We start from the raw sequence: 144,179 nt of genomic DNA, 5'->3' as shown, positions 1-144,179 counted from the left end.
TTCCTTCCTCCCTCCCTCTCTGCTTTCCTCTCTCTCTCTCTCTTTCAATGATTTCCAGGATTCCTAGCTCTGGGGATAAGGGGGCTCAGCCTGTAGCCATAGATAATCTGTGAGGTAGCAGAAACACTGTGTCAGTCCTAACAGCTCAGGTGGGAAATATTGACAATGCTTTATCCCCAGAGTTATAGAAACTGCTCTGCTCTAGACCTGAAAAGTCATACATTCATGCCCCTGGGGAACCAAAGGGGCCTTCCGGGCCTTAGTTCCCATGTCAAGTACCTGCAGCTACGAGAGTCTGGAAGGATGAGGATGGGCAAATTGGCTTCCATCAGCCTCCCTCATGCTGTGTTGCCTCTGCTCCTCCAGGGTTGTTCAGTCCCTGGGGACATCAGCTGAGGGCAGGAGACCCAAGGCTGGGCTGGCCATGCAGTTACAGCTATGGTATTTTGGTTCATCACATCGCTTCTCTGGGCATAGAGTAGTAGATCTCAAAATGTTCCTTTTAAATGTTTTTAACAGCGGAATCCTTTTCTCAAAATCCCACACAGAACCTCCTAACAGGAAACATACAAAGGTGGGTGGGAGGGCTTGCCGGCTGGCTCTAGGGCCCAGACTGGGAGAGTGGAGGAGACACCTGTTCTGGTCCCTTCCAGCTCCCACAGTCTGTGATTCAGGGCCCCTGTTGCCCCGAACTCCAACTGAGGATCTAGGAAAGGACTAAGGAACCAGAGCCCCATCTTGTTGTTCTACTGTCCTGGCATCCCTGCCTGCCTTCTCTACTCCCAGGTAACTGCTGAAAAGTAGAACCGTCCGGTTCTGACACGGCGTTACACAAGCGGGGCCTGCCCGCCCCCCACTACAGCCTGCTGCCGCTGTCTTCCTCAGCCTCCCAGTTTCCGAGGCCCTGCAGATGTGAAGGCTGACCTGGGACCTGGGAGAAGGCCTGGGGAGGGGGAGCTGGTGACCTCACAGGGGAGGAGATCAAAGGAGGCTGAGCTCATCTGACCCAGGCCACAGAGTCAGGGCCAGGGACAAGCTGCAAGAACAGAGGGAGGGCACCCAGCACTCCAGGCAGGAGGAGAAGGCTCTGGCTCCTTCTCCAGCTTCCAGGTGGTACCTGCTTTCCCGCACAGGCATTTCTGTGTGGACAGTTGTTGGGGGGGGGGGCAGGTGGGGAACTGGTAAAATTCCTGGTCGTTTTGTTTCTTTCCACTAATTCCTCATCCTGTACTCCTCTCCCACCTTCTCAGTCTTTATAGGAATTTTTGGTTATTCAACACACCCTCTTTCCTGTCAGACCATATTTCATTTCTCACATTCCACCCCGGGGCCTAGGTTAGCAGAGCCCAGCTGCCCCGGTTAACCTAGGTGAGATATTAAACTCCACCCGCCCCAGGAGGCTCCCATCATCGTCCCCGAGCCGCGGGTTCTCTCCCTGGTGAAACGGAGGTGATAACAGTTCTCATGGTATTTTCAATTAAAAATTCCTGAAATGTTTCCAACATCAGCCAGCCAGAAAGGAGGGTGATAGAGAACAAATGGTGACAAGGAGAGAAAGAAAGAGAGAGAAGGGGGTGGGGTAGGGGAGGGGGGACAACCCTGTGAGGAGCCAGAAGTCAGCAAGGGAGCCAGGGAGACCAGAAGCCAGAAAACTGAGGGCACGAAAGAGAAGCTGCCAGAAGAAAGATGAAGAAAATGGGGGCAGATTAGGCTGCTAAAGTAGAATGGGAGGCTGGAGAGAAAGCAGGACCCGCATGTGGAAAAACTGAAACAGCCAAGAGATAAAGCACTTTGGCTCTATGTCCAAAAAGGGCAACGAAGTGAGCTGGCACGCACTTGGCATTCATTAGCCGGCTTTCCCGTAGCGTCCTTAATTATCCTTCCTTTATGATCCTTTATCATCGTCTCTTATGCTGACCAGAGGGCCCATCCCCAAAATGTACCTGAGGCCACAGGGAAGGGGGGGTACCGAGGTCTAAACCTTTTAGCAAAGGAGCACATTTTTATCCCAAAGGCTTTTTTGGCTTTCCAGCCGTTAGAGAGAACCGAGCCGAGCTCTGGCCTCCTAGGCAGGTACTTGACAAATTCATTCTGTTGAAACCGATGTGGTCACCCATCCTGTCAGGGAGGGAGGTCCACAGGCAAAGATAAACAGGAGAGAGATGGGGAAGGGCCGTTATGTAACATTCCCAAACACACCACTTCAGAGAGCATGTGGAGGAGGAAATGAGAACCAGTCATTTCAAAGGCGAAAAAGCAAACTAAAACCCCCACAGGCACCCACTTCCACACAGAGCTGAACAGAGGAGGGAAGTCACGGCATCCACAGGATCCGCTGCCCCCAGGAAGCTCGTTGTGATATTCTCTGGAGCTACAGGGAATGGTTTCCTCCAAAGAGTGTGGGATCTCCCTCCGGGGTCCCCCAGCCCAAGCAACCATACCACCCACCACCCAGAAACCCCAGCACAGTCTCCCTGGCCACCTCCTCCTCCTCCTGCTTCCATTGCTGTCTATCACCATGTGCTGGGAGCACTCCCTCCTTCCTCTGTAACCTCTGTTACCTCCTCTGTAACCGCCTGGCCCAGGCCACCACGCAATGTCTCTCCCGGGCTACATTCTGGTATTAGCCTCCCACTGCCCTCTCTGCAGTCACTCCGGCTCCCCTGAATCCATTGCCCACCATTGAGAGCCTGCCCATGGCTTCCGGCTATCCTTGAATCAGGTCCAACAGAGCGAGCACCTTTGTACCTACTTTCTGTCCCCTTGAACGTCCCACATCCAAAGCTATTATAGACTGAATATTGGTGTCCCTTCAAATTCCTATGCTGAAGCCCTAGCCTCTAATGTGATATCAATGGGAGGTGGGGCTCTCGGGAGTGATTAGATCAAGACACGGTCGTGAGGGTGGGGGTCCCCATAATGAGAATAGTGCCCTTATAAGACGAGGAAGAGATACCAGAGCTCCCTCTCTGTGTTCACACACTGAGGGCAAGACACGTGAGGGCACAGTGAGAGGGCGGCCATCTGTAACCCAGGAAGAGGGCCCTCACCAGATGCTGACAGTACTTGACTCGGGACTTCTACCCTCCAGAACTGTGAGAAATAAACGCATGCCACAGACAACACCCAGTCCATGGCATTTGATCGCGGCAGCCCAAGCTAACTAAGACAGGCCCAGCTGGCGTTCCTCAGGGTTCTCCCACTCTCCACAGGACACCAAGGCCCTCTCCTGTCCACCATGGCCCTGACTTGGCCCTGGCAGAGGCTAATAGGCGTGTCGTCTTCCAAGGCTTCTCCCCGCTCAGCGGAACAGAGTGCTAAGTGACCACTTGATTTGCAGCTTGGTCTTTACCCCTGGGGGATGCTCAGCCCTGCTTTCCCTCTGTCACCTATGAGCATGCGCCACTGTGCAAAGTACATTTTCTTTTTCCCCGAGGATGCCATAGTGCGGTCTATGACGAAAACCTATTTTTTTTCTATTTACATGACTTAGATTTTGTGAAATAGTGCTCGTCTTTTTATGCTGTATGCATATTTGCTTCCTTCCTGAACTGTATTCATTACAAAGAGTTCCTTGCCTCGGCTCCCACCCCCGCATTAGCTAAGGCTGCACTTCTCGGCCCTTATTCAGGAAGGAGGACACTATCTTCATATCAGTTTTCTGGAATGCCCCCACTTTCTCTCTGAGAAGTAAGGGAGGGTCTATTTCAGTTCTTCACCACGGGCATGCTTTTCCTTCAGACTGGAACCTTCCTGCTTCCCCATTTCCTTTAATCCAACTAATTTCTGTTTGTCTTCTACTTCTCAGCCCAAAGTTCCCCAGGGAGTTCATTCATTCATTCATTCATTCATTCTTCATTCATTCCTTCAACCATTCATTCCTTACTCTATACCAGGCCCTGGGTCAGATATCGGAAATACAATGAGCCAAGACAAGCACGTCCCTTGTGGAGCTCACTGTCTTGTGGGAGCGGCCAGTCTAGTTGGTGGACATGGGAGTGCCACTGTGATGAGCTCCAGGAATGTATTACTTGGTAACTGGACCTAGTTAGGGAGGTCAGAGAAGTTGTAGTAGACAACAGGAGAGAGATGAGCCTTCCAGGTAGAGGAGAAACCCGTGCAAAGTCGTTTGTCAGGAGTCAAAGGCCGTATCAGAGCCTGAAAGAGGGCTGGGGTGACTGGGGCAGAGAGGGCAGCTGTGTCCAGTATGAGTCTGAGGGAAGGGCAAAAAACCAGGACAGTATGGAAGATACTCTGGAGCTTATTTGGATTCTCAGAGCGAAGAGCCATTGAGGTTGTACATGTGGGTTGTGGGGTGGGAGTAGAAGGGTAGAGGAGTAGAGGTGAAGGGTAGAGGGTTGCATAGTCAGGTTTTCCTTTGAGGCTGGCACTGTGGCTGCTTGTAGAATGGATTGCAGGGGCCCTGTGGTGGGGAGGTGGAGCTGGAGGGGGGCTAGAGTGGTGCTGGCAGAAGATGATGATTCTGCTAGAGACAAGGACCATGGGGGCACAGATAATTAGGGAACAAAATCAAGGGGCTCTGGTAGCAGATTGGTAATGGGGAGTTTGGGTATGAGGCTGACTCCTGGGTTCTTGGCTTCCACACTGTAGGGAGTAGGGGTGGTGGGCTGAGATGGGTAGGACCATGAAAGGACCTGGTGTGGGAGGGCAGATCGTTTAAGTTCTTTGGGTACAAACCTACCTGGCACTTATTACTGTTGTAATTAATCATCTGGATAGCTCTGTGTTTATTGCAATGAATTTTCTGGAAATTATTATCTCCGTGAGGGCGGGACTTGAATTGGTCTTATTCACTAGGAAATCCGCAAGGCCTGACTTGTGGGCATTCAACAAATGTTTGCTGAGTGAATGAGTGACCATCTGCCTCATTCTATCTGCCCATGGGAAATCACCATTTGAAGCAGTCACTATTTCTGTAGCCTCCATGCATCTCAAACAGAATTTGTTACTAACCTCAACTGGAGTTGAAAAGCACTGGGCTGGGAGTCAAAGATCTGGGTTGGAGTCCCACTAGTTACATGCTGTGCTAGCAAAAGGTCCAGGGACAAATCTGAAATATTCAGAAACATGGTCCCTGTGGGGTAGAACAGCCTGGAAGCCAGGCCAGTCTGAATATAAACACAGGGAATCAAAAAGCCTTGGTTCTTGTTCTGAAGGTGTTAGCTCTAACGTGCCCTGCAATGGCTCATTGGATTTCCTTCTATTTCATTTGATTCCAATTCATCTTTGGTTATTCTTTAATGGTGGGGTCCCAGAAGAAACTGAGAATAGATGAGGGATCTCCAAGAAGGGACTAAGTTTTCCCCCAACAGTAGGACTGCCCCAAAAGGCCTTTCTCTAGGAGACATTTCTTCAAGAGACATGTGCGTCTCATCATTCTTTCCTGGGGAAGAAGTGAGTTGTCAGAGGGGTCAGAGTGTGTGCACTAAGTCACACGGGGAGGAGAGGAGCTCTGACCAAGCCTCCTGCATGACTGTGGACAAGCACCCCTGGCCCCAGGTGGGCTGGAGTTCTGCACAGAGAGAATGAAGGCCTTGCACTAATTTAATGTTTATTCCCACGGTGGAACTATGTATCTGAAGGTGTTGCATAACCAGAAGAGGTAGCCCTTTGCAAGACCAAAGTCAAGGAGGGCCAAAGCTGGTGGGATGAGGCTGTTGTCCCAAGACATGAGGAGGCAGGAGTTCAGATCTCCAGCTGCCTGGGGTCATTTCTGTCAGCTCATCAATAGGGTAGCCCCTGAACCCCACTGTAAAGTTGGGGCCCCCCATTGTTTCCTATCATAGCTGGCCTACTTTAGGTATAAACCACAAAAATGACACAATTTTAAATTAAATATTGTCTGATTCTGTTTTAAACATGGTTCTGCCATTAGGCTATAAGTTTTATTAAATGTCTGTGCTGTGTGAACAGAATTTAGAGCAGGGCCTACCAGGCATAGATTAAGTGGAGGTTTGGATGGATGGATGGATAGATGGATAGATGTGTGAGCCAGTAAGCATGGAAACAGGTCCCAAATATCAGCATGTCCTATTGTGCTGGGACAGCCGTCTTCTATTTTTTTGGTACGTTCACTCCCACTTCCCTCTAATTGCTCCCCCACCCTACACCAGCAGAGACTGTCCCTGGACGAAAGACTCAGAGCTCCTCAGCTTGCTTGCCAGACTTTGCAGTGGGACTCTTCACTGATTATGTGGCTGCTGTCCTGACCGCCTCTGCCTTTATGATTAGAGGATTAGAAATTAGGCCAATCCTGAAGATCATTTCGGTGGGACCAGCTGCCACAATTTCTTGTGTGCCAGGAGTCTGCCAAGACCTCCAAGACTGTGGTTCTGCCCATGACAGCGGTTCCATTATTTTATCCTCAGTTGTCAGGGCTGTGCTGAGCACTTTGCAAACACTGTCATCCATTCTCCCAAGCCCCTGGGATGTAGATGTCATTCTTACCTTCATTGCCCAAAGGTGGGCACTGAGGCAAGAGGGGACGCTGCTCAAGGTCATGCAAACAGCAATGGGCTGAGCCACATTGGGATCCAGGCAGTCTCCATATAGACCATGCCCTTACTCATGAAAATCGATTTCTACTTGTCCTACTAGTGTGTTCCTTTCAGTTGAGTTCAGTTCCAGCTGTGAGATTTCTATCCTAGGGTTCATATTGGGTCTCTAAGTAATGCCCAACTGCAAAGTGAGCGGGTGTGGGGAGGGCAGCTGTGTCCTGGGGAGAGGAAATATTTTGATTTTTGAGTGTCAATGGTGCATACAAGTTCTGCAGATTGTCCTCCAGGGGCTGCAGGCTGTACTTTCAGGAAATGTTCAAGTGTCTATTGGGATGCAATCATCCCAGGGAAGAGGGCCAGGTGCCCAGCCTCCGAATGCCAGCCTTGGGCCCAGGGCAGCAGTGCCTCCCACCCCATGGCCATCCAGGGCCAGATGTGGAAGCTCTGCTTTAGTCGAGCTTGCCTCTTAGGGCATTTATTTCCACTTTAAACAATAAGGATTAAAAAAAAAAAGGATCAAATTTAGGAATTAAACCCCAAAGTGTGCCAAACGGCAGACTAACACACCTAGGATTGATGAGAATTTCATAAAGAACCTTCTTCAAGCAACAGAAATGCTCCCAAATTAGTGCTTTTAACCCCTTTGTTTTTAATTGCTTGGATTAAGATCAACTCTGAACCAAGCCTGGAACCAATATGCTGTTGTTTCTTCTGTTTGTTTCAGTCTTACAGCTGTTGCTTTGCTAGGATTAATTTGTCTCTGAGGGGTTTCAACACTATCCTCCCTGGTGGACTTGCAGAGCCCATAATGTCATGTAATCGGGACCATGTTATTTTTGTCTGAATCTCTAGGAGTGATGTAAGAGGAAAAGGAAACTAGCTAACTCCCAACCATTTGACTGACCAAAGGTTAAATTAGTCTTGGCCTTTCCCCAGCTGGACAGAATGCTGCTCAGTCAAACTTTTATTCCACCCAGCAGAATGGAAGTCCTCTTCCTTTCTCCCTGAATTGTTTTCCTTAGATAGCCCTCCCCCATCGTGTCCCTAAATACTACACCAATGTTCTCGCTCTCACCGTCTTCATTTTGTTCATTATGGATCGTTAGCACTGGGGGGGACCTGGGTAGAAAAGTCAGCTAAGGTGGAAATAGATCCTGACATTGGAACTGGAAAAAGTTTTTCTAAGAAGGATTGCAGGCCATTAAGTGGCCGTAAGGAGGACACACAGCTTGCGCCTGGCCCTCAGCCCCAGTGCAGACACCCAGCTTGGCGGAGATCTCAGGAACACCCTGATGACTCTGATAGGAGCTTCTTCTGAAGCTGCCTCGCAGGGCAAGCCAAAAACCCCACCCAAGCCTAGTAGTTGGTCCTCTTGTAGGACATGTTGACTTTGACTCTATCAAACTTACTCTTCCTGCAAGTATAGGAATCTCTCTTGAGGCCTGAAGATGGGTGTTGAAAAATTAACATCTCTCCATCCATGCTGTCTGTTTTGTACTTGAAGACACTTCCGGGCAAGAGTTGGGGCAAGAGTGACATGCCAGATCCGGGGAAATAGTCCCGTGTCTTTCTGACATGTTTCTTTAGTTGGCAAAAAGAAGTTCATTCAGTGGCCAACTACAGCTATCTGAAAGAGTGTCTCCTCTTCCAGGAGTGGGGGACACCATGGTACAGGGACTCTGGAGCTAGAAGATCTGTCAAAGCCACAGCTAGCATGTATTAAGACTTCAGCAGGGGTGGCCAAGCGCTTTCTGTGCCTCACTTCCTTTAGCCTGGGCAGCAATCCCAGGGAGCAGGTCCTTTTGTGGTCCCATTTTCAGAGAAGGAAATTGAGACGTTGAGAGTTTGTTTCCCAGGCCTAACATCACAGGGGCAGTGGGACACCAGTCTGGAATTGTTGGTACCAGCTTCCCAGGCAGCTTCATACTTCTTCCCCAAGAGTGAGCTATGACTTAGCCTCAGTTTCTTTTTCCCTTAAATGGAAACAGTAAAATTTGTCTTTCCTACAAGGGTGACTATAAGACTGGACTGAGGCACAGTTGTGAAAAGAACAGGGCTGAGAGGCAGCGTGCAAATGTTTTGGCTTTTATTTTTATGGCTGAGAAAGGATGAGTCTTAGGGACCCACCGCCCCACAAGCTTTTCTGTCTGTGGTCTGAGCTCTTATAATGTATGAGATAGTTTTGATGATGGTGGCCCATGTGATGGTGGTAGTGATATTTCATTCTTAATGGATGAGTATTTAAAAAGGTAGGGACAAGAAAACAGGAAAGGGATCTAAGAAAACAAGGGCCACATTGTGGCCAGGAGGGAGAAAACAAGATGTTGAAGAACCAACCCTTGCTCAGTTATATTCCCTCTTACCTCCTAGCCCAAAGTCCATTTGGTCCTCCTCATCCAGTCAAATTCTATCAATTGCATTCCCCAAAGAGCTCTCACATCTGACTTTTCTCCATCCTCTCTGTTACTACAGATTTGGTGATATGGCCCATCACCACTCACCTTGACTTTGTCATGGCTTTCGACCTACTCTCCATGCCTCAAGTCTTATCTTTTTCCTTCATCCTGCCCTCAGAAATCTTATTCTTCAAAGGCTACACCATCCCCTGAAAAATAAAATCTAAATTCTGAGCATGAGTCACTACCCTCAATGACCCAGACTCTGCTAAGACCTAAAGACTCAAGCAAATGACATCTCTCAGTCCTGTTCTAGCCACATTGAACCATGGGCCACTGCCTATGCATGTCATTTCCTCTGTGCTTTTAAGATTTGGGAGGTGGGAAAGATGTCCTTCCATTCCTTATCCAGCAAATTCCTATGCATCCTGCAAGGTCCAACTCATGAATTTTCCTTCTGTGTATTTTGGTAGCACTGTATTAAAATTACCCAATAGTATTACAATTATTTGACATCTGTCATTCCTCCTCAGGGTTTCCTACCTGTGAGAACTATTTATTGATCTCTATAAATCCCCTGTCTTGGTGTCTGGCACATAGAAGACACTTGGGAGAAGTTGTCTAAAAAGATGAATGAACCACTAAGTTGGGGTTGAGTCTGTGCAAGATGGTTGGTTCTCCTCCTCTCTTCACGCAGTTCACTGGCTGTGTTCTACAAATTTTCATGAGTTTTCCAACAACTACAGAGATTGTATTCATGCCTCATTATGTGCTATGGCTATTTCTGATTCTTCCTGAGTCAGGGAAGTGGGTGGTATGTAAAATATCTTAAAGCAAGCAAGCAAAAAATGCTTTTTTTGAATTTGAAGTCTATATCCAAACAAACACTCTTATTGACCTCTGAAGAGTCTTGGGAAAGAGTTGGGTTCAGCACAACATTTGAACAAAATCTCTGCCAGCAAATTATTCAGGGAAAATGAGCCCCCACACCTCCCTTATTCTGTTCTTCTTGGTTTAACAAAAAGGACTGGGATGCCGTTGACAACACCGTGTTATCCAATGGAGCAAGATGCAGAACTATTCTTTCTATCAAAAAGAAACAACATAAACTCTGTGAGCAGACACATATTTCTGCTGTTTTTTCATGAAAACCTATTTCAGTTCAGTGGGTTAACCATAGCTATCTTGGAGATATACCCTATTAAGTGGACAGCCCCAAGCCAAAATGTCATAGACATTTTAATTGTTCTCGTTGCTATTCATTGAAATATATATAGGTTTTATATATATGAACTTTGATATGAATTTTCCCCACCAACCAGCATACATAATAATCTAAAAATAGAAATAGGTTTAACTTTTAATTTTTACTAGTCTGATTACAAATGGGAATTAAATCATGTGTAGTTAAAAGCAACAGCAACAACTTCAGCCAAGTTAAAATGAATAACTTCCACAGAAAGCGTCTCCTTAGAAATATTTCTTGGGCTTAGCCAGAGTTCTAGATCGATCCAACTTATTTCCTGGGAAGTTACTATGCTAGCAACAGTTATCTGGTTCAGTGATTCCCCAACACGAAACCCAAAATTAGTGGCAGGCAGGTGGCAGAGGATCTCGAAAGGAGATTTTTCAAAAGTGCTGTTCCCAGAGCCCACCCAGATCCATCTGGATTTGAGGTGTCTCAGGGGACCCTGAAGACCTATACTTTTGCAAAGCCGCAGCTGATTTTGATGCAAAGTTGGGTCTGGGATCCACTCCTGCCCCATCCCTTACCTTGCACAGGTGTAACTTAAGGTCACACCTTTGTCATTCCCTAACTGGCCACTCTGTCCAGGGACCCGGGAGGTGCGTGGCAATGGCCTACACACTGGTGTTCCAAGGCAAGAACCACAGGCTAAATGGAAATGTGTTTGCCACTCAGAGAGCTGGGCTTTGGTGTCCATGGTTCAGCCAACAGCCTGTTCATGTGCAAGTGATTTGTCACAGATTACGCTGGAGTTACTCTATTGTGCAAGAGAACCGGGGTGGTGTAAGTGAAAGCACGCCTCAGCCGCCTCTGCTCTCACGAATCCTGAAGTTTTTCTCAGACCAGGGTGGGAGGGATCGAGTCTCTCAAGCTAGACTCTTCTCTCTTCAACCGGTACAGATATGGCTCCTGTGTCTAAACGCAAGGGCCTGCTCTACCAGGTCAGCAGAGACCAGAGACCTCCGCCTCTGGGGTGAGCTGCAGGTCCGAGCCTGACTGATGGAGAAGCTCACAGGGGAACCTCCTCAAGTGTGAGTGGGGTGCAGTCACCTTAGAAGTAAGGGCTGGACCCTTGTATTTTGCAAGCTGGATCAAGCAGAAACCTAGCAGGTCATCAGGGCATGGCTGTGTTCAACACAGCAGGTGTGACCATGGATAGCAAATCATTTCCTTCGATTTGAATCATTAAGCATCTTAGAAGGCCTTCTTTGTCATCAGATACGTATAACAGATTTTAAAGAACATTTTAAACATTTAAATTCTCTCATCAACAAAAATGGGGATTTTTAAAAAAATCATTCCGGGGCACCTTGGTGGCTCAGTGGGTTAAGCCTCTGCCTTTGTCTCAGGTCATGATCCCAGGGTCCTGGGATCAAGCCCCGCATCAGGTTCTCTGCTTAGCAGGGAGCCTGCTTCCTCCTCTCTCTCTGCCTGCCTCCCTGCCTACTTGTGATCTCTGTCTGTCAAATAAATAAATAAAATCTTAAAAAAAAAATCATTCCAACTGATTGTACTATTCCCATCTAGGCAGACAAAGTAATTTAGTTTCGGAAAAAGATAGCCTAATCTTTATCTTCATTTTTCTTTCAGTTATAAGTTGGAATGGGTAGAGGCACCTGGGTGGCTCAGTCAGTTAAGCATTGTCTTCGGCTCAGATCATGATCCTGGAGTCTCAGGATCAAGTTCCACATCAGGCTCCCTGCTCAGCCGGGAGTCTACTTCTCCCTCTGCCCCTCCCCCCACCTCATTCTCTCTCTCTCTCTCTCTCGCTCTCTCTTTCAAATAAATAAATAAATCTTTAAAGAAATAAGTTGGAATGGGTAGAGATTTATATTTCTGCTTTTTAATAGTTTCTTAATTTCTTATTATTAAACAAATTTCACCAGAGGAAAGATTATTAATTATGGATAGAATGTTAAGTAGCATGAAACCAAGTGTTTAGGATCCTTACTTACTCTAGGAGTAGGGATCATTTCAAAAACCTCAACAAATCTTACAGGTTCACCCTTACCCCAGAAATTATTAGATCTAGAGTTGTATAGAGACAAGTCCAAGAGGCATTATTCTTCAAGGTGACATGAACTTCAGCAAAGTCCTTATCCAGTCCTGTGTTTACAGATGAGACATCGAGGCCGGGAGTGGCTCTGTCCTGTCTCACTCCACAGAGCTGTTAGTGGCTTAGAACACTGGGATCCTGAAAACGCACTCATTGCGTGGTCCTTCCTTCTCAACCTTGAAATCCTAGAATGAGAGATTAAGACCCTTTGACCAAAGGAAACAGGTGTGCTGCTTACAGGTGTTTCCTCGATGCTGACAATGAACTCTGTTACGGCATAGTCCTGTTTTCAGGATCCCCAGTTTCTCCCCAGTCTCAAGAAATCACCCATTTTTAAAAGAAGCACCTTTCCTGTACTGTGTCCCAGGCAAAGGAATTCTCTGAATGGCCAGCACACAGTCCGTCCTTCTCTCTGGTGGATGTCAAGAACAGTGCCCTTGAGGATTCATTCCCTCTATGTGGTCACCACCTTGTTCTCCACTTGTCCCTCAGATCAGAGAACAGCTCCTAGATCTATCTTCCCACTCTGAGGACAACCCAGGGACTCCCACACAGGGCAGCTGCGATGGAACGTAGCCACTCACTGTCTGTCTGGTTTCCCTCTCCCTTCCTACTCCTTCCCTCTTTTTTTCTGGTAATTTGCCCCAGTCCCAGATATCTGAAGCCTGAGGTGTATATGGAATGAGTCCCACACCACATGTTATTATCTGGAGACTTCTCTGCACTTCACCCCCTACTGGGGACAGTCAAAGCCAACCACCAGCAGGAGACCTTGCCATCTGAGTTTCCTGTCGCTCCTAATCTGGTAGGCATTCCACCAATAGTGCATTACCTAATTTTTAAAAAATTTCTCTCAGTGGCTGCATTAGCACAATGTTCCTCAAGGCTGTCGTATGATATTCTTTCCTTTCCCTTCCTAGTGATTTATCTGTGAGGGTTGCTCTGATGGGCAGACATCATCCTGGTATTGGGGTCCAAGCCATGACAGTGATGTGGGGGTTCTCCACGGACCCCCACGAGAATTCACTCCATAAACAAGCTTTCAAAATATTAGCTCTTGTTGGTGGCACTCGCAGGTTAATATTATACACGTATCTGAGGATTAATACAAATGTATTTTTTACAGTGGAGCGTTTAAAAAATCTGTTGGCCTACAAAGAGCCATTGCCCTGACATCCACCAGCCTCGTCAGCAAGCTCTGGGGTTAGGGAGAGCTGTTGGTGTAACTCCTGTGTGCGGGTGTGTGTGCTTGACACGACTAGGGCACATCCTTAACGCTGTCCCAACTGCAGTTAAAAGACGGTAGATGGGTACCGAGTAACAAAAGTGCTCAGATGCTATTATGAGAACGGGGTCGCCCGACGTCCTCCAGGAGGCAGTGGGAGTCTGAGAGGCCAGCAGGCGGGGAGGCCAGGGCTCCATCCATCACCTTCAGAGCAAGCATCCTGGGTGGGAGTGCTTCCCGGGTGGGCTCCACGGGGCAAACAGGCGTGCCATTTGCATCTCTTTGTTGCACTGTTAGCATTTTGCACGTCACCACCTGTCTACTCAAAGGTAGAAGTTCATTAAAATCTCCTCCAGCAGTCCTCCTTCCCGGGAGGTAGGGTTTCCTTTTTCCCAGAGGACTCCCCCACCTCCCCGCCCCCGGGGCTCAGGCCTGACATCAGGGAAGCCCAGGCAGTTCTTTTTCTCCTGAAGACAAAGGAACTTTCCACTCAGAAGCTTCTCCTTTGTTTTCTGAGACCCTTCTTCTCATTTATACCAACAGTTTCCACCTCCTTGGACATGCCTATCCCACTCTGATAAGTCTCTCTCGACTAATGGTGTGGATTAGAGTTAAGCACTCGCCTCTCTTCACAGAAACTTCCGGATGGGCAGTGGGTCTGATCAGATGGACAACCAACACACCTCTGCAGATCCAAGCTCCAAGGTTGAAAGCTGAGCATCTTTGTTCCCAAAGGCTTCTTTCTGGAGGCAATGAGCACTGGCTCCCACAGAGAAGCGTGTTTTTCTTTAATATTTCTATGTCACCTCTGGCTACTTCTGGACCTGTCTACAGATGGCACCCTAGGAAGGGGCGCCCCAGGCATAGTTCATCCGGTGTTTGGATGAGCTTTTGAAACTTTTCCTAAAAGTTTCTTTGGCTCTCTGTATTGTTACATTTATTGCCACCCCGATCTAGTATAAAGGTGTAATCGTTAGAAACTTAATCACTGTTCCATAATGATACTTTTGACCTTTACTCTAGCTCGAGTAACTATTTTCTGAAACAAACATCAGGATGCACACTCTGTCAATAAGTCAAGGTATTTGAAAATGGTTCTGCTACAAAATATCTAAGGTGTATACAGCAACTACAAAAATATATGTTCTCCTAAGCAATGTTTTACCCTGACTCTCCCAACTCCACAAAAACAAAAATAATATTCCAAACATTTTTCATTGTTTTTTTTTTTAAGTTAATTTGAAAGTGGCCATTTAATTTTAGTAGCAAGTTAAGTCCTCTCTAAAACTCCTAGGCATTCTGCTTAAGCTCTGAGTCTCAGCTTCCCCCTCTGTAATTCGGGGTTAATGATGACACCTGCCTCACAGAGTCTTGGGGACTAAACAGGATAATATGTGAAAGTGCTCTGAAATGCAAATGTGAGTTGTGAGTGATTTATTTCCTTGGCGCATCGATTGTGAACACGAAAATCACCATAATCACCATTTGCCTCTGTCTGCAAGCGAAATATTCATGCCCTGAGTCAGGTTCTTACTGGAGCTGTACCTTTCCTAAGGAAGTCTGGTGACACACGTTTAAGGAAGAGACGTTTACATTTTACAGGCACAGAAATGAAGCTGAGTCTGAGTGTTTTCTTGCCTTAGAGAATTTGATTTTGTATTATTAGAGCAGTAAGCCTTAGGAACCAGTGTAAAACTCACTCGCTGTGTTGCTTGGACAAGCCATTGAATTTGTCTGGCCTTCCTTTCCTTAAGTGTCGAATGACTATAGGCTAAACGTAGACCTTCCCAACTCCACTATGGGATGAGGTTAGTGACTTTGTAAATCCACACAGTGAAAGTGGGGGAGCTGAGGTGTGCTCCCAGGCTGTCTGGGTTCATAGCCTGGGATTTCAATCACATTCGATGCTGAGATAAATTAGGTATACCTGAATTGGTACTCATTGAACTTACTCATTTTAACTAATCTATGAATGCATTCTTAAAAGAAATGGAAACTTTCCTGATAAAGCTAAAGTGTCCTGGGACAACCCCATTGCTATGCCAAGCCCTTGACTAGAGGTAACCACTGATAGATATTTGGAGTGAACCTAATGTGCACCGTGGACATACATGGCATGTTTGTGTGTGTGTCTTAATCTATGTGGCATCAGGTTTCATATATTGCTCTTCTACAGTTCTCTTCACTTCACATTATGTTTAGAAACATGTTGTTTTCCCTCTTCCTGGTACATGGAAAGGAGTCAGTATGTGTAGCTTATTCTATGGTAGAACTACACAAACTTATAACTAGTATTGATGGCATCCTGTCATTGTGAGTCTGCACAGTCGTGATTACTAGTGAGAATGAGAATCTTTTCACATATAAGCTGAAATGGCCTCTTACATTTATTCTCCTGTGAATTAATTATCCATATCATTTGTCCAGTTTTCAATTGACTTGTCTTTTTCTTATTGATTTCTAGGAGCTCTTTACATATTCTGGTTATGGATACTTTGTCTGTTACATATATTGCAAATACTTTCTCCTAGTCTGTTGGATGCATTTTTAAAAAATCCTATCTATTGAATGCCATGTCCTATGCTTTGACATGCATTGCCACTAATTCTTGTAATAGTGCAAATAATGTGTTACTCTCTCCCTCAGTAGAACAACATGAGATGGCAAAAGATAAGCATCATGCGGCAAGTCACACATAAATGGCAGCCCCGGGCTTTGAAGCCTGCCTAAGTCCAGACCAGTCTTACTACCATTCTTGACTTTGTCTATTCCAACAGCTCCATGGGGCCAAATGCAAGGATTATTTTTTCAACACTGGGTCATTCTTATACAAAAAATACAAACTTTTGAGTTCAGCTAGTAAGTTCCCCTATTTTCCATTAATGTTACTTGGTGCAACGATTATGCTAACAGGCCCCGGAAGTAGAAATCCAACCACAAAGGCTTTGAAGGTAGGAGCCTGCTGCAGTGCCTGGCTGGTGGGGATGCTCAACCGAGTGAAATGTTCTGACCGTAGCAGGCAGAATCCTACTTGCCTGGTGTTTGCTGCCATGGAAGGACCTGTGGGAACGTATTTCCACTGGTGCATCCGCACTGTGGACCCTGGGCTGAGATCTGTGTGAGAAGATCCCACTTCCTTTAAAGTCTCTGCCTTCGGCTCAGGTCATGATCTCAGGGTCCTGGGATCAAGATCCACACCAGGCTTCCTTCTCAGCGGGGAGTCTGCTTCCTCCTCTCTCTCTACCTGTGATCTCTGTCCGTCAAATAAATAAATAAAATCTTAAAAAAAAAAAAAAAAAGATCCCACTTCTTTCTGCTCACTACTCCTCCTGAATTCCAGCAGAGCAGCTGTCACTCCACTTGCCAGCTTGGCACACTTGGCAAGCCTTCATCAAAATCAGTGTCTTCGGGTCACAGAGCAAAGGGGAAGTAAACTGCGTTTTGAGTTTCTCTTCAAGAGCCCTTCTTCCAGAACATGCCCCCCACCCCACCTCCTTACAAGGCCCGTTCGCATTTCAGAAAGTGGTGCAGCTGTCATTTTTATTGGCTCTTGTGGATTCCTGGTCACGTTCCCCTGCCTCTCCAAAATCAGTCTTGAAGGTCCTGCAGGCACCTTCTGCTTTGCTTATATACACTTAGGATCTGTCCTTGCTTGAAGGACAGATGTGCTTCCCTTGAGGCTGAGTCCGGGCTCTCTGGGTTTTCTCTTCTTGCTGATATCTGCACCTTTTTTCCCCCCTTGAAGCCAACATGCTAGAGAGAGTCTATATGAGGTTAAGGAAGATTCTGGGCTTTGGACACACCTCTGAATCTTCTAGCAGTGTGCCATGTAGCAAAAAATGTCAGATACGTGCTAGGCTACAAGATGAATCATGGTGGTCTCTCTCACCCCTCCCCTGTATTCATCCTTCTAAAATCCTCTTTGGAAGCAGGAAGGTATTAAGAAAATTCAGATGTCAACTTCTCTGCAAAATCTCCCTCCCCAACTCGGTCTAGCCCCTGCTCACCTATCAAAACAGATCACTGCCTTCCTCTGCCTTCGCACTGTGGCTTTCCTCCTTCCCAGTACACACAGCTGTCCTCCTAGGACGTTAGAGGGAGGGATTCGTTTCCGTCTCCCACCTTAGACGGCAAGCTGCGGAGGACCAGCTCCCCTCACTCACTAGGTATTCCCAGCACCTAGCACACTGGCAGGGAGCAGTCATCCTGTTGCAAGAATGAAGGAAGGGCAGAAGGAAAAGGGAATCCGAGGAAATGGGGTTGGGCTCTGGGGAGAAGAAGCAGGGGCCAGCGGAACTGATGGGTTAGTTGGGGTTGCTGGAGGAAGCAGCGGGGGATGGGTGAGGAGCAGCTGGGCCGAGGTTGAGGGGAGTGACAGCCCATCATCCCTACAGATGCTCCGCCCCCAGTGCCTGGTTGAAGACCGGACTCCAAGTTCTGCCACACTTGCGATTCCTTCTCAGATCTCAGTGCCATCAAGGAGATGGCATTGGCCGGGCATCTCACAGCTGGCAGAGCCGCAGTGGGAGGGGAGCTGTGCCGGCCGAGGCAGCGGGCCCAGGGTGAGGAGTCAGCTGCCGGCCCGGAGCAGGGCCCAGGTGCCTGGCCTGCGAGTCAGGGCCCTTGGGCCTCGCGGGGCTGCCCCTCGGGCTCCGACACAGGAACCACGACCCCGGGACTGCAGAAGAATTCTGAAGGCTCACACACAAAGCCCTGCTCACGGCCAGCTCTGGGGCAGGCCAAACTGAACTGGATGCTGAGAAACAGGAAACAACCACGCCATGAAGTAAACTGATCCGAGTGTTGAAAAGATAATTTGTCCAGAAACAGACCCCTGTGAAGCTTCACTGTGTTATTTATTAGTTAAGGGCAGGAGTCTGTGCGAATGACGGTTGCTGGGACCATTCCTGGGAGATCTGGAAGGCCATGACTGACTCAAATGTCAGGAACGAAGGCACTTTTCGTCTCTAGGATTTCCAGCTCCTTTTCTGGGAAGGTTTTTCAGATATGAAATCAGTCCAGTTTGGGAAACCATCCCCATGCTTAAATTTGGGGTGCCACAAAGGAAAGGGAGAGGAGGGAAAGAGGTAGTACCCACAGCGGGGCTTGCATCTTCCTGGGCGCCCAGGAGAAGCGGGTCTTACTGGTCAAGCTTCCCTGTGGGGCAGCGCCGGGGTCCCCACAGTCATTCTGACAGAGCCCCTGAAGCTGCGGCTGGATTTTGGGCCCGAGAGAGGGAGAAGCCCTTCCTGGCCTGATTTCATGGCAGGAGAGAACTCAGCTCTCCCGTCCACAGGAGACGCATCAAGGCCCTCCAGTCCCTGGTGGCAATGACCGCAAAGCAAGACAAGGACATCAGCAGATACGGGCTGGGGCCTTCAGACACGCCAGGCAGTGAACGAACAGCACGGACTCTCCGAAGAGCCACCGTCATTGCCCTATTGCTCCATGAGCAGTGATGTTCTGCCAGCTCTAGGCCTCAGTTCCCCCATCTGCAGGGGTGAGGAGAAGCTCGAGCAGAACCCCCCCCCCCCAACGCCTGTCTTGGGACAGTTGCACCACAAGCACTGGGACTCTGTGTTAACAGGGTTGGTGGCATCTTTGGAGAGATACCAAGAAACTGATCACGGGTCTGCTTTTGGAAAGAGGGCTGGGGACGGGACAAGGCTTTGGAAGGAAATCTTCCAATACATAAATACACTTCTTCTCCTTCTTCTCCTTCTTCTTTTTCAACTTTTGAGTTTTAAACCTAACACATGCAAACAGCTGTTCAGTAATAACTAAATTAATTCACATTTAAAATGAGATGAACCCCACATACAGACTTCCAGGCTGAACCTCAGTCCAACTGCATCAAAATAGCCAGAGAGGAAACTACGGGGCAATGCCTTTAACCAATTCTCTGAAGCGACTCTGATGCCAGGTTCAAGGACACCTGTCTCTGATGATGCCTCTTCTCTCCTCACCCACAGCTGCTATGCTACAGACAAGAAAGCTAAGCTCTGAGAGGGGCAGGGATGGGGCCAAGTGACAACTGCTGTTCAGAGGCAGAACAGCAAGTAAAACCAGGTCTCCAAACCATAACACCCTTACCCTCACTGGGCTGCAGGACCCTGCGTCTTTCCCCCTCATTTCCACTCCACTCCCCAATAAAGAACTTTTTTTTTTTTTTTTTTTTTTTTTTTTTGTCTCAGATCCCTCACCCACCAAACCCTGCTTTCTTTAAGCTCATCTGGTAAACTGAGTGATGATGTGTTTAGTGGGTACTAAATGGGCTAATGCGTTCTATTAAAAGATGCTGCTTGAACCCTTCTGGAAACATTTGCAATTAATGGCCGTGTTTTACTTCTGTAAACTAATATGGGGGGATTCAGTATAACAAGTTTCCAAAAATTCTATCCCAGGTGGCAGAGGAGAAAAAGCATCAGGCTGAAGTCCTGAAATCTGGGTTGTGAGGTTTACTATGTGGAAGTGATTTCTCTTTTTTGGCTCATTTTCTATATCTGTGAAATGAAAATATCAGAGTGAATAATCTCAAAGGTCGCCTTGAACTCTTCAAATCCCATTATATAACCTTGTCTAAATCTTCCTTCTCTGGCAAAATCTGCATTTTCAACAACAGGCACTGGAAGACACCACTGTCCCTTTGGAGAACGGTTCCCAGTGACAAGGAATATTCTGGGGTTCTGAGCACCAGGAGCGTGGTTGTAGCCATTTCAGGAACAGGTGGGGTGGCAAAGAGGACCATTCAGTACAAATTCTGTCTTGGTCATAAGAGAGAAGAAGAGCTCGGGGTTCACGAAAAGGAATGAAAATGAACACAAAGTAAAGACAGAAGACAGTCTGCTTGAGTTGGAGAGGACGCAGCACGGGGAGGTGTTTGTAGACATCAACATGCCTGGTCTCTCTAGTGATTTCTGCTCCTGCCGAGGGAGGAGAGCCAGGTCTGTGTCTGAGACAGGGATGGTGAAGAAGAGATGCTCCATTTTTCATTCCCTCGCAGGTCCCCCTCTAACAGCTGGGATAAGATGCCTTGATCTAAGGCTTCTGCTAAAATGCAAGCGTCCCGAGAGATAATACAGTCTCACCAGCCATCTACCCCTGACAACACATGGATTTGTCAAATCTTTTCATGAGCAGGATTTTTCTTTATTGTGGTAAAGTATGCATGACATACAATGTACTGTGTTAACCATGTCTAAGGGAATTGTCCTGGGGCATTAAGTACATTCCTTATTGTGTTATCGACACCACCATCCATCTTCAGAACATTTCATCCTTTCCAACAGAAACTTTGAACCTGTTAAATAACAATCCACCATTTCCTCCTTCCCCTGCCCCAGCCACCCCCATGCTATGTATCTGACCATTCGAGATGTCTCATAGAAGGGGAACCAAGCGTTATTTGTTTTTTGGGGCTTTGCTTCTGTCACCTAGTATAATGTCCTTCAGTTTTATCCACATTGGAGCATGTGTCAGAATATCTTTCCTTTCTGAGGCTGGATAATGTACTATTGGATGGATATATTACACCTGTGAACACGGGCATACAAATAAGTGTTCAAGTCCCTGCCATGAACAGATCAGTAACTAAGGGTGGGAGGATTGTCTCTGGCAGGTTGAGGTTCTGAGGACCAACTCTGTACTTGAGGGCTTTTCCCAGGCTTTCCATGGAGTGAGTCCTCTGCCCTCATCTCTCCAGATCTGTTCACACCTTGGCATCTACCCCAGCAGTTGGAAGTCTATCCACCAGTAAACACTCCCTAGTGGGTGGCTCTGTTCAACATCCCTGGACTCTCCTTCCTGACCACAGAGAGCCTGGCCCAGCCCAGTTTGGTGGCTGTGGGGACCTTCCTGCCTCCTCAGCTGAGAACATAGACGTCTGACTCAAACTCATGTAGAGCACATCTTCCAAAATCTTAATGACCTTCAAAATAGGAAAGAATTTAATTGGAGGGTATGGGAACTTCTCTCCTAGAGTAGGGCTTTAAAGGTTACCAAAACATTTCTGAACAATGTGTTGAATAGACAAGACTAAAACTGTGGTTTAGTTTCCTGAAAAGAATTCCTGACAAGCTAATTTGTTATGAAGTCGTTGATATCGCTGAGGGTAAGTGGAAAAAAAATAAAGGACAAGTGTTTCCAATATGTATGTGGCTTTGCGCATTAGTTTTATTTGTTATCTTTGAGCGAGAAATGAAAAAAAAAAAAAAAAAAAACCCCAAATCAGAATCCTGGGTCATCATGGCCCTTGGGGTTGAGTGAGTTTCCAGGGTGGTTTTATTTTCCCTAGGTTTTTTAAGGTTATCGATTCTTCTTGTGGGCGAGCCTTATAACTAGTTTGTAAGAATAACAGTTTCTTATGGGAAAAAAACAGAACAAACAGGCAGCCAAAGAAAGTGTTCTGGGAATTTTTCAGTTTTGTTCTCTGCAGTCCTTTAGGCTTAGCTGATTTTACAAAGGCCCTTGCTTGGGGGAGGGGTCTTGTTCTCAACCTCTTGGCCAGAGCCGCCCCCCAGTCGTCCGAAAAGGCCCAGGTGCAGAGTCACACTGCGCAGCTTTTTGGGGGAGAGGTGATGCCTTCCCACAATGTTACCCTTCTAGAGGTGTTACCATCACTTCCTGAGAACCTTGGCTACAGTTTAAACATTCAAACAGACAGGTGATTCCTTCCCCTGCACCTAGGCAACCCCGCCCCCCACAAGTTTCCTTGGGTTCGGTAGCAATGATAACCACAATAATAATATTGTAATAAAAACTTCAACATAACAAACACTTACTCAGCACAAGGTGGCAAAAGCCTCTTCTAAGTTAATGCTTGCCTCCTTCACCAACTTGTCCCAACTTGCTACTTGTTCTTGCTACAAATGGGATCCTCGACAACATCTTCTGTGTTAGAAAATCTGTATATCTCAGTGGTAGGCGGGCAGAGCAGAACTGACTGGACACAGAACCGTGATTTTCAATGATTACATTCTGCCAACCCTCTCAGCATTCCCCAAAGCTCCTGATTCTAATTCCACCACTTAAAGCTACAGTAGTACAGGTGCCCCCCTGCCCAGCTTCTGCAGAGGAACTCAAAACCAAGGACATGCTAGACCAAACCCAAGGGACTGTGAAATTTACCATGTCCACGGGACTATAGCTCTCCTGAATACTGATCTATTGATTCGTTTTTATTAATTGCTACCATTATTAACAACCATTGCTACATTATTAAGCATTTTACACATTTTCCTATTCCACTCTCATGGCAACTGTATGAGGTAGGTAATCTTATTACTCCATTTTCCAGGTGAGGAAACTAAGGTTAATTCATTTTCCAAGGGCACACAGTTAGCGAGCAGCAAAATACTTTAGAATTCTCTTCCTTTGTCCATTGGAGAAGCTCTACATGGTACTAACAGAACTGTTACTAATAGTGACTAACTCCATTCCTAGAATTAGAGTGCGTCAGATCTGAATTTAAGAGTAGACATGTGATGGGTGGACACCTGTATCACATACACAACCATGGTTTCCAGCCTCTGTCTGACAAGCTCCTGTCCTCACCTCCCCTTGGCAGGCCCGGCATGGCATTTCTTTAGCACACACAATTGAGGGCTGGGAGGGGACATGGCTGCAGGCTCTGAGAGTGCCTGCGGGCATTCCACCTCCCTCCGGGCCACTAAGGAGCATGAGCTAATGGTACTAACAAGGGGCATCTGGAATTTGTCCAATTTTACTCGCATCCTGTGTTGTTTGTGAATGAACCTAACTGGGGACTGAGACTGGAATCTCAGCTGTTCAACAAACAGTCCCTTCCCTTGGGTTTGCCAACCCATGGGGTCTTGGTCATTGCTACTTGGCCACCTTCATGGGAATCTTTGACAGTTTCTCACTCTAGGTCACCAGCCAAGAGGAACTGGGAAACGTTCTACATCATCCTTCCGTACATCGGACATATGTGCTTGGAACTGGAAAGAGAGAGGTCTTCCCAGGGTCCTGGAATCACTGCATTTGGCTCCAGATGGGGTAGGGACGGGAGCAGTCTCTATTCTTTGCAGCTCAGGAGTGTTTGGGGTTGGAGAATTTCTTTATGCTGCTCAGCATATAAAATATGAAGCCTACTACATATCTCTGAAAACAGACTGGGGAAAACACACTGGAAAAAAGATGAGGCAACTCACAGCCACTTTGTAAGTAACATCTGCTTCAGGAGAAGCAGAAGGAAGGACAGAGACCGGCTCTTGAGGAACAAACCCAAAAAGCAAGGAGCAACGACCTTGAAACCATTAAGAGGCGCTCCTGCTCCAACGGGAAGGGGACCTAGGCCAGGCTGGTTTCAGGTTCCTCTTTGCTACATAGATAAATGGCCAAAGGAAACATTATCTAAGCAGTTTCACATCAAAGGCTACATGGCAAGCTGGTCTTCCTTTTAATCTGGCCAATAACCAAGTGAGAATGAGACAATGTGCGTGTTTAGGAAGAGGGCTCATGCGGTTCTGGAGCGGACTTTCCCATGCTCTCATTCCCAGCCGTCTCCGCCGAGGAGTGGTTGTTGTGCAAGACACTCGGCGCGGCACCGAGCCCGCGGACCTCATCATCACCCCACGCGCTGTCTGAACAATGTGTTGGATTACACAGCAGCGAAACCCGGGGAACGGTCGGAGTCGCATTCACCCTACCTGATGGCCTCCGAGCCGGGTGAGAGAGGACAGATTCCGGGGTCCTAGTAACTGATCAGCAAAGCAAGAGTCGCTCTATTATGATATTTTGTAGGTCAGAGCTGCGTGTGGGGCATGACGTCTTGGAGCAGCTGAAGAAACAGTCCATGAGGTTTTGATCTGCTCACCGCACTGTGGGGTAGGCGGTGCCGGAATGATCATCTCATGGATCCCACAAGGAAGGGGAGGCCCCCCCAAGGGAAGTGACTTACCCAAAGACACACAGCGCACAAAGGCACTCCAAGTGATTAGTGCTGATCCCTTCTCTGGCCCTTGGAGGCAATGTGCTTTCCACTCTTGCCGCACCCCAAGTCAGCTGGGTCTGTCACTCCAGTTGACCACGGTGAGGACAGGGAAAAGGGCCTCCAGGACCCTTCCACAAGGAGGAGGAGAGAGCCGAGCAGTGGGCCCCCAGGTGGGAGTTACAGCATTGGCCTGTGCCCTGTGCTCCCGTATCCGTGCCAGCGCCTGGCTTGAGAAATGTTCTGGAGGGAGGGGAGAGTAGGGGGTGCACTTCTTAGGTCACTGGTCGGCAGTGCTGGTTCTTCCCTGACAAGCTCATGGCGACCCCTGTGAACAGTGACAGGACTTTGCGGAATGTGTATATTCCAGTGTCATTCTGGCCTCATCTGTTTCCCACTTTTGTTTTCTTCTTTTCTCCTTCCATTTTTAATTCATGCAATGTTGTTGTTTCTATTATTCCTGTTACAGTTTAAGCATTGTGATTAACTTGAAATATTTGGGGGATGTTAGTCAGCAACAATTAAAAAAGCAACCTAGAAAAACTAAGAAGTGACTTATATAAATACATGTAACTGGCAATGAGCATTTCCATTCTGCCCCCACAGAGAATGCAGCCAATAGGGCAATTAAAGGCCCTAAAGATTTCCCCAGCAGTCCTGCCGTCCCTCCTCTCTGCACTTTCCCCAATCCTACCCATGTTTTGATGCTTATTCCAAGGCTAGTTTCCTCCTCCTGACCTCTGCCAGCTAATGAAACTCTAGTTTCTTCTAACTGAAGGTGTTATGTATTGATGGGGAGCTCAAGTCCTCTCTCTTTCCATGGGGTTCTGGAAATTCAAAATCTGCTAATGCAGGGCTCCTCCAACCATCCCCGTCCTCTCAGCCTCTTAGCTGCCTGCCCTTCTTGAGCTCTCTGTCCTGGATTTCTGGGGTATACCTCTGACAGGATTTCCTCCCAGTTCTCTGCCCACCACGTCTATTTTTTTTCACTCAGTTCCTCCTCCTCAGGCCAGTAGGGATTTGCATTATCTGTACGGACAGCCCTTGCTCTTATGGTCATGTCCCTGTCCAGTCACCTAGGCAGGTTCCAATTTCTTATCTCCATCTGCCTGCGGGTCTGTCTGCCTGCGGGTCTGTCCAGATATCCCTCTATCACCCCCAAAATTACATATCTAAAGCCAGAAGTCAAGATCTCTCCCTAGAACTCTGTTCCCTGTGTTCAGCTTCTCGGTTCCACTTCCTTCTCAGCCAGGCTTGAAGATGTACTCATTTACTTTTCATTTTTTCATATTCAGTCATTGGGTTCTGGTGACATCCCCACTGGTTCCCTCCTCTCCAGCCTATGACCATGCAGGATCACACCAAATTCATCCTGTCATCAGTCTGCTTCTCCTGCTGTTAGAGAAGCTGGACTGGGTCCTGAAGGAAGAACCAAGCAGCACTTGCAACCTTTGGAGGATCAGAGGTTTATTTAACACTGGTGGGGTTGGAGAAGAGTGATCTCCAAAGGTCTGATCCCTGAGCACAAGCAGGGAGGGTAATTTACACCCTTCTACTTCTGCATACTTGGTACCTTTGGTGTGTGTGGGAAACAGGTATGGAAAAAGAACCTGTAAGGGCTTTGAGACAGGGACTGGAAATTCCCTTGCTGGTTTGTTCAACTATCTTAGAGCACAGTTTTGTGGGTTTTTTAAAATTAATCATTTTTTTATTTATTTTCAGCATAACAGTATTCATTGTTTTTGCACCACACCCAGTGCTCCATGCAGTCCGTGCCCTAACACCCACCACCTGGTTCCCCCAACCTCCCACCCCCCCACCTCTTCAAACCCTTCAGATTGTCCTTCAGAGTCCATAGTCTCTCATTGTTCACCTCCCCTTCCAATTTCCCACAACTGCCTTCTCGTAACTCCCCATGTCCTCCATGCTATTTGTGGTTGCCAAACTGTGGAAAGAACCAAGATGCCCTTCAACGGATGAATGGATAAGGAAGATGTGGTCCATATACACTATGGAGTATTATGCCTCCATCAGAAAGGATGAATACCCAACTTTTGTAGCAACATGGACGGGACTGGAAGAGATTATGCTGAGTGAAATAAGTCAAGCAGAGAGAGTCAATTATCATATGGTTTCACTTATTTGTGGAGCATAACAAATAGCATAGAGCACAGTTTTTTGCTTATCATTCCCCCTCTTTGATGCCCCTTCAAACACCTAGTTCAAAGGGCATCATTGTCATCTACTATGGGCTGACAGCCCTGTAAGGCTAATATCTGGATGCTGGTGTTTTCTATGAACTTTGCAATCCATCCTAACTTTCCTTCCTAAGGTTGCCCAATAAGCAGTAACAGTAATAAATTTCTGGGAGAAAGCCCAATCAGAAAGGGGAGTAGCATAAAGTCTGACTCATTAGGTGAGGGGTATCTCGCCAATGGTAGCCAGGGACCACGACGAACAGACGTCCATCAGTGGGTGGGGTCTCGCCAGAGGTGGAGCCGAATCGGGTCCGTAGGGTCTGGTTGGGCTTTCCACTGGTGTGATTCGTACTACTGGTGAGCCATCTTTACTCTACAGTGGTGGACCCGTGGGGTCACACCTGAGACCTTGAGGGCAGTAGGGGTAGTTAGAACAACTAACTAACTACTAACTAACTAACTAGCGTGGGGTCCGGTCCACTGTGGTTTGAGGGGGTCCTTTCTAAAGCTTCTTGGAGATGCGCCTTAAGAGTTTTTCCCAGGGATTGGAGGTGTTGGGGACTCTTCTAAGTCTCCAGTCTGTTCGAGGTTTCCTCTAAGCCTGCTTATTATAGGGGTGGCTGACCATAGAGCCTTTGAGGTGAATTGTAGTGAGGTAGGTGTACAGCCATGAGAAGACTAATAATTTCCAAATTGCTCCATGAGCATGCTGGACTAGGGAAGCATATTTAGAGTCGGTATAAATATTAATTCTTAAGACTCTGGCAATTGCCAAGCATGAGTAAACACTATAGCATACCCAGATTTTTATTTCCTTTTTCATAAAACTACTACCATCAGTAAACCAATTGTCATGTGTATTTTTGATAGGGGAATCTTTTAAATCAGTTGACTAGAATAAACAAGATCAATGACCTCCAACAGTTATGCTCTATAGAAGCACAATGTTCAGGTCCAGGCGCACGGGTAGCTGGATTTAAAGTTTGACAGGTTTTGGGTGTTATTTTAAACCTGGTATTTAATAAGTCTGCCTCCCATCATCTATTGGGGCCTTTGATCTCTTGTCTAGCTTAGGTAAACATTATTCAAAGACAATCAGAACTAAATTTAATATCCATAAAGGTGTGTTACTGAAACATATTTTTTTTCTCTGTAATAACCCTAATTTCCAGAGATAGCCAAATAAGATGAATTTGTTTGAAAATTTGTTTGAAAAAATGTTTTGAAATTTTTGTTTGAAAAAATTGTTTGAAAATTGAAAAAAATTGTTTGAAAAACAAGTCCAGTTTTAAAAGACGGCATCATTATTCATATAAGCTCAGCAAGAATGATTGACCATATAGATCTTTTAGAATCTGCTTTGCTGAAACTTCCATAAGGAGTCTCTAGGTCAAACGTTAAGTAGCTTTTCCAGGCCAGAAGCCAAGCCAAGTACTTGCCATCAGACATGCCTGCAATGCCTGTAGTTTTAGGTGGCTTCATCTTCATGATGTCCCCAATATATCTTGAGGTTCCTTCACCTGCCAGGGAGTGACATTCTTTACTCACCTGGTGAGGCTGCTGGGAACTCTGTAAGCAAAGTATCAAGCCAACATTTCCAAGGGACTTTATGGTTCCACATTTCATAAAGTCAATCTTAGTTCATTAAAACTGTTTGGTCGTATCTGAGTCTACACGTTTCTCAAATAAGACATTCCAGTCAAAGCCTTAGTAAAATAACCAATGTTTTCAATGGTGTCCTGTTACAAGGAGAACAAATTCTTTTTTTAGAAAAGATTTTATTTATTTATTTGACAGAGAGAGAGATCACAAGTCGGCAGAGGGGCAGGCAGAGAGAGAGGGGGGCGGGGAAGCAGGCTCCCTGCTGAACAGAGAAACCGATGCTCGATCCCAGGACTCTGAGATCATGACCTGAGCCCAAGACAGAGGCTTAACATACTGAGCCAACCAGACACCCCACAAGGAGAACAGATTCTTATTGAACTTACACAAAAAACTATGATTGCCAGGGAAGAAAGAATACTTATTACTGAGACCTTTTGAATTTTAGAGGGTTCAGGTAGAGAGAAAAGTTAAATACTTCAATTTGTTTACAAATGAATACTTCATCACATTTTTTTAAAGTCACAGATATCTTAAGAGAACTTTTCCTTAATCTGGTAGAGTAAACATTAGAGACCAGCAATGTTTCAAACCAGAGTCACAACACTGTAATCATCCTTCCAGTTCATTAAGATCCATGTTACTAATTCTTTTTGAATGAAACTTTCAGTTAGTTCTGGAAATTTTTACTCGTTTCGGTTTTTATCTTAAAGATCCTGAATACCTGTTTTTGTCCTAAGTCCTGAACTTCCTTGAAGATGAAACTCATTTTGCAAGACAATAAGAACAATTATAAATGACAGAAACTCAGAAATAGACATTGCCAATGATCCAGCATGAGAGTTCACCGTGATACAACTGACAAGGAAGCTTAGTGATTCTGTGACACACAACACTTCAATAGTCGGAACATTGAATGATGCTCTTGTATTAGTACGTTAAACTTTAGGAACTGCACACTACCTCCAGCATAGTTCTAGCACCCACCCAAATATAACCCAAGTCTTGTCATTTGTTTAACAGTACTTCCAAAGTGACTTAGCATACCAAATAAAAGGCCTAATAAGTTAAGAAGACTTCACTTATAATTTACATCTTGGGAAATTTGTTAAAACCTTAGAAAGTTTTAAAGCACATGCCTAAGTAGAATTAGGGATGTTAAAGACCTGATAAAGGCAAAACATAGAAACTGGTTTTTGGGTGCGGCAAAGAGATAACAACTATTTACATTTTCTTATCAAGAGCAGACCAACAACTGGAGAAAACTTTGTCTTTTTGAACAGAGAGAAAGCAAAATGTCAATCTTACAGCAACATACTTTGAAACCCATTCATTTAATTCTTAGTCCGTCCAGACCACATCTGAAATTCTGTTCCAAAGTTTTCCTCCACAAACCTTCTAATCTTTCCTTTGCATGTAGATTTTGTCCCAAGCCATTTCTTTCCAAAGAACCATCTCATTTAGGACAAAATTACCTTCTTTTACCTTCAACAGAAATACGTTTCCATTCCTTATATCTTTTTTATGTATCTCCTACTTTTACGCATACAGAATTGTTTCCCTTATTTCCATCAGTCTCAGTTACAGTTAGCAAAGTTTTGCATTTTTGCACTCTTAGAAACCTTAGTTGCCCGTGAAAACTTAGTAACCACTTGTGAACTGTTACACCAGAATTCTTTAGATGGCAAATTTAGGAATCAGTTAAGCACAAAACATGTTTACCAACAGATTTAAATATCCTTAGTTTCTCTGCAATCAGAAGTCAAAAGCACAAACCCATGTCTAGTTGTCAATGATTTAGCACTTTATCTTATTTGGGAAAGACCAAGATGCCCAACGAATACCATTTACATCCAAGCAAAACTTTAACGTTTCAGGTCATCAGAGACTTTGAATCCTATCTTAATAATTACCCATGAACATTTTGATGAGACAATTAACCACCATTTTTGTCATCTTTTTGCTGACAAATTGCAGCAGAGATAACACGAGGTTATTTTATTAAAAATATTTTTATTTATTCAATTGACAGAGATCATAAGTAGGCAGAGAGGCAGGCAGAGAGAGAGAGGGAGGAGGAAGCAGGCTCCCTGCTGAGCAGAGAGCCCGATGCGGGGCTCGATCCCAGGACCCTGAGATCATGACCTGAGCTGAAGACAGAGGCTTTAACCCACTGAGCCACCCAGGCACCCCTAATACGAGGTTATTTGACCTTCAGTAAACCTTGACAGAATAAAAGTTTCACATTTACTGCTGATAACTTAAAAGACATGTCTGTCTTAATTAAACCCACAAATTTAACTTGGTTTAAATACTGAATTATGTTCCACCTGGATCCTCCCCATGGCCATTTTCACCCGAAACACCTGGGGAAATCTGGAGTGGGCGGTGTTAGGTCCAGGGGCTGCCCTTCCTGCTCCTTGACAGCAAAGGGAGGAGCCACGGTGCCTGAGGCACTGAGGATGGTCTAGAAGCCAGTCATGCAGGCTGTGCCCAAGGAGGTGCAGAAACGGGAGTAGGGGGGAAGGGGGAGGCAGAAGAGGCAAGTGCCGCCAGAGGGCAGAGAAAGGGCTCCCGGTTCAGGAGCTCATCAGCTCCAACAGAGGAGCAGACGCCATGTTTTCCCGCCAACAAGGGGGGATAGGAAGTCCCTGTCGGGCCAGAGAAGACAGGGAATTTCCTGGAAACAGAGGGAGTTTCAGCAGCTGCTTGGGAATATTCCTTAAAGTCCCTGTCTTGAAGGAAGCCTGGGACCATGACCTGAGTGGAAGGCGGATGCTGAACCGACTGAGCCTCCCATAGCCCCCCACCCTGTCTCTTAAACATAAGGATGAGAGCTCCTGTTATTTTACTTTCTGTTTCTGTCTGGATCAGGTTTCCTTGGGCTGTCAGAGCTGCTAAATCAGCAATCTCCCCACAAAGGCCACTTGCTTAGAAGAAGCAGGAGCACTGTTTTCCGGCAGCTCAGCTTTAGGACCCGGGTCCGGAGGACTGCGGTCCCGTGCTTCCTTATGGGCGCATCCTTGTCCAGAGCTCATCCCCGCTGCTGTCCCCGATGCCCCAGGACGGGGCCTCCCTGATAGGCTTTGGTTCCTTACAGCCCTTGGGCTTTTTTACTTGGGTTACAAATATCCTACTTCGGGTCCTTCCCATTAGCACAGAATCGGACCCCTGAGGGCAGAGTTTGGGCTATCTGAAGCCAAGAATCAGTATATGGGAATTGGTCAGAGCGTCTGGGAGTCCCGACCATAATTTTGTAAATGACCTGGACAGTGGGTAGGTCTTAGGGCCCCTCGGAGGGCCAGTTGGCCCATTCCAGTTCACGTAACGTCCCTAATTTTCTAGGAGACGTTTTGATCCCACAGTCTCCTGAGAATCCTTTCTTAAAAATTTTGAGCAAACAGTCTAAGACTCTAGGTTTTCTCTGCCCCAACCCCGTGGTGATATTTCCCATGTGCAGTGGCGCAGAGACAGACAAAGGGTGGGTGCCCCTCCCAAGGAGAGACCAGTCTGATGCGTGCCTGTCCGCCCTCCCGGAGGAGACTTGGGTGCCTCTTAGCCGTAGGGAGTCCGTATAAACCCCAGACTGGCGCCCCGAAGGGGCTTGCCATAGACCCTACGAGGTCACCATGGAAGCAGGTTAGGGCCCACTCGGACTCCGTAGTCTCAAGACCGTGGAGCCACAGAATCAGTCTGCCTGACAAGCCACGCCAAACTGCACACTCAAGCATTCACTCCAGAAGTTATTACAGTTCCTCCCCCCAACTCCCACCCCCGGAGGCCCCACCTGTGAGACCTCTACGAGGTCTCTGGGAGGTGCTAAGTCTTCCCTTCCACTCTGACAGATGCGCCTGACTGGGTCCCAGGGCCCCAGGACTTACCGGGATCCAACCTTGGGACCAGGTCCTCACCTGTCAAGTCTCGTTTGAGTCTGGAAGGACCAGCAGAGCCGGCGGGTCCCAGCCCACCTGGCAGGAGACTGCGGAAGATTGCATAGGGCGCACCTTCTCCGTTCTGACCCCTTCCATCACTGTCCCGCCGTTGCCCCCAAACCAGTGGCAACAGGCCAGCGCAGTTGGGTTTCGGGGTCAGGGAACCAAATGTTAGGGAACCTGGACTGGGTCCTGACGGAAGAACAAAGCAGTACTGGGAGACTCTGGAGGATGGGAGGTTTGTTTAATACAGGAAGGCTCAGAGGAGAGTGATCTCCAAAGGTCTGACCCCTAGCACAAGCAGGGAGGATAATTGACACTCTTCTACTTCCGCATACTTGGTACTTCCGGCGCTCACCGGAAACGGGGTAGGGAAGAAGAACCCGGAAGGGCTCTGAGACAGGGACTAGAGTTCCCTTGCTGGTTTGGCGGACCATCTTAGAGTACAGTTTTCCCCTTATCACTGCCATCCACTTGGCTCCCGAACAGTAGGCTCTAAATGTTGGTTTGTTATTCTCCCATCCCCAAACCACTGGGGAACCCCCCCCCCCATTTTCTGTAACAGTACCAGGGAGCTCTGGCTGACCCCCGGGGCCAACGGCACTCTGAACACTTGCCCACACGCGGTGCCCCCACCCAATCTCATGATCACATGACAATGCCGCCCCCCTCCCCCAATCTCTGGGCCTCTGAAGATTATGGTTTCCCCAGAGTGCCGGCTTCCTGATCCCTTGCCTATGGGAAATACATTCAGTCCTCAAACCCAGTTCAAAATCCACCTCCTCTGTTAGCCTCTCCGATTGTCCTCTTTTCTTGGGCATCTTCCTATTTTATTGTGCAGTCCAGTGTATTCACTGTTTCTTTCTGTTCCTTAATCCCTATAATATTCTTGCCCTTTATTATCTAAAATGTCGTGATAAAGCATGAGATCACCAATATGAAGGCACTGAGGGTGTTTTGGAGGAAAAGGTACAATGGAAATCTCAGGGGTTAACAGTAAAAAAGAGATCCCAAATATATAGGGCAAACGATGGATTGTCTCTGGGTTAGTTTCATTAGTGACATCTGTAATGCTGTCGTTTGCCTTTACCATAAAGGGATGAGGTTTGAGGGACTTTATGCTTTGAAGAACCATCAAATTATGTCTATCTTACGCTGGGTTCCTCTTTTCTATAAGCTCTACAATACCACCGGCCAGAGGACTTTTCAATGGTTACTCTGTGCCCATCTCATTCTTGTTTTCTTCCTGGTGGCTCAAGGTAATGGACAGGAGGTAAAACACAAGGAGCCCACATCTTCTGTTTCAGAGTACATCCCAGAGCCCTGAGGACTATATGCCCCAGGTTCACTTTGTTCCTCCAAGGGATGAAATAGCAGCAGCCAGAGAGCAGTACGTCTTGCTTCAAGTCGGATTCCCTTTGTGGCCAGCTCGTTAGTTTTTGTTTTGTCTCCCTGGACCAGGACTCAGGTGGAGATTCCAAGCATTGGAAGCAGGGCATGTGCGGGTCTAGAGGGGAAAAACCGCTCCCCAGAAGCTCAACTCTGAAAATGCGGAGAGAGCAAACAAGCTCTGCCTGCTAATATAGTCACGACTTACAGCTTCCTTTTTGTAGCTGCAAAAAGAGGGCATCAGGTTGTCAGCTTTCGACTTCATCTCCCCATGGTAAATAAAAGTAAAGCTATTGCCAAGTGCCATCATCAATGCGAGTTCCGTCTTGTAGCCCACGACTCTGAGGATCAGGCCCTAAACACTCCTTTATGTTTTAGCTTTCACGGAGGCTATTTTGAATTAAAACAGTCGTTTCATCAATTTCCTACATGATTCTACTTGTTGGCCGCGTAAAACCGCATGTGTACTCAAATTTTAAGCAGTGTCAGAAAACAAGGGTGTTGTTTACTGCCTTCTATAAAAATGCTTTCCCAGACTTCTGCTCAGTAACCAGAGAAAACCACACAGCTGAAAAACCCAGCAGCTGAGAGAAGGACCCAAGTGTGCTCAGTGTGACGCAAAGATTTATAAACACAGCCACGTAATCCCAAGGAGTACACAATATAAATGCTTTATTGCTAGCACAGAGGTTTCTTTTTAAGTAAATTAAAAGAAATAAATCTTCATTTTCACATTCTATATTGCAGTTGAAAGGTAACTAGCTGGTTAATGGATATGTTCACTTGGACACACGCTAGAGGAGGAGAGCATGACATTCACATGGGAGAACTCAGAAGCGTGGCGTCTCTTGAGGCATCGGGCCACTGAGTGTACTGTCGTTCGTAAATAACAGCAGACAGATTTCTTTTAAACATCATGAATAGACGAGACTCATAAATAGAAAACCGGTGTGGTTAGAAAGCAGGAACCCATTACATACAGAAGGCTATATACGTGTTGCCCATATTCCATGTACTCTAGGTTATGGTTGGTACTTTTAAATAAATGATCTTCATCTAGGTTACAGGCTGGGTTGGATTCAGCAACTGGAAAGAGTGAAGGAGGAAAGGAAGCCGACGCTGTCCATCAGCTGCTGGATGCACTGGAAAGCAGAAGGAGAAGTGTGTGGCTGGAGGAGAGGGAGAGGGGCTGCTTTGTGCCTCCCCCCTTGGGAAGCCTGTTGGGAGGGAAACCCACATGTGGACGCGCCACTGGACATGGCGGTGGGGTGCTGGTGGAGGACGGCAAGCGTGGCACGCTGCAACTCTGCAAATGGCAACGGAACCTCCAGGCTGGGCCGGATTTTCCAAGGTTACTGCCAGTGCATTCAGGGCATGATAGGCCAAAGTAACACCCAGAGCACTGGCAGGATCAGGGCTGGTGCAGCGGGGGCAGGGGGGCAGAAGCGGCTGCCCAGTCCAACTGCAGAGATAATTCACTTCCTAAGAGTTGTCAGCCAGTACTAGAGGTGAACTTATTTCTCCAAGGCCCCCAGCATTACCTGGTACCAAATTCTTGAGCTGACTCAATTCGTTTTGGGGTTGATTGTTAAGAGCATTGGAAAAAGATCTTATCAGTCTATGAAAAACAACCCCCTTCCCGCCCGCTGCCTTATTCCAGAATCACCCAGAAGATAGAACACACACGCACACCCACACACCCTAAAACCAAACGGCAAGCTCAGAAGCTGTAAACTACATGTGATCTCTGGGTCTGCATCTTTCCTGATCTTTCACTTCTGTCTTTTATGGATGTACGAAAGCCAGACTGGGTCAGGAACATCCCGAGCTCTCAGTTCTCGGTACATCTGCAGTGTACCAGCTCCTGGCAGTCTCAGTCTGGTCTGGCTCTAACGAAAACCATTTCATGTTTTGCTTTGAAGAAGTGGATAACATGAAATGGTAATTTGGCTGCAAACCCTTGGAAAATTGTTCCCGGCCCGAACATCTGCCCCAAATGAGCTCAGCTGAGATCTCCTTGGAGGGGTGGGAAGGGGGGGTGGTGAGCAGGGAGAGCCTGGAAGGAGAAGATGGAGACAATGGAAAGATGACCTTTCCTCAGGAGGAAAGTTCCTTGTGACAAAAGACATCAGCCCATCGCTCCAAAAAGAGAGACTGGATGTTCCCGACAGCGACTCCTCCTGCCTGTTCCCCCCTTTCCCAATATTTGGTATCGTTAAGGTGATCCCTTACGGAGTGCCAGGAGACCGTGAGCACATGTTCTGCTTTCCTTATGCAGTGACTGGCCTGGCCTACATGTCATTGTTTACATCTTTAAATAAGGACCGAGTATGGACTTTGGATTCCTGAGAGCAGGGCCCCCTAGGGAGAGCAGAGAGGGAGGGTCCTGCGGGCTGGCCTCCACCTTCCTCCTCGGCCTTCTTAGGAGTTCTTCTGAGGGATCTTTACAGTCACTGTCTTCACCTCGGAGTACTCTCGCAAGCCGAACTCCCCCCTGGAAGGCAGAATTAGGCAGTGTCAGACACCTGAGGCCGAGGCAGCCTGGCCTGAATGATGGCAAGGGCCCCGAGAAGGGGCCGTTTAGCACCTGCTAACAGCAGGCCATGGGGTTCCCATGAGGAAATGTCTAATGAGTGGACAGCCCAGCCCTCCTCTGAGAGGCAGAGAGGGCTACCATATCATGAGCAGTGACCATTTCTTAAAGTCAAGGGCTGATCTGTCTTCACAACATGGCGCAGGAAGGGGCAGCAGCAGTCCCAACTACTCAGAAACACAGGCACGTGCGTTAGCTTGAGCCCGTGGTCATACAGACCCCGGACCTGGGGGTACACTGCGGACAGCAGAGGCTCAGGTCTAGGGCCCCCCTGTTGTGTCTCCACCACTGGCAGTAATGGCTCTAGAGGACAATGGTGTGCTTTCCTCCTCTGAAAACCCACTCCTGCCACGAGACGCCCCCGATGTGTCTGTGTTCTAGTCACTCTTCCTGGTGACCTAGTCCACTTTAGCTGAAAGAAAAACCAGAGATTTCCAGGCTGGGATCCCTTCCCGTTTGTTCTAAATTCCTTTCCACTGGTCCTTAGACTTAACACATGGAAGTGGGGACCCAAAAACCTGGACAGGGACGAGCACGGATCACCAGCAATGCCTCAAAAACCATCCTGATGCGTGCTGCCCACAGCCCTACAGAGGCAGGGGAAAGAGGGAGGAAATCCAAGTAACTGACTACAAAGGAAGTGGCCCCTGAGACTCTGGTTAAATGTTTATGGGGTGGGAGCTGGGTCCCCCGTCTCTGCAGGAGCCAGGAGATGCGCCTTCCTGGCCCTCTGGACAGGCAGCGTTGGTCTCCAACCCTCAGGGGGCCGGGCTGCAGCCAAGCCTGGTGGCTGCCCTGCTCCTTTCTTTCTTCTCTCTGTACTTTCTCCTCAGGTCATCTCATTTTAATTGCCCTTGCCCACTTTTCTTTATTTCATTGTAAAGTCGAGCACATTTTCCCAATTTTCTCTTTTAAAAATTGACACACACACCCCCCATTCTTTTTAAAGTCACTGGTCCACGAGGCTTTTTCTGGCTCTCTCAGTAGAAGGAACGCCTCCTGCCTCTGTGTTCACAGAGCACCTGGGCACCAGTTATCACAACGCTGTCCCTTGGGAGGGCGAGAAGGGCTGCCTGAGTGGCCGTCTCTGCCCGAGGACTCAGAGCTTACTGGTCCTGCTTCGTGCCCTCCACCAAACCTCGTGTAGAGCCCACAGCTTCAGGCTCAGGCGGCCCTTGTGGGAGGGAGAGAGGGAGGGAGGGCTTTCACCCACGCTCCCTTTCCCCAGGTCCACCCAGTAGACAGACATACCACCTCTTTCAGGAAAAAATAAAAGGACACTTGGAGATGTATTTGAATAAGAAAATATTAATAAAGGCTGTCTTTAAAAACAGGCAAGTATGGGGCACCTGGGTGGCACAGTTGGTTAAGCAGCCAACTCTTGGTTTTGGATAGGTCATGAGCTCAAGCCCAGCGCTGGGGTCTACACTTAGTGTGGAGTCTGCTGGAGAATCTCTCTCCCTCACCTCTTCCCCGCTGAATCTAAAATTAAATCAATCTTTTAAAAAGACCAAAACAATCATGTGTAAAAAGTAACTGGGCTTTACAGTCAAGACCTGCTGTGAGCGATTCATTCTGCTACCTTCCAGGAACCCTATGCTCTGCACAAACTTCCAATCACTTGGCCAGCAGCAGCTCTGAGCGCCAAGGTCACCTAGGTTGTCATGACCCTGCCCTCCCTGCCAAGACATCAGAGGCAGCCAAGGAGAGAGCAGGGTATGTGTGCTCTTCTCTTATCGGAGTTGGCCGTCTTGCTGATGGGAATGAGAATAAATCCGGGACTGCCCCACTCAGTAGAAGGTTCCCTCATTAGTTCCTCCCAGGCCCTGAGTCTTTATTACCAGCTTAGCTCTGGCTCTTTCTGGACTCTTTCCTTCCCTTGGGCAATTCTGAAAGTGTGTCTTCATCACGGACATCATCTGCCTCCTGTTTGAAGCGCGGTTACTCCCTTCTGGTTTCCTGGCTTGTGCACGCACATTGCGCAGACCCTGAACCATTTCCTCCCACTCAGATCTCTAAGTTGGTTTGAGGAGTGTTAAGGAAGCCTTACAGAGTCAGGAGTGTGGCGGTGTGGTTGCTCTCGAGTGTGAGTATTGGGTCCCGTGATCGCTGGGTGCGTGACGTAGAAAATCACCCTGCGCTGGGGGAGCTCCTCCCCCGTGTCCTGCAGAGTCACCAGCCACCACGGTCGGCCCACAGCCTGCTCCGAGAATGAAGAGCAGCCTCGCATCTGCCGTAAAAGCAAGGTTGGAGTTGGGGGTCTGCAGGCGGGCATCCCACTCAGCTCTGCCACTACCTGGCGCTGTGACTCCAGGCGAGCCTCCTCCTGGGGCCCGGGCGTCTCTCAGGCATCAGGAAGCCTAAGGGACTGTCCTTGGAGCTTGCTTATGTTGTGGACTCCTGACCATCCCCACCAAAGACACTGCCTCGGTAGGTCTGGAGAGGAGCCTGGAGATGGTGACACAGGTGGTTGTTTGGACCACCCTTTGAGAAGCGCTGCTGGGAAGTCTCTGAGGGCCCCCTGTTTAGATTCTCCTGCTAATTCACCACCTCATTCTGGGGGCTTTCTCTCCAATCTAGCTTAATCTAGTTAAATCCCACAGTTACAGGAGAACCACACTATAGTGCAAACGCAGACACGCCTCTCCTGCTGCCCCCCAATCTCTCCATACAGTCACCTGCTGGGCTCCACAGAGTGTCAGGGCGGAGGCACACTCGGACGCCTGTGTTCCTGCTTCTGAGCCAGACTGGGTTATATTCCCTGCCACCAACCAAACCCGGCAGACCCAGGGGCAAGGTAAGGTGCCTCCAGCCAGTCCCTGCAGAAAAATCACTCCTAAAACAAAGAGGGATTACTGTGTAGGATGTATATTTCCCTGTTCTTTTCTTTGCCTTACAGCAACATTTCACGGAGCAGGCGCTCCAGACCACCTACACCAGAACCATTCCAGAAACCTGTTAACAATGCAGATCCTCTGCCTTAGCCCAGATTTACTACAGCCAAATCTCTGAGAGTGGGTCCCCAGACAGGCATGCTTGGCAAGCCCTTCTGTCCGACCGCAGGTGATTTTCTGTGCATGTGCATGCTCTGTACATGCACATGGGCACACACACACATGCATGCAGGGGCACACGGGTGGGAACGCACACACACACGTGCACACATGCATGTCTGTATGTGCACACAGGCACACACACATGCATGCATGGGCACACAGGCACACATGCATGCTCTGCACATACACACAGGCACACATGCATGCTCTGCACGCACACACGGGCACACATACATGCACGCATGGGCACACGGGTGGGCACGCACACGTACACATGGGCACACACCCATGCTCTGCATGTACACGCATGTTCTGCACACACACATGGGCACACAGGCATGGATGCATGTGCATGCAAACTGGGAAGCCCTTATTTAGAATATCCTAATAATGCTTCTCATCTTCAAAGCCTGTGTCCTCAGTTTTTAAAATGAGGTTTTTTAGAACCTCAGAACATGAGGCTCTTTCTATGTGCTCCCTATGTGACATTTATGTTATAGCTTGTCTCAGAGAGGCTTAAAAGAGGTAAAGGAGGGGATGGGAGGAGTGAAATGTGGAGAACCTGCTGCACGGCCAGACTGAAGTGAGCTGCCCCCATCTCTGACCCTGGGAATCAGGCCAGCCCATCGGGCAACCTGTAGAGGGCAGCCCTCCACAGCGCTCTGTGGGGGAGAACTCTGGGGCTCCCACAGCCTGCTTGGAACTTGTTTCCAGAAAGTGCTACTTCTCTTCTCTGTGCCTCTTAGAGGTGGGAAAAGGGGTGCCAGGGACCAGAGCTACATGGAGTTTGCAAGGCCAGGAGATAAATAGTACTGTCCAGAGGCGGGGAGTTTCTGGGATTGCAGTAAGTGCGAAGGAAGAGTGGGGGACCAGGATAGGGCAGGTGCTTTTATTTGAAGCCTTGCGACCACTCCAGGCCATTTAAGGAAGAAAAAACATGTTTGGAGAGCAAGTAGGGACAAATTATCCAATGATTTAGACAAGATGAAGTGAGTCTCATCAAAGAGCCCTGTTGCCTAATTATTTTTAAACTGCACTGGGAAGGCCGAGTCACTACAGCACCAACGCGATAAGTGGAGAAAGACTGCTTTTCAGTCTCTTGGGCCCCTGTTCTCCATGTGGTTCTGACACAGCCAAAGTGTCTCCTGGACCATCTCTCCAGGCAAGGGGAAGGTTGCTAATGGGGGTAGACTGGACCTGGACAATGTCACAAGCCCAAACCCTGTCCATGCTGAGGATCCAAGGCGAGCCTGGGACAAGCTCCATCCAGCGGCAATTATTTATTATGTTTTATGCCCATGATTCACCCTCTTAATGATCTGTAACAAAACAGCGGGAGCAGCATTCCCAGAGCCAGGGATTGTCCCAACATTTCAGAGACCAGGAAGGCCCAAACACAGAGGCAGGACACAGAATATCAAGTTAAACGCATCCTGAAAGGTGGGAGCAGGAAGTGAAGGCCATATGCGAGTTAGGAAGAGAGAGCTGTAACTACACGAAACCTTTATAAAAGCTGAAGAGTACTAATAACTGAGCAAAGGGGATCCAGAGTGGTTCTGGGTTCTGGCTGTAAAGCAAGTGGGAAGCACTGAAGGCCAGAAGCAAGACTCAAGAAAGAGCGATTTCCCCCTGCGTTCCCAGGGACAGAATGGAAGCTGATGATTCAGGCTGAAATTCAGGCAACATTCTGCCATACTTCCAAAGAAAGAAATGAGAAAAAAGAAGGATCACCTATGTAACACTCATCTGCTTGCCCTCTACATTTCTGGAGGTTTGCCAGACACTGCTGGATATCTGGAACACCGAATCCTACCATTTTATCCTCAGGGCGACCCTTTGGGGTAGACACTATAATTATTCCCATTGTGGAGATGAGGCTTAGAGAGATTAATGAGGCTTATTCCCATTTTAGAGAAACAGAGGCTTAGCGGGATTAATAATTGGTCCAAGGTTGCATAGGTAGTAAGTGGTAGGACCAGGATATGTATCGGAAGCCATGTGACTCTAGAAACTCTGCTCTTAGCCTCACCGCTATGCTTAATTTATAGGTTAATGCCGAAGAGCTAGAAATTACCAGCTGATGTATCTGAAGCATGTAAATCCTCTATGATGGTCTTACGGGTTCCCTGTACTTTGTCCCAAACACCATCCTTATTTCTCCCACAATGCCTCGACGCCCTCTTTCTCCACTCCTACCTTGCTTCGCCCACCAACCCTGCAAATTATTCCCCTCTCTCCATCTACCCAAATGTTCCTCTCCTTTAAAGGCCAATTCAGATCCATATATTCGACCCTATCCAAAGGTTTCCCAGGCTTCTACAGCTCACAATGATCCCCCCACCCCTGAACTCCTCTATAAATCATGGCCTTCTCTGGAATTCTTCTACTTCTTTCAATGTTGTATATTTCATTTATCTAGCAAAATTTCAAGTGCTTTGATGAGCCATATATCATCCCCCACGAGCCAAGCACTCAATACTTTCTAGCAGACGGATCATGAACCGGCATTGGCTGACAAATGGACACATTCAATAACGGCAGAGGGAATGGACATAAGAATGTTTCCTCTTGGGCGTCACAGGATTTAAGAAACATGGAGCCAGCCCCCATCAAGAGGAAGGGAAGTGGTATATTTAGTTTTTTGTTTTGTTTTGTTTTGTTTTAAGAGACAGTGAGTATGAGCAGGGGCAAGAGGCAGGGGTGGGAGAGGAAGAGAGAATCTCAAGCAGACTCCACGCTCAGTGAGGACCCCAATGCGGGGCTTGATCTCACAACCCTGAGATCATGACATGAACTGAAATCAAGAGTTGAACACTTAATCGACTGAACCACCCAGATGCCCCAGGAGGAAAATGTTTTCATTTTTGTTTGTTTGTTTTTTGTTGTTTTTTTTTTTTATTAGGGGAGTGTGTGTCAGCTCAGGAAGACCCCGGTTACCATCCACACTCTGAATGCTGCTCAATCCCATTATATATGAAGGCTGCAAATAACATCTCCTTGACTATAGTTTTCCTCTGCTACATTCCCTTTTTCCAGGCCCTTTGCCTCTCAAGAGGACTCTGCCCAGCTCCGATTCTGGCCCTTCTGAGTCCTGCCCCAGGCCCCGCTGCTTCCTTGGCTGGATATCATCAGAAACACTGAAACCTACGTTCAAATCTCACATCTGCCATTTACTGGCTGTGTGACCTGGGCAAGCTGCTTAGCTGGTCTAAGCCCCAGTTCCCCACCTGAACCAAGTGGGATGTGAAGGGGAAATGTATCTATCCCACTGAATCATTGTGAAACTCAAATGAGACAATGTTAGGAAAGAAGCTGATGTACAGTCACATAACAGAGTAGGCGTTTAATGAACGATTCCTATCACTGTTACTGTAAAGCCCTCGTGATGGGTCTTCTTCCTCTAGTCTTTGCCAGGACATCCTCTACCTGCCAGAAATCTCGGCCTTAAAACCTCGGCTATCTCCTCAGCTCCCACGGAACGTCTAAGCCCTGTGAGACTGGTTTAAAACAACCTTTTCACCTGTGTCTTCAGCAAGCTCCCTCTAGCCATCCTACGTCCAAACCTTTCCGTCCCAGCCTCAGAGAACCTACAAGGGCCGAGAAGGTGATTAAGGGAGGGGCTTGGGCTTGGTCTTGGGCTTGTGTAAAAACGAAGGGCTACCAATATGTAGGCCCCAGAAGCAACAGGAACGGGATTAAGGCAAGTTCTAGAGCTCACAGCTGCAGCAATTTTGCTATGGGGGAATGAAAATAAGCAAGAAATCCGTATTTTACGGAAAGCCTCTTCCTTTTTTGAATGTCAGTTAAGGATTTTAAAATGTTGTGAGGCAAAACGAAACATCTCTGCTGGCCAGATTTGCCATTGGGCTGGCATTTGGTGACCTCTGTTTTAAACACCCCAAACTCCCTGATGTTCTGTATTTGTTGTGCCTTCATGCCTTTGTTCCTGCTCTTCCCCCCACGTGGAAGCACCGCCCCTAACACAGTGGAAAGTTATTTGCTCTGGGAAGTCTTCTCTGATCCCCATCAGGCAAAATCGGTAGATTGTTTCCTCAGTACTTGCAAGATGTTTGGCACACTTCTATCAAGAAAGTAGCCCTGATCTCATGAAATAGATGGTACATTAATTTTTATCCATCCCCAAGTAAGAGAAGGGAGTTGTGTTTTATCCTTCTTTGTGACACGTAGCACAGACCTTCGTTTGCAGAAGGTCTGTGCTACGTGTTTGTGGAATGAGTGGGTGAGTCAGAGAGTGCAACAGTCGTGCGCATACTCCTCTAGGCTAGTATCTGCCATCCCGGTTTCTCTGCGGCCCCAGCAACTTTGGACACTTACATTTCTCTCCCATTTCCAGACATCTTGAATCCCCCAAAGGGGCTCTGGGCATTTAAGGCATTGTAACAATTGATCCTAAGAGAAGAAAACACAGTGCCGTAAGTATGAATTCTGCTTGCACTGAAGTAGTCCCATCATCATAGTATTTCTTTAAAAGTTTCATTTTCTAATTCCCTTTCTTGCATATGAAATATTTATCATTTAAAATTGACTTTTATCTCCTGGCCTAGCCAGTAAGGAGTGCATATCCTTTCTCAGGGAAGGCTACTTGCCTTCTGTCTTTCCCTTCCCCCAGAGGGTAAGTTTCTGTCCCTTGTGTTCGAGATTACGAGGCCCCTACACCGCCAGGGGCTTGCGTTACGGCCAGAACCCTGAGGCTGATTCTCATCTTACCAAACAGTCCCAGCCTGCATTGCCGAAGACACTGTGAGGGCCTTGTTGATGTCGTTAGTGAAGACGGCTGCGACGAGTCCGAAGTCTGAGTTATTGGCTCTTTCGATAACTTCATCCATAGTCTTAAACCTCAGAATTTCCTGAACGGGGCCAAAGATCTGCAACAAAATGGTTTGGGCCATCATGGGGTGGTTGCTCTGCCACCCCCTGACCTGCTCTGCACATTTCAAAGTTTACTCCACCTTCATTATTTAAATGACACTGACGTTCAGCAGCGCAGAACTGTAAAATCGCCCAGACTCTGCCTGAGTCATCTAATTTTAGAGTTCACGTAGCGCCCCCTACCCTCCACCCTCCCATGCAACCCCCAATTCCACTGTCTGTACCAAGGCTGCCTTCTCTGTGAGTCCCCAGCCACTGCTACCGAACTCAGAGCCACCCCTCCGGATGCTGGCTGATGTGCTCTGGTCCCTCGCCCACACAAACGTGAGGTGGCTTGGATGCTTTCTCCTTCCCGGTGAGCAGCTTAGGAACCCATGTTTGAAGGAACTAGCCCATGGGCAGTGTATTACTAAGGCCAATGATGGGCTCTTACGATTGTCCTCTTGGCTAATATAATTGCAGTCGAGGAGCATGTCACCTGTCTCCATCTAGCTTACTTGCTTTCTGATTTAACATTTTCTTGAAAACGGGATTTGCACATCACTGTCACAGAATGTCTATCAAATATAAAGAGACGAAACCAGAATATCATCTACAAGAAATGCTCTGGAAGCCATCCCAAGAAAGGCAGGGCTTCCATCAGAGCTCCATGTTACCTCCTCCTTGGCAATGCGCATGTCATCGGTGACGTTCGAAAACACCGTGGGCTCAATGAAAAACCCCTTCCGACCCAGCCCTTTGCCTCCACATTCCAGCTTGGCACCCTCGGCCACGCCACTCTGGATGAGTTCCAGGATCTTGTTGTATTGTTTCTTATCAATCTACAAAAGAAATTTCCCATGACTCTATGTAAAGTCCTCTATGAAAAGAGAAAGAAGTGTGTACTCAAGAATCTTTTGTGACTTTTTTCAAACTCCATTATATCTAGTCATGTCATAGGGAACTGCTGCCATTTAGCCTTTGTCCTCTGAAGAAATGGTGACTTTGGCATGCTTTAACCCAATATATTGAGAATTCCATTAAAGGCCCTGCACTGAGGATAGGGCCAAATCAGCAGTACCAGATGCAGAATTAGGCAATGTTTCTAAATGATGGAGGAACTGGCTAATTGATTATTTGCAGTTTCTACATGGGGGAAAAACTGACCGCTCTAACCAAATAAACAGTTCCCCAAGCTGTACTGATACTAAAAGATGAAAACAAGGGTAAGCTCTACATTGCTTCAAATCCTACTGGGGTGTATTTTTAACGGAGCTTCTGTTACACCTTTAGAGGAAGGGGTTAAGTATAAAGAGCAAGGACTAGCTTCCTACTCCATAAAATACGGTTAGTCTGGCCTCCCCCAAGTTGTAGTCATTGCTCCATTATGATGGCAAATACAACAATCTAAATTCCACTTGAGTATGAATTACTCGGCTGGAACACTAGTCATCTTTCAAATGGTCCCCAAACCTCAGAGATGCTGTTTCTTGTCAGGAAGACCCATACACTAGAGACTCAAATGCAACCTGATCCCAATATCCTTTAAAAACTCCCACACTCTATCTAGTTTGGGATTCAACCAGAATTCTACCAGAAACAAACCTTGATGATTGTGAAGAGCCTGCAGAGCCAAACAGTGTGGACTGCAGGGCCTTCTGTGGCCCTCCCGAGCACACCGCACGAAGCATGCAGAGTAGAGCTAACCACAGCAGAGGGCCAAGTAGCTCTCTAACTCCCATGCATATGCGGGCCCTAAGTAGGTCAGGCTGGTGGAGATTCCTTAGCCACGGATGAATGGATAAAGGTTTCTGAGAAAGAGAGATACCCTTTCTCCTTGCCTGTGGCATTTGTAGGGATGTCTTGAAGGCCAGTGGTTAGGACTAGGACTGGGTTCTCGGGTCAACCTCCATCTGGTCACATGCAAGTCTTTCTTTAGAGCTAAAAGACTCCCAGTTACCCTCAAAGTCCAAAGTATCCTTGAGGCAACTTTAATCCCTTAATGTTTCAGAGGTGACATTTAGAAAAGGAAAGGGAAGCATGAGGAATAAGCAATGTCTCACCAGCTACAATTCCAGCCACTAAGATGAGGCGGAAGGGAAAGGAGGGGGCGGGAGAAGGAAGTTGTCTCTGGGGTCCCAATAGAGTGTCTGGGGCTTGCCAGGGATTAAGAAAAGAAAGGGAATGTTTATGATTTCCCTACCTGAGGTCCCTGCTCTGTGGTGGGATCGAAGGGACTCCCCACGATGCGCCTCTTGGCCCGCTCCACACTCCTCCTCACGAACTCCTCATAGATGGACTCCTCCACAAAGATGCGAGACCCGGCGGTGCAGCACTGACCTTGGTTGAAGAATACGCCCTGGTGGGCCTGCTCCACAGCGTAGTCCACTGCAAGGGAGAGAGTGGTGTCCTCGTGCAGTTCACCCACGGAGGGCCCATCCATGCAGCCCCCTCCCCTCCCTCTGCCAGAGCCCCGGGAGTAATGCCCCTCTCAGCCCACAGCATAATGGTGAGGAGGCAGCACCGGGGAAAGCACTGGATTGAGAAGACACCTTAGTTCAAGTTCTAACTAGATCCTGACGTGACTTGCTACGTGACCTTGAACTTGGACGACTTTACTTCTTTGAGTCTGTTTCTTCTTCTGTAGGAAGAGGGACTGGACCACACCATCTACAACAGGAGTGTCAAGCTCCAAGGGCAAGGGCCTGGGCGAATAATGTAGTGGCATGAATCCGCCAGCTAGCAAAAACGGTCTGATGGAGACTCAGAAAGAAAGCCACTGCATTTGGCTGTTGCTATGCATGAATGTAAGCCACTGGTTGCCAGATTCCCGATTTTAAGAAAAAACAGAAATCAGGACTTTTCATGTACAGTGTTCATATTTTAAACATTTCGACAGGGAAACATATGTATGCCCTGCACTGGGCCTAGGGACTGCTAACTTGCAACCTCTGATCTATAGAGAACCTTGTAGCTGTATGTTTAATTAGCATTATGGTGAATTAAATTGTAAAAGAAACGGATCTTCTTGAAAGACACCCAAATATCCTCTGCACTTACTGTAACTGTATAGCAGCACATAACTTTCATCTCAGAGCTTACACTTCAAGATACACTAGCGAATCTGATGTGTGCTAGTTGCTAAATGACTGACTGAATCAACCGTCCCTTATCAGTCCATCAGTCCTGTCAATGGAGGAACTACTCCTCACGAGAAACTTAGGTTTGACAGTTCTGATCCCTCTTGACAACCAGCATGAAGCTGATGCTGAACTCTTCACGGACTCCAAAGCTGGGGCTGGATGGCAAGCAATCTGCTTTCTGCTTTCTGACCTCCCAGTGGTGAAAGGGACAGCATCTCAGTCTGGTGGGATGAGAGGGAGAAAAAGAGGGACCAGAAGAGATTTTGAATTTTTATTTCCTGGCAAGCTTTTCAAACCATAAAGACCATCCCTGTGCAGAATGGCTGAGAGGGCATCCTGCCCGAAGACATGGGGTTTCCTAAATTACTGCTCTACACCGCCAGAGGGTCCTACCTCCAAGGTGTAAGCACCTGACTGAACGTGCGTCATCATTCTGGCTGAAAGTCACAGACACCGCAAAGGATGGGGGGACTAAACAGAGGAGGGGTTGTGGGTTTGGGAAAATGGGGCAAGACTAGTGAACTAGATATTTTTTTTCCATGGTCTACAAAGCCACCAGACACAGTTGAGTAGTTTCAGATTTCTAGAATCTAGGCAGAAGATATATGTGGTGTTGGGAGGCTTAGACCATTGCCCTTCCCACCATGCAGCACAAAGCAGGCCTTTACCTCTTCCACGCTGCCCTGCGGCACCAAAGAATCAAAGGGGCTCAGGAATGTCTAGAAAACAAACTCTGCTCAGCTATCAACCGGCAAGCCCTCTTCCCCAGTACTAAACCAGCTGCCCCTTGGGAGGAAGGGTCCAGGTTCTTCTACTTGAAGCTTCTTCTTAGCCTCATAGATCTTTTCCTTAGTGTCCTGTCAAAAGTGGAGATACAACGGAGAGCACCAAGAGGCAGTGTACAGGGACAGGGAGGAGATGTGTTGTTGACTTACAATCAGCATCAGCAAAAATAATATTGGGACTTTTCCCTCCAAGTTCCAGAGTTACTCGCTTCAAGTTACTTCTTCCAGCTGCTTCTTGGATAAGCTTTCCAACCTGAAAGAAAGGAAATGGAAGGAGGTTTTGCACACCTAGAAGCTAAGATGGCCTGTGGCCAAAGCCAACTGTAGGCAACGGTGAGAGGCAGCAGGGATGGATCTTGCAAGGCAAACCAGCCCCGTGGATGATGCAGGAGTGGCTCCTTGGTCAGCTTGGGTGGACAAGATACAAGTTAGCTGGGACACAATTTAATGTCTGTGCCGAAGTGAGCTGGAAGACTGCTTTAGTTTCACGAAGGGAAGAGCACTGAAAATGGGGTTTAATCTGGAATTTTAATCATTGAAAGGTTTCTCTAAAGGCAACTGGGAAGCACAATGTGACTAGAGGTTTTCCACCACTGTTCTGTGGCTTTTAGCTTTGGACTCTGCTCTTCCCCTTACACACACACACACATACACACACACACACACACACACACACACAACACAAGCCAACTGGCTCCACATGAAAGGCATGATGAATGTAAAACAAACTTCATGGATTTATAAAACTGCCAGGTATGACTTTAATCACTTGGTTCAAAGAAAATATAGATGTTACACCTTGGCCTCTACTTAGTTCTACAAGCAAGAGGAGTCCAGACAGCTGAGATCTGTCTATATGTGTGCAATGCCTATTGACTTAGAAGCCAAGCAGACAAGAGGCTGGGTTGGAGATGGCATTTACCAATGTGTAAACTCGCATTTGTAAGGAAATTGGAAGTGTCAAAATGGAAACAGGGATGTACCACCTACAGCCTCCCTTCAAGGAAGAACACACTGATTGTCTCAGTGAGTAGAAATGCTGCCAACTTCTCCAGAGTCGGCCTCAGATGAAGGGTGTTTCCTTGTCCAATAGATTCCCTACCCTGGGTGGCCTATCCACTGGTGGCAGGTGTATAAAGACCCTCACTTTCAGCTCACCACAGCACAGCTCCAAAGGACCATCTGTGGTCCGCCATGCTGCCTGTTGTTGGTGGAAGCTACCAGGCCTGCATTGTAGTTCAGTTTCCCCTTGTGCCCACTCCCCTTCAGCAGGGATCCCCCATAAATAATCTGCATGGCAAACTCCATTTCAGCAACTGCTTCTGAAGACCTGAGCTGTCACAGGTGCTACTCTACTATGGGGTAGAGGTCCCCTTACAGAAAAGGCCAAGTCCCCATAAAGCCCACATGGGCAGTTTGCTCTCATTGAGATGAAAAATGCAACCTTTGCCTGGAAACCTACTGAAAATAAAACATTTGAAAAGCTTGGAAAAGAGACGTGCTACATTTCAGTCCCTCCTGAACCTTGCTGAGATCCTCAAGTAGGGCTAGTAACTCCTCAAGGCTGCGTAGTCATGGTTGAAAGAAAAGGCTCCGAAGCCTGAAGTTCTACTGATTTTATCACTTACCAACTGTTTGACCTAGGGAAATTTATTTAACTTCTCTGAGCCTCAGTTCCCTCCTCTGTAAATGGGGCTAAAAATAGTATCTACCTCAGAATGCAGTTGTCCTGAAGATTAAGTGAGGGTACTTGACCCTTACAACCCAGCCTGGTACACAGTAAGTACCCACACATGGTAACTATACGTGGGTGGCAGAAGCCGGGCCCTTCTTCTTCCTCGTTCAACGCAGAGAAATAGAGCGGACTGTGAAGAGTTAATGCTGCTAGGCTGTCCATGCAGGTCTCCCCCACATCCCCCAAACTGCCTGTGCAAATCAAATGCTTCAGGAAAATACTGGGGAAATGTTCTGACTTCCCTCAGTCTCCAATATTACTCATTCACTGGATTAAATGATTTTAAGTTTTTATTATTATTTTCCCTCATGGCAAAAAGAAAAAAAAAAAGAAAAAAGAAAAGTAGAAGATATACTTTCATTCTGAGGAAATCTGTGGCGAAAAGATAGTGATGTCTCTGAAAGAGCTAGAATTTCTAGAAACTAGAGAGTTTCTTAGTTTGCAGGACAATGCTAGCTTCCAAGGGGTGGAAAAATACTAACACGTAGCCCTAAAGATTACTGGGCAGGCATTAGCCCCCCAACCAGATGGCCCCTCTCCTGCCTTGCCAGCTTGTCTCATCTGTCTTCTACCTCAAGGTAAACTCCCGGGGAAGACAAGCTAATAAAGACCTTGTTCCCAGGCAGACATCCTCCCTTCTCCCTCTTCTTCAGGAAGAAAATACACATATATGACAGAAAGGAGAATCTGGCTCTCTGTTCTGGCAAGAGAACAGCAGTCAGGTGAAAATTATGACTGAAGCCTGAGATCCTGAGTGAGAGTTTCAGGAAAACTGCACGCAAGGGCAGTTGGGAGAGCAGCACTGTGGGGAGTCCCTGACCAGGTGATCCCCCGAGACCGCCGATTCTAAGGAATTCTAGGGTTCTTGTCTCTCTCTGCCCTGATGAAATCCGTATGAACTGATGGTGACTCATCTTAAAGTCCAGGAAGATAAACAGGCAACTGCTTTCTCAAAAAAAGGCAATCACTGGAATTCACGAACTTATTATTAGTTATAATTTTAAAAAACTAACATTTACTGAGTCATTCTGTGCCAGATATGTGCATGTTTGAGCTCATCTAGATCTCTTAAAAACCCTGCACAGCAGGTACTATCTCATTTTAAACGTGACCAAACTTAAGAGCTGGAGGTCAACTGGTCACTGGCAGGTGGGGGGCAGAGCCTGTCACATCCCAGGGAGACGAACGCCAGGGCACAAGGGGGGGGGTCACTCCCTCAATGCCCCTCCCTTCCTCTCCTCCTGCTCCCCTTCCTGCCTGCCTTTCTGTATGTACTGAGCACCTACAGTGTGCCACATGCCACCAAAACCTTGTCCCTGAACTCCAAATTGATTCCAAAGTGACTAGGAATGTCACCTTTTGTAGATACAAATGATGGTCACACACCATCAGTTGCAAAACTAGCATTCCGATTTCTGATCAACATTGAGAAACAAACAAAAAGCACAGAGAAATTGCAAGTTTCACACACAGTAAGATGCTGAATAAATGTTCGGGGTTCGTAACAGCAGTGATGGCCCAGCTGGCATCAGGTTTTTGTTAGCCCTACCCCCTGCCATTAATCAAAAAAGTTCTAGGGGTTGGTGTGTTTTGCCACTGGGAATGTTGTCCAGTGATTATTTTCATGGCTATGGTAACTATACAAAAACCTCGCTCAGTCTATGGTCATCAGAGAATACCTAAGAATAATTTTTCCTGTGTCAGTGGTTTGCCAGCCTTTCCTTAGAAACCAAATTCATGCTAAACACTGCAAGGCAAATCTCAGATGAATAATGCCTTTCCTCTTCATCTTTGGAAGAAGGTCAAGCTGCAGCTCAGCCTCAAGAAACAACTGGATGTGTGAGGCCACGGGAGAACCATCCATCTGGAGGGGCCTCAGCACTGGACACTGAGAAAAACCCAGTTTTCACTGATCCTCCTTCGTTCAACACAGATTCGTGGTTCTCCTACTTAGTGCCAGGTGCAGTGCGGTGCACAGGCCTGTACCAGGAGCAGACTGGCAGCTAAGAGGACTGCATTATAAACCTAGCAGGTGCTCAGGAAGTGAAGCTTTGAGAAGCTTGGAGAAAAAGCTGGGTCAGGTTCAACATTAGATCCCAGCCGATGGAATTAGGGTTTTGCAATACTTTGTTACAAGCTAGAGTCTGAGGGCTCTGGTCCTTATGCACAGACCTGGGCTTTGGAGAATGTATTATCGCTCATGAATTCTCTCTGTGGGAGGACAGAGGTTAAATGACCCCAGATGGGAGGCCCTCCTCATGATCACTCCCAAGAAGGGAAAAGAGATGGTGGAGAGAAGAGATACAACTCCAAGGCAGGAGATCCTTAATAGGGCAAAGTAATGCTTAAAAACAAAGTTCAAGTGAGAACTGACTCCATGTCGGCTTACAGAATATGACAGGTCCTGTGCGAATGAGCCTAAAATACAGAGGCTTCCAGAATTCCAGTCTATGGGGTTAGACAATTTCAGAAAGAATGAAATACAGGCAACACACCAAGGCCTGGGATTGACTGGCCCTCCCCAGACGGGAAAGCAGTGAGTGGCGTTCCCTGGGGACGCGGGCCCCTGGTCAGAAGGCAGAAGAGCCTGGAGACACAAACGGGGCTTCAAGACACACAAGCTCTGGGAGGGGTTAAGAGTCAAGTCATTAGGATGCATAAAACGAAGTCCTATTCCCATAAAATAGGCAACGTCTCCTGTCCTATGGCCAGCAACCTGGCAAATCATGAGCATACTGCGGGCTTGGGACTGCAGTGGGGCCCGCAGGAGTCGGGAGACCGAGGTACTCCCAACTGCGGCTTGACTCCTAGCTCCTACTGCAATGTGGGAAAGCCACTCTGGGGCCTTGAACCTCGGGTTCTTCACAGGCACAATGAAGGCACAGGCCAAGCAGTTAATGTCCGTGGAAGTGTTTAAAAAGACACATAGAGGTCCTGGAGCCTGGAAGTGTTTAAAAAGACACATAGAGGTCCTGGAGCCCCTGCTCATTCTGAGAGTCTGTCCAAAATTCTGCATTCTTCTTGCTCATGGAGCAGAAGTAGCTTTCACACAAGTAACCTGCTGCACCGAGTGATGGGACAACCTGAATTTTTTTTTCCAGTTTCCTGCGCAGAGCTCATTATGAAAGAGCAAGTGACACCGTTCCTGCCCTGTGGTTTCTTAACGTTGCAACCCCTGTAGTCCACTGGATCTGTGTAACCCAAAGAGGTGCAAGGGTGTGAAGTAGGGGGTCCCTCACATGCAATGGGACTGGGCTAGCTCTCGGCAGGAGTGCTGGCACACATCAACTCTGACTCCCACCCTTGTTTTGAATAGGCTTCCAGACTGATATGAGGAGTATTCCTGGAAGAGCCACAACGGACCAGAGCACGTTCATGGCAGCACAGCCAGGGAAGGAAAGGCAGTTTGGTGCTTTGCAAGGGAAACGGTTTGTTATATGGGACAAAGTAACACATGAAAGGCCTTCTTCCTGTGCACTCTTTGCTCTTTCCCATGTTGCTTCCTGTACAGAGTTTCTGAAGTTAGGTAAACTTTTCTTTTTATTAATTACTGAATTGTCCATATTAGATAAGTGCTTTCTCAGAAATATTTCTTTTTATTAATAATCACACGTATTAATAAGGGTGGATTCTTTCTCAGAGATATGCCATGTTTTAAAAAAAAAAAAAAACAGAAACATCTCAGTAAACTGGTTGGAGATGCCTGCTTTTTGGAATACATTTTCATTTCTTAAACCCCAAACAGATTGACTGTATGCTTTTTCCCTCCTCTCCTTTCTTATTTTTCATTGTGCTTACTGGCTAACCATGATGGAAATAAGAATGCTGAAAATATGCATAATTGGCTATTTCTTGTCTTTCTGAAATATCTAGAAATAATAGCTCAAATCAGTCTGTTCAGATTTCCACCAGAAAGTAAAAGGACCAAGATATTTAAGCAGCTCCTTTAATTTCAGTGTAACAGCAATTTCCAAACTTTGTCCAACTCGGCTTATGAAAGCCAATATGGTTGCTAACCACCAGTTCCCCATCGCACACCGGCCTCTCCGGCCACATGAAACCACTTGCCTTTCGTTGTACAAGCTGTTTCATCTGCCTAAAATGCCCTTCTTCCCCTTGCTTGCTGATAAACTCATTTTTCCAGACCTGCTTCTGCTACTTCTGCTGTAAACCTAGCTTTCCAAACCCACCTTCCCTAAAAGTCTAATCCTCTGATCCAAAACAACTCTCACCCTGTTCTTGTCTAATAGTTGTCTTCTAGACCAAATCTGCGAGCAGAGAGACACTCTATCTGACACACATATGGAAGATTTGTTGGGCAACTGCACCAGAACATGACACCTGTTCTCAAGGTCTCTAGAAATCAGAGACTAGGAGGGCTTTAGGGAAACAAGTGAGCAACTGGAATATAGGATGCCTATGTCCAAGGTAGCTGTATTCTGCTACAACTCACAGAATAATCTTGGGTTTCTCTGTACTTATCTTTGGCTTAAATTTCATCTTTTTAATGAAGGGGGGATGACTTCATCTACTACTGGCTGAACAGTTCCTGGGACTTAAAAGTTTTCTCTATGTCTAGGCTCTCCCTCCAGAGATTCTGATTATTTTACTCCAATTATTTTTAAAAGTTCCCCGGAGCATGCTTTTTAAAAAATGGATTTATTTATTTGAGAGAGAGCATGCATGAGCAAGAGTGGGGAGAGGGAGAGAGAATCTCTAGCAGACTCTTCACTGGGCATGGAGCCCAACATGGGGCTCGATCTCATGACACTGATATCAGGACCTGAGCCCAAACCGAGAGTCAGATGGTTAATTGACTGTGCCACCTAGGTGCCCCTGTCCCAGAACATTCTAATGCACTGCTAAGGTTGAGAACCAAGAGATTCAAGAACCTTTAAGGGCATTTCTCCCACACTTGTCTCTCACCTTGCATCATTCATTTCTTCTCCTTTCTAGTTGTGCAACCTGTTTGCTAAGCACATACTGTGCGCTGTTTGTTGTCACAAGCATTGTTTAATCTCCATGTTTCAGTGAGGCAAAACTACCCCATTTCATAGTTGAAAAAAAAAAAAGTGACTCTGGGAGGTCCAGAAATGATTTGCTGATAGGCACCTGTGAAGAGGAGGAGCCAGCCCTGGACTCTGAACGCCCATCCCATGCCTCCAGTCCTTCCTGCCCGTTCCAGTTTCTCTCTGCGGCTCCTGCTTCTCTTCTCCAGATGCCCTCCTGGGGGTTAGGTCCCCTCTGCTAGCACAAGAATCCCAACCCAGCTAACAGACAGTCCAGATAAGCTGTCTGGTACACTTAGCCGTCTGTCTATTAACTACACAGGACTCTCCCTTTCTATTTCAGATAAATACAAAAGGCAAGATGTTGTTTCTTGGTTTGCTTTGATAGGAAGACACCTGGAGTACTCAAGTCAATGGTACGACATTTCCCACTCACCAGGTGAGCTGAATAAAGGGTGGGCATCTTGGGGCATCTTGGGACCTGCTCATTATCATCCCCAGCTCCCAGGAGGGGGACCCACTGCAGAATAAATAAACAATCTTGGCTAGCAGGCAGAGGCCACGTAGACTTTTTCTTAATTCTCCAGTACTTGAGTTTTGACTTAAGTATTAAGAAAAGGAAAAAAAAGAGAATTTAAAACCTGTATATCCAGAGGCACTGACCTATTGGCCTGGTATTTTTGGTTCAAGTTTTTAGATGGTTTGTTTGCTCGTGGACTCATACCCCCTTAGGAAGAGGCCCATTAACTTTTTAAAAAAGAGTGAAAACTCCAGCAGGCTGCCTCCCCCACCAACAGAGAGGTGGTGAGGCTATGAGAGAGTGAGAGTGAGAGAGAGAGAGAGAGAGAGAGAGCGCGCGCTGCACCAGTTCCTGCCTCCAGCAGCAGCAAGGGCGACAGCACCATGCGACATGACATTCCTCCCACTTAGGAAGTGAGAGGAGAACCCCGGCTGCGTGAATGAGACGCAGTGCTAATACAGCTGTTAGCTACAAACATTTGCTTGGCACGAATCAGTCTGGACTCTCCTGTAGTTTGCTTTGATGGTCTCTCTACTATCTTGTTGACTAATGATGAAATCATGGTTTGTTCATCTAATTGAATAAAGAAAACACCACACCAAGCAAAGCGCAAACTGCCTTCCTGTCCTTGCTTGAGGTTGTTTATTGACTCTGTGTTTATAATAGCCCTTTTATATTCACTTATTAAATATTTACATGCATCGCTTATGTACTTAGCTGTATAAGGAGAAATTAATCCAGTCTTTAATCTAAGGGAACTGTTTGTTTTTCAAAGCCCTTTTGCTAAAGTAAAATGGAAAGCAGCCACCTCAAATAAGCTTCTTGTTATTGCTGCAGACATTCTGTGATGTCCCAGTGAGTCCCCTCTCCCTAGGGCAAGCAGACCAGGAGCCATGTTCTACTCTGTATTGAAGTGACATGTTTCCTCTGGAAGAATCTACACAATTTCCCAAGGAGCTACAAAGTTAAACAACAATAGATGAATAAAGAAGTAAAAAAACAAAACAACACAACAACAACAAAGAAAACGGATGAAAGCAAGCTGAAAGGCAGTTTGAGAATTACGGGATCCTTTGATTTGCCCATGAACGTTCTCTACCCACCACCATTAATATGTGTAATTGTAAGTTGACCTTCATATTCTAGACAGATGCTTCTCCCTCGAGTCTTCTATGGTCTATCAGTGATATCATTCTGAAGAAACTAGGAGATATTCCAGAGGCCCGAGGAATGGTTCTCCTGCAAGTGAATGCCAACCTCTCTAGGGAGAGAAAGAGCAAATAGAGACCAAGTTGGAAGAAGTCAGGGAAATTTGCTCCACTTCCACTGCAATGGGCTGGCTCACGGCTCTGAGTATTCCCAAGGGCAAAACTCCTCACAGGGCCACCTTCCACCTCATTCTTGTTCTCAAATTCTCATCTCTCTCTCTCTCTCTCTCTGTTCCCTCCACTGAAGATCTGCATCTATGAAAATTTCATATTTAGTTTGCAACGATCTCCTGTTAAGATAAAGAATTTCCTATGTTATATAAAGTTACAGTAACGAAAGGAAATAGTGTACTGGTGAAGGGACAGACACATAATCAGTGGAGCAAAACGCAACTAGGGAAAGACCCACACAAATAAGGGCAGCCGCTTCCTGGCAAAGGCACAAAGCCGATTCAGCAGGAAAAAACTGTCTTTTCAAGAAATGGTGCTGGAACTCTTATTATCGACTTAAAAAAAAAAAGTGAAGAAGACCAGGGCACCTGGGTGGCTCAGTGGGTTGAGCCTCTGCCTTTGGCTCAGGTCATGATCTCAGGGTCCTGGGATCGAGCCCCGCATTGGCCTCTGCTCAGCGGGGAGCCTGCTTCCCCCTCCTCCTCTGCCTGCCTCTCTGCCTACTTGTAATCTCTGTCTTTCTCTGTCAAATAAATAAATAAGTAAAATCTTTAAAAATAAATAAATTAATTAAAAAAAAAGAATTTAGTTCTTTACCTTACAACATGCACAAAAATTAACTAAAAACAGATCAGAGACCTAAGTGTTAAACATGAAACTATAAAATTTCTAGAAGGGAGCATAAGAGACTATATTTGTGGTGTTAAGTTAGGTGAAAATTCCTTAGGCATGACACTGAAAGCCTGATCCATAAAATTAAAAAATTAATGAATCAAATCGGATGTCATGAAAATTAAGAACTTCTGGTCTGCAAAAGACTCTGTTAAGAGAACTAAAAGATAAGCCAAATACTAGGAGAAAATATTTGCAAACACAATGGACTTGTATCCAGAATACACAAAGAACTTTTAAAATTCAACAATAAAACAACAAAACAGTAAAAAATGGATAAAGATTAAAACACACTTCATCAAAGAAAACATACAGATGACCAACACACACATGAAAAGATGCTCAATATCACTCATTAAAAGGGAAATACAAATCAAATCCAAAATGGGATATCACTTCACACCTATCAGAATGGCTAGAATCAAAAATATTAGACATAGCAAGTGTTGGCAAGGACATGGAGAAATGGGAAGCCTTAGGCACTCTTGGTGGGAATATAAATTGGTGCAACCATTATGAAAAACAGTTTGGAGGTTCCTAAAAAAATTAAAGATAGAACTACCATATGATCCAACAATCCCACTTCTGGGTACTTATCTGAAGAAAACAAAAACACTAACTGGAAAACATGTATCTGCACCCTCACTGCAGCCTTCTTTACTATAGCTAAGATATGGAAAAATCCTATGTGTCTATCATTGGGTGATTAGATAAAGAAATTGTGGATATATGTGAATAATGGAATATTATTCAGCCATAAAAATACCAAACTCTTGCTCTCTCTGACAACATGGATAAACTTCAAGGGCATTATGTCAAGTGAAATAAATCAGAGAGAGACAAATACTATATGAGTTCTCTTATATGTGGAATCTAAAGTAACTATATTTTATATGTATGTATATATATACATACAAACATATAATGCTTGCCATCGAGAGAAAGAAAGATCAGGTGTGTGTGTATGTGTGTATATATGTATGTACATATATACACACACAACCTATGTGTGTGGTGTGTATGCATATGTATACGTAGATGTAGATGTATGTATGTATACCAAGTTCATAGATACAGAGGCAGACGGGTGACTGCCAGAAGCAGGGGCTGGGGAGTGGGAGAAAAGGGTGAATTGCTTTTGTTTTAGTTTAAATAAACTGAATTCTTAAAATGGGGGCTAACATATAAAGAGTAAGTATTGGAAACAGCCTGTCTTTCAGGTTCTCCATCCACAAAGCAGGTGCTTTACTCTATGGCAGGACCACAGCTGTCAATATGTCTGCACTCAGTGCTTCAGCACCTCTGATTCAGAAGCTAACATTATAGGGAGGAGAGCCAGAATCCAAAAGTAAAACATGTGCAATGGAAACACCACATAAAATCAACTACCTATATATAATGCACACACATACACAGGTGATAGGATCCTAAGAATAAGGGGAAAGACCCTCAACTGATACACTGAGATCTATAAAATATTTAAATAAAATTTTTTTAAAAAACTGAAGGAACCCATTCCAATTATGTCACATGGTATGCTACATTGATCTATCTCATGATAAGGTTTGAACTGATTATTACCTAATTTCAAACACCATTAAGGATAATATGTACAATGTCTGATTTCAACCCACAGTCTGGAAGAATCACTTGTAAGCTAGTAATGGGGTTACCATATTAACAGGATCTTCTGCAGGTGTTGTCTAGTTTAATGCTCACAACCACTTCGTAAAGTAGATGTCACTCTCCCCATTTCATAGAAAACAGACTCAGAAAGCTAAAGAACAGGTGGAATTTAGCTTAATAATAACAATCTACTAATTATATATTTATGGAATAAATTTGTAGCAAAATGTTTTTAAATGGGCTTCTATAATTTTAAAAAACTTAAAATGTGGTGCATAGTCAAAAGTTCCCAACCTATAGATATATTACTCTGAAGATACAGATGTAGTGAAAAGAAGGGCCATAAGTGTACCCCAATGTTCATAGCAGAAATGGCCACAATCACCAAATGGTGGAAAGAGCCGAGATGCCCTTCAACAGATGAATGGATAAAGAAGATATGCTCCATATATACAATGGAATATTATGCCTCCCTCAGAAAAGATGAATACTTAACTTTTGTAGCAACATGGACGGGACTGTAGGAGATTACGTTAAGTGAAATAAATCAAGCAGAGAAAGTCAATTATCATATGGTTTCACTTACTGGTGGAGCATAAGGAATAACATGGAGGACATTAGGAGAGGGAAAGGATTAAGTGAATTGGGGGAAATCAGAGGGGGAGATGAACCATGAAAGACTGTGGACTCTGAGAAACAAACTGAGGTTTTGGAGGGGCAGGGGTGGGGAGATGGGTGAGCCTGGTCGTGGGTATTAAGGAGGCCATGTATTGCATGGAGTACTGGGTATGGTGCATAAACAACGGATCTTGGAACAACGAAAAAATAAAATTAAATTAAAAAAATTTTTTAAATCCCCACTATGTTGAGATAATACTACACATTTATTAGAATGGCTAAAATTAAAAAGACCAACCATACCAAATGCTGGAGAAGATGTAGGGGAGCTGGAAATGTTATACATTGCTGGAAGGAATGTAAGATGGTACAGCCACTTTGAAAAACTGTTTGGCAGTTTCTTAATCTACCATATGATCCAGCCATTCCCTTTCTAGGTAACACACACACACACACACACACATGCACAAAAACTTGCACATGAAATGTTCATAGGAAATTTTATTGATAATAGTTCCAAACTAGAAACCACCTAAATGTCCACGAACAGCTAAATGGATGAACAAATTGTGATATATCCATAAAATGGAATATGGTTCAGCAATAAGGAGGAATGATTACCGAGATACACAACAAGGATGGATTTCAAAACTAACGTGTGAGTAAGAACAACCAGACAGAAGGGTACATACAGTGTGTTTCTATTTACATGAAATTCAAAAAAATGCAAATGATCTGCAATGGGAAAAAGCAGATCAGTGCCAGGGAATGGGAAGGGTATGGAGGGAGAGAGGAGAGAGATAGCAAAGGGCCAGCAGGAAACTTCCAAGGGTGATGGATGTATTTGCTATCTGAACGTAGTAAGGGTTTCATGGGTAGATACATAGATCAAGACATATCAAATTGTACAATTTACTATATATCAATTATACCACAATAAAGCTGTCAATAAAGACATATTAAACAATGAAAGGGTTACTTTATCAGAGTAATTATGCCATTCATCTTTTTGTTTTCCTTTCTGGACTGTTGTTGGGGAAATTATATTGAATTTACTTGGCTATTTAAAATATGATTTGATGGTTTTAATTAAAGTAAAATGCATTAGGAATAAATCAATTAAATTTTAAGACAATTTGAGCTTGACAGGGAGAGAGAAGTAGTGATGAGAAAAAAAGAAACTTAAGGGAGAGCCAAGGTGGTAAAAATACAGAACAGATCAGAGGACAGAAGAACTAGAAAGAGGCAACATTTGAGATAACCAGACTCAGTAAGAACGAAGCACCACACTCACTAGAGAAGTAGACCAGTTCTCATTAACCTGCATGGATAGTAGAACAGAACTACTGCGCCAAGGGCTCGCGGGGCAGATAACAGAGAGGAGGGTGCTCTGACAGCAGAAGCAGCATGTGCAAGGGGCAAGGTCACAGAACAGGAAGGCACGGCACATGCAGGGCTTTGCAGGTGGTGTGGGAAGGCTGGAGATAGGGGAAGGTGCGGGGCCAGGTCATGAACCAACCTGTCCATGACCTGGAGGAGTCTGGACATCCAGGTGGAGGTGTCCACTCTGCAATTAGAAAGCAGACGTCTAAGCTCAAAAAAGAGGTCAATAATTAGAGTGAACTATTCCAAGGAAATATTCTAAATGACATACTGTGTTGACTCCCTCATTGGATTATTTCATATTGATGAATGAAACATTAAAGGGACTGATTATGTTACTCCAGGTGAAAAATCTTTTGTACTGAAGGTCTTATAGGAAAGAAGAGTTGGAGCATGTCAGTCATAACTATTGGTTTCTGAACTTGGCATTAAATACCTTTAATTAGTTAATGCCAAGTTCAGAAACCAATAGTTATCAGTGAATGACTGAACTGAAACTGTACCCTCCCTCAGGAATAGTGCTTTTATGCAGAGAAGGGCAAAAGAAATTGCTTGTAAGAAGAAAATCTGATCAGCTAAGCCTGGAGTGTAAAGTTTTTAATCAATCCATCAGCTGATTCTCTGGGGTCCATTGAACCACCTCTGCAGGGGTTACATAGGATAATACCATGACCTTGGAGCTGTGCTAAGCCCGGATAACCCTCTGCAGAACAGGTCTGAAGCACAGAAGAACTAGCGAAGAGAGGGAGGAGGAAGCTCATGAAGAACTCGGGGATCTTCAACTCTCTGTGCTAGGGGAACCCCAAGGTCATTTGTCAAACAAGAAGTGACATAAGGACATCTTTACTGGGGCCCAGCACATAGTAGAGAGTCCCAATGTTAACCGGATGAAAGGGGACTCTGAGTTCTAAGATTATCAAAGTCCTTTCTCTTGGGAAGCTGGCAAGCCCATGTAGGCCTTTCGGGGCTCCAGGGCTGCTCCAGGATCTAGGGAGGGTAAGAAGAGGAGTGTCATTAGCTACACACAGACGAAGTGGCAGAGGACTTGCTGTGGCGCTTGTTCCTGAGGTGTAGCTTGTGGAAATAAGAGAAGTCTTAGCTCTTTACAGGGGCACTGTGTGTCGGCTTCTTTGGAGAAATATAGTCACGGCAGAACTGGCAATGAGTACCCCCGTGTTCCGCCAAGGTTTCCCTGATAACCAATGCTGCATAGTTCTGTAGTATGTGTGAGCTTTTGGAAAGGTTTGTAGACTTCTAAATAAAATATGGGCCCTTTGTACAAATCAAAACCACAGTAAGATACCACCTCACACCAGTCAGAATGGCTAAAATTAACAAGACAGGAAACAACAGGTGTTGGCAAGGATACGGAGAAAAGGGAGCCCACCTACATTGTTGGTGGGAATGCAAGCTGGTGCAGCCACTCTGGAGAACAGCACGGAGGTTCCTCAAAAAGTCGAAACAGAGCTACCTTACGACCCAGCAATTGCACTACTGGGTATTTATTTACCCCAAAGATACAAATGAAATGATCTGCACCTGCACCCTAGTGTCTATAGCAGCAATGTCCACAATAGCCAAACTATGGAAAGAACCTAGATGTCCATCAGCAGATGAATGGATAAAGAAGATGTGGTGTGTGTGTGTGTATGTATGTATATATATATATATATATATATATACATATATATATGTATATATATATATATACAATGGAATACTATGCAGCCATCAAAAACCACAAAATCTTGACATTTGCAATGACGTGGATGGAACTAGAGGGTATTGTGCTAAGTGAAATAAGTCAATCAGAGAAAGACAATGATCATATGATTTCACTGATATGAGAAATTTAAGAGACAGGATGGGGGCTGTGGGGGGAAGGGAGGAAAAAAATGAAACAAGATGGGACTGGGGAGGGAGACAAACCATAAGAAACTCTTAATCTCAGGAAACAGAGGGTTGCTGGAGGGCAGAGGAGGAGAAGGAAGGGATAGGGTGACTGGGAGCTGCACATTGGAGAGGGTATGTGCTATGGTGAGTGCTGTGAACTGTGTAAGCCTGATGATTCACAGATCTGTACCCCTGAAGCAAATAATACATTACATGTTAGTAAAAAAAAAAAAAATATATATATATATATATATATATATATATATATATATAAAATAAAATATGGGCCCTTTCTGCTGTTTCTCTTTGAGAAATTATGAAGTCTGTAGGGAAGGGTTTGGATATGATGGCTGTGCTAAACTGATTCTGAATTCACCTTTTCCCCTTCTGGTGCTTAGAAGAGATACGATCCCTGGAATGAACTTACAGAAAGAGTGACACTGTGACAGCTGTCAGTTTGCACAAATGTTCTCTCTGGCACAGGTTAACAAACTCAGAGTTGTAGCTGTTTTCTTAACCAGGCCTCGGAACACGTTTTGGAGTATGACTCAACTAGTCCAACTATGTATAAACTAGTGATTCCTACAACTTAGTGAACATAAGAATCACTAGAAAAACTTACTAAAATGAGAATTCCTGGGCCTTGTTTCCAGTTGTTCTGACTTAGAGGCTCTTGGGTAGTACCCAGGAATCTGTATTAAACGAGCCCTTCCATCATCAGCTGCGACCCCATCCCCAATCCCCGTAGGTGAGCGAGTCCTTGAAAAACTACTAGAGAACATGGCAACCACGTTACACTTTGCTGCAAAGAAACTCTCCCTGGGCTGGGATTTGGTTCCAGCAAACACAGGTTGTGGGAGCGGCCCTCGCTCTTGGCTACAACGGAATCATACACAAGTTCCTTAATAGGTACCAAGTGTCCTCTTCAAGCACGCTCTCTAAATCGAGTACACTATGCCACTTAAAAAAAGAGGGGGAGATTTACAATCAGTTTATCCAAGCAAGTACCTGGGCAATCTTTCAATAAAGTAAAATAGCACAACAAAACACCCCCACATTTATTAGAAGACAAAAATATTTGTAAACTATTTATAAAAGCCCTAAAACAAATGGAAAGTAAAACCACCAGAGGACAGCAGGAATTAGGAGTTACTCATAGCCCCTCTTAGTGGAGGAAGAAACGAGGGGTCAGAAAGACTAAATAATTTGCCAAAGGTCACATAGCAGGAAATTTGGAACTTGACGCCAGGTTGGTTGAATCCAGCCCCTTCTATTCTACCCACTTTCCCAAGGATAAATTATTCTATAAATTTCATTTAAAAACAAATAGGAAACAATGACAGCTAATATTTACTGGTACTTTACTAAGAATCAGGCCCTGTCCTAAACACGTTACATATGTTAGCTTATTATGTCTTCACAATCCATGAATTAGATACTTTCATCCCTTATTTCCAGGTAGGCTTTCGAGGGCTTTCAATCACACGTACTGTGAACAAATCCACACCACTATTAAAGAGGCTGAAATTATGCCTAGTTTTCTGATATGGATCTAACAAATCTTATTTAATCTTGATTGCTTTTAGTGTGACTTGAAGACTGTGCTTGGAATTTCTTACCAAAAAAGTGATCTCGTTCTTTTGTTTTGTTTTGTTTTTTTACCCCCCTTTGGTTTTTTTTTAAAGAGGCAAAGTATGGAGTTATGATGCAGTGTTCTTTCAAGCTTTCATTTAGCAAAAGAGGAGGACTTTATTTCCCTTTAAGAGGCTCTCAATAAAGGACTGAAAGAAATTAACTCAAGCTGAACGACATTAAAGCTCTAAAATTCTTAAACTAAGGTAAAGAGTCTATGAGGAGGTCTTTGTGATCATGAGACTGATTGGACTGATTACTGATGGTTTGGCTCAGTGATTAACTTTGGGTTATGAGAAGCCACTGGACAGAGAGCGAGATTAATCCGACCTGAAGAAAGGGGAGAGTAACATACTCTAAGGAGTAGAAGGATGATTTATGAGGAATAGGTACAGGATTAAAACTAATATTTTACCTAACTCTGGCACATCTGTGTCCTTTGAATGTGAACTACTCCCACCAGAACGCTGGGGTTCAGTCACTGAACAGCTGCTGTCCAGTGTTGGTTCCTTCTACTAAGTGTTCGGGGCACTAGGAAATCAAACACACACCAACTTCTCAATACGTCGTGTCTGGCATGATTTAGGTTCTTAGGGCTGTTCCCCTCACCCCATCTCTATAAGGCTTTTCACTTCCAAAGAGACTGTTAAGGATACACACTGATTTAATATAAAATCTACACTTCTGGAACTTCAATGCCTGTGAAAAGTAGAGCTGTCTGAAATGACAGAAAAATGAAAACTACCTTTGCTTTTGAGGGGCAAACAGTGAAACCTAATGTCATATTTTACAACCCAGCAAAATATGGATCGGGTGTTTTGAAAGTCCTGGTCCTTAATATCAGGCTTGGGAAACGATTCTGAGAATGGAATAGATTCCCTTATTTGTTCCTTATCTGCCAGTATCAAGCAACACATTACTCACAAAGGTCCTCGCGCCTGGGGTTACTGTCCTCCAAGGCCTTTGCGTCCACTGGTCCCCATATCGCCACCATTTGATTCTCCCCCAAGACAAAAAAAGGGAGACAGGCCTACGTTTCCACCAGTTATGAATATGAACTGTGGAATTAAGATGTAGAATTATCTTTTTCTTAAATATTGTTATCTCTGAATGAAGTAGCTTTTCATTTAAACTTAAATATCTTGAACTAATGACATCATGATAGTGTTGTATGGTGGCCGATGGTAGGTACACTTGTGCTGAGCCTAGCATAATCATCGCCTCTAGCTCTGAGATCTAGCCCCCACCCCCCCAACCCCCCCACCCAATGCAGTCCTTCCTCCTTCATGGGGCTAACAAATATTTATAATGCATGTTGACTGCACATCAGATACTACTTGAGGTAGTGAGAAGAATGCCCAAGATAGACTCCAAAGAGAATGCCTCCCTAAAACCTCTGTATATGGCCAGAAATTAAATAAATTTATAAGCTTACTGACAATGATCTATCCAATTTGAAGCAATGAGGACAAGGACAAACTATGGGAATTAGAAATCTGCCTAATCAGAAGATGCCACAAAGACTTCTGCTTCTGGTCATGATGGAATAATGGCTCTGAAATTGGCTTCCCACTGTAAACAACTAGAAAAATATGTGAAACAGCTTTCTTCAAACTGGGCAGTGGGCAGTACGGGACTGTGATCCTAGAAGTGAGAGAAATGAATAAGGGAAGACCTCTTTGGCAAAAGACTTTCTCGACTGCAGCATGGGATGGGAAGATCAAAGTAGAACAGGGTGGTCTCACTAAACTGAGGTAAAAGACTGGAGTTCACAGAGGCTGCAGTGGCTTAAAGGTGAGGGGCTTAGAACCAGACCGAGAGAAGGAGGTCCGGAAGTTGACAAGGGGTTCCCCTTGAGTCTCTGGCTGAATGCTAAGCTGGGAATACATAGGATGAGAGTTCACGAGACTGGATAAAGAACAACGACCAGCCTGAATGACTAGGTCACCCGTCAATATAACTTTCCAATACATAACATTGTGACTTCAAAAAACCTATGGGACTGACACGTAAATGAAGAGATTTGCATGGCGCTCCTAGACAAGAAGTCAGTCTTGTACAGAAAGCACTCATCCTGATTTAGTACAGATAGATAATGTAACACCAGTCAAAATTCACAGAGTTTTTAGGAGGAAGGCAAAGTATTTAGAAAATCAATTTGAAATTTTAGCTGAAAGGATGGACAAGAATAGCTGAAAGGTTTCGAAAACCAAATAAAAGAATACCTTGCCTGCCATCTTGAAACATCTTTTTTTAAAGATTGATTTATTGTAGAGCAAAAGAGAGAGAGAGAGAGAGCACGGACAGAAGGAGGGGCAGGGGGAAAGAGAGAGGGGAAGCAGACTCCCAACTGAGTGGGGAGCCCAAAGTGGGGCTGGATCCCAGGACACTGAAAGCATGACCTGAGTCGAACACAAGAGTTGGACACTTAACCGACTGAGCCACCTGAGAGCCCCTATTGCAACATTTTTTAAAACCTAGTAATTGAAGCAATCTGGCATTAGTGAAAGAAGAGACAAACTTTTGAGTCCTAAAACAAAAACATGTTTATATGGAAATTTATCATATAATGTTAATGTTGTTTTCAAATTAGCTGCAAAAGGATAGATTAGATTATTTAATAAATACTCTTGCACTAACTGAACACTCACTTATAAAAAAACAAACTTAGTCAATATCCCTGATCATCAGGGAAATATAAATCAAAACCACAGTGAGATACCACCTCACACCAGTCAGAATGGCTAAAATTAACAACAGGGGAAACAACAGGTGTTGGTGAGGATGAAGAGGAAAGGGAGTCCTCTTACACTGTTGGTGGGAATGCAAGTTGGTACAGCCACTCTGGAAAACAGTATGAAGATTCCTCAAAAGGTTAAAAATCGAGCTACCCTTGGGGCACCTGGGTGGCTCAGTAGGTTAAAGCCTCTGCCTTCGGCTCAGGTCATGATCCCAGGGTCTTGGGATCGAGCCCCAGACTGGGCTCTCTGCTCGGCAGGGAGCCTGCTTCCTCCTCTCTCTCTGCCTGCCTCTCTGCCTACTTGTGATCTCTGTCTGTCAAATAAATAAATAAAGTCTTTAAAATAAAAAATAGAGCTACCCTTGACCCAGCAATTTCACTACTAGGTATTTACCCACAGAGTACAAAAATACTGATTTGAAGGGATATGCACACCCCTACGTGATTATCTACATTGGCATTATCTACAATAGCCAAACTATGGAAACAGCCCAAGTGTTTTAATTGAACTATGATTCAGTGATTCAAGAGTATGCTATTCAACTATGAAATAAATGAAGAAGATCTGTAAGTACTGACATCTAAGGTGCTCTATCTCATTTTATGTATTATGATCTCATTTTTATTAAAAAAGATATTGTACGGCGGAAGCCCTTAACTGGTTCAATCTGAACCACTGACTGGTTAATTTAATTAATTGATTTATTTTTGAGGAGGGAGCATGTATACAAGTGTGGGAGGAGCAGAGAGAGGGGAGAGAGAGGAGAGAGAGAGGGAGGGAGAGAGAAAATCTTAAGCAGGCTCCATACCTAGCACGGAGCCGGATGTGGGACTAGATCTCACTACCCTGAGATCATGACCTGAGCCAAAGTCAAGAGTTGAAGGCTTAGGGGCGCCTGGGTGGCTCAGTGGGCTAAAGCCTCTGCCTTCAGCTCAGGTCATGATCTCAGGGTCCTGGGATCAAGCCCCGAGTCAGGCTCTCTGCTCAGCCTGGAGCCTGCTTCCCCCTCTCTCTCTGCCTGGTTCTCTGCCTACTTGTGAATTCTCTGTCAAATAAATAGATAAAATCTTTAAAAAAAAAAAAAAGAGTCAAAGGCTTAGAAATCAAGAATCAAAGATGTAACCAAATGAACCACGCAGGTGCCCCATGACAGGTTAATTTTGGAAAAAAGGTCAAAGCAAGGAAAGATCCTTAAATATTTCATTTTAATTTAAAAAATATGTACATTCATTCTCTAGTCTTTGGATGTGGAACCAAGGACTTTTCTTTAATTATAGGTTTACCTTTCCTTTCTGATGAAACTATTCCCCTAAAATACTGTTTAAGATTTCTGGTTTCAGTTTCTTTAAAGTGGAGTGAAGACTTAAAAATATTTGCAAAGCCAGCCAGGTGCACATTCTATCCAGCTTTATGCTTTCCCCCAAGTTCTTATAATTGTCTTGCCCACTCCTCGTTGATTGCAGTTTTTTAGGCATCTAGCCCTTAGCAAATCTTTTCAAAGCACCAGACTCAGTTTAAATAGGAGCTATAATTTCCTTTCACGCCCATGTTTTGGTTTATATATTTCATTAAAACTGCAAATTACTGTAACAAGTACAACTAGAATAAGAGGTTTGGAAACAAGATTAACTCTTTACGAACATAAAACTCAAGAATCTCTAACTATAAATTAACACTCAGGTTTACTAACCAATCTCTTATGAAACTTTTTAACATGAGTCAACTTAAGTATCGTTAATTGCATCTACTGATATAGTCAAGCCCTTCCAGCCCCCCTGGTCGGGTGTGGGAGTCCCGAGCCTCCGGCGGCTGCAGACTCACAAAGGGGCTGGTCTGCATGGACACGTGCTGCAAATGCAAACTACATGCCAGATTTCAAAGACTTTGTATTGAGAAAAGAATGTAAAATTCTGGGACAATGACTTGTTCCATTGATCCTGAGTTGAAATATTATTTTGGAAATACTGGATTAAATAACAGACATTGTTACTTCCACTTGTTTTGAAACTTTTTAAATGGGGCTAATAGCGAATTTTAAGTTACAAGTGTTGCTCATTGTATTTCTGGGATGCAGCTCTGTTCTAGATGTGCAAACATCCTTTGTTCAACAGGCAGGTCATCTGTGAAGTTCTACTTGAAACAATGAATCAGACCTTCTTTTTATCATCTCTGTTACCTGAATCCAAGACATTTAGAGTAGGCTTTCAGAATACATCTTTCTAAGCGGACTTACAATTCTTTATCAAGGGTCAATAAACAATGGCCCATGAGCCAAATATGGCCTACTGTCTATCTTACTATGTCCTGCAAACTAAAAACTGTTAATGTATTTTTAAATGATTGGGGGGGGGCAGGAGAATCAAAAGAAGATGAATATTTGGGGATGTGAAAAAATTATATGAAATTTAAATTTCAGTATCTATCAACAAAGTCCGATGGGCCTGTGGCCACGCTCGGCTAGTACCTTCCCCCAGGCCGCCGCCTCCTAGTTCACGAGGGCAGAGCGGAGTAGTCGCAGCAGAAACGAGAGTACTGCAAGGTCTCCAACATTTCCTCTCCGGCCTTTCCCAGAGAAGTCTGCTGACCCCCGCTCTTTCTCATCCCTTAAAGCTCAAGGGCATAGTTAGATGCCAGCTGCATCTACAGGATCTGGTGAGAGAGTGAGGAGAGAGCTGTGTTTCCATTTTCATCTCCACTACAGATGAGTCTGGATTTCCAGCTTCTTAACCTGCTTCTGCCATTAACGTCCTTGACTCAGAAAAGTGTTTAGAACCCCAGCTTCTGGGATTGATTTTGTTTGTTTGTTTTCTTGCCTCTGGGAAGTGTCCCTTTTATTTCGAAACATAATAGGGTGGGGTTTTTTTGTCTTTTTTTCCCCTGGGACAGGTTTTCCACAGATGGCATCACGATAAACACTCCGAGACCTGCACCACTGAAAGGACAATGCACAACTTGACTTCCACTGTCGCGAGGCTTCTAGCTATGGCACCCATGCCGCCCCCTCTGCGGGCCTGGCACTCATTTCTCTTTCAGTGTCCCGCCTCTAGCGATAACACATTCTGCTTTCTTTCCAACCCTCTCCTCACTCGCAGGACTGTTCCTCCCCCCACGGCTTCTTGGGTACCTACCTCCGTTGACCCTGTGAACGCAATCTTGTCTATGCCAACGTGAGACGCTATCGCCGCCCCAGCTGTTGGCCCGTATCCTGGCAAAATATTGATGACTCCCGGCGGAAAGCCAGCCTAACAAAACAGAATTGGAGGAAATGTGGCTTGTGAAAGCTGATGAAGCACATTAAATCGGATATGCCCCAGTAGGCCCCAGCCACAAGGGGAGTGGGAGTCACTCCTAAAGGCGGCTTCCCTTACCTCCTTGATGAGGGCTCCCATGTAGAGCGCGCTGAGCGGCGTTTGTTCTGCAGGCTTAATAACTACTGTATTGCCACAGCAAAGAGCCGGAGCAATTTTCCAAGCAAACATCAGCAGGGGGAAGTTCCACTGAAAGGAAAAAACTCAAGGTTGATAAATGAAAAAATATTCCTCTACCACTTTGTTTTCAAGCTGGGACTGCTCGGATTCCTCAGATGACTCCTCAACATAAATCCTGTCCCACCACAGAGCATAGATGTTTGGAGATTTTAATTCCTTCATGAAGAAGAGAATGGGACTGGCCTTAAAAATCTCTCCTTTTCTCTCGGTTCAGCAAATTACTGTCTCCCAGTGACCCACCAAAAGAAATCTCTGGGTGAAAAGGGAGTCTGTTTTTTGCTTTGTTTTGGTTGGGTTTTTCATTGTTGTCATTTTCTATGTTTTTAAAACTAGATTTTGGTTCCAGGAAGTTCTTGGGCACGAAAACTTGTTCTTGCATTTGTGTTTTTACACCAGGAACTGCAGACGGGTTGGAGAACTCTTCCGTGTGGACGAGCTGGAGAAGAAAACTCTGGATGGTAAGTCCATGTGTACTGGGAGGAAGTCCCTTTCCTTCATATGCACGGAAGGTCACAAAGCACACGATGACAACGAAGAAACTGCTTTGACTGATGAGTATGCAAACCTGTTCACTTGTCTCCTTTCCATTGCAAAATAAATACATGGGACGCTGAGAAATATTGGGGAGTATCTGAATTCAGGGCCTAAGATGGTTTCAACGGATTCTGAAAAGGATGTTGGGCTTGTATTGTCACATAAGCACAGGGATGAACCTGAGTACCATCAGGTGTCATTGATAATTTCATTAAGAAAGAAAGCAGAAATCCGGGTCCCCTGGCTCCAGCCCTTGACCCAATGTGTTTCTGCCTGAAGCATCCCGGCGGCCACCCGTGAAAGATTCTTACTGGCCCTGGCAAGCTTGCAAAAATATACAAGTGTCTTGCCTTCACCAAACACCCAATTTCTTTTCCCCTTGGTTGTTTATAAACTTGGGAGTCCACAGTGATGTTTTAATTCCATCTACAGTATATAAATCTTGGAGTGCGGTAATTGAGCCGGAGCTGGCTGACAAGTGGCTCTTGTCCTGTTGGTGAAAGCTGGAGCTCTGAGCTTGCCTCCGGGGAAGGGCAAGAAGAGGAGGGCTGAGTTCCCGCAGTGGAGGGGACAGACCTCACCCTGGGCCTGATCCACGGCTGATTTCCCTAGGTGGGTTAGGAGCAGCAGAACTTAATCCAACCTCTCATTTTCTGTCTCATTATCTAGTAAATTTCACAGAAACCTGCAGCTTGTTGATCACTTAAAAAATACTAATACCTCTCAAAAATCTTTGTATCCACCCCTCCCGCCCCCAAAGCCAAAGATGACTTCCTCTTATATTTTGGAAAGAGAACACTTCTTGTCTCTACCGTTTAAGAGTTGAATTTGAGCCTCCCCCGAAATTCCTGCCAGAATGATTAGCTAGTACTGTTGGAAGATTCGATGATGTTTTATACAGTGCCAAGGCTGTGTATGAGAGAGAGAGGGGAAAAAAAGACAATGTTTAATGTTCCAATCCAAACACTAAGCACTACATCTATTTCCCTTTACAAGACATACAACAGCCCGGCATGGTTTCAATTATGACCGTGACGTTAATTGTACTGCTGTGTCTTCTGTAGAGTCTTCTATCTAGATTCTTGTGAAAAGAAACAGTGGGAAAGAATGGGATTAAAAGACCATATAAAACAATATGCCTGGAAAGATGGTGAGTCATAGTTCTAAAAAATAAACAAGCAAATATAACAAAGCATTAATTTTCCATAAGCAGAACGGACATCCATAACCAAGGGCAGGTTATTAATACACTGGGCTTTGCTTTGCTTATTTTAATCATGAGAATTCCATGGCTTGAGAACTCAACTCCTGGTAACGGAGCCGAAACCCTATTAACCTGTTCAAATAAGCATTTGCGGGGAGGCTGTTAAAGATACGTCAACAACATGAGCTCAGTTTGTCCCCCACTCCCCACCCCCCCCCCCTAATGGAAAGCATACCTCACCGAGGTCCAGGTTTTATGTATCTTTAAGAGAACTGGTTCAAATGAAAACAAATAGGAGGCGTGAGGAGATTCACTCACCGGGATGATCTGTCCACACACGCCAATGGGTTCATGTCTGGTAAAGGTAAAATAATCTCCATCTGAAAGAAATGCCCACGGTCACTACCAGAGAATTTGGATGAGAACAAAAAAATGTAGAGGGAGAATTTGGGGGGTGATGGAAAAACCAGAAGTAAAGTTGAGAAAACATCCTACTCAACCGTGTAGGAACGCTGGTAGAAGAGCTTATCACTCGGCACAGGGTGTCTCCAGAAACGGCTCCTGGACACCCAGAGTACTGATGAGGGGCCCTCAAAGGAGAAATGAAGGACAAGTTTATGACATGAAAAGCAGTCTTGCGGGAGGTGGGGGCAGGGGACAGGTGATGGGAGGAGGGGAGATGGGAACTGGAAAAACATAAATACTAAGTTTTACGTTAAGGGCTAAAATGATACTTCGATATACCTCAACATTTTAAATAACTTTCTGAAATATTAAAAAAAAAACAAGTAAATGCTACTGGGTAAATTTTACATGGTAGGGAACTAGAAAAGGTGAGTCATACAGTAAGATCTTTTTTTATAGCTGAATCCAGGCGACAAAACATGCTTTCTGGGCACTGGGGGAACAGAGACATATCCAGGACTCTTTCAAGAAGGCAAAAGTCCTCTTTAAAAAAGATTCCATCAAAAACCCCAAAGTTTCCACTCAAATTAGCCATGAAAATAAGGACTATTTAATAATCTTTTTTTCTCTATAAGAGGAATAGGCAATTGGAATAATTACCCAGGAAATTCAAACCAAAATTTTCTTTAGGAAAATACCATTATGTTTACTTGATTTTATTTTTTAATTTTTTTATACATGCATTATTTATTGAAACAGCCTATCATTAATAAATAGGTTGTTTCCAGTCTTTTGTTAATACAATGTTGCAACGAATTATTTCATTTTTATATACCTGTACATATATATTTTTGATCCATTCCTTGAGGTGGAATTGCTGAATGAAAGCATATGTTCATATTGAATAGTAATAAATCTTTTTGACCTGACCTCCCTAGTTACTGTATCAACTTGTACAGCCATCAACAATGTGTGATAGATTGTGTCAATAGCACTATTATTTTTTTATTTATTTAGATTTTGTTAGTTAACATGTAGTGCAATATTGGTTTCTGGAGTAGAATTCAGTGATCCATCACTTACGCACAACACCTGGTGCTGATCACAAGCGTCCTCTTTAATCCCCACCACCCAGCTAGCCCATCCCCCCACCACCCCGTCCATCAGCCCTGAGTTTGTTCTCTGTCATTAAGAGTCACTTACAGCTTATTTCCCTGTCTCCTTTTTTTCTTTTCCTCCTTCCCATATGTTCATGTTTTCTTTCTTAAATTCCACATATGAGAGAGATCATATGGTATCTTTCTCTGACTGATGTATTTTGCTTAGCATAATACTTTCTAGCTCCATCTGCATTGTTGCAAATGGCAAGATTTCATTCTTTTTGATGGCTGAATAATATTCCTATATATGATATGATAATATTTATATCATGTTTTATTTGAATTATTTTAAACAGCTAATTGACATAACCAAAGAATGGTTCGTTCTTAGCATATGGCCCTACGATGCCAGTACTGGACAAAGACTTTGCTTTTCCCTCACCTGCCAACTGGCCAATTCACGCATACCTGTTTTCTATCTCAAAAGCTATCCCCCAGGAAAAGTGAAGACCCTTAGCTAATTCTCCTGAAGAGCATTATTCTTAAGGATGAGGATGAAGTAGGGGCAGGAGGACTGTGTGGGGTGGGGGAAGAGAAAGGATTTGATTGTTTATCACTGTCTCTCAACACAACGAAGCCACTCCTCTTACTCACACAGAACTGTTTTAATTAAATTCAAATCTAGGCATTATAAAATAACTGAAGGTCTCTCTCCCTCCTGGACCTCTTCCCAGAATTCACAGCTATCTGTTGCTGTGCATCTTTTCAAAGAACTTTCTTTTTCCACACACAAGTGTATGCTGCATTCTTTTATTTCTCCTGAGCTTTTTAAAAAAATGTAAATGTAGTCATATTATTCAGTCTTCTGTATTTTTTTCTTGCTTTTTTTTCATGTATACCTTACTTATTTTTTAAGCTGCTGAATGCTAGTCCACTGACTTAACAAATATTTGTAACTACTATGAACTATCCTGAGGGACAGAGAGCTTGCCTTCCATTTAGGCAATTATAAATAGTGCTTTAGACATGATAATTTCACATTATCTTTGCGTATATGTGGAATTTCATGGTCAAAGTGTAGGTGCATTTCACATTTTGGTAAATACTGCCAAATCACCCTTCAAAAAATTTACACAATTTATAATTCTAACAACAACATAGTATTCTTTCCCTATCCTTTAACACTGGGGCTTTTCAAACATTTTAAGTTTGGTCAACCTGACAGGTGGAAAATGACTTGTTTTGATTTGTGTTTAATGTTATATGGCATGAATATCTTCTCATGTTTACTGGCTATTTTCAATTGTTTTCTTCAGATTCATATCTTTTGCTCTTTTTCTACTGGGTTATTCAACTTTTTAGTCATTTGAAGAACTCTAGGTATGTACAGTAAGGACAGGTCTTTGTCACGTGTATATGCGAAGTTTTTTCCTGATTTGGCTGCTCGTCTCCAAATTTTGTTTTATGACAATGCTTTAAATGAAAGAAATTAGGAAACAGGTAGCATTCAACAACTCTAGGAAGTAAATTATTTTAGCATATATCCTTATTAAAACAAAAGTAGCCCAGATGTGGAAACTGTCCACAGGATGACAATGAGAAGTCTGAGTAATACTTCAAAAATCAAATTAACTCTCTTAGCTTTGTATGCAGACAACTAAAGACTTTTCATAGATACCATTCTTTACAAAAGTACAGATTCCTCTCTTTTTTCAACTTACAATCTCAGAAAAGGTTGTTGCTGTTGTTTTAACTATCAGTACCTTTTACTCCTTCACTTTGTGTGTATGTGTGGAAGATATAAATGGGATGTCAGGCTCTTCTTCCTGGAAGGTTTTTCATAAGGAGCAGTACCTCTGATCACGAGGCTAGATGGTGTCATTTGCACAGAAATCCTTCCCAACTCAACTGTAACTGGGCTAAGGTGTCGGCTCCGGGTGCATCGTCACAGACGACAGAATCAGAGTATCGTGTCAAGAAGGGGTGCAAACGGGCTGAGAAAAGGATGGGGATCTGAACTGAAGAAGACCGCGGGCATTTACTGTGGCAGCACATGCGGGAAGCTGGAGCAGTTCCAATGAAGCGTGCCCCCTTCTGTTCTAATGGCTCAATAATTTAGTTGTATTACATATATAATTTTATAGGTTCCTGAAGAAATGAAAGAGAAACAAAATGTAGGCAACATCTTATGAGGCTGACCTCATAAGGAATGGAACTGACTCTATAATTGTGTCCCAAGAGAAACAGAGTTATGGGGAATGAGCACTTCCTTGGATGAGCTGTCCACAGATCTGACACTTAGCTAAAGCCTGGCAAAAAGAACAGACTGAAGAACCTTCTAGCTCTACAGCTCCCCTAAGCAGGAAATAAAGAAATAAAGGATACTTTGGTGCTTGAACATTTCCCCCAAAGAATGCTGTGAGAAAGAAATAAAGGGGCTTGAGCTCAGTCTGTATTCTCATCTGGTTAGTGGAAGATGATCCTGGACACCCCGAGTCTGACGAGGGGTACAGGGCAAAGATGAGAGCTATGCCTTCTATGCATAGCCGTGGCTAGGTCTAATGGCACCACAGAGGTCCTTCAAGCTATGCTGACACTACCCTGAATCCCAAATGCCAATCACTCAAGAGACACCTTCATCATGTTCACCACGTCCAAGTACATCACTTTCTCTGTTACTTAATAATTTGTTAAATCATCTTTTAGAAATACATAAAGAGCTACTTGTTAGCCTCACCTTAAAAAAACTCTATGGAACAAGCAGTTTCATGAGCTAACAATATTTTCTTTAAGCCTAATAATCAAAATGAAGAATGTTCACTATTTACAGTGTAGAATAATCTAGCATGCTTCAGTGTCAAGTGGACAGTGTACTGTGCTTCTTAAATTGAAATATGAATATGAAGCACCTGGAGGGCTTGTTAAAATGAAGGTTTTGAACCAGTGAGTCTGAGGCAGGACCTGAGAGTCTGCATTTCTTCATGCTCCCAGGTGACATGGTGCTTCTGATTTAGGGACCACACTCCAAGTAGTGAGGTGCAAAGGAACCAAAAGAACAAAGAGGGTCCCTTGGTATCATGAGAACCTAAAGCAGCCTTACAGCTGCTGACTTCCTGTTTATTTTACTGTGTGCCTCTCTGATGACTCTACTAATGTGTCCCAAAAGAGTGTAAGTGTAGGAGAATCTGATGAACCTTTAAAATATTTTACAAATACTAAAAAAGAAGAAAAATGTGTCTTTCCATAGAGCTTAACAAACGATTTTCACATTCTTATTTCATGCTCAAAACAACTCTATTTAAAAAAATCGGGCAACAGTTATTATCAGTATTTTGTAAGTAGAGAAAAAATGGCACAGAAAGGTTAAGTCTAGAGTGATCTAACCTGGTTAAATTGTGGCTTCTGGACTTGAATCTGGGTCATCAGACTTCAAGTTCACTGCCCTTCAAAATATTACTGAAGACTCTTCTGGGAATAGAGGGTTGGATCTGGGTGGATATCACAAACCACAGAATCAGAGTATGATGTCTAAGAGTGCCAAGGAAGGAAAAAGTGATAACTGTTTTGTGAAAAGTGAAGATAATTGTTTGAGGATCTGTTGTGTGGACACAGAGAACTCACATAAACTTCAGTATCTAAGAAATGAAGGGAACACTGCAGAGCAACACCTCCTCCCCTCAGACGGGGCACCCGTAACTGAGGGCTTCTCTCCTCTTCATGGAAGCAGAGTCAACTCCAAGGGGTAATAGAGTGTTACTTCTCTCTCTTATACACCTAGATGCTACATAATGAGCACTCTTCTCTGCCTAAGTGAAACTTACAGCCAATTTTCACACCTTTTATGTTAATTCTATGTATATATGGCAAGATGACTTAAAAGGTGTTCCCTTCATTTCTCTAGCATTGTGCTATAGAGGGCTTCAGCCGGATATAGAAAAAAATCTTGGGGACCTGGGTGTCTCAGTCAGCTCAGCATCTGACTCCTGATTTCGGCTCAGGTCATGATCTCAAGGTTGTGAGACTGAGCCCTGTGTTGGGGTCCATGCTGGGCATGGAGCCTGCTTAATGTCCTCTCTCTCCCTCTGCACCACCAACCCCCAAGAAGAAAAAAAAGAAAGAAAAAGGAAAAAATCTCCACCCAAAGTCAGATACTCTGTGTTAAGGTTATGCTGATCTTAGGGCTTCTTAGGAAATAGGATATTACAGGGAGAGTTCAGACTCAGCAAGAAAGGACTGTATTTGAGGAGAATACCAGAAAAATGTTCTGGATTCCAAATTCTGAGCCAACAAGTTAGATCATAACTATGGTGGAGAAAACTAAAGAAAAGGTAAGATACCAAAGCAGAAATACAAAATCACACCTGTGGGAATTTTATCTCTCAGCCTCTTTTCTTTTTCACTCAAAAAAACTAAAAAATACAGGGCAAAAGATACTGCTCTTGAAAGGAGTTTTAGATCCACCCAGATCCAACTGCTCTGATGTCTTTTACATTTGAATTTTTACAACTCATGAAGAATATAAAAATCTTACAATTAAATACATGATTATACCATGAATCTGGTTGACCTCTGGATCAAATTTTATTGAGCCATTTCTAGAATTATATTAAGAAAAGTCTTTGACCCCTAGAAATGAGTAATAGAGTAACCCTTTTCTGTATCTGGGAAGTATCAAGCCACTGTTCTATGTTCTTGATGGTAACTTGTCAAACTAACAGGAGAGACAGCAGTTACTTAATAGAACAACTTCATTATTTGAATTATTCCTTCAGCGTTATCCTTGTTTCTTAAGGCAGATTTTATCATTGCTTGGAATACTTCTTTTTTTTTTTTTTAACAGAATTTTTATTCTCATAGGAATACCGGCCAACACCAAGTTCAAGTCTCTACAGGAACTTGAGTATGTTTAGACAATATGTCAATAAAATCAGAAAAATCTATAATGTGCCAGAAATCGAGGGGGAATTTGTCTAACATGGACCTCCAGAAATAGCTTCCAATTACAATACTAAGCATATTTCAAGAACTACAGCAAATTTTATATACTCACTAAAAGTGAGTTTATTAAATAGCATAAAAATCTGTAACACAATTCAGTGAAGGGAATCTCTAGGCTGTGTTTCAAGGAGTTAGTAACCCTTGTGATGACCCCAGTGTTCAACAATTAGACCAGCTACACTGAGCTATTCCATTATGTCCCCTAGCAAATACCTATGTATTCCGACACTGAGCAGACCTCACTGAACACTGACAGCTGTAATGATAAACTCTATACATGCCTATGCAAACACTGAGACTTGATGTGAGCTAACGTTGTTCCTCCCCGGACTCTGCTAGTAGTTTCCCAGAGGTGAGGTACATGTTCCTGAGTCAAGAAGACCTCCTAACTCTACCACTACTCCATCACGTGCGCTTGGGAAAAAAGTGACTTCTCCACCTCAGATTCCTTGTCTGAAAAATGAGTAGACTGGCCTTGGGACCCCTCAGGTCTTCCTTCACCCTAACTTTTCAAAGAGGTGTAAAGCAGGCTTCACAACCTCCTGTCACCAGCAATTCAGGTCCCACGAAGGATCCGGGTCAAGCAAACAGCTCCTCACTCTCGGTCTGAATGAACAGAAGACCTCACCATTCCCACTCTACGTCAACACTAAGCTAGACTGAGCTCTTGAAGGCAATGCCTTGTGATTTGAGCCAATGTCTGCATGTTTTTAGCTTATTCTTTAGTTCAAAATGTAAATCTGAAAGGGGGTGTAGTGGAAAAATAATTACATATGACCTGGGCAGATTGTTTAGCCTTTGCTATATGCTAATGTATCATAAAGCCATTTTCATGTCAGAATTCGGCTTAAAGCATGGATATTTTCCCTGCTTATATATCACACAATCAATAATATCACTTGTTACATAGAAAAATCTTAAGTAATGCAAATCGATTAACCTCCATTTCTCCCTCAGTAAACTGAAAACAAGCTTGGATCCTTCCTCCGTCACAAGGAGTCTGTGGACGTGAAAAGCAGCAGAAGATTTTGATACAGATTAAAAACAATCAAAATGGGGAAAATAATATTCCCCCTGCATGGCTGCTATGAGATTAGAGACAATTTAATGGGCACAAAGTGATCAATAAATCACAGTAATGGTTATTATTTATCAGCATAATTAGGAGGTGCCGTAGTAAAAGGGTCAAAGCTTAGGATTTATGCTCAGAAAGAACAGCTCCATTGAATAGCATGGCAGGAAATAAAAACCTGTGTTGTCAAGAGAACAACACTGAGACACTTGTGAATCACACCAATACTGCATAACTTCATGACAGTGTCCCACTGTGGGCTTGCGGGAGAGGGAATGGGGAGGGCTGGGAGAAGTTCTCAATTCAGAGGGAGAAGCAGCTCTCCAGGAGAAGGCTCGAAGTGCTCATGCTGTAACCTGTTTCTCTTCTTCTCAAATATTCTAAAGGGAGACTACGGTTCAACCAGAGGTTCAACGTCCTTGCTCTAACAATGGATTATAGAATCAAAGTGCTTTCTTTTTTTTTTTTTAAGATTTTATTTATTTATTTGTCAGAGAGAGAGAGAGAGAGAGAGAGCGAGAGAGCACACAACAGGCCGAGTAGCAGGCAGAGGCAGAAGCAGGCTCCCCGCTGAACAAAGAGCCCGATGTGGGACTCGATCCCAGGACTCTGGGATCATGAATCGAGCAGAAGGCAGTGGCTAAACCGGCTGAGCCACCCAGGCATCCTGTGAATCAAAGTGCTTTCTGTAAAATGCAGCTTTGATCAAGGCATTTGTCTATTTAAAAGACTTCAGTGACTCACTGCCACTTTGGAATACAGCTTGTAGCATGCTTTACCCTGAGTCCCGCCATCTTTTCCTCCTGGCTATGCGGTCAGACCCACTGCCACACAGTACTGGCCTCCCTCCACGCTCTGCACAGGCTACTATCACCACCCGTGACAGTCCTACCTCCATCTTCACTGAACTGCCCTTCAGGGCTCATGCTGTACATTCCCCTGCCTGCTCCAGGAAGCCTTAAGACCCAGTGAGATGCCTCTCCTGTGGCATCCCATCAGACTTCAAGCTTCTACAGCTGAATAAGCCACACTGTATTGCAACCGCAATTGCAAAAATTGTCTATCTTGTTTTCTTTACTGTTCTTTGACCATCTTACTTACTCACCTTTGTATATCCAGCACTTTCCATGGCCAGGAAACATAGCAGGTGCTCAAAGACAAACAAAACACAACAAAAAAAACCCGTCGAGTGAATGAATGCATGAAGGAAAGAGTGAAGGACTGAGAAGCTTAAGTTGGTGCCTGGGAGAAGAGATGAAGGAAGAGTTCTTCCATTACAGGGCAGATCACCCTGCCTCCCTAAATGGGAAGGAGTGAAAGTGACAAGAGCATAATTCTTCCTACTGTCTTTGGGTCTTGTCCTTCAGTGTCAGAGATACTAGGCTGGATGAACCATTGGATGTCCTTCAGTGGAAACAAAGTAATCTTATATTTTGCAAAAAAAAAAAAAATAATTAAAAACAAAAACAAAAACAAAAACAAAAAAACAAAAAACAACAAAAAAAACCTTTCTGGTTTACTTTTTATGGGTGACCAGACAGAATTGTGCTTTTCATCCCCATATTTCCTCTGGAAGCAACAGTTTGGTATTTGCTGATTCAGTGTCCAAGCCAACTTTACAGAACATAACCACCCTGAATAACAAGAATCAAAAGTCTATTAATCTAAAAATCTGCAGAGGATTAAAGATTTCACCAGGGTAACTGGCCTCTTCACCTTCCTGTCCTGCTGGACCAACTCTCCATAAGAAGAGGGTCTGCAATGGCTTAGGCAGAAAGAGACTTGGGCTTGAATCTCAGGCCTGCCACTTACTGGTCATGTAACCTTGTTCAAGACACTAAACTCTTGCTCTCTCATTTTCCTATCTGTAAAATGGGCACAATACCTTTTAAAACCCAACCTGCTTCACAGGATCACACTCAGAATCACACAGGTTCTGTGTGTAAAAGAACATTTTACACAATCAAGTACTGTGCAAATATAAACTACATTATTCCTTTGTATTATAATTCCAAATGTAAAACCAGGGTATTTCACAAAGAAATGTACGTAACACAATAAAGATAGCAAGGTTAAGGACTAATAACCTTCCTATATTCCTGATTTTGGTGGGAAAAGCAAAGAATGCAGGGACAAAAGGAAGCTCACGTTAAGTTACGGAGTTACAAAGGACAAACATGAATGGACTGATTAAACACATTTGAGAAAAAGTAAGTGACTAATAACTGCCCCCCCTTCCCTGGCTTTCCCCTATCTCCCCTTCCCCCAGTTCAGTCCAGCTAGATTCCCTAAGCCCTGAGCTAGCTGGAGGGGCAGAGGAGCTGAATTCTTAGCAGCCTATAGTCGAGAGCTGCTGCACCTACACCTGGAACAGAGAGCAGAGAAGCCAAGTTCATGTCTGCCTCCGGCCTTCCCTCATCTGCGGGAGGCACCACAGCAAGATCTCTTCCATCTCAAATCCCCACTAGCCTCCCGACTCTCTGGAGCCTCCCTCACCTGGTATCCCTCTAAATTCACTTTAAGAAAAATTAGGGAAACTAAATGTGAGTTAGGGTTTAAGAGAATGCCTCTCTTTTCTCCTTCATGGGCTGAACACCATTTTGTGTGTAAACGTACTATGACAGCCTCTTCGAAGTCCTGTATTTCTAACTACTACATCAATGCCCTCACGATCTCCAAAGAGCATCAGATGAAAATAGTGAGGCCTATGCACCAAACACCTCTTGCCACATAAAGTAAAATAAAGCATCAAGAATCAGAGACTCCAGGAAATCTTTACCTAACAAGAGTGTTCTCTAAGAAAGCAAAAAACACCAAGACATTGTTAGGCCAAATAGAGATGTATGTGTTCAGCCTTCTGTCTCACCTTATTTCTTAAGATGTTTGTAAATCATAAAAGATATTTAAATGTCCAAAACATATTTTGTTTTAGTAGTGAATTGGTGGGGGGAGGTAGGGAGAATAAAAAACCAAGGGCCTTTGGTCTCGGTCTTGTTTATTTACCTTTCTGCATTGACCCAGGAGAAGCCAACCTAAAAAGGCTGACATGTGTTCTGTTTTTAACAAAGCTTTTCGTTCTCAGGCCCCCCAACAGGCTTGCTCAGTAGCCCTGCTCTACTCAGGCCATTCCTAAATCTAGCCCATGGGGTTAGAGAGCAGGGTTTCTGTAAAATACTCAGAGCCAGGACTGCACGGAGAGCCTGACATTCCTGAGGAGCAAGCTTCTCCAACCCGAGTGTGTCGAACAAGGAAAACCCCGGCATGGCAAGGAAGAGTGCCTAGGACAGCAAACCCATTTCTAAAGACTAACATTCCCTGGGCTGCCACCATTCATGGAGGTAATTTCAAAATAGACCTTTGCAGTCTCACCTTTGTCCCCTCTCCATGCTCACGGCAACTTCCCGTCTCACCCCATGCCTGAGTGAAGGGTCATAGTAGCCCTTTGCCTGGTGCTGGTGTCTGGATCCTCTCCTCGCTGCTCAAGGCCAAAAAGCCCCACCCAGGTAGCCGCGGGCCACTGGTTAGCAGCGGAATCTCAGGCCCCAGCCCAGATCTCTTCCAGCAGAAACTGTGCTTGGGGAAGGTCCCAAGCAATACATACATGCGCCAAAGTTTGAGAAGCACCACTCCAAGCCCTCCATCCACACGGCCAGCCAGCCTCCCCTTTTTCCGGCCAAGCAACACTTGGCCTAGGAAGGCCCAGCCCTACTTTGCACACCTCCGACTGTACACATGGAAATCGGGCTGTTTTCCAGAGTACAAAGGTAGAGTGCCTGGCTAAGCACTTAGCTGCCCCAGGAGCCATGCCAGGAACACTTGTTTCCTTTCCTTACGTGTGTTTGCTGCTACCGGCATCTTCCTATCTACTTCAGCTGCTCCCTTTCCTCTCATGGTGTCTTCTTCCCAGAATCTAACGTGACCATCGAGCGAAGTGATTCGCCAGACCCTAATGTCAGAATTTCAGCTCTACAACTTAACTTGCCGGCGAGTCAGGAAAACTGCTTATCTTCACTAGGCCTCGGTTTCTTCCTCTGTCAGTGAGGATGCTAATAAGACTACCTTCCCCTTGGTGTTGCTGAGATCTCAGCCTGGTATTAGCTATCACTGGCACCCGCTGCGTGGGCCGGACCCTGTCCACTGATGAACTCAGTCTGGATACCTCCCTTCCCCTTTAGAGGACTACAGCACTGCAGACCAAGCCACACGACCCAGCAGCTCACTGTCACTCTCCCATAGAGGTCTTTGTTTCTGCTGTGGGTTTTAGCTCCTAACCTGGATCTTAAAAGAGAGGATGGTTACAGATTGTGAAAGGAATTCATGCTCATTATAGAAAATACAGACAAGTATAAAAAGAGAAATAAATTATCCACCATCTCACCCCTAAGAGACTGTTGTTAACATTTTAGAGTACTTTCTTCCAAACCCATAGATTTCACATTTCAGGAGGGAAAGGACCAAGTCTTAATGTTCGTGGAATTGTCCCTGACTTCCCCATGTCCGACACCCCTCTCGCTGCACCCCCAGCGTCCAACGTTGTGACTTCCATGTCCACCTGCACCTTAGCTGAGTGCCGGGTGCGTGGGAGCGGCTTGCCACTGCACTTATGTGTAGACTGTCCACACACAGGAACACGGATGCTGGCAGAGTTAGTGATGTGGTCTGTTTGGTTCTTCAGTTCAAGCTGCTGTGAGCGTGCCCTACCTGCTATGGCACAGCTGTTCGTGTTTGATGGTGAAAGTGTATTTCTGGTGAAGCCTCATGTTTCCCTTTCAATGTACTCAGATTTCACATACCTACAGGAATGGTCATCCCGTGAATTTTATCAGCCCAGCCTGCGTAATACCGAAGGGTTTTGATGACGCCCTGCAAATCCACGTAAAAAGCTTGCAGGAACGGTTTGCCACCATTTAGGGATTCCATGGTCTGTAGGAAAAGAAATGGAGACAGTTTTCTAGTGATACACTAAATAATTTCTGGAGCAGAAGAAAAAAAGGAAGACGGAAGATATGAATATGAATAATGTTGTATACGTGGTCAACCCTGACTTCCCAAATAAACAGATTTTTAGCACCGCTAGTATAATTTAGCTTCTAGTAAAAACCACAATGAATATGCATGCACATGTTCTCGTGCCTGGTTGCTCCAGGAACCACTATCCCAATAATACATAAACACGACATTTCTTCAACTGTTGATAGAGAATATTCTGCCTGTCAAACCAGCGTCTGTTATTTAATGATCGGAGCTGCGTGGGGACTTTTTGGAGTCTACACCAGTAATCTGAATCCATAAAGAGAAGTGGGGACGTGGGCTTTTACACGACTGACGAGAATATAAAACGTTTTCCACCACTGCCAAGACCCCTGCTGAGAAACGGAATATCCACAGTGCACAGCGAGTTTATTTATTACCATCAAATAAACAAGATCTCCTCCAGGGAAGCTCACACTTTAACAACTCCAGGGCTGGTTTTTTGTAAATATTTATGTTAACAACCATTACCTATTAATAGGGAAGTATCTGGTCCATTTAATAAAAATAGACATGGTGAGCAGTTGTAGATTATAAATGTTACTGTTTGAATGACATATTCCTAAACTGCTTAAATCTGTAGAAACAACTAAAAAATCCAAATGGACACACTGAAATGAGAAAAGAGTATTTCAACTTGAGAAATATCAAAGCCGTTACAAGTTTAACAAATTAAATAAGCAAATACATATGTTTATAATCTGCTGTCCTTCTCTGTAACCCCTTTATACAACATACTGGTGTGAGAATGACTTGAGTGCTGACAAAAGTAAAATGGAAATATTTTCCATTTGATGACATAAAAATACAATTACTTACAATGAAATTTACCCAGTTACTATGTGTAGAAGATGGGAATCATTTTAAGAGATCACATTACTTATCACTGTATATTGGTTCCTCTTTATTAAACGGAATCAAATTATCTCCGTGTACTTTTTAGGACATGTATACACTCGTGAGATGGACACTACATTCTCCATGCAGCCAGCACACGGCCAGGGTCTACACAGCACTGAGTGAAACACAGTCAATAACCAGAATCTGGGCCACCTATATCGTCCCAGTGAGCTGCTGATACCAGCCAAATTCACTTGTTTATTTTCAATTAATTATGTGTACTTGGATGAGGTATTGACTTTGCTCTCTGGTCAGGGGCTCCCCTATATTTCAGAGGCTATTTCTTATTAAAACTTACTCCTCCCATGGCTCGGGAGTGTTTAAAAGGAGAAATCTCATTCAGGTATAAGGGCAAAAAGGAATTGATCAGTGAGACAGAACGTCAGAAAAAGGGCTGCACTTGAATTTTATGACATGAAAATGTAACTGCAGAAATGAACTATAACATTATCTAGTACATACTATTAATGGACTTTGTAAATATTGGGTAGATTTCACTCAATTAAACAGATACTTACAAACCATCAATGTGCTGCCCTCCCCCGAATCATTTACACGCGAGGAACTGTGCTGGGCTTATAAAAAAAGAAGTAAAATACAGTTTTCACTCACGTGAAGAAATTATAATCCAGTAAAAAGATAAGCATCTTTACCAGCATTCCCTCCCAAGTGTTCTGAAGAATTCAGTTTTGCACAATATTGACAGATTATCCAGAAAAATAGTGTTGAGTCTTAAGTGTAAGTGTGAAGAACAGTGAGCAAGGCTTTCCAGGGTCTCTCATATACTCAGTGTCTTGGGAATATCCGAGAAGGAGTTACTTCACCATGGAATGCCTTTTTCACAAAACGCAGAAACACCTCATTGGAACAGTTTTCCTTGAAGTACCATATTAGAAAATGTTTTTATAGAAAAGTAAATGTTACATACAGTCAGAGTTCCAGGATTCATTTGTGTTCCCATCCTATGGACAGATCCCTGACGGGACTCAAGGGGGACAGTTGGAGGTAAGAGCCAAGATGGAAGGGACATGAGGGAAGGACCGTTGTGCTCCCCACCCCCAGAGCAAGCCCCGTTGTGTCCTGCTTTCCTGGGCAGAGGGGAGGACGCTGCGTTGGTGGTTTGAATGTCTGACTGAACAAGGACGTCCTCATGTTAATGGATCACCTGCGGGTGATCGACTTGGAGATCCCTGACATATGACACGGACCTTCCCAAATGGTTCTGGTTTCCCAGAACTTTATATTCTCTAAGAAACCAACTTTTATTTTAAAAAGAGCAAAAACAAACACAATAACCACTAGGTGAGAGAAACTTCTTTAGGTGAGAAATTGCATTAGTGAAAGAATGTTACTGTCCCTGGCTATCTCTCCTTTTTACCAGTTCTAGAACGTGGCAGAAAAACAAAGGAAGCAGACATGCTTAAAAGGCCCTGTGCTTCTGAAGGACTCTCTTTAGTCAGGAGAGGTTAACTCTGGGAAGGTTTAAAAAAAAAAAAAAAACAGCCCTATTTGATTCTCAAAAGAATCATCTGGGATTGCTTTTCCACAGGCTTCCTGGTGACTTTCCTGTTGCTGAACCATTTTTGTTTTGTGTTGTTTGTCGAGGGTGGGATACGGTTGGAAAAGAAGGCAGAGAGGTCCTTAACAGTCATGGGAAGCTATGGTTTTGTTCTTCAAAATTCAGTAAGAAGAGACACTCAGCTGGTCCTGCATTTGCCCATCTGATGCCAAAGCCTACCCCTCTCGTTTTTTCTGTGTTATGGACTCCTCAGCTTTTTCCACAGGTGGGCTTCAGAAAGACTGAGGAATCTGCATTTCAGTGGAATGGTAAATTTGGAGCAAAGACTTAATTTTTTTTTAGGCTACTTACTGCAAGAACTGCCCTGTCTCGTTCCACCAAGTCTGCAAGCTTATCCAACAGACGGCCTCTTTCAGAAGCATCCATCCTTCTCCACACGGAACCAAGAGAGAAAGCCAGGCGGGCTGCCTGCACCGCTTTGTCTATGTCTGCCTGTTAGAGAGACAGAGAGAGAGAGAGAGGCACAACTCAGGAGAGATCACGTTCCAAATAAAGAACCACCTGCTTTCAGGAAAAAGGTAATGAACAAATGTCAGTGCTGGTGTCTGGAGAGCATAAGCTTAGTGCTCCATTGTCTGAAGGCAATTATTTCAACATTTTGCTGAAAAAGGACATACCTTGTCTGCTTCTTGAACTTCACACACCTGCTCTCCTGTGGCTGGATTATAGACAGGGAACGCTCTCCCACTCTCTGAGTTCTGCCACTCGTTGTTAATAAAAATCTAAGGGGGCAGATGAAAGAAGGGGATCGGTGAGATTGGTGGTAGGAAGCCAACCAATGGCCAAGTATTATGGAAGTACCATGACAGTAATATTTGTTCTCTGTGTTTAATGGCCTATAAGTGAAATACAGGATTTGAAACATTACCAGAGCCCCTTGAAAAGCACTTAGCCCAGCGTCTCCCAGAATTCAGGAATTTATTCTATGCTATTTCTACCTCAAGGTTATCCAAAGATGAAAAGTAGTTCTTACCTTTAGTGAACCTCCAACCAGGGAGAGAGTCAAACAAAGATGGAAGGACAGAGTGTCCCATACATATACACAATACACTGAGGATAGTAAAATCACAGAACAAACTAATAGTCATCAAGATTTAGATCCTGGTTTCTCTGTCAGAGGCGTAAGTAACTTCACAAGGGAACTTGAAGGCTGCTGGAATAAGTAAGCATTCACTTAATTTATAGTCAGATCCTGAACTGAGCAATGACTGAGCAAACTAATCAGTGAGCTAAACAAGTTACATGTGCAGATCCAAGTTAGACTGCTTTCCCTTTGCTGGGCAGGCTACACAGCTCAGCAAAGGGAAAGTCTTTCAAACTGGTCTCTCACAGATTTCTTTCTTTCTTTTCTTTTTTTTTTTTCAGAGAAACATTCTATTTACTGGATTATTATTGTAGGATATGATAAAGGATATAGATAGACATGCAGATAACCATACATAATAATTTAATTTATATACAAGCACACATAAGTGTGTGTGTCTCACGGATTTCTTTAGACCATTGGTTTCCTTATAAAGGAAATGGAAGCAATGAATTCTGGAACACTGAAAAGAAATTTAAAAAAATGAAAAATTTTAAAAAAGGAAAGAGAGATTCTATTAAAATGGCAAAAAGACTAAGAGTTTAAAAATTATTCAAGTTAATATCTCAGAAGATTTCTAAGAAATGAGGTGAAGAAAAAGAGAAAGTACAGGCAAAAAGAAATGTAAAAATTTTTATTGATACTGAAGAGAGAAACCCAAACAAATATTTTTGGACTATGAAAGTTCAAAGAACACAAAGATATTTTACCCTATAAAATTTGTCGCCTGACAATGAAAGTTTCCAAACTTATGAGATATCAGTCAATTTAAAATAAACACAATGCGGACGCCTTAGTGGCTCAATGGGTTAAGCCTCTGCCTTCAGCTCAGGTTGTGATCCCAGGGTCCTGGGATCAAGCCCCACATTGGGCTCTCTGCTCAACAGGGAGCCTCCTTTCCCCTCTCTCTCTGCCTGCCTCTCTGCCTACTTGTGATCTCTCTCTCTATCAAATAAATAAAAAATAAAATAAAATAAACACAATGATAAACTTATCTGTTACTGCCTACCATTTCAATAGTCACAGATGAAGCTAATGAGGATATATCCACAATTTTAAATACCAAGTTCTAGATTTTCTAAAACTTGATTTTCCATTGATTTGATTAAAAAAAAAAATGAGCCTATGTTGAAGGAACCGTCTTTTCCTGAAGGTTTTTTTAAAGATTTTGTTTATTTATTTATTTATTGAAAAAAGTAGTTGGGGGAGGGGCAGAGGGAGAATCTTAAGCAGACTTTGCACTGTTCAAGGAGCCTAATGCAGGGCTCAGAACCCAGGACCGTGATATGATGACCTGAGCTGAAATCAGAGTCGGATGGTCAACAAATTGAGCCACCCAGGAGCCCCCTGAAGACTTTTTAAGATACAGGGGGAAAAACTTAAATCTGCCTAAGTACTTAATTCATATGTAACAAGTACAAACACAATGACCTAGTAATTTCATAACATTTTAAGTGCACAATTTATAAGCATGCTTAATGTAATGTATTCGTTTATTCAATAAACAGTTACTTCTAAACATAAGACAATCAAAGATGACTAGCAGTTCCAGCCCCCCAAGGTTCTTCCAGTCTCTCGTAGATCATTAAATATTCTAACAACCCTAATGACAGGATTTTATTATCTCTACTGAAGATGGGAAAGTTGAGAGAATGGGAGGTTAAGAGTCTGAGGAAGCAGGTTCTCACTGTGGCTCTGAGGCAGTCCACTACTCTCTCTTCTACATCAAAGTTTGCAGGATTGCCCAGCCCAAAGAAATGCAACTAGTTAGTGGCCAAGCCTGAATCAGATCCATAGTTCTTGGGCTCCTGGTCTAGTTCTCTTTCCACTCCGCTTATCAAACTTCTTAATAGTTCCCAGCTCATAAGATCTGCGTACTCCTTTGAAACACAATATGATCTCCGAGGAAACAAAGGGAAAAAAATTAAGAGATTGGTTTCGTTTCTAGAGCATTGTCAGGTTTAAGGAAGAGGGGTCTTGTCACTATTTCTTGTTCCCTTTCTTCACAATTTGAATGAAACTTCTTAAACTTTTTAATCCACTTTATTTAACTTTGGTACTGAGAAATTCTACCTAGATGTAAGAATTGATATTTCATGACTTTTTTCGATTTTTAGAGGTCTTCCAAAGATCAAAGAAAAAAACTACTTATTTTTTTAACAGGATGAAACTGATTCATTCTCTTACAGTTTTCATTTAGGTACATGGATCATCTTATCCATTTAAGATACACGATATGACCTTAGTGATCTTTCCCTGTATCTTGAAATATTTTGCTGTTTCATCATCCTAGGAATCATCCCATTATCACTCGTCATTTATTTCCAACCATGCTAAAAAAGAACAAAACAAAAAATTATGGCACTGTCCAGAAATGAATAAACACATCATAACTATCTCATCTTCCTTCAGTTTTCTTATTGCGCTGTCCAAATGAATGGAGCATCTTTCAAAACCACATACAAAAAGTCTGGAGATATCATCTTTGTCATATTCTTTTTTAAAAATATTTTATTTATTTATTTGACAGACAGAGATCACAAGTAGGCAGAGAAGCAGGCAGAGAGAGAGGAAGGGAAGCAGGCTCCCCGCTGAGCAGAGAGCCCGATGCGGGGCTTGATCCCAGGACCCTGGGATCATGACCTGAGCTAAAGGCAGAGGCTTTAACCCACTGAGCCACCCAGGTGACCCTCTTTGTCATATTCTTTACACTTTTTATTGGAAAGCTAGGAATTCAGGAATTTTCATCCCAGCCCATGGTGAGAAAGAGAAGACTAACAGAAGTATTTCACAATTGTAGATGAGTCAGAAGACAAAGGCAAAGAGACAGACACATGGGAGACTCTACGGATGAGGGTGAAGTCAACAAAGCAAAATCTTGGACTATGAGTCTTTAAGATAAATCAGTAAATTTTCTTAAATTCAAGAATCAAAAAGCAAACATAAATACACAGAGAAAATATGATATTCTAACTCATTCAATAAGATAGTTAATTATTTACTATTTTGCAACAAGAACCTAGATGAACCTGATTTGCCAAAAGCATGTGTAACAATTGCTTTAACTTTTATGATATTTGTAGGTAAAATTTACTTGTATGATTCATATATAAACAAATGCAGATATTATGTAGAAAAGAAAAATTTCATTGGATTGCTCAATCTGTTTATAAAACTAAAAAAGGGAACATTCCGTAATTATGGAACAAAAAGATAGCCATCCTCTTTTATACAGAATTATGAGCACTCAAATTTTTTAATACTATTACATTGTGAAACTGCACATGCAAGAAGAACCAGAAGTAACAATAAGCTATAACCTATTACAGGTGGGCTTAAAATCTGGAGTCAGTATTTATGACACCAATATTTCCTATTTCATACATAGCTGATGAGCAGATAGTTACATTCGAAGGCCCTTGCCCATTTCAGGGCAATACCTCCAAACACCCAGGAAAATATGGAAGAAAAATGTGGTTTGCTATGTTTACATTCTTATTTTCTTGGTTTCACTATTTATTCTTACTTATGTAAATTTTTCATAAAATAATTTAAATTTAAAAAGCATAAAGAGTCCACTGGGCCCAGAAGGTAAATGTGAGGATTATTCTCCCTGGTACACTGAAGGTGAAAATATTTGGTATTTTTATTTTTATTTTTTATTTTATTTATTTATTTGACAGAGATCACAAGTAGGCAGAGAGGCAGGCAGAGAGGAGGAAGCAGGCTCCACGCTGAGCAGAGAGCCCGATGCGGGGCTTGATCCCAGGACCCTGGGATCATGACCTGAGCTAAAGGCGGAGGCTTTAACCCACTGAGCCACCCAGGCGCCCATATTTGGTATTTTTACTAGGTTATTCTTTTTTGTAGACTGAGCCTTATGACATTTAAAAACAGGTACTGATAACTTTGTTGGTACATAGGCTAACAAATACCTCCAATACTTGAAGGTTTTCAGCTTCTCTAGGTAATTTCAGAAGTTTTGAGTACTATCTAAAGTGTTCTTCTCTGACCAGGGATCATTGGAGAAATTGTTTATTTCAGGGCTATAGCTGGAAAAACAGAGGATGACCGTGGAATACTGCAGTGCTGGAAATCAAGTACATACTCAAAAACTGATGGCAACATACCAAAAAGATACAGGAGCTGATGTGAAGGGGCTTCCAATGACCAATACTGGGATAACTTAAGCAACAAAATAAATGATAGCAGTGGATTATCACCCACAGAATGAAAAAAGGCATCCAAGAGCCCATAATTATAGAAAATTTTTAATGACTATGTAAGTGGGGGATAAGGAAAGCTCTAGTTCACAAAAGAATTCCCACTAATAGCTGTGAAGGAATGATGGAATTAGATAATCACCATTTGTCAAATACCACAGCAGTAATTGCTGGAGGCAAAAATCATCAATGGGTGGTAAAATCAGTGGATAAAAATATAATGAAAGACTGGATGCTTTTGTAGTCTCAAAGGATCTTCCCTCAAGATACTTAGTAATTACAAAGGGAAAACAGGTACTTTATGTTGAAGAAACTTAGCAAGACAGCACCTTAAGCAAGCAACCAATGTTAATATCACCAGTAATGGGACAAATTAATTGTTATTGATATTTTATCTGCTTGTTTTAACAATAATTAGAAAGCTGTGTTGAAATTTCTTGCTTTGGTATTGGATTTGTCAATATATCCCTTAGGGTCATAATTGTTATCTTTATAGATTTTAGGTTATTTTTATTAGTGAATATAAGTGCATAACTATTAAGTCCTCTAGTTAAATAGAACCATTTATCAATATGAAGTGGTCCTCTTCATTACTAAAAAAAGCTTTGTGTCTTATAGCCTATTTTGTTTAATATTAGTAAAGCTATCTAAGCTTTTGTATATTTCTGTAATATTTCTCTGATTGATCTTTCCCCATCCTTTTACTCTCAACTATGTCTTTACTATTTTGCTGTCTCTCTTTAACTGGTATATGGCCAGATTTTATTTCAGTCAATATAAAAATCTCTGTCTTTTAACTGGCAAGTCTAATACATTTGTATTTATTGTAATTGCATTTTGTGTTATATACTGTGTGATACTTGGACTTGATGCTTTCAGTTTGTCTTGCTTATTTTATGTCCTGTTTTCTCGTGCCTCTCTCTCTCTTTTTTTTTAAACTATTGATGTTGGCTTTACAATTCAATTTCTTCACTTTATTGGTATGGAAGGTGTACATTTTTTTTCAATGGTCACCCATGATATTTTATCATGCATATTAACAACTTGAAGTTTAAAGTTAATATATATCTTAACATTCTTCCCAAACAATTAAAATAGCCTTAGAATACTAAATCTAATTGCTCTCCTCCAGGGGTTTATTTGTTATAAAGTTATTATTCTGTACAGCACACAATTTCTTATATTTAAGGTTTTTTTTTTAAGTTTTCATTCTTATGATTCCTTAGAATTTCATTTGGTCGAGATTTATTGGGAATAAAGTCTCAATTCTGAACATATATTTATCACAGCATCATTTTCAAAAGACATCCCAGGAAGGTTATACAATTCTAAATATAAAAATATCTTCTCATAATACTTTGAGTAGATTTATTATTCCAATATTTTGTGTCTGCAATGGTGTTTATAATAAGTCGGCTATATGTCTCTGATTAAAACTTCCTGTTTATGAGCTGCCTTTTTGGTCTGGTTGCTTTTCAGATCTTGTCTTTGTCTTGGTGTTCTCAAGTTTCATCACAATATGTCTAAGTATCAATTTCTTTACCTCAATAGTTAAGCATTATGCTCATGGTGTCTGTGAAATTCTGCCTCATAAGTTCTGGAATACTCTTATTCATTATCATCATTTCCTTGACTATCATTCTCTTTACTCTCTCTCTGAAACTCCAAGTGTTACATCTTTTTAGTCCACCCTCAATGTCCATTAACCACTCATATTTTCCATCCCCCCTTTTAAAATCTTTTAATATAGAAATAGCTTTATTGTTTTTGTCAATGTGGGATATATTCTTCTAAACAATTTAAACTATACAAAAAAACCAGAGAAAGTAGAAAATCACCTCAAATTTCATTATCCATAGACAACGAAAGTTCACACATTCATATCTCTAGGCCCAATACATATACATATATTAATAATATGTATATAATTTTATAAAACAAGATCATATCTGCATGAGTTTTACAACTTGCTTTTAAAAACTTAATATGCTTACAGACATTTTTAATGGTTTCTTTATATTCCAATATGTATGTTTACATGTATATTAGGGGACTGTGCAGGTTGCACGTATGTGTGTAGCTTAATTTATTTACTCACTTGATTTTCTACTGAAAAATGCTTCTTCATTTCCATTCATCTCCTTTTTTCTTTGTGTTGCATTTGGACTGTTTCTTCATTTCTGTTATCCAGTTCTCTTTACCTGGGTCTAATCTGGTAATTTCAATGTCTATTTTTATTTCTAAAAGTTATGCTTTGTTCTTTTTCAAACCTGCCTGGACATGTTGTTTTGGTTTTAAAAATTAATACTTTGGGGCGCCTGGATGGCTCAGTGGGTTAAGCCTCTGCCTTCGGCTCAGGTCATGATCTCAGAGTCCTGGGATCAAGTCCCACATTGGGCTGTCTCCTCAGTGGGGAGCCTGCTTCCTCCTCTCTCTCTCTCTGCCTATCTCTCTGTCAAATAAATAAATAAATAAATAAATAATCTTTTAAAAAATTAATACTTTAGAACCATTCTGAATTTGTAGAATACTGAGCATACAGTACATAGATGTCTCATATATCCCTATGTTCCCCTCCTCAGTTTCTTCTCTTTTTAATATCTAAAAGATATCTTTGATATCATTTTTAATATGTTAGAGTGGTGCATTTGTCACAGTTTATGGACTGGTATTGATATTTTATTAACTGAAATCTATAGTTTAAATTAGGCTTTACTCTTTGTGTTGTATACTTCTGTGGATTTTGAAAAATGTGTATCACATATCCACCACTGCAGTATAATACACAATAGTTTCTTCACTGCCCTAAAATCCTGTACTCCCATCAATTCATCTCATCCTCTTCCAATAAACCCTTGATAAACACTCCTTTCTTGTTTGTTTGTTTTACTGTCTCCATCAATTTACCTTTCCCAGAATGTCACATAATTAGAATCTCATAACAGGCAGCCTCTTCAAGCTAGCTTTTTTTCACTTAGTAATCTGCATGTAACTTTCCTTCATATTTTTGTCATGGCTAGTTAGATTTTTTTTAAGGCTGATCATATTCAGTTGTATGGATATTCCAAAATTTATCTACTTACCTTTTAAAGGATATTTTGATTTCTTCCAGTGTAGGGAAGTTATGGATAAAATTGTTATTGTGTGCAGGTTTTTGTATGAACATGAAGTTTCAACTGATTTAATTTTTTTTTATTTTTTATAAACATATAATGTATTTTTATTCCCAGGGGTACAGGTCTGTGAATCGCCAGGTTTACACACTTCACAGCACTCACCATAGCACATACCCTCCCCAATGTCCATAACCCCACCCCCCTCTCCCAAACCCCCTCCCCCCAACAACCCTCAGTTTGTTTTGTGAGATTAAGAGTCACTTATGGTTTGTCTCCCTCCCAATCCCATCTTGTTTCATTCATTCTTCTCCTATCCCCTTAACGCCCCCATGTTGCATCTCCACTTCCTCATATCAGGGAGATCATATGATAATTGTCTTTCTCTGATTGACTTATTTCGCTAAGCACGATACCCTCTAGTTCCATCCACGTTGTCGCAAATGGCAAGATTTCATTTCTTTTGATGGCTGCATAGTATTCCATTGTATATATATATATACCACATCTTCTTTATCCATTCATCTGTTGATGGACATCTAGGTTCTTTCCATAGTTTGGCTATTGTAGACATTGCTGCTATAAACATTTGGGTGCATGTGCCCCTTCGGATCACTATGTTTGTATCTTTAGGGTAAATACCCAGTAGTGCAATTGCTGGGTCATAGGGTAGTTCTATTTTCAACATTTTGAGGAACCTCCAAGCTGTTTTCCAGAGTGTTGCACCAGCTTGCATTCCCACCAACAGTGTAGGAGCGTTCCCCTTTCTCCACATCCTCGCCAGCATCTGTCATTTCCTGACTTGTTAATTTTAGCCATTCAGACTGGTGTGAGGTGATATCTCATTGTGGTTTTGATTTGTATTTCCCTGATGCCGAGTGATGTGGAGCACTTTTTCATGTATCTCTTGGCCATCTGGATGTCTTCTTTGCAGAAATGTCTGTTCATGTCTTTTGCCCATTTCTTGATTGGATTATTTGTTCTTTGGGTGTTGAGTTTGCTAAGTTCTTTATAGGTTTTGGACACTAGCCCTTTATCTGATATGTCATTTGCAAATATCTTTTCCCATTCTGTCAGTTGTCTTTTGGTTTTGTTAACTGTTTCCTTTGCTGTGCAAAAGCTTGATCTTGATGAAATCCCAATAGTTCATTTATGTCCTTGCTCCCCTTGCCTTTGGTGATGTTCCTAGGAAGATGTTGCTGCGGCTGAGGTCGAAGAGGTTGCTGCCTGTGTTCTCCTCAAGGATTTTGATGGATTCCTTTCTCACATTGAGGTCCTTTATCCATTTTGAGTCTATTTTCGTGTGTGGTGTAAGGAAATGGTCCAATTTCATTTTTCTGCATGTGGCTGTCCAATTTTCCCAACACCATTTATTGAAGAGGCTGTCTTTTTTCCATTGGACATTCTTTCCTGCTTTGTCGAAGATTAGTTGACCATAGAGTTGAGGGTCTATTTCTGGGCTCTCTATTCTGTTCCATTGATCTATGTGTCTGTTTTTGTGCCAGTACCATGCTGTCTTGATGATGACAGCTTTGCAATAGAGCTTGAAGTCCAGAATTGTGATGCCACCAACTTTGGCTTTCTTTTTCAATATTCCTTTGGCTATTCGAGGTCTTTTCTGGTTCCATATAAATTTTAGGGTTATTTGTTCCATTTCTTTGAAAAAATGGAAGGTATTTTGATAATTGTATTAAATATGTAGATTGCTTTAGGTAGCATAGACATTTTCACAATATTTATTCTTCCAATCCAGGAGCATGGAACATTTTTCCATTTCTTTGTGTCTTCCTCAATTGCTTTCATGAGTACTTTATAGTTTTCTGGGTACAGATTCTTTGCCTCTTTGGTTAGGTTTATTCCTAGGTATCTCATAGTTTTGGGTGCAATTGTAAATGGGATTGAGTCCTTAATTTCTCTTTCTTCTGTCTTGTTTTTGGTGTAGAGAAATGCAACTGATTTCTGTGCATTGATTTTATATCCTGACACTTTACTGAATTCCTGTACAAGTTCTAGCAGTTTTGGAGTGGAGTCTTTTGGGTTTTCCACATATAGTATCATATCATCTGCGAAGAGTGATAGTTTGACTTCTTTGCCGATTTGGATGCCTTTAATTTCCTTTTGTTGTCTGATTGCTGAGGCTAGGACTTCTAGTACTATGTTGAATAGCAGTGGTGATAACGGACATCCCTGCCGTGTTCCTGACCTTAGCAGAAAAGCTTTCAGTTTTCTCCATTGAGAATGATATTTGCGGTGGGTTTTTCATGGATGGCTTTGATAATATTGAGGTATGTGCCCTCTATCCCTACACTTTGAAGAGTTTTGATCAGGAAGGGATGCTGTACTTTGTCAAATGCTTTTTCAGCATCTATGGAGAGTATCATATGGTTCTTGTTCTTTCTTTTATTAATGTATTGTATCACATTGATTGATTTACGGATGTTGAACCAATCTTGCAGCCCTGGAATAAATCCCACTTTGAAGTTTCAACTGATTTGAATAAATGCCTAGGAGTGTGATTGCTGGATTATGTAGTAAGATTATTCTTAGATCTGTAAGAAACTGTCAAACTGTCTTCCAAAAGTGGAGTGTGTCATTTTGCATTCCCACCTGCAATGAATGAGAGCTTTTGTTGCTTCACATCCTCATCAACACTTGGTCTTGTCAGTTTTTTGGATTTTAACCACTCTGATGTGTGTGTGGTGATATCTTGTTGTTCTAGTTTGAAATTCCCTAATGACATATGATGCTGAAAATTGTTTCATATGCTCATTTGCTGTCTATGTATCTTCTCTGCTGAGGTATCTCAGATCTTTTGCCCATTGTTTGAGTTGTTTTCTTGCTGTTGAATTTTGAGAGTTGTTTCTATATTTTGGATACAAGTCCTTCATCAGATATGTGTTTTGTAAATATTTTCTCCCAGTTTATGGTTTGTCTTTTCATTCCCTTTCATAGTGGGATATCCCTTATCAGATAAAAAAAAGTTCTTCATTTTCATGGATCATGCTTTTGTTGTATCTAAAAACTCATTGCCAAACTCAAGGCCATCAACATTTTCTCCTATGTTATCTTTTAGGAGTTCTATTACATTTAGGCCTATGGTCAGCTTTGAGTTAATTTTTGTGAAGGTGTAAAGTCAGTGTCCCTATTCATTTTTTGCATGTGAATATCTAGTCTTTCCAGTATCAGTTGTCAAAAAGACTATTCTTTGTCCATCATTGCCTTTGCTCCTTTGTCAAAGATCAGTTGACTATATTTATGTGCATTTATTTTTGGTCTCTCTGCTCTATTCCATTAATCTATTTGTCTATTCTTTTGCCAACACACTGTTCTTGATTACTATAGCCTCACAGAAATCCCTGAAGTTGGGTACCAGAGGTCCTACAACTTTCTTCTTCTCCTTCAATACCGTTGGGTCTTTCACTTCTCTCTATAAACCTTAGAATTAGTTTGTTGAAATTGACAAAATACCATATCATGATTTTGATTGGGATTGCATGAATCTACAAATCAAACTGGAAAGAACTGACATCTTAATAATATTGAGTATTCCAATCCATGGAATATCTTTCCATTTACTTAGATCTCTTTTGATTAATTTCATCAAGAGTATTCCTTATAAAAATCTTATACATATTTTGTTAGACTTATGCCTATGTAGTTCTCTTTTTTGTGGTAATGTAAAGGTATTGTGTTTTGTATTTCAAATTCCAATTGTTCATTGCTGGGATATAGAAAAGCAAATGACTTTTTTTTTTTTTTTTTACATTAACCTTATATCTTGCAATCATTTATTAGTTCCAGAAGGGTTTTTTATGGTTCTGGGTTTTGTTTTTGGTAAATTCTTAGGGATTTTCTACCTAGACAATCATGTCATCTCTGAACAAAGACAGTTTTATTTCTTCCTTCCCACTTTCTTTCCTTTTCTGGGATAACTGTATTAGCCAGGACTTCCAGGACAATGTTGAAAAGGAGTGGCAAAAGGGAGTTTCTTGTTCCCAATCACAGACAGAGAGTATCTAATTTCTCATTAGGCATGATGTTAGCTATAGGTTTTATGTAGATGTTAATCCCTGAGTTGAGGAAATTCCTCTTATTTTTAGTTTGTTGAGAGTTTTCACCATGAATGGGTGTTAGGTTTTGTCAAATGCTAATTCTAAATGTATAGATACTATCATAAGATTTTTTTCATTAACCTGTTGATGTGACAAATTGTATTAAATGATTTTTGAATTTTGAACCAGTCTTGTGTACCTGGAATAAATCTACATTGTTGTGGTGTATATATTATTGGATTTTATGTGCCAATATTCTTTAGGGTTTTTGCATTTAGGATAATAAGAGGTACTGGTCTGTAATTTTTCTTTCCTGTAAATGTCTTTATCTGGTTTTGGTACTAGAGTAATGCTGGCCATTATAAAATGAGTTGGGAAGTGTTCCTTTTGCTTCCATTTTCTGTTAAGAAGATTGCAGAGAATTAGTATGTTAGTCATCAATGAAACCATCTGGAACAGTGCTCTTTTTTTTTTGTAAGTTATTAATTACTAATTCAATTTCTTAAATTTATATGGGCCCATCTAGGGTTAGCCAATAGGTGTTTCCATCCTCAGCTTCCACCAACAACTATTCCTTTGCGGTGTGTCATTTAAGTCAACCTCCCAAGAAGAGCTTCTGATTAGTTCCAGCACCTTTTTTTCAAGTGCCCCCAGATGTAAATTAAATGACTGTCCCTGGGTCCAAATACAGGAAACCAGGAAGAAAAAGGCCACGTAGTATAGTCTGAGACCATTAAAGGGCCAAGTCCTTGATCGGGATAATTTCTTTTTAAAAGGACTGTGGAGCAGCAGGCGACAAGTGATGAGTATCTCAGAGGAGTGGGTGCCAATTTAACAGGTGTTGAGATTTTAAGAATCTCTGTATTTTTTAAATGTCTTTGGTATTGCTATCGGAGTAATGATGGTTTCAAAGAGTAAAATGGAAAGTATTCTCTTCCCTTCAATTTTTTGGGAGAGTCTCTGTAGAAGTAGCACTATATTGTCCTTAAATATTTGGAAGAATTCAGCTGTAAATGTATCTGGGCTTGGAGTTTTCTTTGTGAGAAGGGTTTTGTTTTGTTTTGTTTTTAACCTATAAATTCAATTTCTTTAATAAATATAGCTATTGAAGTTATCTATTTCTCCTTGTGTGAGTTTTGGTAGAATGCCCCTCTCAAGAAATTGGCTCATTAGTTATCAAATTTGTGGGCATACATTGCTCACAATATTCCTTTATTATCCTTTTAATGTCCATGATGGTCCCTCTTTCATTTCTGATATTATATGTCTTCTCTCTTTCTCTTTGTTAGACAGGCTAGATATTTATCAATTTTATTGACCTTTTCAAAAAACCAGCCCATGGTTTCATTGATTTTCCCTAATGTTTTCTTATTTTCAATTCCAATGATCTTTGGTATTTTTTTTATTATTTTTCTTCTGCTTGCTTTAGATTTACATTACTTTTCTTTTTCTAGTTTCCTAAGGTAGGAACTTAGACTATTTCTTATTTTCTATATATACATAACACAATGCTATAAATTTTCCACTAAATAGTGTTTTCATCGCATCCCACAAATTTGATTAGTTTTATTTTCATTTCATTTCTCTTGGGACTTATTCTTTGATGCATGTGTTATTTAGAAATGTGTTATTTAATCTCCAAATATTTGGGGATTTTCCAGTGATCTTCTGTTATTAATTTATGGTTTAATTCTATTGTGGGCTGAGAGTATTTTTTATATGATTTCCACTCTTTTAAATTTGTTAAAGTACGTCTTATGGCCTAGACATGGTCTATCTTTGTGAATGCACCATTTGCACTTGAGAAGAATGCATATTCTGCTGCTGTTTGATGGAGGTTTACTTTGCTGTTCTAAGAGCTGATATTATCATTTGCTTTTATAGAAAAGCCAGCTTTTGCATTTTCCTTCTGCCCCCAATTCATTTAAATTTCAGTGTTCTTTCAATTAATCAATGCATTAAAATTAATATATGCACTAATAGTTTTGATCTCATGTTGTAATAATATTTCATGTTATACCATGTAATAAAGCAAGAAAAAGAAATGAAAGGCAAAAAAGGTTGAAAAAGTAATATTGTCTTGTTTTTCAGACATGACTGACTGTATAGGAATTCCTAAGAAATCTACCAAAAAAAAAAAAAAGTACTGAAGGTATAATTTAGCAAAGTGTCAGGATACAAGATCAATATATTATCAATAGATCATTGGAAAATGTAATTTAAATGCATATATTTATACACATACATTAGTTTGTGCAAGATCTTGTTGCTTTGTGACAGAAGATCCCTCTAGAGTATATAGTTTACTTTAATGCCAGAAGTGGAAACACTGGGCAGCAACTATTAATGCTTTAAATTATGTGAATTAAAAAAATAATAATCTTAGGGCGCCTGGGTGGCTCAGTGGGTTAAGCCTCTGCCTTCGGCTCAGGTCATGATCTCAGGGTCCTGCAGGGAGCCTGCTTTCTCCTCTCTTTCTCTATGCCTGCCTCTCTGCATACTTGTGATCTCTCTCTCTCTGTTTCAAATAAATAAAAATAAAATCTTTAAAAAATAAATAAATAAAAATAAAAAAAATTAAAAAAATAATCTTAGAAAGGGTCTAAAGAAGAGTTATGGTTCTTGGGTGCAATGTAACCATGTCACAAAATTGAAGGACCTGCAAAACTCTCTCCCTTCCAAACTTCCTCTGTAGAAACAGGTTTGACCAAAAAAAAAAAAAAAAAAGCAAGTTGGAACTAAGAGAGAAAGGAACAGCTCAGCAGAAATTTTTACAGAAAAAACTGCTAAATGTTTACTAAAAGCCTATTCTAGAGGCACCTGGCAGGCCCAGTCAATGGAGCATGCAACTCTTGATCTCAGGATTGTGGGTTCAAACCCCACACTGGGTGTGGCGAGTGCCTAAAATTAAATGTTAAAAAAAAAAAAAAAGAAAAAAAGAAAGAAAGCCTGTTCTAAACACAGAGTTGTTTGTAGGTACTACTGAAAACCCACAGAAGACATGTACTTTGCTCTCTGCTGTCCTGAAACTTATAATCACGTTTCAAAGACAAGATTAGTTTCTGAAAAGTTAAATTATGTAAGGTACTCTACAATTTATTGCCAAGATGAATGGTAGAGATAACCATGGCAGGAGCTGGCCTGAGACAAGGGAGATATCGGTGTGGGCTGACATGTTAGAAGAACACTTCAGGAAAACAAGAAATAATGAGGGAGTATGACCCAGGGTAGGGAACGGATAAAGTAGAAGAAAGAAACTCTATCCCTAATAAACGATTCAGCTGGCCTGATCAGCCCCTCCTCCTCGACTTCAGTTCCTCTTTGAAGATGATCTGATACCCTGGTTTAAGGAGGGTGACAGAGAAGGAAGAAATCAAAGTCCAGCTGCTCTCCTTCCCTCCAGGAGTCCCTGTACCCGGCCAGCAGCTCCAGGGCTTGAGGGCCCTGGGATCCCAGTCCCACGCTCTGCTGCAGGAAGGACTGTCTTCAGAGGAAGCAGGGTGCCTCCCAGCAAGCAGGCCCCCCAAACCACGAAGACCCACAGGGTACATAGGTCAGAAACTCATCAAGCTAGTCATAGTCACAGACAGAAGGGAGACATGAGAGAAGATTCTTTCAAATGTTGTAAGTTGAAATGTTTAGAAAAAGCTGTGAATAAAAGGCATGAAAACTATGGCAGATTCTAGGAAGAAGAGGCTCTGAAAGGATAAGGAAACTAAATATTGAAAAAATAGTGTTAGAAAGCAAATATTTTTAAAAAATACAGTTGTATTTAAAGACTGTGAAAAATAAGCCTTAGGGATTTCCTACTAAGAAATGATGAACTGAGAAGGGAACCAAAGAGAAAGAGAAATGGAAGTAGAGGGAAAAGGAGAGGGTCCAAGAGGGAAAATAGAAAGAGCTAGAGCTCATCTCCTAGGAACGTTCCGGTATTCAATATTTTGAACTATTAAATACTGGATAACTAGCTTTCTTTCCTTTTTCCTTTTCCTTTTTTGCCATGAAAATGCAGTTAGAAAAAAGCATTAAAGCCAGACCAGCCAGAAAACATACGCAGCCCGCGGTGGTAGAACAATGTGAGAGCCACAGACTCGTGTCATCAGAATCCTGCTCTTTGCAGACACGGATCATGTTCGTGGTTTTGGTCAACATCTGCATTTTGCTAGTAGCCCACACAATGGGATTACCCTGTAGGGGAAGTGTGGTATTCTTGGGTAGCATAATCCTGCTATCCTAAGTATGTGTACTTGGGCCAAAGGGTTCTCAGAAGCCATGCAAACAAATGCAGAAATAAAGACAAGGAGTCCCAGGCAATCAGTAGGCACAACTTTGTTGTAAAAAGTCTAGTCTAAACACTGATGAACTCTTGAGGGTAAGTCTCTTACAAAACGGGTTTCCAGACTCTCTTCCTATTAGCACCCGCCCCCCCGATCCCTGCATCCCTTCCTTTATCTCCCTCGATAGTTTTCACGAAGTACCTATTCACTTCTAGGCATTGTGCCTACTAGTGTCTCCTTAGATTTCTAGATTTTCTTTCTTTTCCAGTCTGAGCAAATTATGTCTTTCAGGCTAAATATGTCTGCCTGTCTCCAGTCCAGGATGCCAAGAGTGCAAGAGGGCCAAAGGGGTTCTGGTGCCAGTCATTCCAAAAGACAAAGACCATCGCTTCCATGGAGTGCATCAAAACACACCCAAATAATTTTTTAAAGGGAAAAAAAAATCACTCCCATGATAGATTCACTTGGAGAGAACAGACTTGGCTAAAACAAACTCAATTATATATAATCAGTCCTACCTACTCTACTGCCCCATGATTCCCATATCTGAGAAGGCTCTTAACATCTGTTTTAGGAAAAAATAGTACGAAACAGCCAACTGGTCTGAGTGGCCTTATCAGAGCCACGTTGAATTAGAGCATTTGTTACTCTGTTGAAGCAACATGGCATGAAGGCCAAGCACACACCAATGTCAGTTGTGACATATTCCCGAATTACAAGAAACTTTTCTTGCCGTCAGCGTGGTGGTAGAAGGCAGTGGGAATCGCTACTGGTAATGGTTAATGTTCATTTCTTCCTGTTCCACTTTCTATAAACAAGGTAATGCCTATACAAGCTCATTACTGTAAACTGAGCACATTTAAATTGGCAGTAAAACCAGAGTATTTACTCTAGTGCACATATAAAGTGCCTCATCCAATGTTTTGGAAATGTTTCAAGTTTTGAAACCAAGCAGCTGGCAGCTTTACAAGCCAAACCTTACACTTAAATCACTCACTCTGGAAGGGTTTTCGGTGTCCCGTGTCAGGTAGTACCATTGAGCAGACGTTCATTCCCCCACCCCTTGGATTCTTTTGCAATAAATTTGCATTCACAGGGCTCTTATAACTCTTCCAGCACCGCAGACTCCGATGGCTGTTGATTAAATGTATATATCCTGTGCATTTAATCTGACTTTCATTATGGCCACTTCGTAAAAACGCCACAGACGGGACAAGCGATGACACATAGCGAGAACCTGGAATCCCTGCAAAGCCTCAGATTAGGTTTTTTCTCCTTCTTTATTAATAGTGACCATTTTGTGGCCTGGCTCTAAATCAGCCAAAGTATTTGACAGCAAATGTTCCTATCTATGGATTATATATAACCTGTCCCACGCACCAGATGAAAAAGGGATAACCCTGGGAAAGGAAGGGCTTGCTTCCATGTAAATCATGTTACAAATTGGACAACACCCAGAGAGTTCATTGTTCAGTCTCAATTGTGAAGGCCATTCCCATTTACTATTCCCCTCGAATCGATGTTAATTAAGGCGGACTGAGACCATAAATCAGCCTGGGAGTTTTACAGTGTAATTCAGCATTAAGCATATATATTTAAATTAAAAGTAACTGATTAACCACTAGAGTTTTTCTAGAAGTGGCTGGGGCCATTTCTTTATAACGAAGACATGTCACCTTTCATTTTTGGGACGAGAGGACACGAAAGAAATCCGTACTATCTTCTAAAAGGGGGAATTAAGACTAGGAAGTGAGTCACAACACTGGTTATGGGGAGAGGGGAGCTGGAAAGAGAGAGGGAAGAGAAGGACAGCAGAGAAGAGCTGCATGTCAAGGGGAAGCAGGTGGCATCTTCTCTCCATCTCCCTTCAAGTCCTTAACTCTTCCTCTAGCCCCGATCATTGGCTCCACACCTACCATATGTTAGGCTCTGTGCTGGGAATGGGGGAAGACAGGAAGAAGTAAGAATCAGCACGTGCCCTTGGAATAAGGGTTTAGTCCTGTAGAGGGGAAGACTGTCACAGTAACCGGCTGCCACAACAACGTTCACAAGTATTTGTGGAAGACCCACTATGAATATGCTTCCAAGACAATATACTTCATATTCCAACTCTAGGAAACACTAGACCAGTCATGTGTGTACCTCAGAGAAACCCCACCAAAGAACCACACCTGCCTGACAGAAGCCAGGAGAACATCCTTGTGGAGGACAGGACCCAGGCTTCATCAGAAAAAGCACCGGCTCTATGAACCCACGTCTGAAAAGGCAGGGTTGTCTGATGAGGGGGTCCTTCTTCAAGAGCCGTGCTAACAGAGTCCATCTGCACATGCCTCACTACATGGTGAATAGGAAAACAACCCACAAAGAGAGAACCTGGAACAGGAATTTGTTTTAACCCAAAGCGCGTGCGTAACGCACAGGCAGTGAATAATTCAGATATTAACATCACTAGATGCCTACAGTATCCAGAGCATTTTCACTATTTCATTTAATCTATGTCACAAACCTGTGATGTAGGTATTTTCCTTCCAGATGTGTAAATGACGGCTCAGGTTACAAGTGCACATTTATACTGCAAATAATTTACAGGGCAAAAAGTTGAACGTAGGTCTCTAAATGCTAACTACAAAGCTTTTCCATTCCTCTCAACATTACTGGTTCCCCGCCACCAACCCCACCCCTTGTCTCTGCTAAACTATAAATTTAAGTTAAAGATCTGTGTTCAGTTAGGCCAAAAGCAAGAACGCTGCCCATCAAGTCAGAATCGAAAACCCAACCAATCAAGAGAATAAAAGTTAACATGTGAGTGCTTACTATGTTCCAGGCACTGTTCTAGACACTGTCCATGTATTAATTTATTTAATCCTCAAAATGATCTCATGCGATAGGCATTATCATTATCCCTGTTTTATAGAGGAGGAAGTTGAAGCTCAGAGATATGAGGAGCTCGCCCAGGGCTAAGCATGTGGTGGAACTGGGACTCAAAACCCACACAGTCTGACATGCTGTGGGTCAAACTCAGCCTCAGCCCTGGACCCTGATGAGTGCCTGGGTGCAGTTTCCTTTGCTGCTGCGTGACCTTCCAGGGGACATTTGTGCTGTTCCAAATATGCATGTTTCTTCCCAAGGGGTCAGTTCCTTCATAATATGGTCCCAACCAGCCTTTCTGGTCTCATCTCTGGCCATCTCTCACCCAAGCATCTAAGCTGGAGTAACATCCACAGCAGGATACCATTCCTGTAAGTGCAAAACAGCTCATGACAAAACAACACCGTGCTTCCCATCAAGGATATGTCTATGTCTAGATACACAGTCGAGTGGTGTCTGTGGAGGAAACAAGACTGACCTTGCGTGTAGTGTGCCCTAAACTGAGGAGCACAAGGATATAAGGATATAAAACTGTAGATCAAAGTTCCTTCCCATGCCCCCTCTACTGAAATCACACCAAACATGCTAGAAAGCCTTGGCGCCTGCTGTTCTTCCCTCCCTTCTTTACCTGACACATTAGGATTGTGGCCATCCTTCAAAACTCAGTTCAAATACTTGAGAAAGCCTTCCCAAATCCCTTCAGAGCTAACTGCTGGCTCTCTGACTTCCGCCTATGTATTGTAGTGTCCTGTCACACTTTACCCATGCCCCCTGCCCCCAGACTGTTGGCTCCTTAAGGACAAACACCATGTCACTAGGTCATCTTTGTTTTTGTATCTCCAGGACCTAGAAAGGGAACAGTGAAATGGCAGTTGCTCAATAAATGTTTAGATGTATTTGTATTTCCTGAGAAGCAAATGCTTTCTTTTACAAAAACCAAAACCGTGTGTATTTTAATTCCAGGAGCCAGATCCTTGGACTTCTAGAACCATTTTCATCCATCCAGAGAATCAGGCCCCCGCTCGGCACTGAGTATTATCCCACTAATACTACATGCTTCCTTCTTGTCTGGATTGAGGCTATGACAATCAGTTTTCACCAGCACATGGTTCTGGGTAGACACTGCTACACCAAGATAATGGAGTTATTTACTCCCCTAAAAAGACCGCAGAGCCACAGGACCTTGTGAAACCTCTTTAGGAGAAAGGTGGTTCAGAAGGAACCCCTTTCTTTGGCACCCTGGATAAGGATACCTGAGCTCTCGTGAGTGATCTCAGCTACAAACGGTCCTCATCTGATCATTACCGATTATGTAATGTGGTTGGTTATTCAAACTAAGCCAAGGGGCTTCTTTGTAAAGGACATCACTTTAACAGCCTTATTTTCTCCTGCAGCAAAAGAAGGAGGCAGAGGTAGAGCGCTAGTGTTCTGCTCTCAGTTTCACACTAACTGTTCAGCAAGTCTCCCAGGTCTCTAAGCCCTCAGTGTCTGTGTCTATGACGGTCTCATTCCTGGTCACTGAAGACAGACTAACCTAGCATACTTATGATAAAGTCTTCTATCCAGCCCCTTGACAGATATTGATAATCGATCACAGTATCTTCCAGTTGGAACTTCTAAATACTTTCATGGCATGTTAGAAAGCTAGTGCCATCTGAATGGAAGATGTCTGCCCTAATGGCTTACAAGTTCTAGTGACTCGGTTCATCTGAGGTACTGCGTATCCGACATGCATGGCCACCAGTGGGCGCTCAAGAGGAGTTTATCGGAAGTTCTGTGACACCACAGCCTTGTCTGGCTCCTCCTCCAAGCATATGCTGATGTTTCTAGAACCATTTCAACAACGTATCTCTGTGCCCACGGCACAGTCCATCCTCTGGGTTCAGAAACGGCAGTCTCCTTTTTCCAGTTATGTCTAGTACTTGACCGTGCAACTGATGTACTAGAAAGACACCATTCTGTAAAAGGGAAATTCAGGTGGAAAAGAGTTCTACAACAGACATTTTACAACTTAAGCAAGGTCCACACTGAGCACAGCTGGAAACTGCCCACCTCCCCCAAAGCACTGGTTTTAGTGTCTTGTGAAACTATGCGGTATGCCACCATCATTACTTTGGCAGCCAAATCTTATTAAAAGCACAATTTTTAAAATGCAATAATGAATGAATATCTTTTTCTTGGTCTAAACATAGTGAGTGGAGGTTGCTTGGGTTAGGAAGAGACAGATCCACAGAGCTGGAAGGGGTCTTGGATATAATCCATACAAATGAGAAGTGTTACCAAGTAAACTTCTCAAAAGGAATCCAATTGACCTGCCCAAGGTCACACACCAGGTCAGTAGCAGAATAGAGACTAGAACCCCCATATCCTGATTCCATCCTAGTGTGTTCTCTAAATTCAATCTTCACTGATGCTCCTATGCAAAGCAGATGTGATGGCTGCCCGGGTCACAGGAGCAATCCTCACTGCATTTCATTCACAATGTCTCTTAACAATTATTCAGCACAAGGAATGTTGCTTGAGTCCCTTTTTCCTTCAACACAATCAAGGCAAGTGACAGCAAAATAATTTTTCATTTCCTTTCTTGAAAGCTAAACGTGTTTGGGGAGCAGTGATGATTTCTAGTCCTAATGTGATTCTACTTAGAGATGAGGTCCTGGGATATTTTCTGCAGTACCCACCCCCACCCCCACCCCAGGAACAGAAAAATGAATTTCTGTCAGAGGACAGGCAGCAGCCGGACTACTGTGATCTGCAGGTAGGAAATTATTTCTTGGGCTTATTAAAGAACGGTTTTGTGCTCTTACCACCACAGGGCTATGTTTGAGGTCCAGGATGGGTCCTTCAAAACCATCCTAATAACCTCCCACAGGACAGTTGGTCTTGGATGAGCAGAGGAGAAAGGGAATGACCAACCTTGACTGATTCAGGAGCTGGTAACAATTTCACTGCATCAAAGTGACTCTTTTTTCATGTGTTCCTTTCTCTGTAGAATCTAGGTATCCAAGGCTGAATAAGAAAAGGGCATCAAATGCCAAAGTCTTTATAAAATTGTCACAGCTGTTTGGCTCACGGTTCCTTCGCCCAGCTAAGGGAATTAAAGTAAAAATTCATAATGGCACTTTGTTAGGGACCCTCTACACAGGCATTTGGGGGAAAATATCTGTAAGTATAATTTCCTCCTGTAAATATTTCATGGTATCCTAGATTCTGGGCAAGAAACGTTATCTAGTTCCCCATCTCAGAAATGTTATCCCCTTCCTGATGGAATTTGTTTCAGAACTCTAACAAGTACAATACTCCACTGCAACAAAGGCTTCTGCCCAACAGAAGTGTCCTGTCCCAGATCTGAAAGGAGCAGGTATCTCAGGGTCCAAGTGGGGAGGTTTGAAATGTGAATGGGGTATGCACTGTGTCTCTGGATTGAAACAATAAGGACCATAAAGACAGGCTGCTTGAAAGCCAACTCAAGGTGACTAGGCTGGTTTACACATTTTTTTTTTCAAATGAGACCATCAGGATAACAAAGCAAATTGTGAGTCTTTTCTCCCCAAGACAAGTGTAGAGACTACCGTTGCTTAACATATGCAATCACTGTGGCAGAGTGTTATGAGGGCTGTGTTCGTATGTCAAACAGAACGGAAAAGTAAGGAAATCCACTGATGACTGAGGTGATTAATCTTGCATGTATTCCATTATCTTCCTTGTAGAACCAACCAGAATAGAGTTACGGGAGCTGGAAGATCCCCGTGTAAATAAAGACCCGTCTGCCTTTTACCACTTCCACAATCCTGAGCCCTCTTAAATAGACTTTCAAACTCTTTGAGCTTTGTTCCTTTCTCTGTAAGAACAGAAATAAGGCCCATCTACCTTGCAAGGCTGTTGTACAATTAAGTGAGATAAAATGTGAGTGTGCCTAAAGCTTAGCTGACTAAGATGGAAGTTTCTTCCTTCTCTAAGTTCCTTGGAAAAAAAGCTCTCTTGGCTTTGTTTGGTTTCCCCTGTACTCTAACATAGCACTTAATAAGCAGCCAGTGTTCAAAAGATATAATAAATCCTATTACCAGGAAAAGAAATGAAGATGGGGCAAGGAATTCAGATGGGCTGATCACAGGGATCCGAGCCACCTAAAAGTGGCTTTATGTTGTTTTATAAATCTCAGCAGTTACCTGGATAGAGATTCAAGACAGTGAATTCAGCCACATAAGCCAAGCCATATCACTTGGCCACTTTTGCAGCAGGAAGATAATCAAGGACAAATCAGGCTTGCCATACTTTTCAGCCCACAGCAAAGTGGCTGTGACGATACAGAGAGGCTGCCGTGAATTTTCTAATTGGGGAATGGAAACCCCCATGGAATGCCAAAGCAGCAGGCATTAATAGGAGTTAGGTGTAAATAATTTCCTATCCTCAATGAATCTTTGACATAAAGCTGCCATGTTTTATTTCCGTAATAAAATGTTTTGTTTTTTATAATAGTAAATGCTTCAAATGATTTGTATTAAACCCTGCAGTGGATTGTGCCTTGGAGAGTTGAATTTTACTCAGCTTGCCACGTAAACTGCTTTGGGCTCATCAAACAAGAGTACCAGATAGCAAATCAATAACCAGACAGATCTATCTACAGAAAAAAGTTCCATTACTTTTAATTAAGCAGTACAAAGAAGTAATTTAAGGACTTGTCATATGTTCGTTATCTCCTTTTACATGACTACTCTATTGTTTCTACCGATGTACTCTAATTGAAAGGGAGCTGCGGACAACACAGATCACACGGCACTACCATTTAACTGTACAGAATTAAATTTCTCTTGTAATCCAGAATTGTACTGACGCTCACCTCAGCGCACTACTCTGCGAAGCTGGTAGGTAGCCTTTGCATACTATAACCAAAGGCGAAAAGGTTATTTTTAACTCTGATGAAAAAATATCCCCATCTTATTTTACTTCTAATTAAGAGGCTACCTATGAAAGTAAAAGAATGAAGCCAAAGCTCAGATCGTTTATGGGCGAGAACCTTCTGTTGAACTAGGTAGTTAGAGCAAAAGCGATTCTGTTGACTTCTATTCTTTGCTTTGCTTCACGCCAAAACATCTGGCTAAAAAGTGGAAAAACACCCAAATGGCATTGGAGAGGAAAACGCCTAGATGATTGATTGTGTTTTTCACTTTAAAGTCACGGTTTTGATATTATAGAGACACGGCCTCCGTTCAATAGGTGTAATCTCTTACTGGCAAAAGCATGGTTTTACAAAGCTTGCTTTGACAATGATTAACTTATCAATTCTAACTTTAAGTCAATTAACTATTTCAAATAATGGTCCCAATATTGTATGCCTCGAACCCCACTTACCCTGAGTCTTAGCCTGAAAGGCAGGAATAGGGAAAAGTCTTCACTAGAAAAGACTGCAAACTAGACTTTCCAAGTATGCAGACAGCACAAGGTCAAAAGAACGGAGAAATGAGAGGGAACATTTAAAAACAGCTTTAAACTATTAATCCAAAGTGATTGTGTCAGAGTGTTTAAAAATGAAGGTTGTATGCGCAGCCCATTACACTAACGTGCAATGATTACATGACTTGTGTTAGTGTTGTAAACAGAAGTTAGGACCTCGGCAATTCTAGGTAGTGAAGATCCACCCGGCTTTTCCTGTATCCATCTAACCTCAAGGTCTGTTTCTGAAAGTGAAAGGACACTGATGAGAGTCCAGAGACAAAAGGTCATTCATTAGTCATGTTCCCAGAGGACAGTTCAGTTTGGGCAGCCTTCAGGGGACAAGGCTAGATCTGAACGAACTGGGAGGTACGGTAAGCGGTGGGGGAGGCTGGCCTCTTTCCTGAAGAAGGCTGCCTGGACAGTTCAGTTTAAAGGGCTCCGGGGTAATTCCAAGGACCTGTGATTCAGATTAGGGAAGACCTAGAGTTCCATTTGACTCAGGATTCCAAAGGGCATGGCAAGATATTTCTACCACAGACCAAAATGGTCTGGTTTTCCCAGTCCTTTATCAAATGACCGTTTGACTAGTACATAGTCAAACTAGAAGTCCTTCCTTTTAATCTTGTTTAACCACAAAAATGGACAAAAGTATCCTAAAATCAAGTTCTGCCTCCGCACTATTCTTATGCCATATATATACACACACACATATGTGTGTGTGTGTGTGTGTGTGTGTGTGTATATAATGGGTATACTTCTTATGTGCAGAAAGATTACTAGATGGTATGACTTGGAGTATGCCCTTTAAACTTTCTGGGGCTCAATTTTCTCATCTGTAAAATAAGATAATAAAACCACCTCACCCAGCGGATGTAAGAATTTTTTGGACTACTGAAAAGTCTGCAATAGTGTGTACTCAAACTTTTAACTGATTCAGATTCTGAATGTAAACAACCAATTCAAGGCACTTTATTAGTGCTCTTAAAAAGTTAGTCATTGCTTGTTCTGTGTTTGCTTGTTTACACATTCATTTACTCTTCTCATTGGGAGTAACTGAGTCCCCTTTGACAAACCATCGAACAGGGCAAAAAGATGGGGGAGAAGGTAAAGATGTTGTGAAGGCCAACCAGCATATGAACCGGTCTCTGCGAGTTTTTGATTGCTCCTCTCTTCTGACTCTCCCATGAAGACAGGGCAATGCAAGCTGGTTCATACACACCCGGGTTGCCCGGCCCTGAGAGGGTCTGAGCAGTGGGGTGGGAAACCTGCTCTGAGAAGAGGAGATTCAGCAAAGGGCTTTAAGGCCCTCCTGTCAGCCTTGAGAAAGCGGAATGTAACATGATTTCTTTTGTCTTCTGCTTAGAAACAAATGTTCCTTTGCCTATCTTCCCTAGGTTTAATTAGTCTTCTGTCTTTCTCAGAATTCAGCCTGTTCATTTGCAAATAGCAGACATCAGAAAGGCTAGTGACTGTGGGTGTAGGTGTTGGGGGGGAAGGAGGCTGAAGTGTTTATTTTCAAAGCCACAGGGGTCCCCATTTGAAAAAGCACCCAGCTTATCTCAATGTTTTTGTTTGTATGATTTTGAATTAAAAGGTTGGAGCAATTCATTTAGGAGATTAAGCTGTCTTTACAACGGGTCTAGTTGCCCTATTTACTCACTAATGTTGCTAGGGTTTTAGAAAAAAGTCCTTCTACTACACTCTTCATTATCCGGTGCAAGAATTTTTAAAGATTCCTTGAGTCTTTGATTTTTATTGCCAATTAATTTTACATTAATTTAATTTAATTACATTAAAGTGATTTTTTTTGCTGGTCACAGATAAAAATCACAAGTCATCTGTATAACGGTTTAGGTTTGCCAGTTTTAGCAAATGAAAAAATACACGATGCCCAATAAAATATGAATCTCAGAAAAACAATTAAATTTCAGTGTAAGTATGTCCCAAATCACTGGCAAATCATGGGGCATTCTTATATTTAAAAAGTATTCGTTATTTACCTAAAATTCAAATTTAACTAGACGCTGTATATTTTATCTGGCAATCCTACCAGGTTTTCATGGATGTTGTGCACGCTCCAAGAATGCCAAGTGGAAACTGGGAGAAATTCCATTTCATTATTTCATTATTACACTTAAACTTGCTCCTTGCAGAGTTGAAGTACTTCATCAATCAGAATAATACTCCCCAGTTTATGAACAGATAAACAGATAAGTCAGGAAATCAACTGAACTTTGACTACAGGATGAGACCTACTTCTAACCACCAAAGCCCATTCATTTATGGTAATTTTTCTCATTACAAAAAAGTAAAACACAAAAGGAACAAGTGGTATCTTTGGTTGAATTAGAACTTCATGTCATGAACTACTACATTTAAATGCCAATATCATCTTTCATTTATGTTACAAAGCAAACATCCTGTGTAAAGAGAGGCTGAAATACCCCAGCGCATATCCTAACTGTTGAAGAAGCCTTTGAAACAATAAATGAGTGATTTCTCCACAGGAGACTAAACATTTGCTTGTGACAGTAAACAAAAAGCAAGCTGAATTTTATATAGCACGATCATTTTCATGTGTCTGTTGATATAGTTAGATGAAGAGAGGGATTATTGGACTTTTTCTTTTAATTAAAATTAAAATTATTGCCCTTGACTCAAACGTTAGCAAATGCTTTCAAACATAATTCTGTCTGTGTTGTAAATGATTAAATTCTTCCTCCCTCTCCACCATTACAAATATGCAAAAAGGTCTGTGTGATACCTTCTTCTACCCCAGGAACTGGATTGCAGTATTTACAACAGTTCATTCCTAAAACCCCTGAGTTAATAAAATGTGATGATGAACTAATAAGTCTAATTGTGCATACCCAACACAGTCAATTTCATTACCCTAAAGTCACATCTAATATCTAGAAAGAAAAGTTTTTTGGCAGACCTCAAATCACCTTAATTTTTCATTTTTTTTCTTTCTTTTTAAAATAGACACCTTCTCCACAAAGGGGAAAGGAAAGGAGACATCAGATGAAAAGCTCAAATGAACCTGCAACTGACTAAGCAAGAAATCCCTATTTGCCATTTAAACAAAATATTAGAAAAATCTTGCGAGGACTTGATTTTGAAATAACCTCATGCTCAAGGGAAGTCTGGCTAAGAAACACCACCGAAAGCTGCCACTTGACCCGGAATTCCTCTACAAGAAAAACTAGCCATAACTACATGTGAGACCTTATATGAGAAACTGCCGGAATGTCAACTTCATTTGCAGCGGCCCCATATGGCCTGATCGCTCTCCCTGGCATGATAAATCACTGGCAGAATCCTTACCTTCCTACGTTTGATCTCTGCTCAGCAAGATGTGGTTTTGATGTGAAGAACTCCAGATCTCTTAGGTCAGAGACAAATAGCAGTGGCACTGACCTGCAAAGCGCTAAGTCTCTATTAGACTCAAGCGAAAAGCCGAAGGCCCCAGACAAGCATCCTCGCCACGGAGTTTGCCCGACCCAGTGTGGTTTTCATGAGCTTACGCTGACAGAAAACCTGCCAGGGTGGGTTGGAGGAAAAATGTCAACAAATCTTTTCTTTCTACCATCATGACCAGGGTGCTAACATCCACGTTCCCTACGATTTAAAGAAGGAATTCTCTTGGGAGTCACTGCTCCAAAAGTTCTAGTACTGTGAGTCTTTAACAAACACGTTTTCTATTTCTGGTGGATCTTTATGACATGGTTCAATCACTCATTCACGGAAAGAGAATCATTAACAAATTTCTGTGGACGGCTCTCTGGTAATTATAAGGACATCCTTGGGAAAATACCTGAAACACAGCTTCGACCAAAAATTTGGGGTCCCAGAAAGACTGCAAGGAAGACGTACAAACAAGTTCAGTATTTTCTTTCTGATCCTCATAATCCCAGGTTTGGGCCCAGGAAATGAAAGAATTCTGAAGAGTCAGGGTGGGGATCAAAAAACCCTTACAGCTCTTCCAATTCAATCTTTTCATAAGTAGATAGGTTCATAAATAAGCATCTTTTTCTGCCCTATCACTTTATAAGTAATAAAACTGACGTCCAGGGAATTTAAGTAACTAACTCAGTATCACCGTAGCATTTTCATATCTCCAGAGCCAATATAGAAGAAAGTACTCAATAAGTTATCAAATAATCTGTTCACTCAATTCCACAAATCTATATTGTGTGCCTCCACATGCAAGGTACGCATATGCTGGGACCCCTCTGCCGCCTCATTCACTTCTCTAGGATACACCCTATAGATTTTCTAGTTCAAAGGAAAGGGTAGGTAAGTGGGACTGAAGGAGGGGAGTTTTTCATCCTAAAGTGTGTGTGTGTGTGTGTGTTGCTCTCACTCTAAGAGAGCTGTTCATTTCAAAACACTCTACCTGGAATTCACTTTCTGGTCCTGGCATTTCGTCTATCACTAAGTATGCAAATGAAATCAGACAGTTTTCTTTTCTAGGACTCATATTCCTTAACTCACTCATTCAAACACAAAGATATGTGGACCATACTTTGTGTCAAAACCATCATGATAATTAGCTTTTATGAAAATACAAACCTAGGAAGAAAACTAGTCTAGGCATAAAGCAGTGATTGGATCCCTTGCTTTGGCATTATCAAACACACAAGTTATTCAACAGTAATAATAAAGATCTGAAACCAACCTAAAACACACACACACGCACACACATTTGAAAGGCTCCTTGCAACAAGTTCAGAAGCTATTTATCATAAAGATAACAACCAAACCATTCCAAGAATTGTAAGACTCAAATGAGTATGAAATTTTAGTTGGCTGAAATGATGAAAAGAAAGCAAAGAGAGGGCTATCATTTTAACAGCTGCATTATTTCAACAGCCGCCCCCTTGATACCACTCACAATTAGAAGCACTCATAAATAAGCCCCTCGTTAGCTCTCTGTACAACTAAGTTGGTGACTTTGCAAATGTTCATTAAAAGCAAAAGTTTCGGTTTCTTTTTTTTTTTCTTTTTTAGCTACATGTAGTTTATGTACCTGTCTTTGTACGTACATGTCTACTCTCAATGTTGAACAATACTCTCTGTCCTTAATTCAGATCATCAAGAATTCCAGAAACCACTGATTTGTGTACTTCCTTTCCAAGCCTTCTTTTTTTCTCTGTTGGAATTCCTGGTAATGGTACCAGAATGTGGGCAAACCTCATTAGTCTCCCTGCTGTTTACAAGACAGGATTTATGCTCAATGTGCTGAACACAATGACACACATCACTGAATGGCTAGAACTACCACCCAGGCTCTAATCTGAGAAATTTTTCACTCAGTACAAATACCTATCAGCATGGAGAAACATGGAAGAACAATTACAGCCAACACATGTAGTCTTTTAAGAGTACACCAATAAATACCCATTTGTGAAGGTTAATTTAATGCAACCCAGGCTGTTATCTGGAATAGCGTATGTCACCAATTCAATCCATTAAGTAATTACTAAATTCTCAGGAGGGCTCACAGAAGTCAAATGTGGTTATTCCAGGTTCATTGCTTCTGGTGTCCCAAAGGACCGTGCAAGCCAACAGCTGGGAGAGCTGACTACAAAGGTTCCCAGGCAGAACTAGGCATTTTATGAAAACAGGTAAATGAATCTGACCAAGGAATGAGGGTCATCAAAGGCCAGCCTGACAGAAATACTGTCTGTAGACGCAGAAGAGAAGCAGAAGAAATACTCGGGGAAGAGAAGAGAGAAAGATGGAAAAGGTGAGAAGAAGGAATACCTCTGACTGAGAAGGAGAGGAGCAAGAGAAATGTGTTCTCTCTAACGGTGAAGACTGAGAAAGCTGAGGACTCTCCAATCTGGCTTCAAGGAGACAACTTGTCAGCAGATTCCTGAGGTAGGATTTTTGAGCCATTCACAATAAAACATTAATTGTGCATCCCAACTACCCCCCTCCTGGCACCGAAACTCTGGTAAAGTAGAGATAGCGCATGAATTTCTGGGGTCCGTTCTCTATTTCTCTATTCTGCATCCCCAGTGAGGCTGCATACAACAGACGAATCTAATGTGGTAAGCCTTCATGAGAAATGAGGGCTCCTAAAAGGCAACGTGGAGCATAGCCCCCGACTCTTCCGGCATGCATCTTTCCCACACAGGTTATAATCAAGTTACACTAAATGATGGCCGATGGAGAGAGAGGAAGCACTAGAAAGAATGTGAAATATATTCACTTTCAACGGTTCCACACCTACTCACTCCCAAGTAGATCTAAAGAACCATAACAAAGGAAAGCATAGATGAATGGGGGGGAGATATCTATATCTATATCTATATCTATATCTATATCTATATCTATATCTATCTCAAGCAGGACTAAAGGCAGTGTGCGGCTACCCAGCCAGTGGGGAATCCAAGAACAGTTCTTTACCATAGTTTAAAGCAGAGCTTTAGGCCAACAGTTCAAACTGTGCTTGTTCCTGTTGTATGAGCAGAGAAGGAAGAAGACTGAGTCTTGGAATTGCCACCTACTAGCTGTCAAGCGCAGAGAATTTATTTAACTATATGCTTGATTTTCTCACTTATAAAGTGAGAAGATTAATGTAACATTCACGTCATAGAACTGCTGTGATTATTAAATGTAATCACATGTGAAAAACACTTTGAAAATTTTCATATAAATATTAAAAAGAACTATTAGTGGCCAATAATGACAATAAAGTGTAACAAGTATTCATTTCACTGTAAGTCACTGAGCTAGATGCTTCAGAAATACTAAAATGAGTAAGAGTTTATAATCTAGTACCATTTAGGAGGAGGGAATTAGACAGAAAAATATAATCATACAAGGCAAAAATTGTACCATCTAGGTGTAGTGCAAACAAGTATTATAGGCATTCAGAGAATACAGGTTCATCCAAAAAAAAAAAAAAAAGTGTGGGGCCAACTCTGTCAGGTATTACATAAGCAATATGTGCAAAAGGGCCAGATTCAGTTTTAAGGTTGGAGAATTTCGTTCTTCCTCCGTAGCCTCTTCAGTGCTGGGGTACACATGCACAGATCAGTGACTTATGAAATCCAAACACAAAAGTAAATGTGCAACACCCACTCTGAGTTTAAAACACAGTAAGTTAAAACAGTAATGAAATACAAAGTAACGTCATTTTCAAGCTTGGTGCTAAGGAATAATTTAAATTCTCTAAACTAACAGGATGAAGCACCATATTGAATTAGTTATTCAAGAAAAGGTGTATTGGAAATTCTTTTTCACATTGTATTAGTTGTCATCCCTCTAGTTGTTCTCCAGTCCAATATAAACAAATAGCACACAGTGTAGAATTTACCTATTTACCTGGTAATGCTCCTTCAAAAAATGAGTGGGGTGTGTGTGAGAGAGACAGAAAAGAGAGAGAGAGAGGACAGTAGCTAACATTCAAGCACTTACTCTATTCTAGGTAATACAAGAAAGGTACGGAAATAAGTCTTGACATGAAAAACTTATAATGATCATATTATCCTAAAGTTTTACACAAGGACTCCTTAAAGATAGGTTTATAGAATGCACTATTGTTCTTAGTTTAGGGAAACCAACATGTACCAAAATCATCATCCACCACGTAGGACAAGCTTCTGATATTTTCCTATTACGGAGAAGACCAGGCTTAGAGAAAAACCACATATTCTGAATCTCATAATCTCATTCCAATATTGCATGGAATACAATTTTAAAAAATTCTTTACATATTAATATCATTTTATTTTTCCTATATGTTACAGCATTTGTCCTTAAGATTTACCTGTATTCTTACACATATACAAATACCAATTACAGGTGGATTAAAACACAATGAGAAAGATCTGTTTTTTAATAATGAAAGTAAAACTTCAGAAGACTATATAAAAGAACACCTTGAAAAACTCGGAATAAGGATGGATTTCTTTAAAAATACACCAAAGGCACTAAACATGAAGAAAAGATAGGGACACCTGGGTGGCTCAGTTGCTTAAGTGTCTGCCTTCTGCTCAGGTCAGGATTGAGCCCCACATCAGGCTCCCTGCTCAGGGGTGGGGGGTGGGGAGCCCGTTTCTCCTTCTTCTGCCATTCCCCTTGCTTGTGCTCTCTGGCTCTCTTTTTAAATAAAAAAAAGAAATATTCCTATTTGCATTTAAAACCATATGGCATTACGCTTAAAAAGGAAGAGGAGGAAGAAAAGACACAAGGGGGCAGAAATTTTTCACATGGTACATAACTGTCAAAAAATTATAATCCCAAGTACATAAAAATTGCTATAAGTCAGTAAAAATACACACATATGCAAACAGAAATGAGCAAATGATACACTAGCCAGTTCACAAAGGAGGACAGCCAAATGGCCAGTAAACATATGGAAAGATACTAAATCTCGCAAGAAATCAACACAATGCAAATTAAAATGGCAATGAGATACCATTTCACACAGATTGACCAAATTTAAGAAGTCTGAGAATTCCTAGCATAGGTGAAGATGAAGAGTAGCAGGGGCTGTGATAGACTGCTGGTGGCAGCGGAAACTAGCGCAACAGTGTCGGACAGAAATTTGCAATCCCTAACGAAGATGTAGATCCACATACGCTGTGAGCTGGCAAAACCACCTTTCAGTATACACCCTAGAAAAGCCTCTCACCCAGGCGCCTAAGGAAATATGCTTAGGAATATTTAATGCAGCATTACTGTAACAGCAAAATGCTGGAAGTACTTTAAATGTCACTAGCAGAATGAACAAAAAATTGTGAGACATTGAAAGAATGGGATCTGACAATGAATGAATGAATGACGATGAATGAATCGCAAATGCATCCAATAACATGGAGGAATCTTGAAAATATGCTATGCAAACAAAGCAAATTGTAGCATGGTGCCATCTATATAAAAAAATTAGCGTGCAAAACTAGAGTATATATTGTTTATGAATACATATAGATATATAGGCACGTAAACCTATGGGAAAGATAAATGTCTCTGACGAAGGAAAAGGGAAGAAATGAGAGGAAGGTCACAGGCGGTGCTTCAGTATATTTCTTACAAAAAAAAAATAGCAGCAAATACTGCCAAATGTTAAGAACTAACAAAACTGGGTACAGGGACAAAACATGTTGGTTGTATTATTCTCTATAATCTTCCGTATGATTGAAATGTTTCATTTCCTGTCACATAGGTCTAACAATACAGTGTGCTGCTGGTTTGCGGAGCCTGAAGCCTCGCTTTCCCTTCTGAATGCTCACACGGCTTGTAGGATGATCGTCTCAAGCACCTGCTCATCTCCTGTTACGCACCACAGTTACAGGGGCGCAGGTCCTCACCCCACATCCAAGTGGGAACGCTCCCCAGCCTCTTCAGGGCAGGGCCCACATCTCTAGATCTTTTCTTGCCTGAACAGTGACTAACAGTGCTTTGTACACAAGTGGCCCAAATAAATGTCAGAGGAGTAAACAAATAAATAAATTCAGGTAAGCAAAAGGGTAGCTCTGGCTGTACAAATAAAAATGACCTCAAGATACTACATACAGTGAGATACCCTTCCCTGTGAAAATCAAGTTATATTGGTATGACGGGTATCAGATTCTAAAACATAGATGAGAAACCAGAATTCACTGCTTTCGGGTGTGCTCGGGAATTTAACCAGTCATACTAATTCCGGGTCTCCTCCCGCAAAAGGATTCTGGGCAAAAGTCCAATTTTCACATCTAGGGAAATAAGACTTTATGTTATCCTCTGTAGATTTCTATAGACACTTCATAATTTTGTCTTATCAGGCAAGGTCTTCTTGTGTCCCCTTTTCCTTCCCACCATAAACACTCCATCATTACACAGGTATCAGCCCAAAGATTAGGTGTATGTATTGGTTATGGGGACTGGAGAAAGAATGAGCTTTTTTCTGTTACTTGGTTTACTTAAATCCACAATATTTAGTAAGATCTACTTACTTGAAGGTAGGTTTCATCATATCTGTGAGAAGAGCCCCTAATTTATACCATTTTTTGAACTAAGTTTGATCTTTAAGATATCCCTAGAAATGACCTGAGAAAAAAACGCTAAGAGTCACTGGACTTAAGATCAGAAGATGTAGGCTAGAGGAATGAAAAGAATGCATGAGAAAATTATAAAAATATAATCTTTAATTATTTTGAAATTTTCTCCCTATATTTTACAATCAAAACTGAAAAGTGTTTGGAAAACCCTGATATCCTAAATTCTTTGCAAATAAGAGAGAGGTGTGTCCAGTTTTAGCTGGACAATAGTTTTTATCTTTCCAGAGACCTAGGGCTAAATCAACTGTTACTCTGGCTCTCCAAAGGTCAGCTTATCATGAGGAAAGGAAACAGAGCAGCTAACTACTTCTGGAGGTAACAGAGCTGAACTGAAGTAAGAAGCAAGCTTCCTTCTATAATAAAAATTAGAATGTTCACTCACAGACATTCTAATTTTTAACCACATTCTACAGAGGTCAATAACCCCCCGTGTTTAGCCCCAGGGAAATTTTGTTGAGAGCCCAGCAAAGTCTAGGTGGTGAAAGCACCCAATTATTATTCCAACTGGAATTTTCAAAGGTTGGAAGTATTTCCAAATCATGTGACCCAACAGAGACATGCTGTAAATAAACTCATTAAGGGTTCAGATTTTGAAGGGAAACATTTTAAACATTATTTCATCTTAAAGGCCAACAAACAAACAATGGAGAAATGCCAGAGGTAAGAAATTCTCAATTTGGATACTCTCATGTATCTGAAAGGTAAAATGGAGTGGATCTCAAAGATATATCTGGAAAGGCAATTAAAAATTTTCCAAAGTGGGGTGCCTGGGGGTGGCTCAGTCGGTTAAACACCTGAACTCTTGATTTTGGCTCAGGTCAGGATCTCAGGGTCGTGAGATGGAGCCCTGTGTCCAGCTCCACGCTCAGCATGAAATCCGCTTGAGATTCTCTCTTTCCTTCTCTCTCTCTCAAAATAAATAAAGATCTTTTTAAAAACTATCCAAAGTGACATTATGGCAATCGCTTTTATAATACGTCAGATGTGGTGTCTGAGGGGAAATGACTGGCTTTGGGATGATCTGTCACAGCAGATAAAAAAGTTAGTGAAATGCTAGAAGGGCTTTCAAAATAGTCACTGCATGGTGGTTTTACTTTCTGGAAGGTGAAGTGCTCCAACACTGGGCAGTGAACACCAATTAAAATCTGTTTCGTTTTAAATTATATGAACTATGATACCTTCCCCCTTCTAAAAGGCATATATACCTTCCGAGAATGTCCCCAAATGCTGCTATACCTCCCAGATTTATGTGCCGAAGACTTGGCAACATCTTTGCCCAAACTGCTTAACATGCCAGAAATGGCTGCTGGCCATCTGACACTTAGGGCTGGCCACTTGGGTGTACTGAGGCACATTAATGCCAAATTTTGGCACAAGTGTCAGGTATTTAGTTTGATTATCAAAATACCGCCTAAGAAATTGTTTGATTCAGTGACTTCTTAATAAAGAGAAGATCTAAGTAGGGAAACCTCCAAGGGATCTCATTTGATGAAAATCCAATGTAAACATATAAAGGATCCATAGCTTCCCAGAATATTAAACTCTTACAGCTAATTAAGATAGTACACAATGGCCTGTTTTATAAGATTTTATTGACCGTACAATTCTGATCTTTCTTAAAATGGGCCTCGGTTCATCCATGGCTCCAAATGTAAAAATGAAATGGAGTTAGCCCTTGGCTGAATGTCACCCCATGGACTTTCACCCAGTTGTTCATTTAGTCCCAACAACAACCTGATAAGGTAGCTGCTATTATCTCCCATCTGGGAAATGGAGCAATTGATACTCAGTGAACAAAGTCCTCAGCAGGAGACCACATCCATAGCTTGCTTACCATTGCGTCTCCAGGGCCAGGGGCACACCCGGCACTGTGTGCTGAGTGGGCGTTGACAGCCCGCACAGCTAATAAGTACGTTTGACCAAGGTTTGAACAAAATCCGAGCCTTTCTTTTTTAAAATCAAGGGCTTAGGAACTTTTTCTAAAATGTAGGCCATATGATCTCTGTTGCGACTACTTGACTCTACCACTGTAGTCCAAGAGCAGTTCCACGCTAATATGCAGCTGAATGGGTGTGGCCTTGTTCCAATAAATCTTTATTTACAACATCAGGCAGATCATCTGCAGTTTGCTAACTGCTGCAAGCTGTCACTAAGGTGATTAAAAAAGACAAAAATATACATCACTATTTCTATTTCATTATCAGCTAAGAAAGACTTGAGACAGAACTGCATACACTGGCATGTGAGACGATTTTGGTCCAGTCCATGGTCTGAGCACCGAGTGTGGGTAACGAAACAGAGAATGTAATATGCATGCCTGGCTTTTCTTCAGCCTGGCTACAAGGAAATCAGACCTCACCGAACAGGCTCCTTGGAGGATCTTCTACCGTCAAATAGAAAAACTATCATTCCTCATTTTATAGAGGTGGAAGACAGGATTGTCTTAGCAAATGATGATTCCCAGTGGTAGCATAAGACTGTACAGAAGAAGGCATCAGGACCCTAGGAGAGTTATCTAATTCAAGCCCTGTAATTAAGATGGTTAGCTTCTCTAGTTTAAATGGCAATGACACAAATATCAAAAAGCTATACAATTATGAAAAAGTATTCTTTGAAAATCTGAGGTTCCTATAAACATGCAAGTGTGATTCACAATTTATGATCAAGACAGTCTTGATTAGAGGTTTGGGAACAACTAGACCCACACCATCTTTTAAGAAATAATCCCTGGGATAGGCAAGAGTCTTGCCCTAGACCTAACAGCAACAACGATAACAAAAATTCAAAGGCACATCAAAAATAGTAATTTAAAGTCAGGGAATCAAAAGCCATGGATGTAGCTACTTCTTAAGAAGAATGGACCAGCACATGTTTGCCCCATCTTTGCAATAGAAGCAACACAAAGAATAAAGATTTAAACTCTTTCTCTCAAAAAACCATGCCAAAACAAAACAAAAATCCAAAAACAAAACAAAAAACAACTATGTGACTATTAGGAAAACAAAACATACGGTGAAGCAAGTTCCAGCAGTTTTTTAAAAGTCAAGGCCAAGGTCTTCCTTATCAATTATTTCTACCCCTTCCTATTCTCTCTCTTTCAAAAGGCTTTGCAAGGATCAAATAAGATACACATAAAAGTGCTAAGTAAACCATTAGGCCCCATAAACAATGTAAGTGGCATTATACATTTTATTATCATTATTGTTATTACACTGATTGACTGAACCATTGCCATGCTGACAATTAATTTTTGGTACTCAATCTTTCTAATAAGACCCTAACCTCCTAGAAGGCAAATGCCCAACTAGTATAACAGAGAGCACTGTTGTTAGGAATACTAACAACACTTGCATGCCACTCAAACAGCCTTTGGACTGAATTGAAATTGACCCCAGAAAACAGCAGATGTTCAATAAAAAGTTTTTAAATGAACAAACAAATAAATAAATAGTAGTTACTCAACACACATTAGCTCTGATTTCAGTTGATTTCCTTTATTTTTTTCTCTTCTAGTTATTAGGTCAGCACTCCATAAATGTTCCCTTCCTCCCTCTGTTCTCGCTCCCCACAGCATCAGATGCTGGAAGAAAACACAACCTCTTATGTTACTGTTAGTTAAAGGCATAAATGGTCACCAAGAAAAGACTCAACACCAAGACAGCACAATGTGTGTGTGTGTGTGTGTATGTGTGTGTGTGTGTTTAACAGGGAGGAACCACTGGAGCCAAAGAGGTGATAGAGACAATAGAGAAAGTACGGGGGATAAAGACCGAAAGATTCCAAAGACCTTCTGGGAATCTGGAAGAAATCTCCCCTGCAGTTAGGGGCAGTCAGTAAAGTGCTAGCCTTGATTTTACAATGTGTGAACTCCTATAATATATTCAGCATACGAAGTTTTAAAAACCAGACTGATGAAAGAGAAACAATTCTGAAAAGCTTTAATTCATAAAAACACAGCTAAAAGCAATCAGATTCCTGCAATAGCTGATAAGCAGTCTTCTCAGAATACAAGCAAGAGAGCACATATTCTCTTGGCTTCAAAGTGGTACCCTTGCTACTTCTTGCTGGTGGACCTAGCACTCTTTCTTGAATAACACAGAGTTTGAAAACCACCACCACCACCACCATATTCCTTAGTAAGGAATCATTTTTAAAACTTGGGATCTAGTTCACTGCATTAAGGAAATCAAATTAGACATATACCAAAGTTGGTACTGCCATTGATCCTTAGTCTAAAATGAACTTCAGAGAGGGAGGCTTATTTTTTAAAAAGAAACATAACTGCATGAAAGCCAATACAGGAGCACAGCTTTACCCCTTTCAGCATCCATGGAGACCAAACTGTAATTCTGGAGTATTTTCACTGGACCTTTGACAATGGTGTAACTTTTATTTCTGATGCTCTCCCCCATTCCATTTATAAAAAATGCAAAAATACTTTTAGAAGAATGGTGAAAAATACAGGAAAATACGAGATCACAAATGCAAAGTTTTCTGAATGTATGCTACTTGAAATTCTCATAATCTGACCACTTACACATAGGTAAGTGGTCAGTGACTTTATGTTGATCCCCAAAACACATTTAAAAAGCCTGTTGTAATATCCTTCCCTAAAGGTGTATTTGTTTAAGAAGACAAAAATGATGAAAGACCCGTCTTGTTTACCTCGTACTACTTTGTGAGACAAACACCATATTTGTTTATGTGTTATTCAACAAGCCCTCCAGCACAGTAATTTCTAAGTCATTACTCTTAAAAAATTCCTGATGAATGAAGGTACTACTGCTCTAAAGGACGAACTGTCTGTCCATTCTTTTTCATTCTTCTGTTGCAAATTACCAATACCCCTCACTTCTGATCATAAGTGAATTTTTAGAAACCTTTCCACTAATCTTATTTTCCTCTTAAGCAACAAATCATTACCAGTTACCCTCAGCTACCAAGAGAGCAGCTTCTGCTCTTCACGTTAAAAAAGCTGCTCGCCCATGACGCTTGTCTCAGAAAATTTAGAAGTCTCGCTAAAAAGCTAAGGAGGAAAGCTGCTGGAAATGTTCACAGATACCTGATTTAACAAGGTTCTGTGAAAAGAGCTTGCCTTTAGATTAGCATTACTCAATGTTTACGAGGGTTGTTTGTCAAGCCAAAAATAAGGTGCCTCCTCCCCACAAATTAAAGAGTCAAGTTACAATCCATTATTTCATTTCTGATTGTTTTTCTTTGTAATAAGTGGGAAAGTGGATACTGGATAAAAGTCTCTCCGGAGCTAAAAGACTCCACATTAAAGGCTTCAATTAGCTATAAATCAGTTGTCTTTCCTACTGGGGGAGAACAAGAGAAAAAGAGAGCAAGGGTAGTTGGAGAAAAAGAAAACTGGAAGAGCTTCCAAATTAAATTCCAAGATACCTACTGCATACCTAAAACTCCTTTCCCGGGCTGGGAGGAAAAGCCAAACAAAAGTTAAGACTTAACTCGAACCCTCCTAAATATGAGAGTTCCGTCCTGTCTCACGGGGAAATCTTGGATCTGAAGACCTTTAAAGAGAGGCTGATGAGGTTAGGGACCCTCATAAAACAAAACGTTTATGCTGTACACTTTCCCTGCTTGTTCCCAAACCCAGATATATGCCCCGCGTTGGCACTATTGTTATGCAAACAGTGTCTAAATGGCTGTAACAATTAACGACCTCCCATTAAAATGGCTTTCAAAAATTTGTCACACCATCTAAAAAAGCTAACAGGTACATCAAACCCATCATAAATTGGGCGTTCAGAACACGAATCATTTTGATTTGTATTCTAAAAACTAACAAGGAAAATTTCAATATTCGGGGTTTTTTAAAAAAACTTCTCTTTCAACCATTAAGCCAGAACCAATTTACTTCTCGACAAATTTAGTTTATCTTGTAATAAGCATGATAAAGTTGTAATAAACAACGTTAACCCTATTGTGTGCGCGCAGTGTGTGTTTCATCGTGAGAAATTTGGGGTAGAAATCAACTGAAAGGATAGAAAAATCAAACAAGAGAACTGTAAAATGAACTCCAGGGAACATGACTTTAAATCCCATCTATCTCTTCCCCACTCCATGCTTTAACGTTATAATCACCCCCGTGTGTCTAATTAATATACTTTTTCTATGTGGAATTCGTAGTAAGTAAATTCACTTTCCATTAAGATAGAGAATGCATATTCTTTTCTATGTGGTGCTAACAGCAACAGATATTCCTGCTTGGCAAACCCAAGATGTCAGAGTTCGTTATAAAAAATGATTTCTTTTCAGTCCGAAGGCGAGCCCGTTAATTTGCACACATTTAGAGAGTTCCCGAGTTTTCCGGGACAACTGCCACCGCCTACAACATTCGAACGAAATGCAGATACCGGAGCCGCCCGTCGCCGGCAGCCAGGTTTCCGCGCAGTCTGCAAAGGCGGCCGAAGCGCCGCGCGCCGGGTCAGTTCCTCCGGGAAAGCCGCTCCGCACGCGCGGGCTTCTGAGGACCGAGCGGGACGCGCAGCCCAGCGGCCCCTGAAGGCGCGGAACCGCCGGGAGGAGCGGCCGGGCTGCGTGGCCCACCTGGCGGGAACCTTTCCTCCCACTTGAGGAGTCGAAGCCGGGCCGACGCCTTGCCGGAGGCAGTCCGGACCCCGAGAATAGGCTCCGAAGGCAGCGGCAGGCGCGGAATGGGCAAGGAGCCGTTGACCGCGACCCCCGGCGCCGAGCTTCAGGTTGGGGCGAGTCCCCTAGGCGTCCCCAGACCCCGGCAGGCCTTCGGATGCCCCCAACCCCGAGGATGGGGGCGTCCCTCCGCTGCGCGGGGATGACAGGCCGGCCCCGGCCCCTTGACCCCGTCACGCCGCCCTCGCCCCCTCACAGATCATGGACAGGAAGGAAGGTTCTAGAAAGCCTCGGCGGACGGCAGGTCTTCGCCGGCCGCTTACCTTGGTGTACTTGATTTCGAGGTTGGGCGTGGGCGATGGCAAGAGGTGCAGGGACGCCATGAGGGCGGCGGGGTCAGCCTTCACCTCGCCGGGCATCTCTATCTTACTGGAAGTCATGGTGGCGGGCCGAGGTCTCGCTCGCCCGCGGCGTGGGCTGTGCGCGCGGTCCGCGGGCCGGGGGCGCGCTCGCCTGTATATAGGCAGGTGTCAAGCTGGGGCTTTTCTTATTGGACGTGAGGGCCGAGGCGCGGGGGGCTGGTCCATCCTACCTAGGACGCCGGGGCGCAGCCCCGATTTACATAAAGCCCGCCGCCCGCGCCGCGCGGCCGGTTCGCTCGGCACCCACGGTCAAGTGTGGCCGGCGACACCCGGGCTCACGCCCACCCCGCCGGCCTCGACGGCCAGAGCCGGAACCCGCGACGCGACCGCGCAGGGCTCGGAGAGCGGGACCGGCCTCGCCCCGGCACGGTCGGCAGCGGCGGCTGGGGGCGCACCTTAGCGGATGGCGGGCGCGGGTCGTGGCCCCAGAAGCAGAGCGGGCGGGGGGCTGATGCGGTGTTAGCGAAGGGAGCTTCCGGGGCGCGGAGGGCGGCTCTTGGGACGCCGAGCGGGCTCGGCCGCGGATGGGGCGGGTCTGGGGCCCCTCCCACCCGCGTCCCCCGCCCAGCGGAACACGCGTTCCTCTTCTCTCCCCGAGACCCGGGGGCGCCCTCAGCTCTCCTTCCAGGGCCGGGCGGCCGGGCACATGCCCACTCCCCACCGCGGAGTCCGAGGCGCGTCACGGCCGCAGGGTCCGGGACGGCTAGTGATGAGTGCGAGTCCTTCGACCCACGCTCAAAATTAAGTATCCCCGCAAGGCGGCCCTCGCCCGCTGCTGCCCTCTGCCGGCTGGGACGGCCCCGGGCGGTCTGAGCTGCGCCCCAGGATGCGGGCCGTGGGTCCTTACAGGCTCTTAGGAGTTGCATGTTTCATCGGCCCGTCTCTCTTCTTGGATCCCCCTTCCGGCCCTTAACTCCTCGCCCCCAAATAACACAATGATATATTTGCTTTGCTTTTCTGTTGTTTTTCATGTCAAGAGCTAACATTCCACCAGACATAGGGTTCCTCATATGGCTGCCCCTTAGGGATTGAGCTTCCGCATCTATACCCCCATAATTTAGTTGTTCATGTAGCTCCAACCGGCTTTCTTCTAGTTTGTGGGATCCTAGAGGTCAGCATATAGGTGTATGTCCAGAACCCAGAGATCCCATCCCAGGATGGGCTTTGGGCTGGGTGGTCCAAATCTGGGCTTCAGATAAAAAGACCTTTATAGGTCACTTCTCCTCTTCACTCCCAGTGTAAGATTGACAGGGCCCTTCTAATTCATATCTTTAATGCCATATTCAGAGCCCTTACAACCTCATTTCTCCAGATGTTAAGGGTCAGCCAGAAGAGATCTTGCCTTAGATACTTTACCTTACCAAAAATACCTAATACTCAGTGCCTGGGAAATAACCAAACAGACAAAAATATTCCATTTTAGTGTTAGGTTTGTAGAAATAAATTCCAGCCTCTCAGAACCAAAGTAACTACCCGAGGTTACCTAAGTGAATTACCTCAGCTTTAGGCAATAGAAAGATCTCAATTCACAAGGGGATCGCTATGAACAAAAATTGTGTTCTAGTAACAGGCTATGTCCATGAGATACAGGTGTTTTTGTTGTTGTTTGTTTGTTTGTTTGTTTGTTTGTTTTAAGCCTTGGAGAGTTGGAGATATAATTGAGGAATAAAAAATAAATAAATAAAGCCCCAGAATGAGTTCGGGAGAAAGGGAGAAGATGGTAGCAAGGGGGAATCAATGACGCTAGGGGAAAAATTCTGCCAACATGTTTTGTAAAGCACAGTACTGGAGACTGGATTACAAGCAAGGTGGGCAGCCCTTATCATCAGCAAGCTGTAATCCCCTCCCCACAGGGAGGTAGATCACTGACTATGAGGGGCTGTGGGGAAAAGTTGCAACAGATCATCAACCATATGATCTGGGGCTCCACTAAGGAAGAGGTCAGTTCTCTGGGAACGCTGGCCTTTGAGTTGGGCCTTAAAAGGAGAGGCGAGGCATCCACAGGGGAGGAAAGGACAGAGTAGGTAGTAGAGCCGCAAGATCAAAGGCATATAAATTTGAGGGGGACATCGATGTGACTGGAGGAGCAGCAGACGAGCCTGGCAAAGCAGTTGACTCAGGTTGTAAGGACCTTAATTCTTGAGACACTGAGAAGCCATCCAAAAATTCCAAGCATGAGAAAAGGGAAATCTGTATAAATTAGACTGATAAATGAATATTGTCAGGAAAGGCTCTCCACAAACTGTAAATCATTGAGCTATATTCTTCTCCAAGCATAAGACAGCGTTGTCCTCCCTTGACCTACTTCTTGCTTGCTAACTCTGGCTCTAGCACCATGGCTGGAAAAATCTCTCCCAGGGAAGGAGCAGTATGATGGAACCATTAACATTCGTTACACAATGTTAACGAAGAGCAAATAAAGAGATTCCCTCTTTTCCAGGTAGGAAAAGGAGAATCTCTTAGCTTGTCCTCATAAACGGCTCCAAAATATCTAGTGCATTTTGGGGAGGGGGTGTCCTATTCAAGATGGGGGACAAGATTGAACAGAAAAGAACAGTGAATTATAATGACTTCTTTAGTCTATATTTTCTTCATTTCTGTTCACAGGACTTACTCTGCTGCTACTTTCTTGTAAGGCTGCGGGACCTCTCTTCTCACATTCTTAATCTTTCCTTCGCTTCTCTTTCTTTACTTCTCTTGTCTTCTCTTTGTTCTACTATTTTCTCATTTCCTGTATGGATTTCACCATGGTTAAAGTGGCCATCTTCCCCACAACTACCTTCAGATGTCTAGCATTTTGAAATTCACCCTTTTCCGTGATTTAGTGAAGAAACATTTTTTCCCACCCTTATAATGTTTCCTTCTCCCACCCTCTCCCATCTGTAATTATTTCTTGTTTAGGATACATCTTGTTTATAAAACCCCTTGCACAAGAGAACACAAGCTACAGCGTGCTCTATTTCCTTGTGAAAACAATTTATTAGGCCTGGTGGAGCCAATATCCTGCAGTTGTAGAGGAGAAAAATAAATTCTTGCCTCATATTTCCTCACCTAAATAACAGAATGCAAAGTTGTAATTTTAAGGCATCCGCTTCATGTGAAGTTAGATTTTTTTTTTTTTTAAGGTATGAAACTATAGCAGCCTGGGCTTATGTTTAGTTTGCACTTATGGAGGAACGAATTGAGAAACATGCTTTAGAAAATCAATGAAGGAAACTGTTCCTCCCAACCAAGAAACACTTGGTTTTGACAAGGACTATGTCCAGCTTGAACTGTAGACTTCCGTGTTCAAGTGCTGTTTCAGCCTCAGGTGGCCCTGTTTAATTGCCTTCCTGTTCCCATTACTAACCATGCTGACAGCCCACCTTTTCTAACAGATATACTTGCATTTTAATTTATCTGCAAAAATAAATCATACATTATAGCATTTCTCTCTTCTGGGTTAATTGAATCAGTTCCTTAAATGTCCCTAAGTCTAATGATTTAAAAGGAGCACATTGTTTGAAATATTTAAAAAATTAGGGCCCTTGGGTTGTATGCGGAATGATCTCAGTGCTTATTTCAGATATAAGTGTTTCCTAATGATCTCATTCATCTCAAACGGGATATGTTCAGCTACTTCATTTAAAATGTTTCCTGAAAACTCTAACAGGAAAATATACTTTGCTTAGTGCTAAGTATATTTATAGAGAGATGGTATTTAATTTAGTAACAAAAGCTTATAAAGAGTGTTATATGTTTTTTTATCCAGAAATGCTTAATGAAGTATTTTGGACCCACTCTGAAAACTTCTATAAAACAAATTCACTTATATTTTTATTTAATGTGAATATTAACTTTTTATTTGGGATCTAAACACTCATTTAATTATCCTGTTCCTTCCAACATCTAGAAGAAAAGAGGCTGAGATTGTGGCATTTATTAACCATAAAAATTCTCTACATATTAAGTCGCTCATACCTTAGTGTGGCCTCTGGTCACTGTATTCTATGAAAAGGGGGGTATTTATGGTTGCAGGGATTAGATTCCTAGTTGGTTATGACTCCAAAAATAATTTTTTCATACAAAACACAGTTCTTTCCTTTTAAAATATATCCTCTACTTTTTGGGAGCACCGAGAGACTGTTTTGAAAGTGGAAACGAGATTTCTCTTTGTTGGAAAGCCCGGTTCCACCTCATATATGTTTTAGAGGCTTCAATCTAGGGGCAGGGATGAGCTCGAGACTTCATCAAGAGTCACACTTAACAGGCACAGGGAAGAATTAAAATCCCAGCTATGCAGCCTTGTCTGCCAGACCTGAGAAAAAAGGCATTAGCTCCCCCTGCAGTTGATGGCATGTATGTGCAAACGAACATGAAATTGACTACTGTCAAAAAGCAATAGTTTGGATGTAGCGTATTTTATCGGCTACTGTTTGGAGATGTTACAATTTTAAATTGAATTTAAAGGATGAAGAGAAAAATCTCCAAATGCAGGTAAATTTCAAACTACAGTTAATTTAGGAGAGGGACTTTCATTAAAAAAAAAAAAGCCTTTTGACATTTAGGAAAAGAATGATAGTGCTTATTAGCCAAGTTTAGCACAGAAAGTCAAGTGCTTAGACCCCTACAGTCCTGCTTACATAGGAGTCCAGAGCATGTGCTACCCCTGAGCCAGTCATGTGGGTGTGTCTCAGATGATGAGCAACTATTTTTATCGTGGTGGGTGAGGAAGGGTTATTTAAAAAAAAAAAAAAAAGAACTCCTTTGGCATGTAACTAAGTTAAGTTTGCCTTTCTGTTTTCCTTTCATGTTCCTTAATTTGCAGTTTTCCTTTCACTTGTAAAATTCTTCACATCCACATGTGACTCTTAACTACTGCTACTTACTTTAGGGCCCTCCCATTCTTAAATCCAAGCTCCTTCCCCACGTCCTCTTCTGCTCTTGGGCTGTCAGTCATCCAAAGGGTCTTTCTTCAGATGGAATGGTTGTATGAACTTTGAGGATATTTGGGACAGGGATCCATATCTACGTTCCCCAGAAGACAAGGCTCATTGGACAGTTACCGTCTCCCTCTTACATGCTAGAACAAGCCACTGAAAATCTTCTGTCTTTAGATGTCTTGACAACAGAGGGGGAGTGCCACTTGTTTCTTCTCAATCACAGAGTTCAAGCTGTAAAAGACACAGGGAAAAACTGGGAGGTGTTCAGAGCCGGGACACTGACATCCAGTGTGGACACCCTGCCCCAGACTGCAAAGGACAGGGCAGCAGGACTCCTGCTTCAGGCACACATACTCCCCCTTTCAGGGTGTCTCTGACTCCCTGACTACTGGCGCTAAACACAGACTTTGTCTTCTCTCTACCGGTGAGACTATTTACCGGTGAAACAGCTATTCCCCGACACTCTATTAGGAGCCAAGCATTGACGTAGAGTCTCCGAAGAAGAAAAAAGAAGTGTGTGGGTTGACGTGAAGCTAGTCAAGGGCCGAATGAGACAGGTAAGAAGTCAGAAGATGCGGAACACAATGAAAGCGAAGGGCCGTGGAGGACAGAGCACAACCTGTTGGCAAATCCCTATGTCAGCCTTTCCATGGGCCTCATGCTCTTCTAGGAGCTATGCCAAATCTCCCAAAACATGGCCCCCAAAAGAGCTCCTTTGACATCTTTTAGTGTAAAGCCCGCTAATGTGATTGGAGAGGTTAGCTATTTCTAAGATTGCAACGCCCAAAAGCAAATACTCAAGAGCTGAGGTTCCTCCCACTTCCCAAATCCAAGTTAAATGTTCTCAAGTATAAGACCGTCTGGTACAGACCTAGACAGAACAGAATGTAGAGGGACCAAGGGCAGCTGAATTTTTTCCTTCACTTAGGAAGAAAAGAAAGCATTAAGGATGACATTAGGTCATGTTTCTAATGCTTACATACCTACCATGGATTGATATTGCCACCTTACTCCTGCTTGCTTTGGGAGACCAGACATGCATGGAATGATCCATCTTCCAATTATAATCGTGTCCGGAGCCTTAAAAAATATGGAGGCCTGGTTCTACCTCCGAAGACTTCAATTAGTCTCACGTAGTGCCCAAGGCACTGCTATATTTTTTAAGCTTTTTTAAATTTATTTGACAGAGAGAGAGATCACAAGTAGGCAGAGAGAGAGGGGGAAGCAGGCTCCCCGCTGAGCAGAGAGCCCGATGCGGGGCTCAATCTCAGGACCCTGAGATCATGACCAGAGCCGAAGGCAAAGACTTAACCCACTGAGCCACCCAGGTGCCCCGGCACTGTTATTTTTAACAAAGCTTCCTGGAGTAGTCTCTAAGACACATCCTATTTTGAGAACCACTGGTTAATCCCCAGAAGGTTAACTCTGGAGTTCCTTGCGTCCACTCTGGCTTGGAAGAGTGGATTCCCTGCTTCCTACTCTGTAGTGCTCTTGGACTCGCTATTTTTAATTTACTATTTGAAAAACACATCAAGCCTCAAATGGATTGACCTTTCTGCTAATGTATTTCACCTAAATTAGCAGAGGCAATTAACTAATTTATATCGGAATTGTGCACTTTCCAGTTCACATTTATCAACTCTTAAATGCTCGATCTGGTGTTGCAGTTTAAATTTTTTATTATTACCCTTTAAATCTGAAGAAATGTCTTACATCTAATTAGCCAAACTTACATATTCAATTAATAGATTCATTATGGGCTAATGAATATGGAGGCAGCACGAGGGCAACATCTGCTTGCCAGTTGAAAGGACTCAAACTTTTCTGCCATGAAAAAAGAAAAATCTGTCATATAACTAAAACAGCTTGAACCTTCAGTTTTCGGATTTCTGAATACTGTAATGCCTGTAAGGAGTTTCAGGGGCCTGCTAACACAGGAAAGACAGCATGTTGTCCAGAGATAACTGCCTTTCCAGAGAAATACAAGAATCAGAATTGCAAAAGAAATACACTTCCGCAGACCCTTTTCAATATAAAATCCATATAGTTCTAGATTTTCACCTCAAATTATTGAGGTTTTTCTAACTTGCATTTTTTCATGAAAAATGCTTAAGAAAATAAACTCAATGGAAAAATTAATATCACAAATGAAACAAAATCTTCACCTTGCTGTCATAAACTTCAGGATCATTCCAAACTCATGTGACTTTATAGATTTAAAGATATGACCAGACATTACCTTGGGAACTGGATATTTCAGTAATCAGTTATATTTGGAATCTAGGTAATTCAGAGACCTAAAATGAGTTTCCACAATATTTTCAATTATTGAAATCCTGGGTTTTTATTTCTCTGGCTATGAAAAAAGCAGACATTTTTGGTAATCACGAAAAAAACCATGAGTTTCAGGAAAGGTGGCTGAGAGCTAGAATTCATGTGAAAGACTCTTTTTAGAGGTGGTAAGATCATGAGGGAAATAATCAGAAATCCCTGGTCCCCAGTCAGAAAAAGAATTAAACAAGCAACTTTGGACTCAGGTCTGTGATGTGACAGTGAGCGTATTTCAGGACACATGCACGCTAGGATACTGGGTCATTTTAAGTCTTTTTTTCTTTTTTCATTTTAGATGCCTTACATTCAAGCCGACACAGGAATTATGAAAAGACCACATCTCTTACTTTCAATGATACAAGTGCTCAGTCCCAAAATCCTTGCTACAGCATCAACTGCATATTTGTCAAATATTTTTAAAATGAATTACTGCGATATTTCTTATATCTATTACTGATGGCCTCTTAGGTGCCTTGCACTGGCCAGACTCCCTGGGGGTATGACAAAGAAAACTATAAGGTCTGATCACACCTCAAGGAATTAATAATTTGATCCTCATAAGAAAAATCTCTATAATTGACAACACATAGACCCAGATCCACAAGATTTACTGCATTTCAAGGGTGGTTTATCCTCTTTGGTATCTGAAAAACAGCCCCTGCATGAGTAAATTTTCCCCCATGCTGCTCCCAGTAGAAGCAGAGGGAAAAGAGAAAAAAAATAAAAGGCCCCTGGTCTGCTCAGGGGGCCTGGAGGGAGAAAAGGTAAGCAATATTTGAGACAGAGGGATGTCTGCCCTAATACCCTAGCTATCGAGGCCCTGAAGTTACAAATAACAAAAAGAGCCAATTTAATAAAAATACCCAGGCGCCCAGGTCCTTTGAGATGTGGCTTTCAGGGTTAGTCAGCCCTCAACATCCCCTATCACCACTAACACAGTTCAGACCCCGACCTCATCTCTTGTCCTGTGTCCTGAAAACAAAAGACAGCATTCTAGTGCTTGAAGATTAGTGCATGAAGCATTGTCCTCACAAGTGAGCACACAGGGAGGGTCTGAGCAGTGCTAGCATTGAGGTGAGGAAAAAGGCAAATGAGGGACGCCTGGATGGCTCAGTGGGTTAAAGCCTCTGCCTTCAGCTCAGGTCATGATCCCAGGATCCTGGGATCAAGCCCCGAATCTGGCTCTCTGCTTGGTGGGGAGCCTGAAAAAAAAAAAAAAAAAAAAAAAAAGAAAGAAAGAAAGAAAGAAAAGAAAAGGGCAAATGAGCTAACTTACCAAGTCCTCTCTCTCAGCATGAATGTGACATACTTCCAATGTGGGAGCATTGTTGCCTGAGAGTGCCAAGTGGCCATTTTCTTGCTTCTCTTCCTATTCCAATAGATGGTTTCTGTGTGTAGTCACAAATTAACATGGTGTTCTTATCAGTTGTATGCATTAACTGGGGAACATTTTGCAATATTAAACAACTTGTAATACTCCAAACCATGTATGCATGTGGGTCACGACATAACATACATTAAGCGTAATACTGATTCTTTAACTTGGCAACTAGCTGGATATTAAGCTCTAGAATTTCTAACAGTTTTTTTTTTTAAATTTTTAATTCCAGTATAGTTAACATACAGGGTCATATTAGTTGCAGGTGCACAGTATAGTGATTCAACACTCCCATACATCACCCAGTGCTCATCACAAGGAGTGCACTCCTTCATTCCCGCCACCATCCCCTCCCACCTCCCCTCTGGTAGCCATCGGTTTGTTCACTAGAGTTAAGAGTCTGTTTCTTGGTTTGTCTCTCTTTCTCTCTCTCTTTCCCCCCCCCTTTGTTCATTTGTTTCATTTATTAAATTCCACATAGGAGTGAAGTCCTATGGTATTTGTCTTTCTCTGACTGACTTATTTCACTTAGCATAATATTTCCTAGCTCCATCCGTGTCATTGCCAATGGCAAGATTTCATTCTTTTTTATGGCTGAATAATATTCCATTGTATATATACCACATTTTATTTATCCATTCATCTATCGACGGACACTTGAGCTGCTTCCATAATTTGGTTATTGTAAATAATGCTGTTATAAAAAATAATAAAAAAATAATGCTGTTATAAACATAGAGGTACATGTATCCCTTTAAATTGGTGTTTTTGTATTTTTTGGGTAAATATCCAGTAGTGTGATTACTGGATCATAGGGTAGTTCTATTTTTAACTTTTAGGGAACCTCCATTCTGTTTTCCACAGTGGCTGCACCAGTTTGCAATCCCACCAGTAGTGCAAGAGGGTTCCACAACCTCACCAACACTTGTTGTTTCTTGTGTTTTTGATAGGTGTGAGGTGATAACTCATTGTAGTTTTAATTTGCACTTCCCTGATGATGAATGATGTTAGCATCTTTTCATGCATCTGTTGGCCATCTCTGTGTCTCTGGAGAAATGTCTGTTAATTTCTTCTGCCCATTTTTAAATTGGATTATTTGGTTTTTGAGGGTGTTGAGTTTTATAAGTTCTATATAGATTTTGGCTACTAACCCTTTATTGAATATGTCATGCGCAAACAACTCCCATTTTATAGGTTGCCTTTTAGTTTTGGTGATTATTTCCTTAGTTGTGCAGAAGCTTTTTATTTGGGGTGCCTGGGTGGCTCCGAAATTTAAGCTCCTGCCTTCTGCTTGGGTCATGATTCCAGAGTCCTGGGATGGAGCCCCACATCAGTCTGCCTGCTCTGTAGGGAGTCTGCTTTTTCATCTCCTCCCCAACCTCTCCCCTTGCTTTCTCTCTCTTGCTCATTTTCTCTCTCAAATAAATAAATGATATCCTAAAAAAATCCTTTTTATTTTGATGTAGTCTCTATAGTTTATTTTTGCTTTTATTTCCCTTACCTAAGGAGACACATCTAGAAAAATGTTGCTACAGATGATGTCAGAGATGTTACTGCCTGTGCTCTCTTCTGAGATTTTTATGGTTTCAGGTCTCACATTTAGGTCTTTAATTGATTTTGAATTTATTTTTGTGTATGGTGTAAGAAAGGGGTCCATTTCATTATTTTCCATGTAGCATTATTTTCCAGTTTCATTCTTTCGCACATTTCTGTCCAGTTTTCTCAACACCATTTGGTAAAGAGACTGTCTTTTTCCCATTGGATAGGCATTCTGCTTTGTCAAAGATTAATTGACCATATAATTGTGGTTTTATTTCTGTGTGTTGTATTCTGTTCCATTGATCTAGAGTCTATTTTTGTGCCAGTACATACTGTTTTGGTTACTATAGCTTTGTAATACAATTTGAAGTCTGGAATTGTGATACCTCTAGATTTGCTTTTCTTTTTCAAAATTGTTTTGGCATTTCAAGGTCTTTTGTGGTTCCGTATAAATTTCAGGATTTTTTGTTCTAGTACTGCTAAAAATGGTGTTGGTATTTTGTTAGGGATTGAATTAAATATGTAGATTGCTTTGGGTAGCTTAAACATTTTAACAATATTTGTTCTTCCAACCCACAAGCATGGAATGCCTTTTCATTTCTTTGTGCCATCTTCAATTTCTTTCATCAATGTACACATATTTCACCATTTTGGTTAGGTTTATTTTTAGGTATCTTATTATTTTTGGTGCAATTGTAAATGGGATTGTTTGCTTAATTTCTCTTTCTACTGCTTCCTCATTAGTGTAAGAAATGCAACACACTTCTGCATATTGATATTTGTTTTCTGTGACCTTACTGAATTCATTATCAGTTCTAGGAGTTTTTTGGTGGAGTCTTTAGGGTTTTGCATATATAGTATCATGTCCTCTGCAAATTGGGAAAGTATTTCTTCCTCACAAAGTTGGTTATTTATTTTTGTTGTCTGATTGCTGTGGCTAGGACTTTCAGTACTAGGTTGAATAAAAGGGCTGAGGGTCAACATCCTTGTCTTGTTCCTGACCTTAGAGGAAAAGCTCTCAGTTTTTCCCCTTTGAGTATGATGTTAGCTATGGGTTTTTCATATATGGCCATTATTAAGTTGAGTCTAACAGTTTTATTTTTATAAAAGTATTTTATGAGATGTAATTATATTTTAAAAAACTGGGTAATTTATTTAAATTTGATACTCATTGATTAAATTTTAATTTCTATTTTGCTTTTTCAGTAGAAAATTTTAATTAGTTTAGAAAAATAACTTTGAAAGTATCTATGAGAAATATTTTAAAACTTTCCATTTTTATTTAACTCACATTTCTGATGAAATATAGTCAAATTTTTACACTTCAAATATACTTCCTTCTTAAAAGAAACTTTAAATTATTGCTATCAATATCATCAAATTATGTGAAAATCTTTCTTATAACAATACAGTGATTTTGACGAAACAAAGGGCAGAAGTTGCATTTTGTGTTCTGAGGAATATATATATAATTACAAACCATGCTGGTCTCTATTTCATTCGTTACCCACACATTGCTGGCATGTCATCAGAATACTAATACAGATACAATATGTCTATGTTTACTGCAGAATTAATTATAATAGCCAAGAGATGGAAACAACACAACTGACTATTAATAGATGAAGGGATAAAAAATATGTGGTGTGTATATAATGGAATTTTACTCAGCCATAAAAAGAACGAGATCTTGCCATTTGTAACACATGGATAGATCTAGAGAATTTCAGGAGCCTTGATATTTTGCTTTCAGTCAAATAAAATGCATAGCTTTACATATTTAAAAATGTTGCCATCATTAAGTTCTACTTGTTAAAGCAGAAAAGAATCATATATTTAACAATTTCTAAGCTTAGTTAAAAATTATAAAGTATTTAAATGTATGGTATTTGGGTCTCCACTTGTCCCCTTTTCTGGACCCCACACATATTATGGGTTGGCCCACATTATAAGGAGCTGCTTTTCTCCAGGGGCTTAAGAGATTGATGTTTCTTTGTGTTTTGATTCCTTATGACTGCTCAGAGACCTTCCACTAATTGGCAACTGTTTTCTTTTGTTGACTATCCTGTGATACTTCCCTTGGATATTTTTAAACTTTTCTCTGAAAAGGCATGTAAAGTATTTCCAGAAACATTGTCTGAATTTGAACTGAATATGTTAATTGCCTTTTTAGTTATAAGTGGTTTTCATGCAACAGGTTGAATCACCTTTACTGAGGTTTTCTCTATCTCACGATAATTTTTTTTTCAATATTCCCTATGCTGCACTTCTCATCTCCATTACTTATTTATTTTATAACTGGAAGTTTTTAGCTCTTGATCCCCATCACCTATTTCACCTCTCCCCGCCCCCAAATTCCCCTCCGGCAACCACCGGTTTGTTCTTTGTATTTGAGTCTGCTGGTTTGTTGCTGTTGTTGTTTGGTTATTCTTGTTTTTTAGATTCCACATGTAAGTGAAATTATATGATATTTGTCTTTCTCTGTCTGATTTATTTCACTTAACTTTATATGCTTTCTAGATCCATCCATGTTATTACAAATGGCAAGATCTCATTCTTTTTTATGGCTGAGTAACATTCCATTGCATATACATACTACGTATTCTTTACCTATTTTATTTTATTTACCTATTTATCTATGGATAGACATTTGGGTTGTTTCCATATCTTGGCTACTATAATTAATACTGCAATAAACATAATAATGCATATATCTTTTTGAATTTTCTCTGCATAAATACCCAGTAGTGGAATTACTGGCTCATACGTTATTTCTATTTTTAATTTTTTGAGGAACCTCTATCCTGCTTTTCATAGTAGTTGCACCAATTTACATTCCCACCAACAGTGCCCAAGCGTTCTCTATTCTCCATGTCCTTGTCAACATTTGTTATTTCTTGTCCTTTTAATATTAACCATTCTGGCAGGTATGCAGGGATATTTCACTGTGGTTTTTGTTATATTTCCTTGATGATTAGTGATATTGAGCATCTTTACATTTGTCTGTTGGCCATCTGTATGTCTTCTTTGGAAAATTGACTATTCAAGTCCTCTGCCCATTTCAAAATCAGATTATTGCAGGGGGGGTGTTGGTGTTGAGTTTTATAAATTCTTTATGTATTCTGGATAGTAACCCCTATGGGATATATCATTTGCAAATATCTTCCCCATTTGTTAAGTTGCATTGTTGTTTCATCGATGGTTTCCTTTGCTGTGCAAAAGTTTTGATTTTGGTCTTTATTTTCATGATAATTTTTTGTTTGTTTACCTTGCTTTAGTATGGCAAGGGCACTGGATCAGGATTCAGGAAACCTAAATTCTGTTCCTGAATATTTCCTTACTCACTATGCTTTAGCCATTGAAAGGTCCCCTGCTTCCCCCAGTAGAAATGTTTATACTAGTGTGAGCATATCCTCATGAGAAAGTGTCAAAGTTTGTATTAGGAGATCAGCCTTTTTTTTTTTAAACTGCAAAGGAAAACAATGTCAATTTTCTAAGTTACAAAATAATTCCCAAAACTGTGGAATAGGGAATTAGGATATGGTTGGGCAAAACACGTTATGGTATATGTGAAATATGATTATTACATTACATCTTCATAATCCAACAAAAATAACTACAGCACTCAGGGCTATAAAGATACATAACCGTTGCCTCAGATGGAAGCTCTGTGTTCGAGCCAGCAGGGAGCGTAGTGGTGCTCTAACAGGTGTGCAGTGCTACAGAGATCAGAAGAGAAAGTTGTTATGTCGCCATGGGAACCAGAAGATGGCATCTGAGCTGTACCTACATGGTAAGGCACAGAGGCAAGATGGTGCAGATAGGGTGCAGGAAGACTGGAGCAAATTTTGGAAAAGTGTAACGTACCTCTAGACCAATGGTAAGGATAGAGCCTAGACAATAAACTAAGAAATCAATTTAGTAGAACAGGGAGCTAAAGTACTTCTTTCTTTCTCTCTCTCTCTCTCTCACACACACACACACATATGCACACACACACACACACACACACACACACACCTCTTTACATGAGGATATTACCTGGGTTAGATAGATGGTAGCAAATTCTAGAGAAGTATGATGTGTAAGTTATTGCCATTCAACACTGTAAATAGCCAGGCGAAAGCAGAAAAAGTTTCAAAAGGTCTATGCATGAATCGAAGGATTCCCAGATATGAGGGAAATTCCTAGGGTCACAGGAGGGGGAGGCAAGGTGATGAAAAGGAAAGGGTTGTGAGATGCCTGGAAGTGTTGCTAAGAGGGTGGTAAGAGTCACTCCCACCTCACTGGCTGCAGTACCTTGTAAGGTATAGGCTGGTGTCTGTGTTAACCCTCTCCTCACCAACTTCTGTATCTTCTAGCTCACTACCATTCTCTTTGTCCCGTCCTTTC

At 42.7% G+C, this 144,179-nt stretch overlaps 1 protein-coding gene across 1 annotated transcript; it reads right to left on the bottom strand.

Annotated features, from left to right (window-relative positions):
- Positions 1 to 34,165: 34,165 nt before the first annotated feature.
- Positions 34,166 to 130,133, bottom strand: ALDH1A2 (aldehyde dehydrogenase 1 family member A2). Its single transcript, XM_032864853.1, has 14 exons — positions 130,013 to 130,133; positions 129,519 to 129,708; positions 88,093 to 88,197; positions 87,767 to 87,907; positions 84,759 to 84,888; positions 72,709 to 72,770; positions 70,533 to 70,661; positions 70,293 to 70,406; positions 48,107 to 48,209; positions 46,232 to 46,416; positions 44,706 to 44,870; positions 43,888 to 44,045; positions 43,495 to 43,569; positions 34,166 to 36,004 (listed from the first exon to the last, which is right to left on the bottom strand). The coding sequence occupies exons 2-14, from the start codon at positions 129,633 to 129,635 to the stop codon at positions 35,932 to 35,934; spliced, it is 1,557 nt and encodes a 518-aa protein (XP_032720744.1). The 5' UTR covers positions 129,636 to 129,708; positions 130,013 to 130,133; the 3' UTR covers positions 34,166 to 35,931.
- Positions 130,134 to 144,179: the final 14,046 nt, after the last annotated feature.

This window comes from Lontra canadensis, unplaced genomic scaffold, assembly GCF_010015895.1.
Source record: "Lontra canadensis isolate GAN:19392208 unplaced genomic scaffold, GSC_riverotter_1.0 scaffold28, whole genome shotgun sequence".
Classification (NCBI taxonomy): Eukaryota; Metazoa; Chordata; class Mammalia; order Carnivora; family Mustelidae; genus Lontra; species Lontra canadensis.
The sequence above is the reverse complement of the archived record's forward strand: the minus strand, read 5'-3'. Positions and strand labels throughout refer to the sequence as shown.

What these genes read in the sequence shown, in the direction of transcription:
- ALDH1A2 (XM_032864853.1), bottom strand. Translation starts at nt 129,635, where the DNA reads ATGACTTCCAGTAAGATAGAGATGCCCGGCGAGGTGAAGGCTGACCCC. An exon ending in CGGGATGACCATTCCTGTAG is followed by an intron (nt 72,771 to 84,758) that starts GTATGTGAAATC and finishes CATTTCTTTCAG; the next exon opens with ATGGAGATTATTTTACCTTT. An exon ending in ATGCAGGCTGGGACTGTTTG is followed by an intron (nt 43,570 to 43,887) that starts GTAAGATGAGAA and finishes TTCTTCTCTTAG; the next exon opens with GATCAATTGTTACAATGCCT.